Genomic DNA, 144,179 nt, shown 5'->3' with positions numbered 1-144,179 from the left:
GAATCTCTGATATTCGTCACAGCGTATCTTAAAGTTTTTATTCGAACTAATAGTACGCAAGTGAGAGAAAAACAAATTCAAAGTGAGCCTACAAAACTTATTGCTCAATTAATACTTTGCAAAATATTTAAATTGACAACAATAAATACTGTAATACTCATTTTATATATCGATCTTTTTCTCACTCGAAATTCTCAAGTTTAAATAAAGATTTGAGTTATTTTTCGTCAAAACACACATTGATATGAAAAAACACCAAAAGATGAAATTATCCATTCATATATTGTGAAATCTTATATATAGTTTCAAAGCAAGTACAATTTAATCATTTTAAGGTATGAAATGATCAAATAGAACTTAAATCATCATTTATTAATATTATTCGTAGATACCAATTAAGTTAATAATATTTAATTATCCTATCAAGTAGGGAGATTTGACAAGTCCTAAGAAATCAAGGAGTTCTTAGTCCATACGTATATGTTCTTTTCTCATAAGTAATAAATTCGTTTACCAATAAGCATGCACCTACAAATTATAGCGTACGTAGCGATCAAAAGACTGTGCAAAACGTTGATATCCTTTTTGTCAAGAGCGGTGCTACTCCCACCGCTGGAGCTTTTCCGTTAATTTTTTTAGGATGAATTTTTTTTTTATATTTTTTAATATATTTAAATATATTTTAAAAAATAAAAGAAATTATAATATTATTAAAAAATACTTACTTAATTATTAAATAAAAAAATATTAATAAAAAAATAAAAAATTCACAATGATAAAAATTAACGGTAAAAATTAACAGTGTAGTATTTTCCTTTTGTCAAATAGCAAAAAGTTGACACTGAGATTGAGCAATATTGTCTCCTAAGAGCACTCTCATTGGATTAGTTAAAGTTAAAGTATATTTTTCATGAATATAAGATGAATTTAGCATTTAGCTATTACATTTACATAAGTTTCTACATTAGAATAGTCATTTTTTCATTATATGATAATAAAATAATATAAGATGAATTTAACTTTGACTATTCACATCAAATCTCCACATTAGATTATTCATTTATTCATTATATAGTAATGAGTAATTAATAATTTTGAAAAATTTTTAATTTTTTTAATTATGAATTTATTTTATTTTATCATATTTTACTATTCATAATATTATATATTAATTAGTAATTATATTTTAATTATATTTTTTTAAATTGTCATTTAAAATGGAGAGAGAAATAATTGATATTAAAAGGAGAGAGAAAAAAAGAATATAAAATAGATTTGATAAATGAATAGTTCCTTTCAAATTTAAAAATTATTTTAAATATTACTGTAGCTAAAATATTCTATTTTAGAATATAGTTATTTTAATGTGAGTTATTTTATGACTTAATAGTTAAATTTTCATTAGATTTAACTTTTAACTAATTCAATAAGAATGCTCTTAAAAGATAATAAAATAATATAAAAAGGCAGTTATATGTGTACATTCTCCTTAAAGCGTAAAAGATAAGCTCATGAAACAAGTACTTTACATCCATCATATGATATAATTTAATTTATAAAATTTAAATAAAATTATATCACGTGAATGGTTATATGGTATAAAAATTTTTAAATAGAATTATTCAATAAATTTTATAATATTTAAAATAATACAAATGAATTTGTCTAACAGTATTAATAAATATTCAATAAATATTATGCAAGTTATTTTTTATTTCTTTTACATTGCGTCCGAAATTTTGGTTTGGCGTTGGCCATAAGCTTAATTTATCATTAATGGAAATTAAAATAACCAAGTAGACGTTCTAGATCATGAATAGTGAGCTGACAGCTGGTTTATTTAATTAAAATTAATCCAACGGTTGTAAGGACAATACGATTAGTTCATCCTACAAATTAATTAAATATAATCGCTGGATCGGACTCTCAAAAGTTGAATTTTACGTACGTAGTTCAGACGAATTAGGTTGCTGCATTTTACGCACCACGTAGTTCAGACAACAGTTCTAATTATTTGGTTTCCAACGTTATCGCAAGAAAACAAGTTGAAAAAAATAATAAAAATTAAAAAAAATATAATATACAAAAGTTGAAAGTTGTACGAATAATAAGAAATTGTTTTAATCTTAAAAATAATAAACTGATTTGTTTATAAGTGATCGAATACGAGATGTCAGTGCTAGGGACACGTACGTACGATTGCTTAATTCATCTTAATTAAGAAATTAATGATCATACTAGGTAGGCCGGTTGGTAGCCCCAAAAGTTATATATGCTCGATTAATTAAATGCTTGATGTCACAAATTAGTTAGTTTTAAGAATATATTAGTCTAATAAAAAGAAAAAATAAAAAAGCTTGATTATTAATTCTTATTAATGGAGCTAAAATGATGATTTATCTATTATAATTAAAAGTTATCAATAAAATTATGGTACCATCATCTTTTATAAAAAAAAAATAATAATGATTCCACATGTTTAAAAATAAAAACTATAGCAAGGAGATATTTTTCCATGAACATATGTATAATAAAGGGTTTTTCCAACCCCCATCAACTGCCTTCACCCGTAAATTAATTTGGACTCAATTAATTTCGATTATCCAATCGGTCAAAACCCACTATTAATTAACATTAACATAAAATAGTAAAAAATTAAAGATTAAATTACTCATCCATATATCATCAAAAAGTTTTAGGACTTATTTGGATAGTGAGATGAAATGAAATAATTTTAGATGAGTTGAGTAAAATATTGTTAGAATATTAATTTTTAATATTATTATTATTTTAAAATTTGAAAAAAAATAAATTGTTTATTATATTATATGTAAAAATTTAAAAAATTTGTAATAATTAGATAAGAGATGATTTGTATATCTAAACAAGCTAATTTTAAGGTATGAAACGTCCCAATAGTCCTCATAATCTGAAAGAAGTTGAGAAAGAATAATTATTCAATGGGTGCTTGTGATATCTCGTATTTTAATGTATTTTAATTGAAAGATTATTTTTAATTAATTTAAATATTAGTTCTATTGTTTTAAATTTATCGAATCTTTCATTGAATTTATTTATTTATTATGTTGTACTTTCTTAATTTTTATTATTGTTTTATATTTAAATTACTTTTTACTTTAAATTAATTTAATGTTAGACTTTAAAATTATTGTATTGTTAAATTTTTATTATTATTTTATTTTAACTAGTCTCTATATTTAAATTATTTTATTCAACTTACTATTTTAAAATTATCTTCATTAAATCATTTTTATAATCCAAATTATAAGAATTAGATCTCATTTATTTTCCTTACTTTTTTTTTTCTTTTTTTTTTTCGAGCTCCCTCCCATCTCCCCCGTCAGTTTGCTTCGTCGGCCCCAAGTGCCGCCGTGCGCCGTCCTTGATCGTCACCGCCCATCCCATTTTCTTCCCCTCCGGTCGGCGACCAGCCCCCTCTGTTTCCAGCTCCTCCCTAGCCGCCGTTAGCCTCCACGCACGGCTTCAAGCCGAGCGGTTTTTGTGCTCTAGCGCCGCCGTCGCGCCACCATCGGCCACCATATCTTCACCACAGTACCGGCGGCCTCCCAGCTACCTAACCCACCCTTCCTCAGCCCCGATCCACCACCGATGAAGCCCATCCATCTCCATTTTCTATTTGAGCTTTTTGGCCTCCAACCGCCGCCTACGCCGCCACCTACGCCAAACTACCGCCACCATTAATTTCATCAACACCTCTAAGCCTTTTCCTAGTAATCTTAAGTCTTCGTTTGTCTTCAGTCAAAATCTAGCATTTTGAGATCCACGGCCATAGTCCATTTTGCACTGTTGTGTAGCTGTGCCGCCACCTTTTGCACCTTCATGATCCTTCAGAAATTATGTTGTAGCACGGTAAATATTTTTTCGAAGAACTTTGAGATTTAAATATATTTTTATACTAACTCATATTTAATTTGTTGGTTGTGTCAGACTGAGTCCGAGGAGTAAGGAGGTCGGTTGGATTGGATGATGTAATTGTTCGTGTGATTGGTTTATATTGGAATTTGTTAGATATTTCGAGTTTAAATATTAGTGTTTTAGGTTTTAATTGATAAATGGTTGTTTGGGTGGATAAATATAATTATTTAGATTGTTTGGTGTGGCGGTTTTGTGATTGTTAAGTGTTACAATTTGAGTTAATGTTGATTGTTGGACTTGTGTTATGGAGGGTCGTATTGGGTTGCAACGATTGTGGGCTATCAATGTCGTAATGAGTTATGAAAGTGAGCTGATTGGTTGGACATGATTTGTTGGGTTGATGTTTTGGAGGCTGTGTGGGAGTATGCTTATACCATGTATTGAAACCGAAACAAAATGATGTCATATGTGGGTTGAATAGAATCACAGAATTTAGTTAGTTTTATTAAATTCGCTTTTATATGGAGTATTAACACGTTAGTGAATAATTTTCTGTTTAGGTCGTGACATTGATAGAGCTCAAGTTCAAGGCTCTAGTAACACTTCTTAAGAGTCAGGTAAGCGGGGTTCTTATGCTAGATTTTACATAAAAATAAAATAGTCTGAGGTCAATTTTGAAAAATGTGCATGTTGTGTTATGAAAAGAAATGTTAAACGATCTCAGTTATTTGTTCTGCATTGCTCATGAGATTTTGTATAAGAATAAAATATTTTCTGACATGACTGGTGTAGGCATAAGCTTATTTTTGGCATTCTGTTATTAAACTTAGAAAAATACAAGCGAATATGAAAATTGATAATTTTTGCATGTGACGTGAAGATATTCTGAATATGTTTTTTGGAAAATGTGAAATGATCTGAATTTGTTCAGTACTCTGTCTTGGAATGATTTGACATATGAAAAACCTTTGGCATGACATTCTGATTCTGTTTTGACTCTGACTCTAATTCTGATATGTGATTCTGATTCTGTTTTGCTATGATATGTGGCCCTGTCACGGCATACAATAGTGACCTTTGGCCTTGTTACGGGATATAATAGTGGCCTATGGCTCTACCACTGGATATAATAGTAGAATTATGTTCTGAGTGCAATTGCTTTGATATTTATGGTGATTTATGTTCTGCTTGGCTTTCCACAGAATGCACAACTCTACCACGGGGGTTAAACATAGCCTCTGTTCTGAAATAATGCTCTGATATGATATGATAAGATGAAGATGTTCAGTCATGTTGTGCCAAATGAGTCTTTGAACATGAAAAGTTGGTTTCTGAATATGCAATGTCTAAAATATCGCTATGATTTTCTAATAATATGTATTTTTGAGATTTGTATATTGAAAACTGAAATGTTTTGTTTCTGCATTCTGAATTTTGTGAAAATGCGCATGTTTACGTACTAGTATATGTTCTCTGCTTACTGAGTTGTTAATAACTCACCCTCTTATCTCCATTATTTTTAAATGATTTTGGACATTTCAGCTAAGAATCAAGACTGTGAAGCATTGGGTGAGATGACTTAAAAATAGTGGATTAAGAATAGAAAGTTTCGATGAGTGGCGATTATTGTTAAGAAATTTTATTGTGTTCTGATGACGTGGTATTTTGAAGAATTTATTATATTGAGAAAATTAGTTTGAATCAGAATTTCTTTATAATGTTGGGATTTTAGAGTCTATCATTATATTGTTGAAATGTGAAGTTAAGTGACTTGTAGAGAATGATATATTTTTTTTGGTTATTCTATCGAGTATTTGATAAATAAGTTTGTGTAATTATTTAAATTGGAAGTATTTACGTTTAATTTAGAGCTTTTGAAAGTATATTAGCAGTGTTGAAGTTGATTATCAGGTAACAGGAGCTGGAAGTATATTAGCAGTGTTGAAGTTGATTATCAGATAACATGAGCTAACTCTCCAGAACTTCGGAAACACGGTGCGTTACAGTACCATTCATCCTTGATCCCTTATATAAGTCATTAAACTAGGAAGAGGTTTGCATGCATTTAGAAAAGAAATTGAGAAGCATAGTCATTCAGTGGGTGAGATTTTTACAGTTGAAGAGAAATGGCGACCATGACTGTCAAAACAAGCTCCAAGGAAACAATTAAACCATCATCTCCAACACCCCAACACCTTAGAAATCACAACCTTTCATTTATGGACCAACTTGCACCAAACATGTATATTCCCATCATTATTTTCTATCAAGCCAAGAATGATCGGGACATTGATCACGTCCAAAGATCCTCTCAACTTAAAAAGTCCCTTCAACAAACTCTCAACCTCTTTTACCCTTTGGCTGGCACCATCAAAGAAGACTACTCCATCGACTACGACGATAGTGGAGTCGAGTTTTGTGAGGCTTGCATTGGGTGCAAGTTATCAGAAGTTCTCCAACAATTTGATGCAGAAATCTTGAACAAGTTTTTGCCATTTGGAGCCCACAATAACGACGCAAAAACTCAAAGCAGGGAAGTTCTCTTAGCTATCCAATATAATATCTTTCAATGTGGCGGATTAGCCATTGGTGTATGTGTTTCCCATAGGATCGCAGATGGAACTTCAGCAACAACATTTCTTAATGCATGGAGCGCTACGTCCCGTGGAGATGCTGTAGCTATATGTCCAAAGTTTGATCTGGCCAATTTCTTCCCAAAGAAAGATATGCATTGGTACAATCGAGACAATTTGTTGTCAAAGGAGAAGATCGTGACAAGAAGATTGGTGTTCAACAAATCAAGCATAGCTGCTTTGAGAGAAAAGGCTTCTCCAGCTGCAGATTCCCAGGTGAAGGCGCAGCACTACTTTCCAACCCGTGTGGAGGCAGTTTCAGCATTGATATGGGGACGTCTCATGGCGATATCTAAATCAAGACCAACACCAGCAAAATTCATTCGAGCAAGTCATGTAGTGAACTTACGTGTGAGGATGGTTCCACCCATGCCCATCCATTCCTTTGGGAATCTTTGGTACAACACTTATGCAGTTGTATCTTCAAATGAGAATATTGACAATGATAACACTCTTATTCTTGCAAGCAAACTGAACAACGCAATAAAAGGAATCAATGATGATTGTGTGAAGCAACTACAGAGTGATGCAATATTGGATTCGCTCAAAAAGGCAATCGAGCGGTACACAAATGGTGGCATGGAGTCCTTTAACTTCACTAGCTGGTGCACGTTTCCTTTCTATGACGTTGATTTTGGGTGGGGGAAGCCAACCTGGGTGTGTTGTCCTAGTGTTCCTTTTAAGAATGCCATCGTTATGATGAGTACCAAAGATGGACAAGGAATTGAGGCATATGTTAACATATCAGAAGAAGACTCCATCATATTTGACAGTGACCAAAAACTCCTTCCATTTGTTTCTAGGAAAATCATGGAGATCAGTATTGAATATTAATACACATGCTGCATAGTGCATGCAACCTTTATTTTGGAGCTTTAATTACTTACTGTATATATATCATCTTCCAAGTAATTGTATGGCGGTCGAGCGGTACCATTCAACTGGTAGCATGGAGTCCTATAACTTCACTAGCCGGTGCATGTTTCGTTTCTATGACATTGATTTTGGGTGTGTTGTCCTACTATATATATAATGATATTCCAGATTTGTGTTTGTTGCAATATTTAGTATTTTTTTCTTATCCAACAACTTTGTAACCCTTAATTAGTATTAGGGTTAATTTGCCTTTAATGAATAGTAGAATTGAAGAATAATATTTTGACAAAAGAAATACATGTACAATGGCGGAAATTATTGCATAGTCTTGGAGTACCAAGTTCGTCATAGATATTTCATGAAGGGTAATAATACACCTACAACGTCTCTGTTATAACTCTCTTACAACTCATTGCAAATAAAGCATTAAGGCAAGTATGCAGGTTGTTCATTAAAATTGAGTTTCACTTCTACAAATATACCCTTCATTTAATATAGAATTGCAAGGGAAATGCAAATTAATCATCCTTCTTCCATAAATGTTTTATTTACTTGTTTAAGAAGTCAGAAATATACAAAAATTAATACTAGAGTGAGATTACAATTATATATATAGTGGAATAAATTGTAATTAATGGTATTTTCAAAATATGTCATATGAGACGGATGATCATTTTAAGTTTATTGGAATTAGTTGTTTATTTCTCTCTTTCAGTCCCCCTCTTAAGTTAATTTTATTGGGTTGAAAATAAACATTTTGGGCCAAATATTGATCAAATCCCAAAAGTAAATTATGGAATTGGCACTACAACACAATTGAGTTTTATGACGGTTTTGAATTTGTGGCAGTCTTTCAAACAGCCACCAAAAATCATTTTTTGTGATGGTTTCAGAAAGCATTCACTATTGGTAGACGAGAAATGGTTATACATTTGAACTATAATAATATTTTCTTTGAACGTCACTCAAACGATGTCATTTTGGAATAATTACATTCCAACATATAAACTGTTATGTTCAAACGATTCATGTACGTTCGAACATTAAGCCCACTTACGTGCGAACGTGTAAGTTATACGTTCAAATGTTCGAACGATAGTCACTAACGATCAACCATGAAATGTTTTAAAATTAAAATTGAAATTTCAAATTTAAAAAGATTGAGAATTAAAATACAAAAATACTAGATATATTAAATGATATTGTTCATTACATAAAGTATAGAAAAAGGAAATATATTAAAATCTAAATTCAAAATATGATAAAAGTGAAAAACACTCTGAACGAGTTGTTTACAAATATATGAAACTCCTTAGTCAATGTGTTGACCTTTTTGTTTAAGGTATCTAAACGATGGCCAACCTCGGTGGCACTCTATTGTACATGCACAATATGTCGATCAATCTATCGGTCGATGTGCATAGTAATATCTGAGACCATCGCATCAATCTAAGTAGGGCGCGCATCCCCTGCAGATGTACCCAACAAATGCTAACTAGTACTCCCACTATGGGGAGCAACACCAGCCCCAGACTTAGTCAAAGGAACAAGATCTGGTGTAGGCCCAGGCTCACGCTGAGCACACCCCCTTCCTTGTCCAATGCTCCGACGATGTGAGGTCATGTATAGGGGTTCATCTGCTCAATCAACCACTCCGCTTGGGGTGGAACTCTCCGGTCCAGTAATAGCCGAGTAATAATCACCCCATACGGGAGGTTGTCAGTGGAGATGGGCTCTCCACGTGCCACTTGTATGAGGAAATGTGCATGAGTCTGACTGAATGTGGCCTTATGTGCCACAGGATCCACGTTTGTTGCAACTATAAGATGCAGCATGCAGAAAAATGGTAGCAGCAACGTTTGTGAGAACGTATTGTTTTTATCGAATGGTGTGTGGTATCTCCCCGTGAGGATGAAGAAATCCTTATCGCGGTCGTCATCCTCAGGCAGATCAGTCTCCTCACCCTCCAACGAGTCTACATTAGGGGTGCTACCTGCCCCCAACGGGGCGGGGCGACCCCTTCCCCGCCCTCTTCGTTGCATGGGCGGGGGTGGGGAATTTTTCCCCGTACCCCGTCCGTTTGCTGGGGTGCAGGGGTGGACCTCCATCCGTCCACCCCCTATTGGGCCTTAGGCCCAGTTCAGTTATTTGGGCCATAAATGGCCCAGAATTTATTTTTGGACCCAAAATTTAACTAAAAAAATTAATATATTTAAAAATTAAAAACAAATATATATATATAGATAAAACTACTAATTATATACTAAGTTTCAACTATTAACTAATTAAGTAATAATCATCACTAAGGCACTAAACTATTATAATTTACAATTATACAAATTAAGAGAACTAATAAATTATTACAATATTACAAACTCCTCTAAAATATTACAAATTGTATCATTAATTATTGTAGCAACATTATAATTAATTCTAAATTAATAAAATCATAACATTTCAATTTGATCAATTTGGGGTGGCACCATGGCGGTGAGTTCGCTGAATAGTGAGTTGTGTAGACTGCTATGAGACTGAAAATCAAAATTATAAAAGTTAATAAGTTATAAAACCTGAAATATTAATAAGTTAAAAATATAACAAATTCTAATTATAACGTTATAAAGATAAAACAAAAATTTTAAAAATTAAAATACAAAATATTAAAAATACTAATCAAGATGAAATTGGGATTGGGCTTTTGGAATTTGGGATAAAGATGAGGCAAATGAGCATAGATTAGTCATTAGGATTCAACATATGTATATTGAGAATATAAAAGTTAAAAAACATACATGCAAAATAATTAGATACCAAAATATTATATTAAATTATAATGCAAAAAATAATTAAAGGACAAATTGTACAAACCATGACAATGGTGGGTCCAATACACACAAAGACATACTACATCAGACGTAGCCATTCATGTATCACTATAACAATTAAATTTGAAATGAAATTAATGACTACTAATTAAATGAAAATAAATTAATTAAAATAAGAAATTAGAAATTAAAATTAAAATAAATACCAGATCCAAGCTGATCACCACCCTCCTTCTCGACGTCGGCCTCCTCATACTCAAGAACATCCAGAACATGAATTGGAGTTCCCTTGATCCAATCCTGTGTACAAATCAAAGTCTCCACAGTGGTAGGAACTAATGAACTTCGAAATGAATCCAATACACACCCTCTGATGCTAAAGTCAGATTCCAAAGCTACAGTGCTAACATGGATGGCCAAAAGACTGCATGTTATCACTCCAAGGACAGGATACTTAGCGACATTCATCTTCCACCAACTTAATATATCGAAGCCTCGTGAAAATGGTAGAATCTCCACTGCTAAGTATCTGTCTATCTCGGACTGAGCCTCTACAGAACTCCAGATGAAGGGGGTCTACTCCAACCTCTCACCCCAATCCAATCTACGTCTTTTCCCAACCTTGACTTCTAGAACTTGCTATGATCTGTTGGAAGGAAAAATGGGGAATCTTGGTTAGTGGTTGGCGATTTTAATGAGATACTGCATCCTCATGAAAAATGGGGTGGCAGATTACAACCAAATTGGCAAATTGCAGCTTTTAGAGATATGGTAAATGACCGTGAATTGAGGGATTTGGGCTTTAAGGGTAACAAGTATACTTGGAGTAACATAATGGGAGGGAACAATGGTGTTTGTGAGAGGCTGGATAGAACTTTGGTAAATATGCCTTGGTGGAGTAAGTTTCCACATGTCTCAGTTACTCATGGCATGATTGCTTACTCTGACCATGTTCCAATATGGGTTACCACTGAAGGTGAGGTGGGACCTACTCGAGCTAGAAGGCAATTTGAGTTTGAAGAAATGTGGGTAAGGGAGAAAGCCTGTGAGGAAATCATAAAGGCAACATGGAGGAGTATGGATGGGAATAATACCATGTTTGATGTTATGGGTTTGATTAAGGAGTGTGGAACTAAATTAGATAGTTGGAATAGAAATGAGTTTGGTAATGTTCAGAAGCAACTAAACCTAGCTAGGCAACATATGGAACAACTGATTGTTACTGATCCAATTTTGGAATGCCCAACTGATCACAATAAAGCCAGAGAAGAAGTTCAAAGGTGGATGGAAAGGGATGAGGTTATGTGGAAACAAAGGTTGAAAGCTTTATGGTTAAAAGATGGGGACAAAAATTTCAAGTATTTTTATATGAAGGCTTCTCAGAAAATGAGGAAGAATAGATTGGTAAAATTGAAGGATGAGGAGGGGATCTTGCAGTTTGGAGAGCGGAGAGATAGAGTTGTTTTACAATATTTTCAGAATCTGTTTCAGAGTTCGAATCCTAATGGTGAGACTGATTTTCTAGAATCAGTGGCTGGTAGAGTTACTTTGGTTATGAATGATGAACTAACCAGAGTCTATACAGAAGATGAGGTTTTAGTGGCTCTATCAGCAATGAATCCTTCAAAAGCCCCAAGCCCCGATGGGATATCCCTAGCATTTTTTCAAAAATATTGGCATGTGGTTGGAAAATCTATTATTGGGGCAGCACTACAGGCTCTAAATTCATGTTATTTCCCTCCATCTCTGAATCATACTTATATCACACTTATTCCAAAGAAAAAGTATCATGTTTATGTTGCTGATTATAGGCCCATAAGCTTGTGTAATGTGGCCTATAAACTGATTGCTAAGGTTATTTCTAATAGATTGAAAACCATTTTGCCAAATGTAATTGGGGAGAGTCAAAGTGTCTTTGTACCGAGGCGTTTGATAACGGATAATGTGTTAATAGCCTAAGAGGTGATGCATTTCTTAAAACATAAGAAGAAGGGGAAAAAAGGTTTTATGTCCATTAAATTGGACATGAGCAAGGTTTACGACAGAATGAAGTGGAGTTTTCTTGAAAAGGTGATGAAAATGATGGGGTTCCATTCTAGTTTTATTTCTTTGGTGATGATGTGTGTTCAGACTGTATCATTTTTTGTGTTAGTTAATGGTGAACCAAAAGGACCAGTTGTTTCTTCTAGGGGTTTGAGGCAAGGGGATCCCCTATCCCCTTATCTCTTTCTTCTATGCACTGAAGGGCTCACTGCTTTATTAAATGAAGCAGGTATTAAAAAGGAAATTTTTAAAATACAAATTTGTAGGGGTACTCCAAACATAAATCATCTGCTATTTGCGGATGATAGTGCCATTTTTTGTAAAGCAAATGTGGAGGAAAACAAAAGAGTTGAGGCTGTCTTAGATGTTTATGAGAGGGTGTCAGGACAAAAAATTAATAAAGAAAAAAATTAATGGTTTTTAGTAGCAATGTGGGGATGGAGGTTAGAGAGGAAATAAGATTGTTATGGGGAAATAGCGAGATATAACAATATGAGAAGTACTTGGGACTACCTCCAATAGTAGGTAGATCTAAGCCACAGTCTTTTCAATCTATTAAGCAAAGGGTTTGGCAAAAATTACGAAGTTGGAAGGAAAACTTGTTATCTCAAAGGGGAAAGGAGATTTTATTGAAAGCCGTGGCCCTTTCTATCCCAACTTACTCTATGAATTGTTTTTTACTGCCTGCTAAGTTTTGTTCAGAATTAGAGGGATTAATGTTAAAATTTTGGTGGGGGCAAAAGGGGAAAGAGAGAATGATTCATTGGGTTGGTTGGAGGAAACTATGTGAGAGGAAGGTTAGATGAGGTATGGGTTTTAAGGATCTTCGATCTTTTAACATTGCCCTTCTTGCTAAGCGAGGGTCGAGGCTGCTACAAAATGATAACTCAATGTTACATAAGATCCTTAAAGCTAGATACTTTTCCAAGACTGATTTCGTGAATTCTAGTTTGGGATTATGTCCATCATATACATGGAGGAGCATATGGGAGGCTAAGAAGAGTTTAAGGGATAGATGTAGATAGAGGATTGGGGATGGGACAACATCACAATTGTGGACTGATCAATGGATCCCTGGGCATAAATCTCTGGAAAAGGAATATGGTTTATAGACAGAAAACAGAGGTGATGTGGTGGCTTCTCTTATTGATGAAGAAACAGGATGGTGGAATTTGCAACAGCTTAGAACTCTGTTCAATCCAAGTATAGTAGCTGATATTATGAAAATCATGATCTATTCTGAAGTAGGAGCAGATAAATGGGTGTGGAATTATGAAAAGAATGGTATTTTTTTTTTTGTTAAAAGCTGCTACAAATTTATTATTTCTCAAAATAATAATATGGTTATAGCAGAATCATCCTCAAGGGGCAAGCTATGGAAAGTATTGTGGAAGATGCAGGTGCCTCACAAGATTAGAGTATTTGCATGGCGTGCATGCTTAGATAATCTTCCTTCAAAAGATAATTTGTTAAGGAAACATGTGATTACTGAAGCTCAGTGCAGTTGCTGTTGTCATCCATTGGAAGATACAATCCATGCTATTTTCTACTGTACTCATATAAGAGATTTATGGAAGAAGTTTTACCCTTCATTAATTCAGAAGGTTGTTCAGAATGTTGTTGAACTGGCTTTGTAGTTGATTGAGGAGCAGGATCATGACAAGTTGACCCAATTTTTCTGTTTAGCATGGGATTTTTGGTTTAGGAGAAATAAGTTAGAATTTGAGAAGGTTAGACTGAGTCCTAAACAAGTGGCAAATCATGGGGTGGGATTAATTCATAGCTTCAAAGTAGTTTCTATAATGTCACAGGTTCAGATCAAAAAACATGTAATATGGAAGTCTCCCCCTGCAAGTGTATTAAAGCTTAACACAGATGGGGCTATGTTTGGGGACCTCAAAAGAATTGGGATTGGTGTAATTTTGAGAGATGATTAGGAAGCGTGGTCATGGCCGCAAGTTGTATTGAAAATGAAGTTGAAGACCTAGAAGCTATTGAGCTGTTGGCAGTTTTTAGAGATCTTCAATTGTGTTCTACATTGGGTATCCTGAGTATGTTGGTGGAGAGTGATAGTCTTTTTTTTTTTTTTTTTTGATAGAATAGAGTGATAGTCTATTACTAGTGAATTCTTTGCAGCAAAATGATATGGAGAATTCCATCCATGGGATCATGTTTGAAGAAGTTTAGAGGCTGAAAGTTTGTTTTGGGAGCTGTTCTTTTACTCGTGTACATGGAAGGGAATTATATAGCAGCTCATCAGCTTGCAAGAAATGCTTGGAGAGTAGCTAGTTTAGAAATGTGGTGGAATTGTATTCCATTCTTTCTTTCTCAAACAATTTGGTTTGATAAATTTCTATAATTGTTGGTCTCAAATGAAATTGATTGTTTATAAAAAAAAAATACTCATGAAAATAATCATTCATATATGTATATAAAGCTATAAAAATAATAAATATATTTGCAAAAATCCATAAAATTATACAATATAAAAAAATAACTATTTTGTTTAAATTAAGTAACTTGTAAACATTATAAAATAATAAAATCTACTTTACGTGAACATAAAATATATATAACTCGATCGTTAATCAGTTCGATTTCGACCAGATTTCCAATAAAAGTTGAACAAATTAACAAGACTTGTCCGCCCATTAGTACTACTCCTTTAAAGTAAAGTCGCTAATTAATTACACTAGATGTAAAGTTCATTTTTCATCCATCTTAACTTCTAATTAATTAGAGGCCAGCTAGCGATGGATGGGACGTTGGCGCGCAATGAAAAACTGTTGTAATTATTAATTAATTATCGTAATGAATTATGTAATGTAACGTTAAATTTATCTTTTCTGTCTTATCCTTATTCCTTTTACTTACACGTGACTCTTGATTTTCCATTTGATTTTTGTCGATGTGTGCGAAAGCCAATTACCAACCACTTACCAACATCTAAAAAGTAAAAAGTCCACCCCCAAGATTAGGAACATGGCTTTCTCCGATATATCCGCAAGTATATATGTATGTGTATATATATATATATATATATATATATACACGTGATTTATATAGTTTTAGATCAGTGCATGCGCAAATTTTACGCATTTTTTTAAAAAAATAGTGAATAAGTTTGGGACCATCATAAAAAAAATTTACTATTTTATGAGGTCTTTTAATAGGTTTTTTCAAAATGTATAAGTGGATCTTACAAACCCCAAGACTATATGCGTACCCCTCATTGATCTCTGGAGAGGCATACATCCAGGAGTTAAGTCTTGTCTTTTCCCAAATCTCTAAAGAGAAATACTTTAGGCATAAAAAGATTATACAAAACTAATCTCACAAATTGATGTAACTTGTTGTGATTCGTCGAATTATAAAATTATTTTTATTATAAAATAAATCTAGCAGATCAGATCATAAAACTACATTAGTTTATGGAATTATTTTAATTATATAATTTATTTGTGGATGTAGCAGTATTCTTTTGTAAATAGAACCACCAACATCTAGATCCCGACACCTAGCAATCATAAAATATAATGCAGCTACACCACACACTATCTAGATTCTACGTGACATAATTTAATTTATAAGATTCAAAATTTAAAACTTATCTAATCAAATTATGCCACAATATTGATAGCATCGTGTAAAAGCCTTAAAATAGAGACATTCTAAAATATATTCATAAAGTTGTACGTGCTTGCTTGTAATCTGATTATAATCTCCCATAAAATAAATTAATGTGCAATGAAGTTTAATATTAAATACTCAATAAATATTATATAAAGTTATATCTTAAAATTTTGAACAGAAACTTTAAAAAATCTAAATTTAACGAGATGCATGCCTTGTCATGTATTTGTTTTTCTAAATTATATACCGTGTCCTAAAGTTTGAAGCAAGGATATATATATCGTACTGTTAAGTTATACTTGCCTATTATTAATTTGGGTTAATTATATTTTACTTCCTTGAACTTTTATTCAATTCATAATATACCTACAAAATTAATAATTACATCAAAGTGGACTCTCGAATTTTCAAAATTTTCCAATCCCCCCTTCTGTCTACCAACAACGTCAAATATAACAGAAATTTACTGCAAAGATGTAATTTTCAACTAATGTATAATCATTGACCATATAAAATATAAAATAATATATGCTATTAATTAATAATAAATCATTAATCATTAACCATGTATAAAATTATTTTATACTTAAGTTGCAAGCAAATATGAATAATCTATATACATAATGAAATTATTTGATATTCATTAATCATATATAAATTAATAAAAAAAAATTATTAATGTTTCATGATTTATTATTAATTGATAGCATATATTATTTTATATTTTATATAGTTAATGATAATAAATTAGATGAAAATTACATCTCTATAGTGAATGTTATGTGTTGGTGAAATACACAATAATATAATAAAAATTACAATTAAAATAAAAATTAAGACGAAGCCAGTTTGGATTAAGGCACGGAAATATCGCTCTCTTTAAGGAGATTCAAGCCCTCTGCGGTGTACAAAGTCTCAAATTAACCGGTGCAGCAGAAATCTTTTTGACTTGACTCTTCCAGATAGAATACAACAGCCCAACTGATCGTCGTATAGCCCGAACCAACTCTGCACAAGCAGTTGAGCCCAAAGCTCCTCTCAAAGAACACATTTCTTTTATCTGAAAATCTCTCATAAATATATACTCTTAAGTATGTTTTTATTTATCACACTTTTTGTCAAATATTCCACACACATACCTCCCGTAAAACTACCCAAATATATACATATATAGACCATAAACGTTCCAGGAGGTAAAAAGAAACTAACGGGCAAAAACAATAAAAGTGAAAAAGACGTTGGCCATCAAAGGTATTAAAAGCAGCCAATTAAAGAAAAACAAATTGCACTAACCATTAACAAAGAGCCGGTAAGAGATAAAGATTAAAAACACTAACGGACTCAGAATTAAAAAGACGTTAACAACTAATAAGGCCTCAAGCCAAATTAAACCCAAAGTAACGGCAATTAAATTACCAGCCCCCATTAAACACAACGTAAAAGACCAAAGGCAAAGGCAAGCAACAGTATGAGATAAATATATATTATTAAAAAATATTAATATTATGCATATGAGCAGCACGTATAGTGAATTTCTATTAGATTTAACGATGCTGAAAGAGGGAGATTAGAAAGTTTTGAAAATTCAAGGGTTCACTTTGATTCAATTATTAATAAATTAGATGTAGATTTATTCACATTTATATTTGTCTCATTAATAAATTAGTGGAATATTTAACGAATAGAATAAAATGTAGAGTTAGGATCTTAGTACCTCTGCTTTGATTTAAATTTATAAAACAAGAAGTAATTTCACATTATATATCATTATACCCTTTGTTTATATTTATATATATTAGCTCAATAATATGGTTAATTAGACAGCATTATTTAAGAATTTATTGATCTAAAAAAACTTGAGTATTAATTATATATTTGTGGAAAAAATATGAATGGAACCCAAATGATGATTTGACATGTCAAGTAGAAAAAATGATCTAGGATATGATCATTGATATATACATCAATTTGTCCATGACCACGTGTATAAATGCAGAGTCTTTTTGGATACGTGATAAAGTCATTTACGTAACCATAAAAAGTCCTACACTGGAATTTACAAGTAAACATTATTAATGCTAATTAGAGTACATGATTGCAATTTGTGGGCATCAAGAGCACTAGGCCGGCATCATTAAGGATGAATTTAAAGGCGTTCGGTTGTATGATAAATCAGTGTAGATAACAGTAAATTGCTTAATTCCTTGATGTAATTTGACCAATTATGTTATTTACAGTCAATTACGTATACTCCTTATGTACTCTACTGATGAGGTGGAATTTAGTAATTATTTTAGATTAAAAAAATGATGCATCCAATCACGTAGACTTGTGTGTAAAAGAGTACGAAAAAGAATACACAATAACTGCAAAAAGTTTTTCTAATTTGACTTAGAAAAAAAAATTTAAAATTTAAATCTTACAAATTAAATCTTATCATTTAAATAAATAAGTCTACTTTTCACCGTCAATTACCTTTATCCATCAAAATTGATTCAAGGACGTTTCGGCCTCGTTTGTTTTTAGAAAATATATCATCTCATCTCATTTCATCTCATCTTATTTAATCATTACAACTTTCATAATTTTCAATAAAAAATTAAATAAATAATTTAATTTTTTCAAATTTTAAAACAAAAATAATATTAAAAAATATATTCTAACAATATTTTATTTAATTTTTTAACTTTAATTTCAATTCATCTCATATCATCTCCGAAAATAAATGAGTCCTAAATTTTTATTCGAACTTACAGTTCTCAAGCGGGAGAAAAACAAAATTAAGTGAGCCTACAAAACTTATTGCCCCATTAATACTTTGCAAAATATTTATATTCGCAACAATAAATACCGTAATGCTCATGACTTTGTATATCTTTTTCTCACTCGAAATTCTCAAGTTTAAATAAAGATTTGAGTTATTTTTCCGTTAAAACACACATGATTAATTAACATTTACATTAAAAAGAAAAAAAAGAAAGATGAAATTAATATCCATGCATTCATATATTGTGAAATCTTATAGTTTCAAAGCAAGTATAATTTAATCTTTTTAAGGTATGAAATGATCAAATATTAGAACTTAAATCAACATTTATTGATATTATTCGTAGATATATACCAAGTTAATAATTAATTAATTGTCCCATCAAGTACGGAGATTTGACAAGTCTTAAGAAATTAAGGAGTTCTTAGTCCATACGTATATGAAGTTCTTTTCTTTCAAGTAATAAATTCGTTTACCAAAAAGCACCTACAAATTATAACTTACGTAGAGATCAAAAGAGAGTGCAAAACGTTGATATCCTTTTTGTCGAATAGCAAGAAGTTTACATTGAGAGCAATTGTCTCCAAATTTAAAGATAAAAAAATAATATAAAAACAGGCAGTACTACTTATCATGTACATTCTCCTAAAAGCGTAAAAGATAATTAAACTCATGAAATAAGTATTTTAGATCAGTATAATTTGATATGTAAGATTTAAATTTTAAAATTTATTTTTTAAATTAAATTATATCATATGAATATTAGTTATATATGTGTGATATAAAGACTTTCAAATAGAGTTATTTAATAAATTTTACAATATTTAGTATTATATAAATGAATTTGTTTGACAATATTAAATATTCAATAAATATTATGGATGTTTTTTTTTTTTTTCTTTTACATTGCGTCCGAAAGTTTGGTTTGGTGTTGGGATATATATATTATTATGATCTCGAGTTAATAAGGGATATACATAAGTTTGGTTTGGTTTGACGATTAGTTCATCATCGTACAAGTTGAATTTTACGTATATAGTTCAGACGAATTAGGTTGCATTTTACGTACTACGTAGTTCAGACAACAGTTTTAAGGAATTTAAGTTCAAACATTATAACATATGTTTTCTTTCCTCTTCCATATGTTTGGTCATGAAGGAATATATATATATATATATATATAGAGAGAGAGAGAGAGAGAGAGAGAGAGAGAGAGAGAGAGAGTTCTAGTACTTGCATTGCAAATTGTTATTTGAATTCAATATTATATTGAATCTGCTAACCTAGCTAAGACTTTTAAATCAGGGGCGGAACTGTGTTGTAGATTGGGGGGTGGTAGTTTTAAAAATTAGTCTTATATATTGTATAATTATAATTTTAAGTGTAAATATTCTTAAAATATTTAAGATTGTCCCGAACACTCAAATACACAGTATATCACTAAAATATCTTTAAATTCATTAATATAATAGCCTTGATTTGACATATCTATCTCTCTTTATTTGCCTTTGGGGTGCATTGTGCGGTTTGTTTAATTTCATATCAGTGATATCATATAAGTTTTTCTTGTCTTTCTAAGTTTACATAGTTACATGATTTTTTATTTTATTTTTTATCTCATCTAGGTCATTCTCGGCTTCATTGAGTTTCTTGCCTATCACATTTACATAATCTTCCTTTACAACCTTTGAGATGTTTTTAATCAAATATTAATCAGTTAACTAGCTAGAAGTTTTAAGAGAGTTTATCTAATAGTTAAAACAAATCTAGAAGATTCTTGCATACGGGAGGCAGCAGATTTATCTAGCTAGATGATTAATAAGACATTTCTAGAGAGATAGAGAGAGTGTGTGAAGAATTTGTTTTCTTTTGTGAAGAATTTATTAGTTATTCACATGCTTTTTTTTGTTCACTTATTAATAGTAATACAATTATACAATAAAAATCTAACGATTTTATATTATTAGATACATTTTTAGGTTTATTCTTTATCTATAAATTTTTCTTAAAGTTTAAAAAAATATGAGTAAGACGAGAACAATTGTATAATTTTATGGCGTATGATTATTTCTTTTTTATATAGTCACGTGCAAAAAGTACATATTACTTATGCTAACACATACCACACACTTTGTCGATTGCCCCCCAATCACCAAATCCTAATTCCGCTCTTGTTCTAGAAATTAATTATTAGCTAGGTTTCCAATGTGATCGCATGAAAACAAGCTGTCCTAAAATATTAGTGAGTTGGCATTGTTTAGAAGTGATCCAACGGACGTTGCTGCTAGGGACACGTACGTACGATTATTGCTTAATTCATCTTAATTAAGAAAATGATCATACTAGGTACGTAGCTAGGCCGGTCGGTCGGTAGCCTCAAAAGTTATATATGCTCACGGAAATTAAAATCGAAGTAATCTTATTGCTGCATATAATATATATATATATATATATATAAATATATTGATAAGTTATATATATATGACTCAATTAATTATATGCTTGATGTCACAAATGAATTCATTTTAAGAATATATTGGTCTAATAAAAAGAAAAAAATAAAAAAGATTGATTACTAATTATTATTAATGTAGCTAAAATGATGGTTCATCGGCTATAAATGAGGTCTATCAATAAAATTAGAATACTGTCTTCTTCTCTTAAAAAAAATGATGATTCGACATGTTTATATTAAGAATAAAAACTGTAGCTAGGACATATTTTTCCATGAATGTACGTCATATGTGTAATAAAGATTTTTCCCACACCCATAAATTCATTTGGACTCAATTAATTTCGATTATCCAATCGGTCAAAACCCACTATTAATTAACATTAACATTAAATAGTAAAAAATTAAAGATTACATTACTCATCAATATATCATCAAAAGTCTTAGTTTTAAGGTAAGAAACGTCCCAATAGTCCTCATGATCAGAAAGAAGTTGAGAATTAAGAATAATTATTCAGTGGGTACCATCCATGCATGCATCCTCGATCCCTTATATATGGGTACCATGCATCCTCGATGCCTTATATAAGTCATCAAACTAGAAAGAGGTTGCATGCATTTAGAAAAGAAATTGAGAGGCGTAGTCATTCAGTGGGTGAGATTTTTACAGTTGAAGAGAAATGGCAACCATGACTGTCAAAATAAGCTCCAAGGAAACAATTATACCATCATCTCCAACACCCCAACACCTTAGAAATCACAACCTTTCCTTTATGGACCAACTTGCACCAAACATGTATATTCCCATCATTCTTTTCTATCAAGCCAAGAATGACCGGGACATTGATCACGTCCAAAGATCCTCTCAGCTTAAAAAGTCCCTTCAACAAACTCTCAACCTCTTTTACCCTTTGGCTGGCACCATCAAAGAAGACTACTCCATCGACTGCAACGATAGTGGAGTCGAGTTTTGTGAGGCTCGGATTGGGTGCCAGTTATCAGAAGTTCTCCAACAATTTGATGCAGAAATCTTGAACCAGTTTTTGCCATTTGAAGCCCACACTACTAATGGCGCAAAAACTAAAAGCAGGGAAGTTCTCTTAGCTATCCAATATAATATCTTTCAATGTGGTGGAGTAGCCATTGGTGTATGTGTTTCCCACAGGATTGCAGATGGAACTTCAGCGACAACATTTCTTAATGCATGGAGCGCTACGTCCCGTGGAGACACTCTAGCTATATGTCCAAAGTTTGATGTGGCCAATTTCTTCCCAAAGAAAGATATGCATTGGTACAATCGAGTCAACTTGTTATCAAAGGAAAAGGTCGTGACAAAAAGATTGGTGTTCAACAAATCAAGCATAGCTACTTTGAGAGAAAAGGCTTTTCCAGCTGCAGATCATTCCCAGGTGAAGGAGCAACACTACTTTCCAACCCGTGTGGAGGCTGTTTCAGCATTGATATGGGGACGTCTGATGGCGATATCAAGATCAAAACCAGCACCAGCAAAATTCATTCGAGCAAGTCATGCGGTCAACTTACGTGTGAGGATGGTTCCACCCATGCCCATGCATTCCTTTGGGAATCTTTGGTACAACGCTTCTGCAATTGTATCACCAAACGAGAATGTTGACAATGAAAACAATCTAGTTATTCTCGGAAGCAAATTGAATACTGCAATAAAACAAATCAATGATGATTGTGTGAAGCAACTACAGAGCGATGCAATATTGGATTCGCTCAAAAAGGCGGTCGAGCTGTACCATTCAACTGGTGGCATCGAGTCCTATAACTTCACTAGCTGGTGCATGTTTCGTTTCTATGACGTCGATTTTGGATGGGGAAAGCCAACCTGGGTGTGTTGTCCAAGTATGCCTTTTAAGAATCTCATCGTCATGATGAGTACCAAAGACGAGCAAGGAATTGAGGCATATGTTAACATATCAGATGAAGACTCGATCATATTTGATAGTGACGTTGAACTCCTTCCATTTGTTTCTAGGACAATTGGAGACTAAATATTGCCCATGCAACCTTTCCTTCGGGGCTAATTTACTTACTATATTATAATCTGGAAATATATAATAATCTTCCAGATTTGTGTTTGTTGCAATATTTAGTATTTCGTTCTTATCCAATAACTTTGTAACCCTTCAGTACTAGGGTTTGCCTTTAATGAATAGTGGAATGGAAGAATAATATTTTTACAAACAAAAATTCTATGTGCAATTACTTTTACATATTCTTTTGCGTACTCTATTAATGTGATCGATTGACTGCGTCAATTTTTTTAATATAAAATAATTGTTTTTGTCAATCACATTAATAAAATACGTAAAGAGTCTGTAAAATGGACTGTATGTAATAGAACTCTTTGACAAAAGAAATACAAAGATGGAAATTATTGCATAGTCCTGGAGTTCCAAGTTCGTCATAGATATTTCATGAAGGGTAATAATACACCTACAATGTCTCTCTTATAACTCTTTTACAACTCATTGCAAATAAAGCATTAATATTGCAAGTATGCTTGTTCATTAAAAATGAGTTTCACTTTTATAAATATACCCTTCATTTAATATAGAATTGTAAGAGAGATGCAAATTAATCATCTTTCTTCCATAAATGCATTACTTACTTATATAAGAAGTCAAAGAAATATTTTACAAAATATACAAAATGTAATACTAGATCAGTGAGATTGCAATTATATATATAGTGGAATAAATTGTAATAATTAATGGTGTTTTCAAAACATGTCATATGAGATGATTGATTATTTTAAGTTTATTTGAGTTAGTTGTTTATTTTTCCCTTTAATTGGTCCCTCTCTAAGCTAATTTTATTGGGTTGAAAATAAGCATTTTGGGACAAATATTGATCAAATCCCGAAAGTAAATTATGGAATTGGCACTACAACACAATTGAGTTTTGTGACAGTTTTGAATTTGTGACGGCTAAAATATCGGAGCCCATTAAGTAAATATTTGATTTATTTAGTCATAAAGAAAATATGTGTTCTCATAACATAGATAAAATTTATTTACTGAAAAATATTCCTAAAATGTCAAAAAAAATCTTTAACACTTATAGCATCCTCACTACGCGGATGTATATACCCATTTGCCGCGAGTTCTTTTTCCAAGAGTAAAGTTTCTTTATTGCCACAAAACACTTAGCGCCCAAAAAAGTGGGTATATAAAAGTGTTTTCTAAGACTAGAACACGCAAGTGACTAAATAGTGACAAAAGTATTATACTTTGAGAAAAATCTATTTCTTTTTTAGGCAAAAATAGATGGTGGCATTATCAAAGTTCTTTTTACGAACGAGATTTGCGGGTCAAAAACATTGTCTATTTTGACTAGTACTCTCAATCTCTCCATCCCTCTCTTGAACGCCATTCTCTATTCTCTCTCTCTCTCTCTCTCTCTCTCTCTCTTAAAAAAATCTAGGTTCTATCCCTAGTTCTCGCTGCTCCTTTCCCCCTCTTGATGCTACAAACATATGCATTCTTCATTTGCAGCATGTACTAGCATATTGATCTATCACTTTCATTTTGCAATTGCAATTATAATAAATCCAATACCTAACAAGGATTTTATATAGAGAAAATTTATTTACAGTCCTGAGTGGGGGAGACTGCACGTACAGTCTCATTGATGAATGGGGACAAAAGAGAAAAAATTATTATTTTCTAAATGATATTATTGTAATTTTAATATTTTTTTTTAAACATAATTGTATGGGCTTGCTTGAGCAGTCACCATTCGGAAACTATACGTAGACTAACTTTTTTATATATGTTGTTGGGATCAATTTTGCATATGTACTATTCACTCCTCTAGCTAGATACTTCCCCATATTTTTTGGGCAAATATTTTTCTTATCTTCTGTTAGTTTGGGGAATATTAACTCCACGATTATGTTAACATCTTATTTATGGTGTAAAAAGTCAAGTGAGCTTTTGTGTGACATTTTTTACCAATAATTTCAGGAAATATAGTCTTTAAAAGAGGTTACTTTATGACTATAGCGTGTTATAGAATCATTAGTTATGGCCTTATTCATTTGTTCTTTTTACAGTTAGTTATCAGCGCCCTAGTGAGCCTTAGATCAAAATTAGGTCATATTCAGTTGACAGGGACTGGAAGGGATGTTTACTACCCCTATCGGGCTTGGCCAAACTAGGTGAGAAATTTGCATCCTGGATTAGGCCGAGTCTGACATGGAAACCCAAAGTCTAACAGTCTTGTCGGCCCATGGATTGCGTAAGGAAGAAGAAGGCTCAGGGCCTGAGCGAGAAATTGATTGACAAGGAAAGATGGGATGCCGCCTACCCTGAAATCACCCTACAAAAGCACGTTGTGACAGAGCCACACCGCATTTAAGGATCGACTATGGGACATGGACAGAGATCACAACAACACCCTCTTGTCACTGACAGAGCACACTGAAGGTGGTCATACTCACCTACCACGATTCGAGGAAGCCATGTCGCATTAAAGATGGCGATATGGTATCTCATAAGGGATACCAAGGCCTCTGGTACGGGGTACAAAGTACCATGTCGACGTGGAGTATAAAAGTCGGACATAAGTTAGAATTTGGGAATTATGCTCTCATACTTACTGAAATTCTATCCAAGAAAAAAGAATATTAACTTTGGCATTGGAGCTTACCCTTCAACCCCAACCCCATCTTATCTGTGTTGCCAATGGCTAAGCCCAGTACCCAATGTGCGGAACACATCGTGAACCAGGGCCACAATTTGAGTTCACTACAACATATTGTAATTTTTGGCACGGATGAAACCATCACAAAAAATAAATCAGACCATCAAAAAATGTTTTCCATGACAATCATCATATCGACACAACAACTATGTCACAAAATATATATTATATCGGTTTACTATTTAACAGTCACAAAAAATATTTTTTGTGACGGTTTATGACCCAACGTTCAATTGAAGGTTCGAACATGATCAACTTTTGATAACGGTGGATTTCCATCACAAAAGTACATTCAAACGTACCAACAATTCATGTTCGCATATTACTAATCTTCAAATGTATAAATCTACATTCAAACGTAACGAATAAACGTTCAAACGTAAATATTGTATAACATTGGAATATGAACTTAAAAATGTTTGAACGTCCATATCTTATGAGGTGTCTGGAGGCGACGTTGTTGCTACTTGTTGCTAGCAGAGACTGTGGGAGGGAGAAGAGAGATTGGGAGAGGAGAAGAGAGAGAGCTGTTAGATGAGGGTGAAGCCAAGAGAGAGAATGGGGTAATCACTGGCGAGGCAGGGCTGCCGACGGTGCCATGGCACTGGGGAAGGTGAGAGAGGAGGAGGGAGAGGGGGACGGCTCTAGGAGGGAGGAATGGAAAAAGAAGGAAAATGAATGAGAGAATTAGGGGGATTAGGGTTTGGACACATATCCTAGCCCTACATGTGTTTCCTACTTTAATCCAACGGTGGAACTAAAACATGGAGAAATAAGAGAGAGAAAGAGAGAAAATAGAAAGAAAAGGAAAATACATTAAAAAGAAAATCTAGCTTTTTTTCTCAATCCAAAAGTAATATTTTTTTATCATAAAATAAAATTAGCAGTTTTAGTAAATATTTATGAGAGAAATAAATTCACTCAAATAAATAGAGTTTTTAACAAAAATAAAATCACTAATCTTAGTAAATATTTCTAAAAGAGATAAAATCATTTAAATAAAATGAATTCGTAAAATTATATTATTTTCGGAGTTTCAAAAATTAAAGAGCTAGCCTTGCTTGAGAAATAGGCTTGTTCCAATAATGATAAAAATACCCCATAAAATTATTTAAAATTTTAAAATATTTTTCATACTTGGCTCATTTAAAACGCGTTTGCTAAATTTAAAAACAAATATTCGAGATTAAATACTTTTATGCGAGGCTCTAACCAATCCGAGAGAAAAATGAGCAACTGGTCACATGAGGAGATAAGAATAACTGAAGTCCAATCCTAGGCTCCTAGCCCTCCGTTTGATTCTAACTTGATCCATATTAATGGACATCACTTGATCCAGAGTTTGGGTTTCGTGGCTTTAAAATGAAACTCGAGATCTTCTTAATATTTGAGATCGGTTGACCCATTTTCATTTCAATATAAATATATTAAATTGTTGTATATAAATCTCAATATAGTGTATAATCAATTAAGTATTCCCACTAGTGTACGTGCGCCTATAATATATTGATATATTATATTAATATTATTATATTGGATATGTTTAAAATAGATATTATAGTATAACATACTACATATAAATTATATACTAGATCATGTGTATAATACATATAAATTCGAACAGTTTGGAGTGATGTTTGAACTATCTGGAATGACGTTTGAACTATATTGGGTAAAATTCAAACAATCTAGATTGACATTCGAACCATTTGGGGTGATGTTCAAACTATCTTGGTTAATTTTCAAACTATCTAGGTTGATGTTCAAACTATCTCAGATAACGTTCGACCTATCTCGATGATGTTCGAACAATTTGGGTGGCATTCGAAATGTCTTGGGTAACATTCAAACGATCAAGGTTGATGTTCGAACTATCTTGTGTGACGTTCGAACTATATTGGTTAACGTTCAAACTATTTGGATAACGTTCAAACAATCAGGGTGACATTCGAACTATCTGGAATGATGTTCGAACTAACTTAGATAATAAACGATATCAATTTATGTATTGTTTCTCTATAAATTTAGTAGTATTTATGTATTTTGTAATATTTAGTAATATTTATGTATTTTGTTTCTCTATAAATTTTTAATTTCCTTCCAATAGTATGTTTTAATAGTATGTTGCTTATTTTGGTCTGGATATTTCAAATTTCAAATCACAATCATACATTTGAACGTTAAAAAGATACATTCGCGCAATAGCTAGTGCATATTGTTGAAATCCATGCCCTGAGCAGTCATTGTTGACTGCTCAGCGCTTAACCCTCAAGCCCCAGCGCCCAACCACCTAATGAATGCAACAATTAAATGCGTTCATACGTGAAGTAATGTGCCTATAAATTAAAGTTTCAGACGAGAGCATCATACACCCAAAGAAGAAAAGAAAAGAGAGAGAGCCGAGAGAGCTCTGAGAGAAAAGAAGAGAGTTGAGTTGAGTGGAGTGTGATCCTCCTCCTCTGTAATATTTTCTTGTGTTCCACTATTTATTAGTGAAGCTCTTTTCTGTGGATGTAGGCAGTTGCCGAACCACGTTAAAATTTTTGGTGTCACTGAGTGCATGAGTGTACTCTTTTATTACCGCTTTTATCCCTTCCGCTGTGTTGATTTCCCCAACAAGTGGTATCAGAGCGTTTGTTGGAAGAAGTTTTTTACAGAAAACTCGGTTTTAGTGTGTAGCTCAGTTTTCAAATTTGAGCATACCACTGTGTTCGTCTCATCTAGACAAGAAAAGCGGTGGAAACCAGAGGCCAAACGGAGGCCGCACGCCCTCCCACGCGCCGTCTGAAGATCGGAGAGTGAGACCCACTCTCGACACGCGTCCCACGCGCCAAGTAGAGTCTCTAGCGCGTGATTCCCACGCTCATACACGCGCCACACGCGCTCCAGAGTAGACTTGCGCGTGAATTTCACGCGCCCTGACGTGTTCTTGACTTCATAAAGCGCGTGAGGGACACGCGCCTACGCGTTCCACGCGCACCAGAGGTGTTCAGGCGCGTGAGGTACACGCGCCTACGCGCTGTTTGTCGCGCCACGCACTGCACGCGCGACAGAGTTCCTGTTTTGGTTCTTTTGCTCATTCCTTGTGCTATCTGAGTCCGATTTTGACGAAACAAGACTCGTTTCCAACAAAATCAGACGTTCCGGACACAACGGTGCTATCCGTTTTGTGATATTCCACCTCAAAGATCCTGTACTTGTATTTTGTATTTAGAACAGTCTAAATCCATGGAGGATTCAGCATCAGGCGCCATGATAAAGCTGACTGCCTCAAACTACAGTCTTTGGAGACCTCGAATGGAGGATCTCTTGAACTGTAAAGATCTGTTTGACCCTTTGGAAGATGAAGGGAAGAAGCCAGATGAAGTTACGGATCAAGTGTGGAAAAAGATGCACAAGAAGACTATTGGTCAGATCAGGCAATGGATTGACCATAGTGTTTTTCACCACGTGGCCCAGGAGACGGATGCATATAACCTCTGGAAAAAGTTAGAGGATATGTATCAGGCTAAAACTGCTCGAAACAAGGCCCTCTTGATGAGACGGCTTGTTAACTTGAAGTTGAAAAGCGATACCTCTGTTGCCGAGCATACTAGCGAGTTTCAAAACCTAGTTAACCAGCTCGGGTCCGTCAACCTGAATCTTGGCGATGAAGAACAAGCTCTGCTACTTCTCAGTTCATTACCAGACAGTTGGGAGACACTGGTGGTCTCCCTAAGTAACTCTACTCCAGATGGCAAACTTACCATGACGATGGTTAAGGATGCTCTATTTAATGAGGAGGCCAGACGAAAAGAGACAAGCATGAATCAAACTCATGCCCTTGTCACCGAGAGTAGAGAAAGGCCTCAAAGTAATGATAGAGGGAGAAGTGGAGGCAGAAACAGAGGGAAGCCTCAACCACGTGGAAGGTCCAGCAGTAGCAGAAACCAGCAGACGGGTAACATAAAATGTTACCATTGTGGCAAAGAAGGCCATATGAGGAAACACTGCCGCAAGTTTTTAAGGGAACAAGGTCAAAGCAGTAAGCTGAAGAAAGAAGATGGTGAAACCCTTGTCACTCTTTCTGGAGATGTGGCAATACTCTCCACCAGTGACGAGACGTGTCTGCACGTTGCAAGCCATGATGTTGAGTGGGTGGTAGACACAACAGCATCATATCACGCCACTTCCCACAGTGAATTTTTCACTACGTACAAAGCAGGAGACTTTGGTACGGTAAGGATGGGGAATGCCAGTTCCTCGAAGATCGTGGGAGTTGGCGAAGTGCAGATAAAAACCAACGTTGGTTGCACCATGGTGTTGAAAGATGTTCGACACATTCCTGACCTTCGGCTCAACCTGATTTCCGGGACAGCCCTTGATCGACAGGGCTATGACAGCTACTTCAGCAAAGGCACTTGGAAGCTGTCACAAGGTGCCATGGTTGTCGCCCGAGGACATATTTGCGGTACGTTGTACAAGACCCATGTGAAGATCGGTTCTGATAGCCTCAATGCAGTGGAAGACGAGGCATCACCGAATCTGTGGCACAAGAGACTCGGACACATGGGTGAAAAAGGGTTGGATACGCTTGCGAAGAAGGCACTCATCAAAGTTGCCAAAGGAACAGCGTTAAACCCTTGTGAGTACTGTTTGTTTGGCAAACAATGCAGAGTCTCGTTTAAATCCTCTACGAAGAGAAGATCAGAGTTGTTGAGTCTGGTACACTCTGATGTATGTGGTCCCATGGAAGAAGAGTCATTGGGAGGTAACAGATATTTCGTGACATTCATTGATGATGCTTCACGAAAGGTCTGGGTATATGTTTTGAAGTCAAAGGATCAGGTCTTCGAGCACTTCAAGAATTTCCACACCCTAGTGGAAAGAGAGACGGGAAAGAAGTTGAAGTGCCTGCGAACGGACAATGGAGGAGAATATGTCTCCAAAAGGTTCGCTGCATACTGCGCTGATCGCGGTATTCGACATGAGAAGACGGTCCCATATACCCCTCAGCACAATGGTGTAGCCGAAAGAATGAACCGGACCATCATTGAAAGAACAAGATGCATGCTCAGTATGGCCAAGTTACCAAAGCCATTCTGGGGTGAAGCTGTTCTAGCTGCCTGTTACCTGATCAACAGATCACCTTCTGCACCACTGGAATTTGAAATTCCTGAGAAGGTTTGGTCTGGAAAAGATGTCTCTTACTCTCACCTGAGAGTGTTTGGGTGCAAAGCCTTTGCACACGTATCCAAGGAGCTGAGACAGAAGCTCGATGTCAAGTCAACTCCATGTATCTTTGTTGGATATGGAGATGAAGAATTCGGATACAAGTTATGGGATCCAGTGACAAAGAGAATTGTCAGAAGTAGGGACGTTGTGTTCCATGAAAACCAGAACATAGGAACTGAAGCTTCATCAAGAGAGCTTAGTTCCGATACTCCAAATCCTGCACCATTACAGTCCGCCACAGATAATGAGGAAATGCAGGATCGAGATCCAGAAGCAGAAGAAGAAGCTCAGGGTGTCGAGCAGGGGGAGCAAGAATCCTCTCCACCAGCAGCTGGTGTACCACCACAAGGGTTAGATGGTGATGAACCTCCTTTGGTTGATGAACCAAGAAGATCGGCAAGAGGCCGCCTACTGATTCCGTCGAGGAGATATCCGGAATCAGACTATATTCTGCTTACTGATGAGGGGGAGCCAGAGAGCTTCCAGGAAGTTCAAACTCATGCTGATAGAAGCCTATGGGTGCAGGCAATGCAAGAAGAGATGAGTTCTTTGCAGAAAAATCAGACCTATGAGTTGGTGAAACTTCCTGAAGGAAAGAAAGCCCTAAAGAACAAATGGGTATTCAAGCTGAAGAAAGATGGCCAAGGAAAGCTGATGAAGCACAAGGCCAGATTGGTTGTCAAAGGATTCCAACAGAAGAAGGGAATCGACTTTGACGAGATATTTTCTCCGGTGGTGAAAATGATGTCGATCCGAGTCATACTCGGATTGGTAGCCAGCTTGAATTTGGAACTCGAACAGATGGATGTGAAGACAGCCTTTCTCCATGGAGATTTGGAGGAGGAGATCTATATGGAGCAACCAGAAGGGTTTGCAGCTCCAGGGAAAGATCACTTAGTCTGCAGGCTGAAGAAGAGTCTCTATGGCCTCAAGCAAGCGCCGAGGCAATGGTACAAGAAGTTCGACTCATTCATGATGAGTCATGGTTACAAGAGACTTGTTGCAGATCAGTGTGTCTATGTTCGAAGGTTCCAGAATGACAAGTTTGTCATACTCCTTCTTTACGTTGATGATATGTTAATCGTTGGTGAGGATAGGTCCATGATTAACAAACTAAAGAAGGAACTATCCAAGTCCTTTGACATGAAGGACTTAGGCCCAGCACAGCAAATTTTGGGCATGAAGATTGTTCGTGATAGGAAAGTCAAAAGGGTGTGGCTATCACAACAAAAATATGTTGAACAGGTCATTAGACGTTTCAACATGGGAGATGCTAAGCCAGTCAAAACTCCACTTGCAAACCACTTCAAATTGAGCAAGAGCTCGTGTCCTTCTTCAAAGAAAGAGATTGAAGAAATGGAAGCAATCCCCTACTCTTCAGCAGTAGGAAGCCTGATGTATGCAATGGTTTGTACCAGACCAGATATTGCTCATGCTGTAGGCATGGTGAGCAGATTCCTTTCAAATCCAGGAAAGGATCATTGGGAAGCAGTCAAGTGGATTCTCAGGTACCTGAAAGGTACATCGAATATGTGCTTGTGTTTTGGGGGAGCTAAACCAGTTTTGGAAGGCTATACAGATTCAGATATGGCAGGAGATCTGGATAGCAGGAAATCTACTTCGGGATTTCTCTTCACCTTTGCAGGAGGAGCTGTCTCTTGGCAGTCCAAGTTGCAAAAGTGTGTTGCTTTATCCACAACAGAGGCAGAGTACATTGCCGCAGCGGAAGCTGGGAAAGAGATGCTGTGGATGAAGCGTTTTCTCCAAGAACTAGGAGTTAGTCAAGAGGACTACAAGGTACATTGTGATAGTCAAAGTGCTCTAGACTTGAGCAAGAATTCAATGTACCACTCCCGCACCAAGCATATTGACATCCGCTATCATTGGATACGCGAAGCGATGGAACAACAGCTGTTGAAGCTTGTGAAGATCCATACGAAAGAGAATCCAGCAGACATGCTGACGAAGGTGGTTACAAGTGAGAAGCTTGAGCTATGCAGAGACATAGCTGGGATGGAAAACATATAGGTAAATGGGCATGGAGGGGGAGAATTGTTGAAGTCCATGCCCTGAGCAGTCATTGTTGACTGCTCAGCGCTTAACCCTCAACCCCCAGCGCCCAACCACCTAATGAATGCAACAATTAAATGCGTTCATACGTGAAGTAATGTGCCTATAAATTAAAGCTTCAGACGAGAGCATCATACACCCAAAGAAGAAAAGAAAAGAGAGAGAGCCGAGAGAGCTCTGAGAGAAAAGAAGAGAGTTGAGTTGAGTGGAGTGTGATCCTCCTCCTCTGTAATATTTTCTTGTGTTCCACTATTTATTAGTGAAGCTCTTTTCTGTGGATGTAGGCAGTTGCCGAACCACATTAAAATTTTTGGTGTCACTGAGTGCATGAGTGTACTCTTTTATTACCGCTTTTATCCCTTCCGCTGTGTTGATTTCCCCAACACATATTGTGAGCACTAGAAGAATTTATATACGTGTACACGATAGATCAGATATGTTGGCCTTATGTTCAAACATAATTAATTATTATGTGCGTACTTAAATCCATTAACATTGGAATAAATTTCAACATTGTCTGTATCTATAATATACGTTTGAACTCTAAACCGATGACGTATTATGTATGTTCGAACATAAGTTTTATACGTGCGAACTTTGATCAAATAATATTCCAACTTTAGTGACGATTTAGTGACCATCACAAAGTCTAAACCAATACAAAAACTCAAATCTGTTATAGTGGCTTTCTCTCGGCCCCAAGGAATGCTTTGAGCTGTATATATACATACATATATATATATATATATATATATATATATAAACTGCATACACACATATCAATGATATCAAGAAGACAATAGCAAGTGTATATGACTTTGCTGAACTTTCCACTTTTCCACATGATGTATTAATTTCCATATACGTCACCAACTTTATAATTAAGTGTGCTCAACTAGATTGTTGGATATGGAATGAAAAAATTCAGATGTATGAATGTGCTTTTCATTTTCGTTATCTTTATAATCATCTTACTTATATGAGTCTTTTATAAATTAGCATTAGAATTATTATCATTGGGATCTACTAGTAATATTGGAAATCCTAGCTAGCCAAATTGTATTTGGGGTCACTACAAGAAATTTGGCATTTTCCTACGAGTTATTTTTCTAATATCTACTATCATGGCAAATACTTGAATGATGACACAAAAACTTATATGCAATGAGATAATAGATTATATGAAAATTACATAATTAACTTATACAACTACTATATAAAATAATATATTATATATATAAAAAATATTTATATGGTCAAAATCAAATTTCTACCATGAAAATGGGTCGAGCATTGACAGTTAAAAAAAAATATAGAGGGGAGCCAACTTCGCCCAAGAGGAAGAAGAACTATTTGCTAACTTAGATGCAATCCAAGGACAAATCAAAAGCATACACTACTTTGGGAGAAGAATCTATTATACTTTAATCAGTATAAGCAACGTACAACGAAGTTGACCATTGGGTCCTTAATGCATCGGTGGTCGGCGATTCAAAAAGAGAAATAAATTATGCATGAAGCTAGCCCAAGTGAAAGGATTAAATCAAAGTAGCTTGACCGAGCAAGACAAGGTATATTCATCCACTAGCTTCTCGTCGCTATTGTACACACTGTGTTGGTTTGAATTTGGATAAATACACACTAAAGATTTTTTGTTTGTTTGTATTTTGCAAGTTTGAAAAAATGAAGTTTATGTACCAATCAATGGAGAAAACCTAATTTGTATTCAAGCATTGTTGACATCTATTGAATGACCAACTAAAATGGGCAAAGCCCAACGACGGTCTAAAGCTAAGATCCATGATCTCACCAACCTCAACTCGTACCTCTATTACTCTAGATTCAGTAAATGATGTCGAGGGAGAGCATGTTCTTAATAATGATGTTGTTGACTTGGAGAGACCAATGGGAAGTAAATGGGAGAAAGCAAAACGAAAGTCTCCAAATAGGCCAGTTGAAAACATTGTCAAGATCTCCAGAATGAAGTATATTCTTCTTGAGGAGTCATGCGCTCAAGAGAAAAAGTATTTCCGTCTTAAGGAGTAAAAAATACATTATGATCAAGAAATGGGGGATCATAAATATGGCAAAAGGACTAGAGACTAAGGTTGGAAAAGAACAAACTTCAATTTTCCATATTTAAAGTTAATGAGAAAGCGGAGAGGGAGCGATTAGAAAAGGGAGGAGATGATCATGTTGATGAATATCACTGACCTTGCTTGAATTACAATAAAATATTTCCAGCAACATCAAATGGAAATTATGCCAAAACATAATGCAAAAAAGCATTTAGATTTGGTAGTGACAATTTTGTATAACTTCTTTAATAATTGTGACAATTTTCACCAATGGTAATCATTAGTTAATTTGTATCTCCTTAAATGTTTTATTATTATTTGAGGACATCGTCTGTGACGTTGGATAATATTTTTGATGTTGGATGCATGTTAAACTTAGTTTTGAATGCATGTTATTGAGGATATTGTTTGTATAGAAACTTCTTTTTTTACTACAGATATTATGTATGTTCGAGATAAAATTAGTCCAAATCTTGTTGTAATAAATTTTATTAGAGAACTAAAATCGTATATAGGAATGGAAATACCAAAATGACAAAAGATATTACACTAGTTGAGGAAATTTTCTAAAGTTGGCTATATAATTGCCATTGATATTCAATTAGGTTCAATTGAAGCTGAGAATAAGCTGAAGTGTCTCTAATTTGATGATGACGTTGAATGAACTCCATAAATTCAGTTGTATGATTGCGCGACAGTTCAAGAGGACTATCATCAACTTGTTCGTACTTGAAGTCGAGAACTTTATTATCATCTCGCCCGTCTTCGATAATCATTTTATGTAAAATTACTCATACTTTCATAATATTCTTGATTTGAACATTTGAGCTAGTTCGTGAACAATTGCAAAAGCATTGTTGAAGGACCCTAAAAGGCACCCTCTACATCCTTTCTTGTTCCCTTGTGGAGATGCGATTGTCTTCACAAATGTTGACCACTTTGGATAAGTATCATCGGCAAGGTAATACCTCATAGTGTAGTCATTACCATTAATTGAATAATTGACTAGAGGAGCAAGCCTTTAGGCGAGTCCAATGAAAATAAAAAGATCTCTCTAGCACATTTATATCATTATGAGAAAAGGGTAATCCAAAAAATACATGTCATATCCAAAGATCATATAGAAGTGATACAACCACAAAGAGATTCCACAAAAGTAAACTCACAAACTGACATGATTTCATATGATATATCAGATCTACTTTATAATAAAAGTAGCTTTACAATCTAATATACCACATCAAACCACGTCACTTTTAATTTATTTTTGTAGGATCTCTTTGTAGCTAAAGCATTTCTCAAAATCATATGATGCCACCGATTCTAAGATTATAGTTTGTTCATGACTGTGACAGAGGTACATACCTTTCCACACAAACGAGTAATTTTTTTCACTTCCAATGTATGCAATCAATGCTCCCTAACATTCTTGAGAATTTACGTTGTTCACCATCAGATAGCAATCAAGCAATATCATTGGCATTTGGAGACCTCAAATATTGATTAGAAAAATAATTTACAACCGCTTCCACAAATTTTTTCAAGCTCTCCATTGCGATGTTTTCTCTAATCCATATGTATTCATTCATGAAATTAGCAGTTACTTAATACGCAAACATTCTAAATGCAGTGGTTATCTTTTAGTGGGAAGATAGATCGATTCTTCTAGCATTATCTCTTCTTTAGATGAAGTAAGGCTTGTAAGCCTCTATCTCATGCTGAATATGAAGAAAAAAAATATGACCCATATGAAATCTCTTTCGAAATATATTCGAGGGATATATTGGTGATTCTACAAAAGAGAAATTCTATTTACAGTCTCTAAGTAAGGACTACGTGTGCAAACCCATTGATATATTTCATTAAATGGAAATTATTGTAATTTGATAGGGATATTATTGTAATTTTAAAAAAAAATTAAAGACAAAATTATCCAAGCTTGCATAAGCAGTCCTCAAATGGGGACTGTACGTAGCATTATTCTTCTGTAAAATAGTAACGAAATAGTGGTTCATGCCTTTGTATATGATCACGCCTAATGTACTTATGACGGTTACAAGTACCATAATGAGTGGATGTTGATCCTTCATCTCCTTTGAAAATTATCTCCAACTCATTTTTAGAGTCCAAGTGAATAATCAACTTATGAACGAAAGAACGAGCCATTTAAGGAATGGAGTAAAGAACGAGGCCGGAATGAAAATTTTCTTTTAATCTTAAATGAAACTTAAGTTGCTCTAGATGTCAATGAAAAAGCAAGTGCACTTATTTATATACCAAAATATTACCATTTGGAAATATGGTAGTTTGGAAAATGACAAAAAATTATTACCGTTAGGGGAAGGACAAAAATTATTACTATTGAAAATTTAACTTGGAAAAGGCAAATTTTGACAAAAACTTAAATTATTCTTAAAAAAAGTTGTAATTTTAAAAATATTATTGTACCCGTAAAAAGTAATTTCAAAAAAGAGGAATTTTGACAAAAAATTAAATTATTCTTAAAAAGTAGTGATTTTGAAAATATTATCATACCCACAAAAATTAATTTCATTTTTTATTTAAAATATTCGCTAGAGAGTAATAGTTCAAAATATAAGAAAAAAGACAAAAGAGTGAATAATTAAGATTGTAAATGAAAGTGAATTAAAAAAATAATAAAGAAAGAATAGGAAAAAATTACTTTAATAAGAATATGGAGTGAGATGTCTAGGAAAGATGAGTAGTTAATATATATATATATATATATATATATATATATATGATTTTGGAATAAAATTTAGGAAAACATTAAAATTTTGGAATAAAGTATTGAATTAATCAAATGTTGATTAAAATTACTGTTCGCCATAATACTCAAACAAACATATGAGATATTGTAGCTTAATTCATTAACTAAAAATTATTACATTGATCTTTTTATAGGGCAATTGGTAGATTAATATTCAAAATACCAATGTCCATTTGGAGAAGACCATTGATACTCCTTTGAAAAAATTAATCGTTACATACAAATTACCATTAGAAAAAGTGATTCTTATATAAAAAGACGGTTAGATAAAATAGGAAATATGACCATTAGATTTTGAAAATATAATTGTTGCATTTGAATTATATATAAACAACTCTTTAGTCAAATATTATTTTTTAAATTTATTTGAATTTTTTTTGCCTTATTTAACAAATAATAATATTCAGTTGAAAAATGTATAATAGACATCCTCGAGATTTTTATTTGAATTATATATTTGAAAATATATATAAAATAAGAGAAATATCCTTAAATAGAGGGAAATAAAATTTAATAAAAACCCCCCAAAATATTCAAGAAAAAATATATTTATAAGCATTTTTTTTTTTTTTACACAATTAGCACACCCCTTATTTTGAAATTCATTATAGTTATTAAGAAAAAAACCTAGGACTTTGAAATCCCTACCTTTTAAGTTTATTTTCCGATTGATTTTGAAGTACTAAATCGTTAGTTTTGGTGTGTTTTGTCAAGATCTCCTACTCAGCTATTATATTTTAAATTTTAGTTAAGATTATTTTGCAAAGTGAAAAAGGTTTATTTATATTAGTTAAGATTATTTTGCCAAGCGCATTTGCATTGATTTCTCTATATGCATATACAAAGTTACATCTTTTAGAAAATAATTTTGTATATCAAAAAAAACTCACATTAGATTATACATCGTTGAACCAAATAATAATATTATTTTTTTATTTTTTTATTTTTTTTCTAAAATTATTTTTTTCTTTCGAATTTCTTTGAGTTGGTACAGAGAGAGAGAAAGAGAGCAAGGAAAAATAAATGTTTCGAGAGATGGTTTGTTTCCGTTAATGGATAGAGAGAAGGGAGAAAAAATTAATAAAATAAAATTTGAAAAGTGAACAATATATCTTCAAATTTGTAAAAATATTGTTCATAGCTATACAAATTTTTTTATATACATAATCCCAATGCATAAGGTCATATTATACAAATACGTAGATGCATAATTCAATGCTAGTGCTGCATCAAAAAGATAAAGCCAGACGTCCAATGCATTTGAAAGAGAGAGAAACAAAGATAAAAGAGCCAGCAGATGTTTCATTTATTAAAAAAAAAAAAAAGGCTAAAATGCTAAATTTCGATTGTAAAGAAAATTCTTGGAACAACCTAAGGGGGGGGAGGAACACACTCGAATTACAATCTAAAATTAAAGGAGGCACCAGGCCAAACAACAGATCTCAGAAAGTTATTGTCGTCATGCGGCAAAATTGAAGTTCCATATATAAAACAGGTCCTGCATAGAAGCAAGCTCCACATACCGGCAAATAATTATCGCTTGACCCATTGGAAGCTCTTTCTTGCTTTTGCTTTGCCTGGTTTTTTCCTTTCCACCACACGTGAGTCCCTCGTCAAGAAACCGGCTGGTAAACAAATTAAATATAGGAACAAAACTCATAACATCAAGCAACAGAAGATGTCACATTCAAAGAGACTGCAAATTCTATAAAAAGCTTGTGACTTATAAAGATGTGGTGGACCCTGGCCAGGAAAAGAGGAAAGAACTTATGATTTCAAATGAAAACTGGGATAATATGCAAATTATGGTATGTAGAGATTGTACCAGCTCTGAGTGCAGGACGCATATCTGGTTCCCAATTTTGCAAGGCCCTACTGATCCCCAATCGAACTGCTCCAACTTGGCCTGCAATCAAGTCCATCTAAGTTCTCTTCCATATTCACAAATGATTAAAGGTAATATGGCAAGTGACAAGTTCAAGCAAAATTAGAAGTAAAATTCCAACACATACTGAAGCATGGGATTGAATGCACACGACATTACCATTTACATTGCATACAAAAGAGAAGATGCTACTAGGTACAAATATAACTCTTAACATCAAATAAATAATATCAAACAAAGTCCTCAAGGAAGATGGTTAATATTCTGACCTTAAAACCAACACCATACCAAAGCATGCTGAGGCAGAAGAAGGAACACAATGGGAAGTGGAGATGGAGCAGTGATTTGTTTTATAAGTAATAAGAATTTCTATTACAAAGAGGAGAGACCTAAAGCGTAACAAATGTTGTACATAAAAAGCTGATCCCCTAAAACATTACACTAGAAAATTTATGGAATCTTTAATATCTCCAAAAGAATTGGAAACGTATCACAAAGCATTTCTGCATTTCTGCATTTCTGCTTTAGACCACTCAAACTTGGTTTGTTTGAAAAAATAAAATAAATACAAAGATGGACTAGAGCTGAGTCTCGCACAATATGAGCAATAGCAGTCAAGACAATCAACCAAGTCTTGCCAGGTAAAGAGTAAATGACAACGTAAAGATGGATTAGTGAATAAAATTTAACCAAAAAAAAGACCCATATAGCATGCAAACGTGCATATAATTATAGAGTACAGCAAGACAAAACAATTCTGCTCATGCTCAGTCAATAACTGGTTCTGAACCCCCTTTGAGGTTATTGTTCGGTTGTGTCTTTGCATGGCATGTGTCTGCAGTCCCTAACAGAAACTTGGCTTCTCTACAAGTTCTATTGTAATTTTAGATGGATAACTCCCATGAAGGTGGTGAAGCATGGTTCATAGTTAACAAGACCAAGGGCCCATCCAACCCATTTGAGTTGAGACAACCCTCATGGCTGCATGCAAATTATTCAGGGCAATAGGGAAGCTGGATAACCAATTGAGAGGTCAAGGCCAAAACCAACTATAAGTGTGGATATGAACAATTTGACATTAGAAGTGTGAACCAGAACCTTTTTTTTTTTTTTTTAATCTTTGACCAATCACCATGTCAAACTGGACATAAAGACAAAAAAGCAACTACCTCCAGGCTTCAACAAACATAGATATGTTAGTTTATAATATTATATTCGATAAAAGTAAATATAAACTCCAATTGAGAAGTACAAAAGCATCATCCACTAATCAGACATAACATCCCAGATTATTAATTGTACAGCTGTGAGGCACCTTTTAATCCTTCTCTCTTGTTTATAGTCAATCATAGCTGAATATAGGAAAAAGTTCATCAAAGAAGTATAATCTCTGTCCACTATGAACGGTAGGAGGAAGACTGGGATAGTAATATCCACTGGATAGTGGTTCAACTAGTAATATTCTTGGAACAAATGGAGTAAGAATTTCCCCAGTAGATGTATTACGTGGGACTGTCAAGCATTTGTTAACTTCCTTCTTGAATTTTTTCAGCATTTGTTAACTTCCTATATTGGGGAACATGCCTCTTTTATTTTACTAATCTATTTTTTTAAAGTAAAATTACAGTTGCTGATGAAAAATAATGAATCTGTATACACACGTCTAACGTCTAACTTTATTCTGCTTTAAGCTACAGACTGAAGCCTACTTAATACCGTATCAAAAAGAAAATAGGTTCCAAGTTTGTTATAAGAGAGAGGGAAGTTTTTTATTTTGGGGGTGGGGGGTTATGTAAAATAAAATTCTCCCTTGTTCTCATTGACCTTTTTTTTTTATCAGTAAATGGAAAAAAAAAATTAATCCCATCAAAGAAGTTAATGTACAAATACAATTTTAGCTATGAACACAGACTCACCTGATACACCACCTCCTTTCACAGTACAGCTGACATCCCAAAGGCCCAAGGTCTTTGTCTCAGAAAAAGGTCGCAGGAGAGCAGCACGATGATCAAGCATGGGAAAATAGACATCAAATTGTTTATCATTAACTACGAATTTTCCATCACCAGGTTCAATCCAGACACGGGCTATACTGCATTTCCTTCTCCCAGTTCCATAGGCTCTTCCCTTCTCGTCTACTTGTCTCACTCTTGCTCTGGCAACTTCCTCCTGCTTCTGGCGCTCAATTTCAGCTCTTGTGATTTTTCTTGTATTTTTCTCATAACGCATTTCCTCTATTTCACTTAAAGGCGGCAGTCCCTCAATCCCTGCAAAATCCTTCAGTGCAATCAAACTGTCCAGCATTTCATCAGTGATTCCAGATGCAGCAATAAGGTCACCAAATGCACGATTTGGACCTGCAATTATATACTATTGAGTCAGCAGACAACTGGAAGACTCAAGGAAAGTGACGGCTTTCACCTTGATGATAAAAGTATGTAACTAGAAACTGATGGCTTTCACCTTGATGATAAAAGTATGCAGCCAAGTACCAAGACAGTCAAAACACTCTCACTCGCACAACACTAGCTTAAGGCATGCTTGTTTATGATATTACCAATAAACAAACATACCGATCCTATGCATTCAAAATAACCACCCCGACAGAGCATTATCACAAACCAGAAGAAAAGGCAGAATCAAAAGAAGCTCAAAGAAATAGATACCCACGTATTAGTAATTCAAGATTACCAATAATAACAGTTTTTGTCTCGTACATTATATCGTATAAACGTGGTGGGGTCATTTGTTTACCTTTGAGTATAGCACTGAGCTCCTGCTCCTCCCTCTCGAGCCTCATAGCCTCCTCACGCCGGTCCCTATCCGCACCATCATCAAAACTAGAACTCTCAGCCTCAGTGTCACGGAGGTCCTCCTGCACGCCCTCCTCCTTTAGACCAAACACATCGTCCCTGCTCTCCTCCTCCACGAAGCTCCAGGGCTTATAACCCTCAGCAGTGGTCCACTCCTCCTCGGCATTCGTCTTCTCCTCGCTTGCTCTCAACCATGATTGATCGTCCTCGCTGGCGGGAGAGAGTCCGGAGTCTTGGGCGATGAATTGGTCAAGCTTACCATCACTATCGCGTGAAAGATTCCATGGAGTAGATGCGGATGGGTCGAATTTGCCATTGTTGCTATTGCTGTGATCGGAAAAGAATTTGAGGGGAGAGAAGTGAGGGTTTGGGGAAAAATGAGGGTTGGGGAGATAAGGATGGGATTTGGAGGGAATTAAAGTTAGGAGACGGAAATGTGAGGCTTTGGGGAGGAGACGAGAGAGCATCCTGATTGCTAGAAGTAGAAGCAGAGGAGATTTGCAGAAGAGGAAGCCAAGCAAGTCCAAATTGTAGAGTTTTAGGGTTTTAGAAGTTTACACGACGCCATTGTTTAGGATAGGGATGAAGTCAGGTCAGGAACATGGGGAGAGTCTTGTGTAACTACCGGGGCCCGCTTACCTCAATTGGCCCGGGCCAGATCTTTCTTCCCTAATTAAAGTGAATATGAAAGAATAAAATTAAATTACCACAACCCAGAAATATTTTCAACTCTCACTTCCGCTCTCAGAATTTGCAAAAAGTATAAATCACAAAGAATCAAATTGATAGGATAGTTATACCCCCTGAGTTCGGGCCCTTGAGCTTCAGCTTTCCACGAAGAACCAAGCACAAGTGACTCACCAATAAATTGAATGAATTGAAGACTTATTATATAGCTAGTGTTCCTCGCAGCATCACCACAGACCTGATACAACAGCCTCTATTAAATCTGGAGAAAAAGCTCTGACGTCAAAAGTGAAAGACAACATATGAGAGAATGATTTCTGAGTACTTTTAAGAAATATGAGACACTGACTAGCAAAAAAAAAAAAATATGAGAGAACGGGGAAATATTTTATAGCAAATCTGTAATACAAGGAGGGTGTTGGTTGTGGGGCCTCCTGCCCACGCTTGTGATTTGGCAGCAGACGCGACGGTGGGATGTTGGCCACATGGCATACACACCTCGCACAATGTGAAGAATACAGTGTGTGCTTACATGATAAAATAATGTGTACAGTTACAAAGCAGTGAAAAAAAAAAAAAAAAAGAGTAGTCACAAATTAAGCTAATTACAGTACCAGAAATTAAATTACATGATCACGCTAATGTCCATACAACACAAGTCTTCCAACCTCAGACATAAAAATATTACAGTCAACCAGAATTAATCAAAGCCAATAAATAACACTTAAATACATAGGGAAAATAATCACAATCTTCACTCCTCAGGCGGAGCTGGATCTCCATACATGTACCCATCCTCTACATCAAAATCTAAGCGGAACCGCAAGCGGGACCACCACCATGGGATTTTGCAAAATCTCAGTAAGTGAAACTAGGTCTAACACATCAAAATACATGTTGGTGGAAAAAGAGAAAATTATGCAAACACGAAAATGAAGAGAAATATGACTTTTGATCTTGTACACCCGAAAATCACTTTCTTTTTTTTTTTTTTTATGTTAAGGCCCTCTCCGAGCCACCTTCGGACCCACCCTTGCAGAGTAATCTCTGATCCCGTGTACCGCACCCTTAGAAGTTTTCCTACACGGAACTAGTTAAATAACTGGTTTTTCACCAGGGGGTGTGGCCCCAAAGGATTGTTTGCACCCATGAGGTGTTGATCCTTAGACCTTGAAAGGAATGATACCCCAAGACCAAGGCCTTCACCACACCCGAAAATCACATTTTCATGTATAAAACACCCATTTTATTAAGGTATGCACAACGGCCTCCCCTATGGACCATCCTCACACTCTAGCTCCCTTCGCCATACCACGGGTAACAACCATGCGTGTGACTTCGTAACATGCAATGCCTAGTTCCGCACCCGGCGTGTTCGTGGCCAAACATCCTCTAGCCTCCACTAGCAAAGAAGCAACAGCATCGACTCGATAGCATTAGCATCTCACCCGACCCCATTGTCGCCTAGTGACAACCCAAGGGACGTCGTTCAGTATTAAGCGCTCCTGAGTGACTAGAGGAGCTCCATCGAGATAATGTTTCATCTCGGCTTGGGCTCATAATACACACGCACCCACAAACATCCTTTGACACAACAGCCAACAGTTTTACAGATTTCAACTTACACACAAAAATCAGATTTTAATAACAAGATTATCAACTACTATATCAATTATAATGCAATAAAAAATGCAATTAATACGTGAGTGACATAACAGCAGCAATATTTATTATGACAAAACACAGTATTTTTTTTATAAGTAAACAAAACACAATATTTTAAATGTACATCCAATCCCAACACAATCAAACTACAACTTGTAACACCTCAATGGAAGGTCCAAACCACATGGCCTATACTCCAAAAGGACTAGTCAATGATACAATTAGAGTCTCATTGGAACCTTATAAAGAGCAAGAACTTCTCCTTCTCAAGCAATGTAGGATCTCATACACCACCTACCCTTATCATTATCATATGGGGTATCACAATCTCCCCCGTTTATATTCCAGATGTCCTTGTCGAGCCCACATTTCTGGTTGAGATAGGCTCTGATACTATTTACAACGCTCCAATAGAAGGCCCAAACCACATGTCTTATACTCCAAAATGACTAGTCAATGATACAATTGGAGGCCCATCGGAACCTTATAAAGAACAAGAACTTCTTATTCCTAAACAATGTGGAATCTCATACACCACTTACCATTATCCTTGTCATATCGAATATCACACAACGTTAATCCCAACACTTCACCTGAGCCCTCAGCCACCACATAGATTCACAGCCAACTACAATTTCAATCTCCTCGTCCACCACACATATTCACAACCAACTGCACAATTCACAATTTCATAGTTTCCAACAACAGTTATTTTCAAGGTTAGTCCGAGAATCAGTTACCACCGTGCGATGGTTGACGGCATAAAGGGGTTGATTTACGGTCTGGTGAGATGAACTTGGGGTTCAGCTTCACAGTGCTCGGTTGTTCCTCTCGGTGGCTAACTGTTTGCAAGTGGGCCAATGGTTGCTCCACTATTGCAATCTGCTGCTTCCGTCTTAACTGTTGTTGGTGGTTGGCGGTGTGCTTGTGGTGCGACCATGGCTGAGGAAAAGGTGAGAGAGGGATAGAGAGAGGGGGGAGAGGAACAGAGACAGTGGAACAAAGGTGGACCTGAGAGAGGAACAGTAAAGTAGGTAGAGAGACAGTGGTCATGCAACGTTGGACAACAAGGTGACAGTGGCGGCTAGGGTTTTTCGAAACCAAAGGCCAAGCTTTCTGAGATAGGAAAAGAGAGTGAGTGTGGTGCTCGAGCGTGAGTTGGGGTGCAGAATAAGGTGGTGTGTGTGTGTGTGTCAAAGAGCGGCGGATTGTGGCGGCGGAACGCTAACCGAGAAGATAACGGCAGCGGAGTATGGTGGCAGTGGTAGCGGCATTGGCGGTGGTAGTAGCGGCGGAGAATGATTGAGTAGGCACAGAGATGAGAGACTAGGAGGTGCTCGGCACAATGGTGCCACTACAATCGTGTCGTGGGTAAACGATGCCGACGACAAAGGCCGACGGGTTGGAGTGGTTCCCGAGAGATGAGAGAAGACAGAGAGAAATAGACAGCAAAATGGGAGGGAGGCTGTCAGGGGTTGTGCACCAAGGCAAAGAGAGAGCGAGAGAAAAGGGAAATGGGGGAGACGGCGGGGAGGGAGAGAAGAGAGAGAGAGAGAGAGAGAGGAGAGGAACTAAACTTGGGGTTTTGGATATGAGTGGCAAACCGACGCCCTTTTTAAGGAAGTGGGCTGGGCGTTTAAAGGGTCTTTGGGCCTAGGTTTCACATTAGTATTGAACATGGCCATGCCAAGCCCTGCATCTGACAGTATTGAAATAGACTTTGATATGGTAGGCATTTCAATATGCCACAAAATATATGCAAGTGATCAAAATATATATATATAGAGAAATAATAGTTGCAGTCGAGAGTGCGCAGGCGCCACGCAATCACTTTAAAAAAAGTGAATATATATAGGATCCACATTTAAAAAAATATTTTTTTAATAATAGACCCCACTCTTTTTCAAAACGACTGCTCGGCGCTTGCGCACTCCATGACCGCATGTAGCATTACTTTTATATATATATATATATAGATATATAATCATAAGTATAGAGTTATCATGGATTTTTACAGATTCTTAAAGCTTTATAAATCATTTTTTTGGTACCTTTGCAAGATGTAAAGCCCATCATTTATATACAGAACCCAACACTTATAGTCAAATACAAAAATACAAAAAGTAAGGGAGAGCGAGACAAAGAGAGGGATAGGAACATACTGAGACTAGAGAGAAAAAACTAGGGCTTCTATGACATTAACGGACGGTGGCCTAGTCACTAGCGACGATGGATCAATAGAAAAAGCTAGGGTTTCAGGGAGAGAAAGGGCAAAGTAATCTAGAGAGAGAGAGAGAGAGAGAGGAAAGTCCATCACTGTCACTGAGTGTGTAGCTCGGCTAAAGAAATCCTGAATTCAAAATGACATCGTTTTGTGACATTTAAATTATTTTTAAGTAAAACTAGTGGATCCAGGCGGATAACCGAGTCTTTTGAATAAAAACTATTGATCAAGTTCTTAGTGAATAATGTACTAGTTTGCACTGTGTTGCGATACAAACTCTTATATAATTCACTCGGTTTAGTCTATATATGCATGTTCTCGTGGACAAATTTTTGTAAAGAGAAATACTTTAGATACAAATAAATTATACGAAAGTAAACTCATAAAATGACGTAGCTTGATGTAGTATGTAAGATTGTAAAGTTATTTTTTATCATAAAATAGATCTAACAGACTATATGAAGCCATGTCATTTTATAAGTTTACTTTTATATAATTCTTTTATGTCTATAGCACTTCTCTTCTATAAAACCCAATTTGACTCATTAGCTAGAGAACAAAACACACATATAATCCAGACATGATCGATGCATATGGTATGTATGTATGATATATATATATATATAATGCATATTAGTTATAACTTATAAATATAATTGACTATATATCTTAATTAGAATAGACATTATAAATACACTAATATTCTTGTAGTAGTATTTATAGTAGCATATATAATACGGTAGTTATCAAGTACTAGCATAAATATCATATGCATAAATGTTTAGTATTCATATGCATTGTTCATAAGTAAAAAAATTTAATTGTGATTATAAGAAATAAAAAAGGTATATTTTTTTCTATTTGGAATTGGTCGTGCATTTTGAATAATAAATAAATTTGGTTGTTTTGATTTTTTGAACTTCATTTTAAAGTTGTATCTCCTTCAACAATCAAATTTAAAAACTAATGAAAGAGTTAAGTTGAGTAAGCATTTGATAGAGCTAGGGCTGAGCACCGACCAAGTCAGAGTTGGTATGCCCATCCTTCGACTTTGATTCGACCTCCGACTCCAACTCCGAGTTGTACATCCTCCGTAGGGTGTAACGGGTCCGGTTTGGTCTAGTTTTGAACAAAAATTACAACCAAACCAGTATGTACCAATTTTGCATTTTCAAAAACCGATTACACACCAATTACCCCTTAAACCGGTACTTCCGGTTCGGTCCAGTTTTCTGGTTTTAATAAAATGCAAATTTGTATTAAAAATAAAAAATAAAAACTGCTTTAAAAAAAAAATCTGTTTTATTCCAAAATCTGTTACTATTACAAAAATCTGCTTTACTAAAAAAATCCAATAACTGATTTAGAAGTGCATATGGAATTTGAAATTGGGGTCCAGTGAAATTGAGCCATAACAGTGCATAATCAAACAACAGTCCAGTGATGATTCACAAAAAACAGATATTTGGAATTGGGGTCCCTACGAGCATATTTAATGGCTGACCCTTCTTCAATAAAAACAGTCATGACACCCCATTTTTAAATAAATTAACAGATGGCAATTAAATAATTTTACAAATAATTTCATTTTGTTACAAAGGGGCAGAAAGATTAGTAGATAGCATTAATCCAATCATATATTGTTTACAAGGTTGGACCAAACAATGCAAACATTGTCACATTTCTAACGCTTTCTCACCAACCAAACATAGTCACAGTCACAGACAATGAAAAAAATTCAAGAATCATTGATAAAAATTAAAATGAACAAGCAAAGTAGCAGATTAATGAGTAATGACTGTGTAAATACTAAATAGTAAATACAAGTTACATTACAACAACAAAAAAATCATAAATAATCGTGGCTCATGCGATGACTGATGAGGGAGAGAAATGCGAGAGAGAGGGAGAGAAAGTACCGTGGGTCCGTGAGAATTGCGTGGCTGTGAGAGGGCCTGTGTGCGACGGCGATTGGTGCGAGAGGTGAGGGGAGGTGCGACGGCGAGAGTTAGGGTCTGTGTGAAGCAGTGCGACGGCGAGAGGTGAGGGGACTCAGGCTGAGGGGGCGACGGCGAGACGTGAGAGTCTATGTGACGGGCCGACGGCTGCGTGAGTGACGAGTGAGGCAGAGAGGAAGGGAACTAAAGGGACTCGCCTGGGGCTGATTTTAGGGTCTATTGGAGAGGAAACGGCGCCGTTTCCTGTGGTTTGGGCTGCTGGGCAGATGGACTTTTTGAGTCCACTGGGCTTTCTGGCCCGCTGAGCTCTTATTTTAATACCTATATAAATATATACATATTTAATACACTATATATACATACATGATACATATATATACTGTATACACACTAAAATTTATAGTATATTATACCATGATATTTATATTTGATATATACATATTAATATATATAAATATTTATCAAAATTATATATATTAATATCATAATACACTAATATATTTATCAAAATTATTACTAATACTATAATGGTAACAATTTCAAATGTATAGAAATACTAACATATTAAGTTAACTATACTATTATAAATTTATACTTATGTTATAATTTATACTTATAACTCTTATAATATATTAATATATACTAGTACTATATATTATACTATTATAGTGTTACTACAATATATAGTGATATTAATACTATATATAGACTATACAGTCATACATTAAGGAATATAATAATACATTGATACTAAAATATATATAGTTATAGTGATTTAATTATAATGATTAATATAACTAAATAATAGTACTAGTATTATACTATTAGTATAGCTATATATTAGTAATATCAGTTTAGTGAATTAGTGATGTAGTATAAGTATAACTATAGTATATATTATTATATTAGAGTCTTAGTGTTAGTATAAATATTAGTATTAGTTATAATGATTAGAATAACTATATATTAGTATTTGTTATAGTGAGTTTAATTTATTATAGCTATATCATTGATAGTGATAGCATTAGTATACTAATACTAATAGTATTAGTATTACTGTATTAGTATAGTGATATAGTATTAGACTATAATAGTATTTGTATAGTGATTTATATAGTGATTTATATATAGACTTAAAAGTATATTACGAAATTGTAATTAATATACATTATTTACTAATGTATATTAGCATTACTAATTTACTAATATACTTATCAAAAAAAATATATTGAGAATTTACTAGGCCATAAAAATTTGATAATAATATTTGAGTGATTTTCTTTCTTTTTTTGGTAAATAATATTTTAGTGATCTTATTTACAACTTTGATATATAAATTCAAATCTTTAGATATTTAGGATTTTTTTTTTCAATTTTAAACTGATTTTAAGTGATAAAAAAAATATTTGTGTGATTTATTTATTTGCATTGGAACCAATCATTATAATGATCGTATATTAAAAAATAATTTTAGTGTTTAAAAAATAAATACACTCAATCAGCATGATACATACATACATAAATAAGTTTCAATAATTAATGCTAGCTAGCTTCATCTACATATGAATAATCATAAAAACATAAAATATTATTATGTTCAAAGAGATCAAGAGTTGATGGGCTCATTTATTTTTGGAGATGAGTTGAGATTAAAGTTAAAAAGTTGAATAAAATACTTTTAGAATATATTTTTTAATATTATTTTTGTTTTAAGATTTGAAAAAATTAAATTGTTTATTTTATTTTGTATTGAAAGTTGAAAAGGTTGTAATGATTAGATGAGATGAGATGTTTTCTGAAAATAAACTAGGCCTTAATTAAAGTACTGCATGCACATGATTGCAAGCGAAGCTTTAATTAGGGAGCAAATTAAATACTGGAAATTGATGATCATATTACAAATTTACAGATCATCATCATGTCACGACTAGCTACATGTGTTTTTTAAATGTTAAGTGAAAAAAAAACCAGTCGATCCTCGTGATCTATATGTTTCTATTTTCTTTGTCGTTTTTAATGTTGATTTTAACAGTGTGTTTCTTCCAATGGAGTAGCAAAATTGAGTCAAAACTTATGGGTGAAGGTATGTCGTTGATGGTTTGAAATTAGTATATTTGATCCTTTTTTCCGCGACTACTTTTCATGGAGAAAACTCCTAAATGATAATAATTCTAATACTAGAATGACTCGTACAAGAAGATGATTGTAATGATGACCAAAATAACAAGCACATCTATATATTTAAATTGTTATTCCATATCCACAAATCTCCTTAAACGCACTTAATTGAGAAATGATATTTGTAATTTTAGAGTGTATCAGCATTTTATATTTTTTTAAAAAAAATGAATAAATTTAAGACTTACATAAAAAATTATTTTTTTAATAAGTGACCTTATTATTTTTCAAATGGAATGTGTAACATTTATACACCTAAAATTGTGGTCGAGAGAGCTCACATTGTGGTCCCCGTCAACTGATCAGTATGGCCTTTTGATCCAAGACTACTCCCTAGTCTGATAGCTAATTGCAAGAAGAACAAAATGAATATGGCCATAACTAATAATTCTATACCATACTATATGTTCGGTTGCATATGAAGTCTGGTTTGTGTGCAGGAAAAGTACAAACAGAAAGTTTGCTCGATTGTTGCTCAAGTAAAGTTTAGCCCATGAGTTTGCTCGAGGTATACTCAACAGTGAGTTCGAGCGAATATCAAACAGATTGTTCGCTCAAGATTCGCATGATGCTGAGCTCGAGCGAAGTACTAATCCTAGTGTTCGCTCGAGCAGCGCTTGACAGACCACTCAAGCTAATGTTCAATTGGCTGTTTGCTCAAGCGAAGAACCCAATTTTGCGGTTTAGGATTTCCAGCGTCGTTTTCAGTATATATATGTAATGTTTGTCCTATTATGGGTACAGTTTAGCATATCAAAGTGAATAAAGAGAGGCAAATGTGTGAGAGCATATTGTGTGTGTGTGAGAGAGAGAGAAAAAAAAAGTTTTAGAGAGTGAGAGTTGAGATTATGTGAGTAGAGTGGTACTCTTGTTACTCACTGTGTATGATTGTAATCTCTTCTGAAATAAAATCTTCTGCAGCTCTGTGGACGTAAGCACATTGCTGAACCATATTAATTTTGTGTCGTGTGATTGTTTGTTTTTATTTGTTTGTCATTGTTGGTTTCACAACGTTATAATCATAAAAGTAAGAAAAATACTTTATCTACAAAGAGATTCCACAAAAATAAATTAACAAATTGATGTGAGTTGATGTAGTACATTACATCGTAAAATTACTTTTATTGTAAAATAGATATAATATATCATATAAAACCATGTCAATTTATAATTTATTTTTGTAGAATTTATTTTTAGATTCTTTTAAAGACTATATTTCCTGAATATATTTGTCATCATAAATAAGATGTTAACATAATCATGGCGTTAACATTCCTCACAATATCATAAGATAAAGAAAAATGCTTTCTCGAAAAAACTGGGGAAGTATCTAGAAAAATATTGTAATTGCATCAAGAGGGGAAAATGATATAGCTGGTGCACGCTATATAGGGCTCATTTAGATGTTGAGAAATCATCTCATCTTAATATTTAAATATCATTCAAATATAAAAAAAAAAATTTAATTTCAAATTTTCAAAACAAAAATAATATTAAAAAATTTTATTCTAATAATATTTTAACTTTATAATATTTTTATTCAACTTTTTCTCTCTCATTTCTCAAAATTTAATAAAATATATATTCATAAATTTCCCATATAATCTAATATCATCTCCACATTCAAACGAGAAGCTAGTTCAAGCATAATAGTGACCAGACCTGAGAACACAATCCCTTCCATTAAAGTGGAACTGATGGTAATTCATATGGTCTGAATTTTGTATATTTGAACCATCTCATTTGTGCACATATTACTTTTTGGAGACCATCTTTAGAATCTTACGATGCATTGGATCATGACATTTTTTACTCAGTTCATATTGGTCTCTAGTGTTTTGTAATATTACTTTTTTTACTCTTTCTTGTTCTGATTCTTCTTTATAATCATGTTCACTTTCGATGAAAAGGAAAATTTAAAAACACTTTTTCCAATTTATATTTTGTGCTTTCCATCTCCTCTCAACCTATAGCTAGCGATCATATAATAAACAAGAATATTTTTATGTTGATGTTATTGGTCTTGTTCTTTAATTGATTTTATACGTAATAACAGTTTATTTTTAAATGGTTATATTCATTGCACATCCAAAAAATACACATAGAGCCTGTTTAGATATAAGTATATCTCAGTATATCTCAGTATATCTGTTAATAGTAGTAAAATAAAAGTTGAATTATTTATTATATTTTGTGTGAAAATTTAGAAAATTTATTTTAAAATTTGAAAAAGTTGAATTGTTTATTATATTTTGTGTGAGAATTTGAGAAAATTGTAATGATGAGATGAGTTGAGGTGGGTTGAGATGGGTTACGAATACAAACGAGACCTTAAGATATTTTGTTGAATTTTGGAAAAAAATAGAGAAAAAATATTGAATAAAAATATTATAAAGTTATAAATTTTTTAATACTATTTTTGTTTTAAAATTTAAAATTTAAAGTATTATGTTTTTTGTGTTTTGTTTGAGAGTTTGAGAAAATTGTAATGGTTAGGTAAATGATTAGATAAAAAAAATTGAGTATTTAAAATTGAAAAGTGTTGTATTTGAGTGATATTTGAAAATAAAATATATGAAAATATCTAAAAATACTTAAAAATAGTTGTGTTGTCAAACAGACCCATGCAAACCATGAATGAACACCCCAAACACAATATCACCAAGAATACAACGTGAGAGGATAGGGTTATCCCACTATATTGTTGAGGCCAAAAAATGTATCAACAGGTTGGCTATGTCTATAAAAAGAGAGGGTCTCCGGGCCGGACGTGGAGTTTAAGTTGAATCTACACCATTCAATTAGACATGACCACATTGCTTCTCAAATTTTATTACCATAGACACAATTGCAACGAATAAAACGATATGCAGAGCAACATAGTCATAGTCACACAGCTGAAACCCGTCTCCACCATGGAGATTTCTCTCAAGCTCTCTCGCTCTCCTCAAGCCTGTCAGCCTTTCAATGAGACTACAAATTTATTAAGACAAACCCAAATCACCTAGACAGTTGAAAAAAACCAAATGACCAGGAGGAGAATGGATGTCATTCTCCCAATCTACCCATATAATACCACTCGTTCACTCTCTTCACAAACCAAAACACAAATACCCAGCCACCCAATAATAAAGCCTCAATAATCGCCCACAACAAATCCAACTCTATCTGATGAATTTCATTTCTTCTGGCTTAATTTCTCAGAAAGCGAGAAGAGAGAGAGAGAGACTTTGCTAAGGAGAGAGAGATCGACAGAAAATTGAGGTTGAAGAGAGAGAGAGAGAGAGAGAGAGAGAGAGAGAGAGAGAGATTGCTTAGAGTTAGGAGAAAGAGAGCTTGAGAAAGAGACAGTTTGCCGAGGAGAGAGAGAGCTTGCAAAGAAAGATAGAGAGAGTTTGCTGAGCGAGGAGACAGAATTTAGTAAAAGTGAGAAGAAGGAGAGAGCGACAGGAAAAAAATTGTTAGCATCTGACTGGTTTTAGGGTAAATTTATGAAATCACTTACTTGTCTATCTCTGATTTAAGGGTGTAAATCTACATTTACACCTCATCTGATTTTAAGCTTTTCTCCTATAAAAATGATTCATCGTTCTCTGAACAAAAAGTTGCATGACCCTCACAATAGCAAGTGAAAGGAGATGAGGCCATTGAAGAAAGGATGGTATTGCCTAGAAAAACCATATCAAAAGTAAAGGCTATTTCCATACAGAGGAAGCATAACTCTCAACAAAGTATTACAGAAGAGGAGCTCACGACCTCAGGAAGAATAGTGTTGATGACCTCACCACCTCAGGAGCGAAGAGCTCACAACTTCTCGAAGTAAATGAGCTCACAACCTCGGAACGTATGGCACTCGCAACCTCAAGAAGCAAGTGCTTGGGACATAGGGAAGCAGAGGAGTTCGCAACCTTGAGAAGCAAAAGAGCTAGCGACCTCAGGAAGACAAGTGATGCCGTCCCTAGGAGCGAAGAGCTCGCAACCTTGAGAATCAAAGGAGCACACAATCTTGAGAATAGAGAGCTCTCCACCTCGGGAAGTAGAGGAGCTCACAACCTTGGGAAGCAAAAGAGATCGTGATCTTATGAAGACAAGTGTTGGTGACCACAGGAATGAAAAGCTCGCAACCTTAGGAAGCATAAGAGCTTGCAGCCACAGGAATCAAAGGAGCTCATGACCTTGAGAACAAAGAGCTCTCCACCTTAGGAAGCAAGTCCTCGCAATCTCAAGAAGCAAAGGAGCTCACAACCTCAAGAATCATAGGAGCTCGTGACCTCAGGAAGAAAGTACTTGCAACCTCGGGAAGAATAGGAGCTCTCCACCTCCGGAATCAAAGGAGCTCGTGACCTTAGGGACAAAGTGCTGGTTACCTAGGGAGCAAAGTGCTCGCCACCTAGGGAAGAAGAGGAGTTCTCTATCTTGAGAATCAAAGTGCTCACAACCTTGGGAAGGAAAAGTGCTTACAATCTCAGCAAGCACTCAAGACAAAGTAAAATGATAGCAATCTGGACAAGCACAAGGATGAGACAAAGTGCTCGCCACCTTGGTCTGCACTTTGGGAGAAAAGTGCTCACTACCTAGGAGGAGCAAGTACTTACAACCTTGGCTAGCACCCTGGATGAAAGACAATTCATGGGCATGGAGCCCCTGAGCTTGAAGTTCACCTACTTGCAGCTGGCTAAACGGATGAAACAAACTCCAACTGATCACGATGAACATGTACATGTAATGTACACAAAATACCTACAGAATTTCCGAACGGACACTGCATATTGGAGGATAAAAAAGTAGAGGCTAATAAATTTGAAAACTAAGTTGTGTATGTCGTTAACACTAAAAATCTCAGTTATGTGCTAAGGTATAAGTTGCACATGGAGGGACCATCAACCCAGATTATTCGACCTAAACAGGACCAAGCCAAAATACCAAGGTGAACAAGTGATAGTCTGGAGATAAATGAGAATTTTCACTAAGGATCCATCCAAAGAGTCAACAACGTACCCAAATCAGCAAGCAAGAAGGGTGCAAAGACAAGCAAACATCATTGTTGGTTCGCTGGATCCCATCAGCAAGGCCAACGTTGAACTGGGCTAAAGCACGAAGATCTAGCCACACGACTCATAAGTTTAAATTCACGAAGGCCCTACTTCGAGCAACAGAAACTGTATTTCCCTCCTTCCCTCGAGGCATCCTCTGGAGGCTACAGCCAACTTCACTGCACCTTCCTTCTAGGCATCCTAGAGAGGTTGTGGCCTTCTTTGCCCATTCCCTTGAGGTATCATCAAGATGCTAGGGCCAACCTCGTTGCACCCTCCCTTAAGGCCTCCTCAAAAGGTTGCAGCCGTGTTTGCCCCCTTCCCTCAAGGTGTCCTTGGGAAACTAGGGACAACTTCAATGCACCTTCCCTCGAGACATCCTCAGAAAGCTAGGGTCGGCTTCGCCACACACTCCCTCGAGACATCCTTTGGAGGCTACAACCGTCTTTGCTCCCCATCCCTTGAGGCTACCTTAGGAAGTTGGGGCCGACTTTACCCCTACTCTCATAAGGTTACCTAGGGAGGCTGGAGCTGCCTTTGCCCCTTCTTTCGAGACATCTTCGAAAAGTTGGAGCTGGCTTCACCACACCTTCCCTCAAGGTATCCTTAGGAGGCTACAACCGTCTTCGCCCCCTTTTCCCTCGAGGCATCATCGGGAAGCTAACACCATCTTCAACACACCCTCTCTCGAGGCATCCTTGGGAGGTTGCGACCATTTTCCCCCCCATCCCTTAAGGCTACCTCGGGAATCGGGAGGCTGGGGTCATCTTCGCTTTTTTTCCCTTGAGGCATTCTCGGAAATATAAGGCTCCTAAACACATGACTATCATGGGCGTCACATCCTCATGACCCACAAGGATTCACCAAAATTGGGGTGTACATCCACTTGGTGATCTACATGCTCACAAACTAGCCAAGATTAAAGGGCACATCCTGAAGCTTGCGACCTGTAAGGATTCACCAAGACCGAGGGGTACGTCCCCCTGGTGATCCACAATGCTCACAAACTAGCCAAGATAATGAAGCTTGCGACCCACAAGGATTCACCAAGACCGAGGGGGTACATCCCCTAGTGATCCACGATAGTCACAAACTAGTCAATGTTGGAGGGTGCGCCCCAAAATTGACTTCATTGAGGTCCATTTTAAGTTACCAAGATCACTTCTCACTTAGGGCTTGGAAGTAAAAAGGTAGGCCAAGTCAAAATAACTCAAAGAAGATGCAAGGGATGCAGTGAAACCGTAGGCAATAAGAAGTGGCAAATGACAAAAATAAAGAAGGGAGAGGAAAATGTAAAGATAACAAGCAAGAGCAAGTTTGGGATTTTCGACGTCCTCTTAGCAAAATAGGTCGACCAGGAGAATCAAAGGTATTGTTGGGGTAAACTGAGCACAAGTATGAAACTCACTGAAGGTCCATGGCAGATGAAAGGCCACTATGATAGGAAGGAATGGAGAAAGAGAGGGTCTGACAATAGATAAGGCTTAATCAGACATTGAGGAAAGATGAGACATGAGGTAAAGGGACAAGATATAAAACAAGGAGAATAGACTTGGATGTTGAGATGAATTGAATTGAGTTGCGAATAGTAATATTTTGTTGATCCCATTAAGATGAGTTTAACATTTTTAGGTTTAGATGAGTTTAACTTTTTATGTTGAAATGTATAAAGTAGGTTGTGATAAGTTTAACTTTTTTTATGAAAAATTGAAAAAGTAGTAAGTACCATCAATGATTGGTTTGAGATGAGTTGAGTTAGGTCCAACAACCAAACACAACATTAAAGAGGACGAGAATCAACATAGAAGGTGGTGAGTTTCATTTTGGGATATGGAAGGATGGAAATAAGCATAATGCTCCAAAACCATTTTTTGTAGAGAAAACTCTACGAGAACAATTGTAGAGAGCTTAATAAAGATGAAAAGCTTGTACTAAACTCTACTTGTAGTGGATTTTACACCCTACATCTGTAGATGTAGGCTTTAGTTAGTACTATTCATCCAGGTTCAGGCCCGGGAACCCGGGTATACTCGGGTTGGAACCTGGACCAGGTTAGCCCGGGTCTAACCTAGGTCAGAACTCAGATTGAAACCAGTTTTTAAAAATATTTTATTATTATTATTATTTTTAAAAAGATCAAAGCCTAAATGTTGTAAATATTTTTTCATAAAAAAAATATTGATGTAACATTCAAACTCTATTTATTTAATTTTTTAAATCAAAGCCTACATATTCCTTGACCATTAATAAAAAGCCACATGGAGAAGAGAGTAAAAAAAATATATAAAATAGATAATTCATTGAACATAATATGCATTTTTCTTTTGAGTTTTTATCCATTTAGTTGTTAGAAATGAAAAAAAAAAAAGACATCAAAACATTCAAACCGATTGAAAAAAAAAAGTGTTTCGGGTTTTTCTATGTGGGTATTGGCTCGAATTTGTTCTAATTATTTGGATTTTAGATCGAGCCAGAAAAAAATTAGGCCTGGATAAATAGGCCTAACTTTAGTATCGAACCATGTAAATATTAATCCTTTTTATTTCCTTCAGTTTATCATTAAGCAAAGTTATGAATGAACCCTTAAACATGATACTACCACCAAGAACCACGACATGAAGGGAAAATGTCATCCTATCATGCTGTTGAGATAAAAAAAATTAATCAACAATTTGTATTTAAAACTGTGCAATAAATAAAAAATCTACAACAATATTTTACAAGTCAAAACTGTGTGACATTCAAAACTACGGTTAAGAAAAACACTGCCAGCCAACCAAAATTCAACACACTTTGTCAATCTACCAAAATCTACACATTGTGAACCTTGTATTCAGATAATATTTAAATGTTGAATTAAATTGAATTGAAATAATAAAATATTATTTTTTAATAATATTATTATTTTAAAATTTTAAAAAATTAAATTATTTATTATATTTTATATTAAAATTTTAAAAAATAATAATAATAAATTAAGATAAATTTAAGTTACAAACAAAGCCTTAATACAGTAACTCAAAACCATCGAAATGTACATGGCTTTGTCAAAATTTCCATCAACGTTCCATCAACCAAGAGGTAAAAAGGTGAAAGGGGGAACTGTACATAATCATATTGCTTTGCACGGTAGAAAATTGGTCATGTATACATGCCTAGACAAAATGTCTTACGTGGCATGTGACATGACCTTTCATTATGTAGTAGATGTCAGATGGTGATAGACAAAATGTCCAACAAAAATTTGACAACGAATGTTTTTGAAAAATTCAACCTTGGGATCTTTCTGGTGAAGGGTCAAAATCAATGAACGAGTAGCTTATTAAACATGTTTTTTTGTTTTTTTTTTTATTTTTTTTTTAAAATTGAGTTTTTTTTTTCTCTCTCCAACATTTAGATTCTTTATTTCTTTCGATTTATCTTAATTTATTATTATAATTTTTTAAATTTTAACATAAAATATTATAAACAATTCAATTTTTTTAAATATTAAAATAATAATATTATTAAAAAATAATATTTTAATAATATTTTATCATCTCAATTTAACTCAACTCAACTCAGTTCAACATCTAAACGCAACCTAAATATAATTTTTCGATGGTAGTTTAAGAAATTCTTAAAAAAAGTTTATATTTTTTGTATTGAAATTTTAAGAGATTTTTTTATTTTTTTATCTTCCACATAAACTTAGACATGTAGTTAGATTAAAAAAAAAAATCATTTTTGGATAATATAGATTTTTTAACATTTTAAAAAACATTTAGATTAAAATTAAAAAAAAGTAAATGTTCAAAAATCAGGGATAGCTAAGAAATATTTGATTCAATTCTAAGGCCCGGTTGGCGATTTGGATGCAAAAAGTATTTTATCTCATATTCTATCATCATTATAATTTTTTTGAATTTTGACATAAAATATAATAAATAATTTAAAATTTTAAAATTTTAAAACAATAATAATATTAAAAAATAATATTATAACAATATTTTATTCAACTTTTAACTTTAATCTCAACTCACTATCCAAACAACACTTAAAATAATAAATACGATTGACTTGCGACAGGCATAGTAACAAATGAGACGATAAGTTTGTGGATTCTAAGAGTATATGTTTACAAAATAATTATTTTTTTAGATATTTACAAACTATTTCATTATTATTTTATATTATGTATAAACTATTTATTATTATTTTTGTTACTATTTACAATCATACAAGATACTTTTAATATTTAAACGAAGCCTAATTCTTATAAAAGAGTAATAAAAGAAGGAAAAATGATATACTTACCATTATTTTTTTATAATTTACATATAATTATGTTTCTTATAAAAGAGTAATAAAAGAAGGAAAAATGATATACTTATCATTATTTTTTTATAATTTACATATAATTATGTTTTAAATGAAAGATATTTTTATAAAATAATATAATTTTATATAAATACACTCATATTAATATATGATTATATAAAAATTATAAAAAAGAGTTGTACGTGGTATTGTCGAAGGATACAAAATACGTCTTTTTAGACCTTTTAACGAAATGCGGTTTGATAAATTGAAAAAAAATTACCGCCAGTAATCAAAACAGGGAATGATTAGCGTAAGTGAAGAGAAGACCACCGTCTTGCACAACTGGCCACGCGTTACTCAGAACGCGTACCACTACTCTCTCTCTCTCTTCTACTACCTACTCATTTCTTCACTCTCCGCTCAGTCTAGATCTCGTCTCTGCCGCGCGAAGCTTCCTTTTCGATCCGTCCCTTCCTCGATCCCCCATCTCAACTAGAGTTTCTGAAGCCAGATTACGACTACTCGAAGATCATGTAGTTGGATTCTTTTTATGCTTTGTGTAATCCAGTAATGGCATCGATTCGACGGACGTTATCGCCCTATCACGATCGCCCGTACCAGAACGGCGAGGATCCCTACTCTCCAAAGCTATTTCCCAGCTCCAAATATTCGTCTCCATTGCAGGACTTCGCGGCTCGTTTCCGCCGATTCCTCGGGTATCCGCCGCGGAAAGGCCAGCACGGCTGGAGACGAGCGTTCTACAGGTGTTTGTTCTTCTTCTTCTTGGGTTTCTTGCTGGGTTTGGTGCCCTTCGGCCACGTAGACGGCGACGACATTCGGGCCCAGAGCCACGACTTCTTTGAGATCAAGCCCCCGCTCCTCAATGTTCACCAAAACGACCTATTCTTGGCCCACCAGCGCGAGGCCTCCGACGATCGTGTCTTGGTGGGCGAAGTGAGCTTGGGGGAGAGAGTGAGGTCCGATTTGGTGCCCCGGAAGCAGCTGATTGTGGTGACGCCTACGTATGGCCGGGCGCTCCAGGCGTACTTCTTGAACCGGCTGGGTCAGGTGCTTCTGCTCGTGCCTCCGCCGCTCCTGTGGATTGTGGTGGAGACGAAGGCGGCGTCGATGGAAACCGCCGAGATACTGAGGAAAACAGGAGTTATGTACAGGCACTTGGTGTGCGCTCACAACTCCACCCATGTCAAGGACAGGGGTGTGCATCAGAGGAACACGGCCTTGGATCACATTGAGCGCCATAGACTCGATGGCATCGTTTACTTTGCCGACGACGATAACATGTATTCCCTCGATTTGTTCCAGAGCTTGAGAGGAATTAGGTTGGTACTCCCACTTTTAGCTTTGATTTCCATTATCTAATTTTGGGGGTACTGCTGATCTAAATTTGACGATATAAATAGATTTTGTTATCGCAGTAGGAGTGATTTGGTTGTATTTATTACTGTAAATTCCTATTTAGAAATGCTGCCGGAGCTAGCACATATATATCTTGCTTGTGGATTCGAGCTTCTGCGTGTTGTGTGTAATTTATATAACCTAATCCTTCTGTTTGAGATTGGAATAGTAGTATGAAACTGTTCTTCAGACGGTGATCTCTCCTCTACTACACCCTCCTGGCCCTGTAGCTCCTCCAAGAAGAAATTCATCTGATGCTTAACATTATCAAGCACTTTTTCATTCCAAGTCTTTAAGTCTTTCTTCAATGCTTTTAGTTTGCAGTCCGAGATGAAGCTTGGGCTTCCTTGAGAATTATAGGAAGACCACCATTATCTAGCCTTGTCTACAAAACCTTCTATTTTCAGCCATATATGCTCAAATTTGAAATTCCTTCAACCCCCTTAATACCTTCAAGGTCTAGAATAATGGGAAAATCATCCAAATAAAGTCTAGATAGTCTTGTTTGATATTGATTAGGAAAATAGTTTGTAATTAGGTGTTTTTCTCTTGTATACTTTCTGTGTACTTGTGTGATACCCCATATGATAAGGATAAGGGTAGGTGGTGTATAAGATCCTACATTGCTTGGGAAGGAGAAGTTCTTGCTCTTTATAAGGTTCTAATGGGACTCCAATTGTATCATTGACTAGTCCTTTTGGAGTATAGGCCATGTGGTTTGGGCCTTCCATTGGGGCGTTACAAATGGTATCAGAGCCTAACCCAACCAGAAATGTGGGACTTGAGCCATGCCACTTACGAAGGACAGACCCGACAAGGACGTCGGGAATTTAAGGGGGGGAGATTGTGATACCCCATATGATAAGGATAAGGGTAGGCGGTGTATGGGATCCCACATTGCTTGGGAATGAGAAGTTCTTGCTCTTTATAAGGTTCTAATGGGAGTCCAATTGTATCATTGACTAGTCCTTTTGGAGTATAGGCCATGTGGTTTGGGCCTTCCATTGGGGCGTTACAACTTGGGATATGCCTAGTTACATGGTTGAATAAATTTCTTACTTATAAAAAAAAAAAAAAAGGATTAGGAAAATATGCCCCTCAAGCTAGGGATATAAGAAATATTTCTATTCTAGACCTAGAAGGATTGTTAGACCACATGAAAGAACCTCCAACAAGAGGAACATCCACAAGATTTTGCTTAAAAATGAAGTCCTAGAATTTCACCATAGCGGAACTAAGATGAGATTCACCCAATCTTTTACTTGGAAATCAAGGGACATTGAAATCCCACCAAGTACAAACATGTAATGCCCAAATGAAGGCCTAATCTACTCTAAAATGGCTAATCATTGGTACAATTGGAGACCCTTTGAAACATTATAAAGAACAAAAACTTTTCTCTCCCATGCAATATAGGATCTCATTCACCACATATATTCACTCAATATAGGATATCACAATTCCCCCCTAAATTCCTGATGTCTTTGTTGGGCTATTCCATCACAAGTGACATGGTTCAAGTCCCACATTTATAGTTGAGATGGACCATTTGTAAATCCCCAAGGAAGGCCCAAGCCACACTAAGGCCCTACTTCAAAAGAACTAGTCAATGGTACAATTGGAGTCCCATGGAACCAACTTCTCACTTCCGTAAGATCTCATTGGCCACATGTAGTCACTCAATATGGCGTATCACAAACACTAGTTAGCTCCTCCCAAGAATACCTTCTTTCATTGCAAAATTTGGTCCAAAAATTCCTACAAAGCCCACAAGAAACCATTCTTCTAGATTGTTTTTAAAGAAACAAGCCATGATAAATTCCCCCACACACTTTGCCAATATCTCCACCACTCTATTATCCCACATTACCATAATTCCACCAGATGCCCCTCTAGAAGCTAAAGAGATCCATCCCACATGATGGCACCCCAACAAACTCCAAACAATGATTCTTGAGATGATTTCCAGCTTGGTTTCATGCAAGCAAACAATATCTATCTTCCATTGACAAAGTACATTTTTAATTTTAAGAAGCTTGTCAACTTCATTTGGCCCCCTAACATTCCATTGACTCAAGGTGCAACACTTTCTGGCAATCCTTTTGGTGCCACCCCTGGTTGAAGAATTGGAGTCTCCATTGTCCTTATATCGAGACCCAACATGAACCTTTTTTTAGTGCATGTTTGAGATTGTGGTGGGTAATATAGCTCTTAGCTTAAGGTTTATAGCTGTAGAGCTTAAGTAATAAGCTCTACTATTAAAAAACTATTTACTATTTGGTAACTATATGCCTAAAGTACTTTCAAACATGTTACATTTGTTTGGAAACAATATAAAAAAGTGTTTTTTGAGGTAGAAATGACATAGAAGGTCATTTGAAAGTCGTGTTCCTTTGATAATATCAAATGGAAAATCTGTAATTATCTAAAAGTTGTATCGGTATTTTTGCCCATTGATAGTCTTTTTTAAAATTGGAATTACATTCCTATGATGCTTTTTCTCAAACTTACTTTTTAGCTTATTTGAGATTAAAAAGTACTTTAATATGTAATATCCAAACAACCTAGTTTTATCATTTTAGAGCTTTTAAGGCTATTTAAGTACTTTTTAAGATCCCTAACACAACCTCAAACAGGTCCTTAGTATGGGTAACCTGAATCAGCTTTTTGACTCGCCACTTATTCCTAGGCTAGGTTGTGCGATCTGGACAAGCACAATTGTCTCTTTCCCCTTGCCAAGCTTAAAGAATTTTGGCCTTTCTTCCCATCTTCTAATATAAACAGGCCAGGATTGTTTCCAACTTTATTGAAGGGCGGGGCCTTTATTACGAACTTTGATAACCCCTATCTCCCCACCCACGGGCTCGCTTCTTCTCAGTGAGCTGCAAATACCCACTTTTGCCCAAGCCATATTCAAGTCCACCTTTGTTAATAAGTTGAATGACTTCTTTAGCATACTTGATATCTCCTTTTCTGCTATGCTGCTGTTGAGAACACCAACGCCATCCTTTGTTGCGTAGGTTTTGGTTTTATAAGATGCGGACAGGTCAATTAACTTCTGCAGCCTTGGTTTTGCCCCTGCTTGCCCTCAATGACTATTTCATCACCTTCCTTGTTACCCATTCTACCTGTTAGGAAGCAGAGTTGCCGAAGCTTTGACCCAATGCTTCCCAAACTGCAGCGTACAATCTCTTGACCACCGGGACAACAGTCAGTGCTTTATGTATTATCTCCTCTAGGTATACCCCACAAGCCAAAAGCTTGTACAATTTCAGCACTTCTTCTCTACACCAAGGAAAGAGTGGAACGGAGCCATCACTCAAGAGTTCCTGGCTAAAAGCTAACTATCCTCTTGGGTCTCTTCCTTCTGGTATTACCAAAGAATCTCACCAACCACCTCCGCCAAAATCCAACAGCATCAAGAGCCTTCCATGTCTGTTATGCCCCCATTCAATAATGAGACTTTGTTCCCAACTCGAGAATATGTTGCATTGCATCCAATAACTCCATCAACTAGGAAATACCGATTCTTCCAACCATCATCGTCGTACATGCTCCCCTACTAATACGGATCACTATGATCTTCTCTTTTGCCTTAAACAAGAAACATTTTTATTCAACTAAAAACCAACATTCAATGCCCCTGATTCAAAAAAAGGTGCTCTCAGTAAGGAAAAGAGGAAGAAGAATGAAGTTACCTTCCTCAAATCACCACAGGGAGTCATTAGAATTCATGCACTATAGAGAGAGAACTCTCAGGGAAGATCTTAATGGTGGATAACTTGAAGAAAAGGAAACAAATCCTTTAGCCTTAAAGTTGCAAAAAGTAGATTACTTTATATTTTAATCCTTTAATGGTGCAAGAGTTATGAGGTTCATTGTTTTGAATGTCATTTATCTTATTCGGTGCAATTGTATGGTTTCTCCACACACCCTCTCCACTCCCCCCTTTTTTTTTCTCTCTCTATTTTTCTCTTATTGGAGTAGATGAGCTAGCATCCCCCCCAATATCCTTATCTTGAAGTGGGGAATAAATAATTGAAAGAAATGAGAATTCAAAAGGAAGAAAGATTGAAATTATTACTTTCTAACCACTAGTTCTGAATGAATATAAGGTGATCATATTTATTGAATGGATTCCGTCACTTTGAGAAGCTTTTGATATGGATTTTGGTATGTACTCACTGTTTAAAAAAAGTTTTATTTGTTGAAACTTTATCATTAAGAATGAATTACACCTTGCCCTACCTGCCTTCTCTTGGAAAATCATAATATTGTTCTACTCGTGATTTAGCCGGTTTGGCACTTGGCCTGTTGCTATGGTTGAACAAAGCAAAAACAAGGCCATATTGGAAGGCCCAGTATGCAATGGAAGTCAAGTAGTTGGATGGCACACAAATGAGAAAAGTAAGAGACTTCGGAGGTTTCACGTTGATATGTCAGGATTTGCATTCAACAGTACGATCTTGTGGGATCCAAAGAGATGGCGACGCCCCACCTCAGTTCCAATTCGACAGTTGGACACAGTCAAGGAGGGTTTCCAGGTATACATCATAGAGCTGCTTCTTCCAAATTTTCTTTGCAATATCATTCTTTGTGGACTAAGTTCCATGTATTTCCTCAGGAAACCACATTTATGCAGCAAGTGGTGGAAGATGAAACTCAAATGGAAGGTACACCACCCGGTTGTTCAAGGATAATAAACTGGCATCTTCATATGGAAGCCCGACATATCGCTTACCCTAGACGCTGGCTGCTTCAGAAAAACCTCAATGTTGTCCTCCCAATTAATTGAATCAAACTTCAACACTGCAATTTTGATGCCTTGAGAGGTAAGATCTTATTTGTTACTATTATTATTATTATTATTATTTATTTATTTTTTTTTTATGAATAAGAAGTTTCATTCAACTAATTGAGAAAGTACGTGCAAGCCTGCCTCAGCACATAACCAAAGCAGCTTAATGCTGCACATCACTTGCACTCAAACTAAACGGAAAAAAAAAAACTATATAAAAGATACGTCAAATACAGAGATAGATCCGATAATGACACAAAACAGTGAGCTCTTAAATTTTTATTTTTATTTTTTGCGCTTGGAACTTTCTACATTTGTAATATTTGACCTGCCCCTACTTATAAAATAAATTAATCTAACCATATGGCTTTGTTTCATGACAGTGTTTCCATGCTTATTGTTGGTGGTTCGTTTGTCCCTGGATTGATCTTTTGCTTCGATGTTTCACCATCGGCATTAAGCAGCAATACTTGTGCTCTGCTGGGAACAACAAAGAAATACAAGATTTGTGATTTTTGTTTGTTGAAGTTTTCCAGCATCATATTCTTTCACAGAAACGAAGTTCCATTTTTGTTGTAGAGTTTGGTTGGTTGGCTGGTCGGTTGGATGGTTGGTTGGTTGGTTGGTTGGTTTGTTTGGTTGTTTTTTTTTTTTCCTTTTCTTTTCTTTTTAAGAGAGGGAGAGGGGGGTGGTTAATAGGACTCACCCTATGCGGCCAAAACCTAAGGTGTATGTGCTGTGGGGGCAGGATTTCTTGTGGAACTTCACTCTATATGTGAGAGTGATGTAGGCATTGATTGTATTGGGATAAAAAAAAAATAGGCATAGGCAACTTGTCCATCATCATACTTCTCAATTTTATCGTCTATAGGAATTTTATATCCATCAGTAATAAGATTTCATTAAATTATAAAGAAATTAAAAATTTTATGTGTAATTATTTTTGTTTATTCTTTACACACTCTATTAATATGATTAGTTTCATTATTTTTTTAATATAAAATAATTATTTTAGTCAATTATATAAGTAAAATTTATGAACAATACATAAAAATGATTGGATATAACATTACTTATGAAAGAAAATGAAGTCAATGGGAGTGGAGCAAAAATAATCATTTGATGGAGATTGGTGTGGGGGTATTTGATGGTGGAGTGTATTTAGGTTTGAAGTAGTTGGACTGCAATAAATTTATGGGTAAAGTATTATAAAAATATTTTATTATTATTTTTAATCTATTTTTTTTATTTATTAATATTAAATATTTTTTTATTATTTATTTACAAAATATTTGAAAATACTTTACTATCTTCACGCTTCCCAAAATTGGGACAAAAATTGATGTAAAAGATGGAGAGAAAGAAATAGTAATGAAGTTGTACAAAGGTTGAAAATGTAAAATGGTCTATTAGCACAAAAGAATATTAATACATCTATAATTTTTATAATAAATTTTTTACGGTTATTTGTATAAAATATAAAAAACTATTAAAAACTTATATGTCTATTATTTTTCATACCATAAAATATAGCATATCTCTCTTTAGTAGAAATGATCAACCGGATAAGAAAATGTATACATCATTTCCTAAATTTAAAGATATTCATCATTGATGATATATCATAATTAATATATTTCATTTTATTTGCATGTATGTTCATTAACTTGACAAATACACTAGTGATAATTGATATTGCCAAATATACTATTGCCAAACGAGATGTTCTATATACACGAAAAGATAATTTAAAAATAAATTTATAAATAGATGTGATTTCATGTGATCTGTAAAATTTATTTTATAATTTGACATATTAAATTAAATTATATCAATTTGTAAGTTTATTTCTATGTGATTTTTTTATAGCTAAAATATTTTTTTTTCTTAATATATTAATATATTATTTATATATTAATACACATTTATTATATATAAATAACAGATTTTCTTTTTTGAAAAAATATTTATAAATAACAGAATTATTGTCGTTATAGTTAACGTTAACGTTTTCGAGGTTTGCAGTCGGTCGGCATTCGTATCGACAATGGACCCACCAATCTGTGTAGCATACTGGCCCCATCCAAATGGAATTTTACAGTTGCGTCCTCCACCTTTTAACGCACCAGGACTGAATCAAATCTAGGGTTAGGGTTCGAGGTTGCTTTGCTCACGGAGAAATGGAGGGTTGGGACCCCAACACCAAATCCACACTGACCCAAATCCCTCTTCTGACGACGAAAGCCGGGCCAAGGGACGGAGCGGCATGGACGCAGAGGCTGAAGGAGGAGTACAAGTCTCTGATCGCCTACACCCAGATGAATAAGTCTAATGACAATGATTGGTTCCGGATCTCCGCGGCCAATCCCGAGGGGACTCGTTGGACCGGCAAATGCTGGTATGTCCACAACCTCCTCAAGTACGAGTTCGACCTCCAATTCGATATCCCCATCACTTACCCCTCCACCGCCCCCGAGCTCGAGCTCCCCCAGCTCGACGGCAAGACCCAGAAGGTTTCCTTTTCCAAAATTTCGTCCTCCTTTTTTCATCTTTTGTTTTTGTTAATATAACTGGTTCTGATTGACCCAGTTTTGTTTCAGATGTACAGAGGGGGGAAGATCTGCTTGACCGTGCATTTCAAGCCGCTTTGGGCGAAGAACTGGTACTTCTTTGATTTTCCCTTTTTTTTTTGGTGGAAGATTCGGAATTTAATTTGAATTATTTGTTGAATCGTTATGATTATAACCATTCTTTTCTTATTAAACTCTTCAATTAATTTGCTTGTTCGGATTTCTTCTCTGGCAAAGAACCTTTTGAACTAAATGCATTTCAGCAGCTTCTTCTTTTTTCATGGACAATGCATCTGATTAAGATAAATTTGGTCATCTTTTCAGTTAATTTGCAAACCGCCATTATTTTGGTTGAAATTCTTTCACCAAATTTCTAGATGAAACTTGTATACCCATTTTGGAGCTTCAGTGAACCCTTTGGTGTTGGTACAAGTGGTAAGGGCTTGATCTTCATAGTCGAAGGTCCAAACCCTTGGGTATAAATAATTACTAGAGTTGTGCCAATTCGGTGAAAAGCCGATAATTTACTTGATTGGTATGATATGGATGTGTTACATGGGTTTGGGGTTCAATTGGGTGAAAGTCAAAAACAATTTGGAGCTTCAATGAATTGTAATGAAAATAAAACCATTCTTTCCCTGGAAAAATAGTGGCTTTTTCTTTAGGCTTTTGTTTCGCTTGCCCTCAATTTACACAATAGTGGACTTGTAGACTGATGTATATGTTGATCATGGTTTTGTTTTGCAGTCCCAGGTTTGGCATAGCGCATGCACTCTGCTTGGGTCTTGCACCGTGGCTTGCTGCAGAGGTTCCCATTCTTGTGGATTCTGGTATGATTAAGCACAAGGATGATGCAACCTCATCCAGTGAAACTTAGTAATCTTGTGCAAAAATGTTGAGGGCTGTAGATCTAAACATTGAGTTCAAAAGTTCTTGTAGCTTTTATAGCTTGCTCGTTCAATGAAAATAATCGTTGAGGCATAATAGTCTCATTAACAGGATTTGCCCTATGGTGTGCTATTTATAACCATATATTACAATCCGTGAGATCCAATACATACTCGAGTTTTCTTGCCTTGAGTTCTTTGTTTTAGAATGCAAAACCTATACTTCGAAACATCTTTAGCATATATGCTGATAAATTGTTGCCAGCTCAAAATTGGTCCAGAAAATTCTCAAAATTGTGGGGTCAAGGTTTAAATTACTTGCTCCCATTTACTCGTGTTTGTAAAATCTATTTAACCCAACTGCTCTTTCTTCTTCTCCATGCTATTCTTTGGCACAACTCCAAGCCGTTGTTTCTTTGTTAGATCTCTTCCACCTGTATATTCCTCTTCCTCACCAGTAATCACCACAGTTGCAGATTCCATTCCTGAAATGATGGAATCGACTTGCATCTCTAACGGTTATCTCTCTCTTTGTTATGAGAGTAATATATTTTATGGCAGTATGGCAGTCTACACAAACCCGCAAATTCTTTGTAACTAGAATGGACTTGTTGGGACTCAAGCTAAGAATTCCAAATGCAATGGCTAGTTTCTCACTGTGATAAAGGAGAATCCTTTCCTTCTCCTCTTCTTCAACATCGTGGAGAACAAAACTAGATTCTGCACGATATCCCAAACTTTTCATTTCCACTAGCAATTCCTCTAACTTCCTGTTTATCCATGCTGATTGTGGGTGGGATCGATCTCCACCAACAAATGCATGAATAACCCCATTTATCTCAACCCAACTGCAGCCTGGGCTTTTCTTAAAGCCTCTGTCCTTCTGCATGATTCTAACATAGGCTGCATCATCCCATCTTCCAACAGCACTGTACATATTAGATAAAAGGACAAAGTTTCCAGTACCTTCAGGTCCTATCCCCTGAATCTTCTTTGATACTTCTTCCCCAAGTTCAATATTCTTGTGGATCCTACATGCCGCAAGCAGAGCACCCCATAAACGAACATCAGGTTCGAATGGCATTGTTCTAATGAAACTGTGCGCCTCATCCAAAAGACCAGCCCGACCGAGAAGATCAGCCATGCATATATAATGCTCAATCCTTGGTACAATGTTGAAATCACGACTCATGGCCTTAAACCAGTATTTCCCTTCTGTAACTCGTCCTGAATGACTGCAAGCAGATAAAAAAGCAATGAAAGTCACATCGTCTGGCTTTAAACCCATTTCTAAAAGGTCATTGAACAGTAAAAGGGCTTCCCTGCCAAGACCATGGATGCCATAACCAGCTATCATTGAGTTCCATGAGATAATATCTTGGGTATCCATCCTATCAAAAACCTGCCTAGCTATATCTATCTTCCCGCACTTTGAGTACATATCAATAAGCGCATTGCAGATTGATGTCTCAGCTACAAAGCCATGAACAATCGAGTAACCATGGCCACAGGCCCCATGTTGGAGAGCAGCCAAATGTGAAGAAGCTGGGAGAACACCCAACATGGTTGCGAGGTCAGGGTCAATCCCAGATAACTGCATTCGGTGAAAAATTCTTAAAACCTCCTCTGCATAACCATTCTGCATGCACCCTGACATAATAGCACCATAGGAAATAGTATCTTTACAAACCATGTGGTTAAAGAACCTGAGTGCATCATCTATAACCCCACACTTTGCATACATTGAAAGAAAGGTATTACCTACCATTGTATCTAACTCTAACCCTGATTTGACTGCGTAACAATGTAAGCGTCTTCCTTTGCTGAAATCGGTTAGGCTTGCGCAAGCTCGAAGTACAATCGCAAGAGTGACTGGAGTTGCATTTATCACACTTTGATGCACCATCTCGTCATATAATGCCAATGCCTCCATCATAGAATCACATATAACATATGCTCCAATCATAGCACTCCAACAAACCTCATTCTTGATACCCATCATGTCAAATATTTTTCTAGCATAGGATATGCAGTGACATCTACCATACATATCCAAAAGCCCAGTTTCAAGCACCACACCGTTACAAAAGTTCCTCCTCATAGAGTAGGCATGCATGGCCTTCCCTTGGTGCAAAGCATTAGCTTGTCCAACCGTCGGAAGAACTGTTACTATCGTTGAAGAGTTGGGGCTTGTTCCCGCTTTCTGCATATCCACAACCAACCGTATGGTATCATCATAAAGTCCATGAAGCGAAAACCCAGCAATCATAGCATTCCATGCTACAACATCCCTATGCGACATACTACTAAAAACTTTTTGTGCCTCACCTAAATCTCCAGACTTAGCATACATATCAATCAAAGCAGTGGAGACAAATACATCGGAATCAAGCCCAAGTTCTTTCGCATGATCATGCACCTCTCTTCCCACTTCCATAGCTTGCAGACCGGAACATGCTTTGAGAACAAACGGGAACGTGAATTTGGTCGGTCTAACACCTCTGTCAAACATCCGATAGTACAAACGGATGGCTTCTTCAAAGGGTCCACGCCACGCATGAGCTCTTATCATAAGGTTCCATATAATAACAGTCGGACTAGAAATTTTATCGAACACGCGGCGCGCAAGTTCGACTTCGTCACATTCAATGTACAAATGGGTAAGTTTCTCGAGTACAGTGGAATCTGCGAAATGGGTGTTGTTCTTGAGGAGAATTTGATGAATTTTCTTGCCTTGGGAGAGCGACTTCGATCGGATGCAAGCTTCGAGGAGGCATATATAGTATTTGGCTGTTGTTTGAAAAGCTTCTTCTAGAAAAATAGCTTCGTTAGGGAGAGATTTCAGAGAACTACGTTGGGCATGGCAATTGGTTAGCAATCCCCTCCTATTGCTAAATCTGCAGAGACGCCTTGCTCCCCACTTCATCTGGTTGCGCCAAATACTCCACCATTAATAACAACCCTGCTTTTCATAGTTTTCGTTTTCATATTCCAAAAGTACGTACTGCACATTTAGGGCCGAGCGGATTGGGCCCAGTTGTTGTGGGCTTTTTTTCTTAAGTCCGATTCTACGAAAAAAAATCATAATTTATTTTCCAAAATCATAACTCGAATGATTATCAAACTATTAAAATTTTCTAGTTATGTGAATTTTAGGGGTTAATTATAATCATTAAGTGGATGGCTAAACTACTGTTCATATACATATATTATATGTTGAGATACTGTAGCTAAAATTGTTGTTTAACTAAATATAAAGGGAGAGAGAGAGAGAGAGAGAGAGAGAGAGAGAGAGAGAGAGAGAGAGATGCAGGGAGATCTTAGTCTGACGATGTAGAATTTTCATATTCTACATTGATAGCTTTGGATCATCTTAAGAAGATATATATATATATATAGTGCAAATATGATAAGGAATAGTGAATAATTCTCAAATTTGGTCCTCACACTGCGCCTAGTAGTCCATGTTTTGACACCAAAATCAGTCATTTCCTCTTCAAGTCCTCGATTTACATTACTTTTTGCCGTTTAAGCAAATGTTTTATTTTGACTTTTAGAGATGATTTTGATTTTAGCCAAATCTTTTATAGGATTATCATTTTGTTACGCATTAATTTTACGGCAAGAATTAGGATTGTACCTTATATCAAGCTTAACGTTTTCATAATGAGAAAATCTTCAGACCGGTGACTCTTATAATGATAGAATATCGGAGACCAATAGGAAAACGACACGTAGCGAGCGCACATCTTCTCCCCCTCCCCCTCTCTCTCTGCTCTGTCATTGGATCTGACTCGTTTCTCTCATGACCTCCCCCTCTCTGCCCTCGATCTCTCTCTGCCCTCTCTGGATCGAGAGAAAACTTTGGATGAACTTTGAGCATTCAAATGCACACCGCACGCTGGTGGAGGAGCAACCTTTTCGGCGCAACCCAGACCATCACACCATACCCTGTAACTTTTGCAAATCACATGGAATAAAAATATAACTCTTTTGTAGGCGATTATACAAGTTATCTTTTGTAGGCGATTACTCCAATCTGATTTGTCCAAAAAGGAACTGATCTTGTATCTGTCTTGTGCTGGGTCCAAATACAGATTTTGTTTTCATGTATCTGTCCTGTCCTCGCAAATCCATAAAGAAGTTGTCCAATGAATAAATCTGAGATGAGTTTCTGAAGCTGGGTCCAAATACAAATTTTTGTTTTCTTTTTTAGAAGCAAGAAGATGAGGGAAAATGGCCCCTAGATCAAGCAAAGGCAAGGTAAACAACCCATCTTTCTTCTGTAGGTGATTACTCCAATCTGACCAACCCATCTTTCTTCTACCATTTATTCCAATCTGACCAAAATTGAACATGGTCCAACACAGATGCTGCATCTTTTAAATGCTCAAAGTCAAAATAAAAAAATCTTTGTCTTCATCATCCTGATTCGATGAACTGTAAATTGAAGGGGAGGGAGAGTCGAAGTGGAGAGAGAGGGAGAGTCAAGAGAGAGAGGTGTTTCTGAAATTTCAGAGAGAGAGAGAGAGAGAGAGAGTCGAAGTAGAGAGAGAGAGAACCCAAGTTTCTGAAATCGCAGAGAGAGAGACAGTCGAAGTAGAGAGAGAGAGAGAGAGAGGCCTTTCTGAATTCTGGGAGAAATCGAGAATGAAGGAGAGAGAGAAGCTTACTCGTATGCGTCCCCACGTTAACATGCCATGAAAGGCTTACGTGTCACAACCTAATTGGTCTCCGATAAACCCAAGTTATAGGTGACTCCTGTTTGAAACGTTCCTCTTTCATAATTTCAAATTTCCTTAGTTATTTGAACCCGGCTTGTGGGCTTTAATTAGAACCTGATTTTGATTAATCAATAAACTTTATTCTAATAATTTTATCTCTAATTTGCATCTTTTCTCAATTTCAACATTTAGTTTCTATTAAATATTAATTATCAGTCAGAAGAATTCTGTCCGACATCATAGAGAGAAAATAAAGTTGAAGGGTTCAAAATGGAATAATTTTTAACATATAATAGAAACCTTAATAATAGATGATCATCACATGATGATGACGACGACGATGCCGACCATGCATGACTCCTAGATCATTATCTATATATATAGACCTAGCTTGAAACGTGTTTTGCACATTATTGACCTTATAATTGAAGCCACCCTATAAGAAATTATGTGTCCCACAATAGACAAAGTTCTTCAACACATAAGTAAGATCATGACGAGTGAACCCTTTCTTCCCATACATGTTGTAAAAAAAGGTCACGAGATGTCAAATAGGAACCTTACTTTTTTTCACTTTATATATGTAGCTAGATCTTCAAGAACAGTAGAACAAAGGTGAAAGGGATAAAAGAGCAGGAAAAAAAAATAAAAGTTAACTCAAAGGATATTGATTGGCCGGGGGGGGTCATTTGCTGAGTAATTATTACGTAAAAAGTTGGGTATAAAGAAAAATAAAGTTCTATAGCTAAAAAAAAAAAAAAAAAGTTTATAAAATTTTAATAATATTGAAGAATTAAGAAATGGAGAGCCATTAATTAATGAAAAGAGCCATATTTTATTTATTTTTTTAATTACGGCCGGCAAGAATTATTATATATAATATTACAGCTCCAACAAATTAATAGTACTTCATATATAATATAGTACTTTTAAAAATAAAATTAAACATTTCGAAAAATATTAATGATACCAATTATTAATATATATAATCCATTCAATCTCATAAATATTAGTCGTCCTTAATTAATCCTAATTAAAGCTTCACTTTTCTATCTCATATATATATATATATATATATATATATATATATATATCCCACTTATATATTTACGCTTGTATCAGGGGTTAACACATGTTAGTGTGGATCGAGTGATCTATTAATAATGTATCTATTAATAATGTATCAATATATATATTTATATATATATATATATCCTAGTCTATTATTGGTAGGGGTGCTATCCGCACCATATGGTGCGGGGGGTGGGGAGGGGGTGCCCCCGCACCATGTGCAGGAGGAAGGGTTTGCAACCCCGCCCTGGTAACGGAGTGGGGTTGAAACTGCACCCCGCTCAACCCAATGACCTATTGAGTCTATAAGTATTTTTTGGATCTAAAATTTTTTTAGACCCAAATTATAATATAATTTAAAATATAAATTAAAATTTATACATTTAAAAAAAAAAACTCATTAGAATTGTATTTTAGATTGTTTTAGCCTCCTAGGTCATCCTTTATATAGGAGGTCAATGCAATACAATAGTCATACTTAAGTAATGTGAGACTTCAATATTTTTTATAGTAAATGTGGGAGGGGTGCAGGGCGGGGCCCCGTTGGGATCAGCCAATCCCTTGGCCCCGCTAGGGAGGTGCAGGGCAGCCCGCCTGCCCATGCGGGGGCAGGGCAGACAAGGGCCAGGTAGCGGGGGATGGGCTCTTGCTGCCCACCCCTAATTATTGGCATGACACGTAATTGTACGTAAAGATTTATGACAATGCGTTACACGTACAATGTAGTTTATATTTTTAATAGAGAAATAATATTTATAATCTTAAAGTGTGCAAGTCTCGCGCACTTCATTTGAAAAAAAATTAGGTAAATATGAGAGTCACTTGAAAAAATTATATATTTTTTAATAATAGATCCCATTTTTTTTAAAGAAAGTATGTGGAACTTGTATATTTTAAAATTACTCTTTTTAATGTGGTCCTTAATTTCCTATAAGATTTGCACTTTTCATTATACGATCAGTTGCCCTCCTAATTGTGATCGAGGAAGAGAACGTCCCTCCATCGACCAATTCAAAACAACACATCATGCAACCACATGAACCACTACATACTGATACGGTTGCTAGTCGTGGGGTTGGGATTACAATTTGCTTGGCGGACTAAGCGCAAACTGCTACTCAAAGCGGCCCCCCTTAGCAAGGAAGGTTGGACTTACGATCGAGATCAATAATTCACTAGTAGAAGAACTCAATTAATTTAGCAGGAAAAAAAAAAAAAAACAGGTGTGGTACTGTGCGGTGTAGGCAGCTGGATACAAAACTCTTATCAATATAGAAGCTTGCTGCATAGAAAAAGAATTATTGGAACTAATTGGATCGAGATTAAGTACTTAACACAAAGTAAGCATCTTCCAAGACATTCCCAAAAACAGTACTATTATCTCCCCCTAGCTACCAGTACTACTTCATTGAAAATGTATATATATATATATATATATATTAGAGTAAAGAGGTATATACACTGTGCATGATAAAATATTTATAAGATGAGAAAGAGTACTACTAATGATCTCAGCTGATCCCAGCTGCAACTTGTGTACGATCCAGTCGTACGTGTTCTTTAGATATGAGTACTGCTTATCTCTACAAAATAATAACATAAAAATAATTTTATAAATTGATATAGTTTCATTTATCATTAGATCTATTTTATAATAAAAATAATTTTACAATTTGATGAACTACATTAAAGCACATCAGTTTGTAAGATTACTTTTGTGTAATTTTTTTTATAATTATAGTATTTCCTTAGATATATATTTATAAATATATATATATATATGACCTTACAATAATGCATGGGACCTAGACCGTAGGTTTTATATTTGACCTAAATAATTTGGGTCATGTTCTTCGTAAACATAAGACAGTTGATAAAATTCAAGATCAGATAAAAGCAGGATTAGTGGAGTAGTACTGGTTGAAGGAATTGGACTAGAAGTCTTATTAGCTGGGTCATCATGTAGTAGCTAGTATAAGAATGAAAAGGCTTGCATGAAACGTTTCTGGAGAATCTTTAAAGAGAAAGTGAAAAATGAGCCAAAGACAAAGGACTTTGAATCCTTTTTGTATATATAAATCATGATGGGTCGTAGTAGTAGTGATGATAAAAATCAGAAAAGATCATCAGTTTAGAATTATATATAAGGATCGAGATCATCATCGATCACAAGTAGTTGATCATAATAAGATCAAATCATGGCACCCGTCGGACTTCCTCCAGGTTTTAGGTTCCATCCCACCGACGAAGAGCTCGTGAATTATTATCTCAAGAGAAAAATCAATGGCCAAGAAATCGAACTCGACATTATTCCTGAGGTCGATCTCTACAAATGTGAACCATGGGAGTTAGCAGGTTTCCAGCTCCTCATCTCCAATATTTATATATTGATCCACACACTTAAATATTCTCTAGCTAGCTACTTATTTTATAGGTTGATTATTTAGGGTTCTTTTACATGTGGTTTGTGTTAGATTAATATTGCATATTTGAGCATGAAAATGCATTCTATTGAGTGCTGCTATTCAGATATAACAGCTAGCTAGAGGCCGCATACATCGATCTATGTCGACTGTCAATGCCTTGCATGGGTTGCCAATTACATACTTCATCTTTTTTTTCTTTAATTTGTTGATCTAGTTGACGTTGTTGTTCTTTAAATACTAATTCGATCCCTGATGATTTTACAAAATGAAGTGTTTGAAATAAATAATCATTCAAAAGTATATATAATAATAGCAAGTGTTTGAACTTTTAATTGCTGCGTACGATGGAAATATTGCAGAAAAATCATTTTTGCCAAGTAGAGATCCAGAGTGGTACTTCTTTGGACCCCGAGATAGAAAATACCCAAATGGATTCAGAACAAACAGAGCAACTCGAGCTGGATATTGGAAATCCACAGGAAAGGACAGGAGGGTTACATGCCAGAACCGACCCATTGGAATGAAGAAGACGTTGGTTTACTACAGAGGGAGAGCTCCTCAGGGGATTAGAACTGATTGGGTAATGCATGAATATCGCCTCGACGACAAGGAGTTCGAGGACACCTCCGGAATTCAGGTACACACATACATAAATACATACATTCATGCATACATATATCATCATCATCAACCACTATCACCCGGATGAAAAAAGGGAAAAGAAAATATCCCCACATACTGATGATCTCTTGAGCAAAATGCCATGCTTAATTTGTCTATGATCCTTAATGATCTGATCATGCTGTCATCTGTTTTAATATTATATAAGGCTTCTGATCATGATGATCATGGTTTCATGCATAGTATATATAGGTCCTTGGTCAGTGTGTTGTTTTGGTTCTAATTGATTTATTGGCTGGAATTTCCACCGAAAAGCTTACAAATTTATTCATATTACACCTGCATCTTACAAAGTTTTCTGACGTCAAGACTCTTTTTAGAGTTTAGTCCCCAATTACCAACCTCATTCTAACCCTGATCGACCCTCCTTTTCTTTGTCAAGTTCTTTTCTTTATGGCAAAAGATTTCGAAAAAATTATTATTCATTACATATTTTTTTCTTATTTCAACTGTCACTATGTTTACTTGGAAAGCATGATCCAGCCTATTTTTCTTAATAATTCAATTCCTACTAGGAATTTCTTTGATTTTCCTTCTATAAATTTATATATATAATCTGTCACTATTATTTAGCTTGAGAAGCATGGAGTCCGATGCTTCGCTCAGTGAGAAAAGCATTTTTCCCTGCTTTTTTTTCACCTTCTCTTTGACACCAGAGGACAGAAAGCAAGCTAAAGCGTCTATGACATGAATTGCCACCAACCACTCTAAATTAATGCTGGAATTAGACTAGTACTGATCTCATGGCAGTATAGTATAAACTAAACCTAGCAATTTCTACTGCCTGTGGGAACGTGCGAACTGCATGACGTGCATGCAAAGCGAGGCTGATCTCTCTCTCTGATATCGTCTTTTCATTTGTTTACTGTTTTTCTAGCATAAACAACAGAATGGCTGACATATATTCGTTGCTTGCACTCATGGTGTTAGATCTCTTAAGTGACAAAGCATTGCATCGCTTTGTCTTTCTCTAATAAGACAAAAGTACTATCCCCATATGAGCTTAATTAAATCCTTTTATTAATTAGTTCTTTCCACTTTTTAGCATTTATCTGATCTACAAATCTAGATTCTATATATATATATATATATGCACCTCCAAAAGCATCCTCCCCTATCACTTTCATGTGTAAGAAGGTGTCGGCTCCTTTTTCACTTTATTCCAAACATTACAAGAATCCATGGATATTGATGGATGTCAATCAAGTTTGCAGAAGTTTTTCAATAATCCCTGGGAATTATTCTGCATGTCCAAGATGATACGTCATATAATGATGGGTGTTTGAAAATCTAATTTTTTCTTTTCTTCTCCTCAGCTAGAGTTAAGCAATCATTTTTCGTTATATACCGAGGAAGATGCTCACAATACGGAAAGAATGATCAATGAAGATCTTTTTGTGACCTCAGTTTCTATATATTTTAGTACAAATACACACAGATAGGCTGTAAATCACATATATTTTTGGTATATATAGCTAGCTAGTTACATAGCAGTTTCAGCCCCAACTATTGACCGCTTTAAGCCTTTATTTTGCCTTGGATGCAGGCTTTAATTATCGACAGGTATCTTGCATGTATAGAAAATTTACAACAAGATAAACCAGCTTTTATCTTTAATTAATTCCTTCATATATAGGCATATGAAAACAAGAATGCATAAATTAAAACATGAAAGGGTTCGACGCTTATTTTAATTACTGGTTTCTTTCAGGACACATATGCACTTTGTCGAGTGTTCAAGAAAAATGGAATTATCTGCTCTGAAATTGAAGAGCAAGGGCAATGTAATTTATCATTACTTGAGAGCTCCCAAGGTGTGGTCAATGAATATGAAACCATGTCCCCAGATGTTACCATGGCATCATCATCATGCGTGGATGAGGAAGACAAAGATGATTCGTGGATGCAGTTCATCACAGACGATGCATGGTGTTCTTCTAATGTGGCGGCTATGGCTGTCGTTGGCGGCGGCGGTGGTGGTGAAGAAGTCTCTCGCATGCAGCAGGCATTCACAAACTAAAAGAGTTAATACATAATATTATTGGTGGCGAGCGAATAATATATATCAAAGAAAAAAAAAATCAGATATCTTTTATATATAATAAGACACATTTTGCCAACAGTTATATAAGATTTTCCAATTCTCAATTGTTGATTAATCATCTCTAATTTGGGTATGATGGTTTGGTTGGGTTTTGCTAATTCTGTAGAGTCAAATTATCAGCTAGACTCTATGGATCCTTTTTTTTTTTTTCCCTTCTTCTTCTTCTCAAATATATATATATAGTTGCCTCTTCTATGAGGTGATTTGGGTGTTACTTGTGGAATAAAAAGATCATTGTTTTTGTTGTTATTGACTTTGAGAGCTTAAATATGAAACAAAAAGAGGGAGAATATGGAAGACATTATTATAAACTTCTATTCATCTTATGATCTGTCTTGGTACAAAATGAATAATGCTCATGGCACACTATATTTACATGCGCCATGAGCATTATTAAGAAAAACTAGTCGTAAATCCTCGCAATGTGCTGTCCAAAATGACTAGATTGTTAGTACTATTTAGAACTTGTTTGGATAGTGAAATGAGATGAGATGAGTTGAGATAGTTTGTGAATAGTAATGAGATTATTAATTGAAATTATATGAGATGAGATGAGATGGTTTCATCTCACCTTTGTATCCAAACTGGCCCTTAGTCAAACGCATGAGCTGGAAACCGAAGGATTTTTGTCTTCAATTATTTGAAAATGAGAGAAAATGTTCTTTTTAATTATAAGAGTAGAGGAGGTTGAGAAATTGAAGAATTTTATACCACAGAAGAGAGTATATTTTCCAACAAGTCATGTCATGAAAAAGCTAATAAACCTTATATAAATATATATGTATATATATATATATATTAAGGACTCTGCTGATGAAATAAGTCTTAAGAAACCTTATATATATATATATATATATATATATATTTATATATCGGTAATAAATCATCTCGATTATTTGAATAATGGGTCTCATCATCACCTCAAGAAGTGCAGGCAACAAAACCATATTGATACATAGAGATTTTTAAAGATGATTATTATTAAGAATTTGTTCATTACTACATATTATAGAATCATGCACGCATTACTTTCTCAGAGATCAGTCATGATTGTTTTAATAAATCCCGCACAAGAATTCATTATTATGGGCTAAAAAAAGTCCTCTCCAATACGATTTGAAGGCATGCATGCAGCTTGTTTCTATCATTTATAACCATTTTCAAATTTTTAATCTCTTGATAGCAAATACGTCTCATCTATTAATATGTCCAACCGATTCAATAGAAGAAAACTAACATTGTACTATATAATACGTGGCATCCTTAGAAGAAGAATGTTTTAGGCAGAATGAAAATTGTGTGAACCGAGAATCCATTACTCTATAACTAGGGTTGCCTTAATTTCTAGAACAAAAAAAGAATACTTTAGTAAGAAAAAATTGATTAGGACCCTTTTTAAATTCGCGCTGATCTTATTTCATCACGTTGATTGACTAAATAATCTCGTAATGAAGGAAGAGGAGGACATAATCCTGGATCTTGTTGTAAAGAAGAGACAAAACCAATAATATATTAATTTTAGAAGTAAGTAACAACTTCTTTTCTTTTGAAGAATAATCAATATAAGCTTTTAACATAGGCATGATGATTATTTATGAACCTAATTTTTTTAAAAAAATTGAATTAATTAAAACCCATAAGATAATTAAAGTATTCATGATCAATTCAAGGTTGATAAACAACAAATCAAACACCCAATATTTTGCAATCTGATCTGAGTTTAATCTTAAGTTTTTGGGTAATTAGACTTTGTATCTCCGGATAACAATTCCTATTTTCCGTGCACCTCAAATTATCAATTTCAAAAAATTATATATATAAGTGCGTCTTACAATATTTTTTTACTTATTTAATATTGTCCGAAATATTTATACGGTCAATAATAAATACAATGCCTCTATGATCTCTCTTTCACTCCACTACTAGAGGGTCTCAAATTTGAGTAAAAAAACTTGAGGAACTTGTTCTGGTTTGTACTAGTGGTTAATAAATATATTCATACTCATACCAACCCAATTGACCGACATTCCCACCATCACGTAAATCCCCTCCCACCTCTTCAATTTCATCTTCTTCTCCCCCCAAAAAACACCAAATTCTAGCTACTAGGGAGTAATCTGATCTCCTATTTTAGACCCTCTTCCGATCCCTCAATTCTCTCTTCTTGAGGCCTCTGAGCCTCCAATTTTGGTGGAGTTTTCGTGACTGAAAAATGAAATGGTCTTATCATCTCCTCCAACCCATTAGTTATGTTAAGGAGTACTATTGAAGTTAGATTTTGTTATTTACAGGCTAGGAATACTCTTTGTATATATTGGAATGGACCATGCACGATTAGCCACTCCACTTCAAGCAAAGCCACAAATATCTCTACAATGAACTTGTCTTAAACAGAAAAGAAAGGCTGGCTGCCAAAGACATTTTTTGTACGTGATAACTCATATGATAAAGATAAGTGTAGGTAGTGTATAGAATCTCACATTACTTAGAAATGAGAAGTTCTTGGTTTTTATAAGGTTTTACTAGTCCCCAATTGTATCATTGACTAGTCCTTTTAGAGCATAGGTTATGTGATTTGGACCTTCCATTGAGACGTTACATTTTATTTTTGAGTGATCTTACAAATTGAGAATTTTATATGATGTTTCTCATCCGTACATATTACTTCCTCTTAAGCTATATGAATAGACGATACAACTTCATTAAGAGGTAATAAATTACAAAGAGAAAACCAAGAATGAAGCACCACAAACCACAAGGACAGAGTAGTACTTTTGGATCGCCAAGCTGCTGCTGTTCTATGCCTTCATTCCTGTACGTGAATTGAAATATGGCAAAATGATAAGAGACCATTTCCGATAAAAATATTAACATGATAGAAAATCAACTAACTTTAGTTCATTAGTTCTATTGTATATCTTTTTAGGTCAAAATTTTCTTTAGAGTCAGCTTATATGCATGCCTTAATGTTGGCTGAGACTCAATTGACGATGTTGGCTCTGGTTGTATAGGCTTGGATGTCAAAACATGTGTTGGTTGTTCGGGTGCAGTTAGTGCCGCCGGTGTTGGTTGTTCGGGTCCTTCACTTGGGATTGGCAAGTTCCTTGCCTGTAACAAAATGGATAGAAATCAATATTTTAAAATCTCTATAATTTCAGTATGTCCAGCATAGTTATCAAAACTCACCAAATTTCTAAATTGGAGATTGTAAAACATGTGAATATATCTTTGTTTAGCTATATTTTGGTCCTTGTTCAACTGCCTCCAGAATCCATATACTGCTCCCATGTTTAGCAGCTTGTTTGCATAAATCTTCCATGTGTAGCTGCAATGCAAGAACAACCATATATATATATATATACACATAAATGAAGTTCTCATGGCAAGTTCTCTATATCCTGGCGTAATATTCTTACCATTCATATATACGCTGGAGACCAGCTTTAGATATCTTGTCCCAGTTTTCAGGATCCAACTTGCACTTTTCAAAGAAATCGGCGATCTTGTTGCTCGATTCATCACCATTATTGGGGTCAATGTGAAAACCTGAGATCTCATCAACAATAATTTCTGCTGGACCTCCTTGATTTGTTGCAAAAGTAGGCAATCCACAGTTCATAGCCTCAATGACTGTTAGACCAAAAGCCTCATACAATGCAGGTTGCACAAAAGCTCCCTTTGTATCAGAAATACAGCGGTACAACTCTCCATTGCGATATCTGTCGGTTTGAGCTGCTATCCATCTAATCTGGCCCTTAAGTTCGTATTTCTCAATCAAGGCATGCATCTTTTTTATTTCTGCAATTTCTTCTCTATCCTTTGATTTGGATGGATCGAAAAATCCTGCTACAACCACAAGATTTACCAAACTTCTCAGCCTTTTGTTCTTTCCAAACCATTCTGTTAGTCCTGTAATGTTTTTCACTGTATCAAGTCGTGCCATTGAGAATATGATTGGTTTCTTCCTGTCTGCCAAATACCCTCTGTTCCAGGCATGTAGTAGCTTCAACGTTAGAGTATTATGATGATACTTGTCATAAAGATGTGATGTCGGTACAATAAATGTAATCAAGAGACAGAGAACTAAGGCTCACATGTGCTCATTGCTGTCCTCCTTGCTGTATAGTAGTTCTTCAATGGCCGGGTGAAAAGAGATTAGCCGCCTCTGCCTCTCTGTGTATGGGAAGTAGACAGACTGATCAGCCCCAGGGGCAGCAATGTTGAACTTTGGATCAAAAACATTGATGCCTGAGACTACTCGATAAAGTCCAGGCATGGTAAATGTTGTATGGCTTTCATACTGTCCAGGCCTATCCTTACTGAAAAGTAAACAATTCTTGAGTTAACATTATCGCAGTTGATGTTTGGCACATAATTCTATTCATGAAAATCATTTATTTAGGAGTTTAACCTTCCAGCAATTTCTTGGTATGTGCTTGTTATGATGAAATCAGCTGAATTCATTGAGATTATGTCGGATGTGAACTGACATGAAAAGTGGTACTTGGAGTCCAATTCCTTCCATTTGGCATCTGAATCTTCATACTTGGTTTTTTCTAAAGCGTGAGCAATAGTTCCCTGGGTTTGGAATATGCCAAAGTTAAGATTTAGAGTAATATATAAAGTAAAATCAAATATTTTTAAAACAAATGCAAGCTGAAGCTTGTTTAGTCTATCAAGATAGAAGCCCAAAAAAAAATCCAAAAAAAGATGGACTAGACCTGAGTTATTCCAAGCTTGCTAGCCATCAAAGATGCGACCAAGTTCCCATCACTGTAGTTCCCAATGATGAGGTCCGGTTTGCACTCCATGTGTTCAAGGATCTTTGCAGTAGCATCCTAGTCATGGGAAGGAGAAAAGGGAGAATAATAGAATGAGAAAACTATTTTGGAAAAAGAAATCGAGAGTAAATTATAGATTGATAGCAAAAATGCCTGGGCAAATCTCTCAAGGTAGGGGTAGATATCAAAACGGGAAACCCATTGGCGGAGAACCCCATTTTCTGTCCTAAACGGGACTCTCAGTATGTGAGAGTGCTTAGTGTTGATGATAGGCTCCAACTCTTGGTTGCACTTTGTCCCTCGAGCATCAGGTATAAGTCTTGTTACCTGTAAAATCACATTAAGAAATTAAATACAGAACCTCGTCCTTGGTAACTTTCTATTGTTTGAAAATAATTTCTTTCAATCCTTTGTTGATAGCTCACCACAAGAATCTGTGGCTTCACAACAAGACCTTGCTGCTTAATCCTGAGGAGCAATTCTTCCTCCAAAGCTCTTACTTGATCAAGAATGTAAACCACCTTTTTGTAAATTAACAGAAGGGAACTTGTCACATTAGTCAAGATTGTCCAATATTTGTGTGGTGGCTATAACTGTTTTTGTAATCATTGTTCTCATTGATTAATGATGTTCTGATGCATTATTTACCTGGCCGCCAGTATCCGGTAATCCAAGGACATCCGATTGCCCAAAGTAGCCATGAGGGGAGAAGATCACAATGTTGAATATGGTGGGAAGCCTGCTAAAGAGCAACTCCAATTTTGCAGGTTCTGGTGCTTCAAGTACCTCAGAAAGTATCCTAATTGACTCCTTAACCCTTTCTGCAGTATTTCCCCACCCTTTCTCAAAGCCCCATTCTTTAAACCTGAAAAAAAACAAAAAAAAAAAAAAAATTAAACAAAAGAAAATGCAGATCAATTCATACCATCCAGTGTTGACCTATTGTGGAACTTGTGTCAAAACATCTTTAGCTTTCTTGAGGGCGGAAAACATGGAAATATTGGTTAACCTCTGCTCAAAATTCCGAAATGGTGCATCCTTGGGGAGTGCAGACACAAATACTTCAGCCGCAACAAGCACATTTTGAAGCTTAGAGACAGTATCCAGAGTTGCATTTATCATTAGATCCTACAAAATTAGAACAACATGCACAATTGCCTTTGAGTTTCTAGCCAGTAATTGCTTTCTTCCCTTTTGTGTGTAGCCATGAGCTATATATTTATACCTCTCCTTGATGATTTATGGCTTGTAAATACTCGAGCAATGACTTTGCACTCTCAGGCTTCCCATGTAGCCTTGAAGTTATATTCTTTGAGATGAAGCTGACGCCATTTCCGATAGAAGAAGAAAGGGTCATGCGGGGAGTGGAGAAGTCAATGGCTCCAAAATCTATCTCCAAAGCATTTTCATCATTCGCCCTGCACATCAGATCACTTATATATGTATGAAAATATATAAAGTTCAGGGTTGTATAAATTTCAAGTCATTTCACAACTTTCTTCCCAATGGTTTTCTCTGTCTACGAGACTCATTTATATACAAGTAGTCATTCATGTTAGTTTCTCTCCCAATTCACACTTGATTACCAGTTTTCATCTAAGATCATTTCCTTGAATTTCAAGTATTCCGGAGCAGTGATACTGTCCACTGACAGATCCTTGGAGTTCACTTTAACAAATTCCCAGAATCCAGGGCTAGGTCTTACAGCAAAAGCAACATATGGTGGAACAACAGCTGCCTCCTGCATAGTTTCCAGATACAAAAGAGTTAGTCCGCCCTGCACTCTCGCAGGTGCGTGCGTGCGTGCGCATGTGTGTGCATGAAAGAGAGAATTAATGAGCACCTTAGTGGAACTTAGGATGTAACCAAGTAAGCCCTCCAAGACTTTGCTTCTGTTTTGCTTGTCTTCTATTGATTTCTCCACTTCCTCCATTATGTGTTGGAGTTTCAATAACCTTTTGCCTCTTGCAACAAACCTGCTCTTGCCCAAAATGATAACCAGAGGAGTGTTAAACTTCACATGGAAATATTGGTTTGATGGGAAGAAAAAGAATATCCTGAATATTATTACCTTGCAAAGCATCTTTTCATATGATAGCGGCTTTGCTTCAATGCATCAGGCATGCTATCTGCAATTGAATTTGATCGTTTGAGCACTTGCTCATAAGCCATCTTCAAGCTAAAGAAATAAGCACAATACACTCTTCGAAACTAGGACAGGATTAGAACTCAGATACGAGTTTTCCTTTTCTTTTTCTTTTTTTTTTTGGTTGTCTTGTTAGTTGATGTATTTATATGGAAGTCTGGAAGAAAGAGTGAGGCATTTCTCAGTTCAAAGATATGGGAGGAGGGTTAGGAGAAAGAACATTCTTTGGTACCATTTGTGGGGAAGGAAGAGAGTAAAAGAAAGTAAGGAATTTGCCTCTGGTGGAAGCAAAATCAGATGTATCTTTGAAAGTAGAGGGAAAGAATTTTTAAGGAAAATCTTTCTTGTCCTTTGGGATGGGATTGAGTAATTGTTATTCTTTTCTTCTTCGTACGTAATGTCAACACATGCAAAGCTCTTCTGCATGATATTAAACGTTCGTTCAACTCTTACGTTACAAATATTTTTGTGATTTTTCTTGTTTTTGTTGGTCATCAAGCATATCACTTTGCCGAGAAAAGGTTAAAAAAAAAATATCCAAATTTGCATCTTCTTTTGATAGAAGTAAACGCCCAAATCAATGTGGACATGACTACATCGAAACTTGAAATCCAGGAAGAAATCCGTTAACAGTTTTCAGTTAAAACTACCGCAAGAGGGATCTCACGGATTGTCATTAGCATGCCAAACAAAACAACGAGGACAGAAAAACGGTTTCACAAACTCTATTTAAACAAAAACCCATAACTTGGAATGATGATCTTTGCTTTGCCAGGGACCAGCTAGCCTAACAGTAGAACATGACCCTTTTGACATTCTCCTTGAGTGCTGGTAGGGGTCTCACAGCAGCATTAATTCCTGGTGCACGTGTGCTTCGTGGACCTGCTCCGCCCATGCCTCCACGTCCAGTGGCAGCACCACTTGTAATGGAACCACTTTCTGAGGACTCTGGCTCCATATAGAACCGAGCTCGGAATGCAGCAAGATGGGCATAGTATGCCGGGGGCACTGCCAAATTAAAGATCTACTTAATAAATGGACAGGTCATACAGAAGCAATAACCAAGCAACTGCAGAAGATGGAGATGTGCACGTGTTGAAATGTGCATGTGGAGCGATGTACATGATAGGCGCTATTGTGCAGGGTAGCATCTGTGTGTGTGGAGAGAGAGAGAGAGAGAGAGAGAGAGAGAGCTCACCAATGGAAACAGATCGAGTGCACCTTGCATATCTGGGAAAAATGAAAGAAATTGAACAGTTTAGCCATTTATTTAAGAATGGAAAATCAAACTGATAATCCCCATAACTAGTCTCATTTAGCTATTATTTAAGAATGAAGAATCAAACTTAAAACCTCCAAAATTAGTCTCATTTAGACTCAAAATGTGAGGCACATAAAATAATCAGATAAGACATTAAGATGATAGAGGTACTCATTAAGGGAAGGGGACAACAGGAAATCTCAAGGAACTTACGTATAACAAAGGTTATTTGTTAGGGACTGCAGCCCATCAGCGGTAAACTTGTTCTCATCCCATAGTACATGGTAATGAGCTGGACGACTTGTACCCTGTTTAACATATTACATGCAACATTAAAGAATTAAAATTAAAATCCTTAAAAGACATATATACAGCCTGTTGGAAGATATATTAGAGCAGAACCTGAATTCCAGCATGCGAACAGAGGTAGAAGTCAAATTCAGTTGGGTGACAAATTTTGGAGTCTACAACAGTACCTGCAAAATTCAAGAAGAGCACCACATCAGATAACTAAAATCTTAGCAAACATAAAATCCTAATTTCAAAACAAACAAACTACTTGCCCGGCAATATGTTTCCACTCTTATCAACTGAATTGTGGTCATGATGGTTATTGGCAAACAATCTTGTGTGATGGCGCTTCTGAACCACAACAAAAGTCACAGGAGGCTGATAGTTTGGCTCCAAAGAGGCACACGCCTAAATATAAGTTTAACATCAAAGATAAGACACTAAGTATGATCTAAGGATATTCCCATTTTAACATAAACATGCAAAACAAGATAGGACAGTAAGAAGACTGAAATGCTTATGATCAAGAAAGGTAAATTCACCTTTCGGATAGCATCTAGTTCATACAGCAAAACCTGGTAGAATTGGCCCTCACTCACACCATCCCTGTAAATAACAGATGTTATATTAGATAGCAGAAAAAATAATCTAGAATGCAGTGACAAGAGAAATGACGATACCTGTAAAATATGATACGTTGTGGTTTCTGACCAGTTGCTCTACGAAAAGATACGAGTAGTTCCCTATACCAAAAAAGACAAAGCAACTCAAACCTGCAATTTTTTTATATAAGTAGCCACTCAAACCTACTTCAAAAAAGCTCCATCCAAATTTTTTTATAAGTAAAGCTCCATCCAAAAAATTAAAATAAGATTAACCGTTGACAACATATTGTTCCACTTGCAGGATTCTACCACCCAGCTGCAGTTTCAACCATATATCGTAAAAATAAAGGCCAAAGCAAAGAAGACAGAGAGAGACTCAATCATACTTAATCATGCCACCAGACAATGTCCCTCTTGCAGGATCCTGCCATGTCTTGAAAAGATCTTGAATCAGCTCCTGTCGATGGGCTTGAGCACAAACCAAACCAGCATACTTTGTGATTTCCGGCCAATCTTGAGATGCCACAACCTGAATACAAAGATCAATAATCATAGTATGTTAAATAAATAAAAAAATTCTTGAAACAGGTAAAGCACATATGTACTGAAGAATACAACACAAAATCATAAACAAGCTAAGCACGGTAATAAACTGAATGACATACAGCTGCAATTGAAGGGCTTGAATCCTCTCCTGGATGAGGATGGGTAACATCAGCACCAAAGATAATAGTAGGCCGATCACTGACTAAAGGTATACGCCTTGACAGTGCGTCCACAAGCACAGTATTCCTTCCTCCAACCTTGACATTTATCTTCAATGCCACATTGGCCAGGTATTGTTTATTCATCCTAAATACATGCTTCGTCAAGCAACATTGGGAAACAAGACCAAGATCAGTCTCACAGATTCGCTTCAAATCACCTGCATGAGAAACAAAACTAACAGAGTTAACAAGACCATAATCCGAATCACAAGACCATAATCAGATTCCAGAACCTAATCTTGGTTAGTTAACCAAGTTAACTACCATAAAGAGAGCCATTGTTATCTGGCAAAATAACGATAAGCAGGTCAAGCTCCTTTCTCTGAGGCTGGAGTTTGGTCATGGCATCATGATACCGAGTTTTAAGGACTCTTTCTACCTGATCAGGACGGCCACTCAAAGGTGGAAGCACTGGTTCAGGACAAAATGCCTACAAACAGCCCATAATCAAATATTAAGGAGAGAACAAAATGAAAATGTGACTACTCATAAATACGTCTTTTAAGCACCATACCATGCCAGAAATGTAACACATTTGTGCAAGTTCATGGCAAAACCCACGGGCCACACTATCTTGCACATTCCGTGAAAAATTGATGCAGATCCAATTGTTAACTACTCCCCCATTGACCATTTTCTGCAGTAAAAGGATAACATATTAACAGCACTCAATCACATTCAACTGCCAACTATATGAACATTAAAAAACAGAGTGCCAAAAATGATTTTTCAGTTGGAAGCCTAAGTGAATAAGAATTAACTAATGGAATTTAAGCTAAATATTATCTCTCTTTCTAGGAAGGAGGGGATTGGATTGGATTGGATTGGATTGCAGACCTATTTTTTTAACTAACAATAGCTACGGTTAGCCACTCTTGTGCCCAAAGGGCCTTGACCACACTCCAAAATAATTATATTCAGCAAGAGCACTCTCATTAGGATTAGCTAAAGTTAAAGGACATTTTTTATAAATATAAGAGAAATTTGACTTTTAGCTATTTCATTCACATAGATCTCCACATTAGAATAGCTATTTTTTCATTATATAATAATATAAGATGAATTTGATTTTAATTATTCACATCAAATCTCCACATTAGATTATATATTTATTTATTATATAGTAATGAATAACTAATAATTTCAAAAATATTTAATTTTTTTAATTATTAACTTAATTTATTTTATCATATTTTACTATTCTATCTATTATATATTAATTAATAATCATATTCTTATTAAATTAATATATCAATTTAAAAAATATTTTAATTTTTTTAATTATGAAATTATTTTATTTTATCATATTTTACTATTCATAATATTATATATTAATTAGTAATCATATTCTAATTAAATTATGGATTAAAAATAGAAACTAGAAAGACATTGATGGAGACATCGGGAGAGAAACAAATGATATAAAATATATTTGATGAATAAACAGTGTTTTTCAAATTTGGAAATAAATTTAGAAGTTACTGTAGCTATATTCCAAATATTTGGAATATAGCTATTCTAATGTGATACATTTTATGGTTCAATAGCTAAATTCTCATTGGATTTAGCTTTTAGCTAATCCAATGAGAATGCTCTACATCCAATTGCAAAATTGTATTATAGCATATGCATTTTTTGAACTACAAATAGTTAACGACCGGTAGCCACTCGTGTGCCCAAAGGGCCTTGACAGGACTCCCAATCCCTTATATATTGGCAAGTAAATGTCGTCTGCACTAAGACAATGAGAATTATATATTATCTTTTTTTTTATATTGCGGAACCTCTCCAAGGCAGGGCCCTTTGAATCCACCCCTTCAGAGTAAACCTCGGTCCCGTGCACCGCACCCTCGGAAGTTTCCAACACGGAATTGGTTAAATCGCTGGCTTTTCACTAGGAGGTGTAGCCCCAAATGATTGTTTGCACCCATGAGATGTTGAACCTTGGACCTTGAAGGAAGTGATACCCCAAGACCAAGGCCTTCACCACTTAGGCCAACCCCTTGGGGTTATATATATTAAGGTATCTAATGCTAGAAATACCTTATTCATCATGTTCCATTGTCCAACTTGTGGTAGGCAATCCTTTTCTCTGCCTGTATCATGATATTTCAGCTGCAAATTGCAAGATCCTTTCAGTACGACAGTATCAAAGCTCATAATAGGTGGGTAGGAGAAGTGGACAACACTGACAGTAAACAAAAATAATACCCATGGTGCAGGAAGAATTCGAGCTTCAACTGAAGCCAGCTTCTCACTAATTTTGATTCCAAACTCTTTTGCATAAGGATCCTCATGGTAAGCATTGTGACGAACGGTCTGAAAGGTCAGAAAATTAAACATTTTAGATTGAGTGCATGAAAGCAGTTGGTACAATACAAAGCTGTCAGTTACATTATGAAAACATCTCAATATTGAGCACATATTTCAAAAAAATAAATGCATTCCCATCACAAGTCAAAAACCAGATCTAAAAAAAAAAAAATTATAGGATAAAAGAAGTCTTGGAAAATCATAATGGATCCCAATTCTAGCAAGAAAAACTCCATATTATGCTCATACAATAACAAGCTATTTATTTAGTACAGAGGAATGTTTTGAACCCAAACCAACACTTCCATTGAAATAGAAAACATAAGACAAGTACAAGCCATGAGGTACAAGGATTCAATATTTTGAAATCGTGTTTGTAAACAAACATTCAGAACATTAAGTAAACTTATTTGTCTTTTTCATAATTAAGGTAAAACATGAAGTACACCATGATATCAAAAGGAAAATGACAACATTAAAACACATCAGATACAGGAAAAACCCTTCCGTGCCATGAGGGATCCTCAAAACCATAAATAGGAAAGTAAAATTCACAAAAATATGCAACTAATCAACCATGCACATTAAACAACATTATACATTAAAGTCCACTAGTAGACATATACATTAAAGTCCACTAGTAGAAATATACATTAAAGCCTCCATGCAATTTAATTAGAGAGAGAGAAAAGCATATGACAGACAATTACCAAGCAAATGACATTCTTAGGGGAAAAAAGATCACAGATTGCACACTAACACACCTGCATTATATCTAGCTCCCTGTCTCGAGGACGCTGGCAGGTCACCTTCAATAAAGCAGTAATCTGTCTCTCATTCAACCTCTTCGAGTACCTCTGACCCTCGACAATCTTGCAAACCTAGAATTCAACAGAATTTTGTTAGCATCCATGTAGCCACATCCATATAATATACAGAAGAACTATCCATTAAAAATGAATCACTGGATATGTAAGGAATGATAAATATAATTAGGTTGTTACCTCCATAGGCAAATAATTTGGTCTCTGTTGGTTACCCACTTGCAGACATGGCCATTGTGAATGTTGAATAACAAAACCATAAGTTTCGAAGAAGTATTCAACAACTGATTTCATTGTACCTCTTTCATCAACTGGAAACCTTGAACAAACAAAAAACAGTGTTAGAATACCAAGCTAGTTTTTCAATTATAATTTTGGAATAATAATACTCACGTCAGCTCTCTTGTTGCCTGCGATGTTAAACCAGATATACGGTACTTCCTGCGCATATTTCCGCGATGTGTAACCTCAACTTTGACTCCTCGTAGAGCCTTTTTGATCTGTGAAAAAAAATAGAGGAAAAATCAAAATTCCCTAATAAGTACAACTTGAACAGAAAAGTACATTATGCAACTGCAGACAAATAAAATGGATGGCCACTGCAAAGGAGAACAATTATTAAGATTAAAGCAGCAAACTCTAACCTTTACACGATCAGAATCAGACAAGGGTCTAGAAGTAACATCCCGATTCAGCAGCTGTGTTACAAACTCAATTACTGGCAATGGCTCAATGAATGCAGTTGAAGACATGTCTGAAAATTTTGACAAGATCATCAACATGATAGTAACAAAAAAGTAATCCAGGGAGCCATAAGATACTCGATAACTTTACTATTGAAAAAAACAAGGATGAAAAAAGGAAACACGAAATTCAGGCGAGAATTTTCTCCCTCCTGAATGCATGTAAAATAAACATTAAACTCATGCAGGAGCATCCAACTGCATGGACTTTATTTAAAAAAGTAAGACAATGCTAGAATCTCAACTCTTAAGTCCTTATTAATTCAGGAGAAAGAATTTTTTTTTATAAGTAATTCACGAGAGACAATTAAAGTAATTCACGAGAGACAATTAAAGTTAATTACAAACAGGATATGAAATGGAGAAAAACTATATAACTAAGTCCAAACAAAAAATTATTAGATAGACTACAAACCTATATTCAGAGACAGCCCCATCTGAGTTGGACGAATGCTTTGATAAAAACCACGCCAACTCTCCAATCCCTCACCCAGTGACTGCCTCCTTCCCAGATCAGGAGAATAAAATGAACGACCCACAGGACAGTACCTATGGATCAATTGCATAATATTAACAGTCTGACATATTAAAAACCATGGATGTGCTGTAAATCAGAAATGTATCAAATTCAAAGGGAAAAACTCAAATTTAAGTACCTAGTAGTAGGTAATTCACGCAGGACAATATCAAGAACTTGAAGTGCTTCCTGGGGTGCATCAGCTTGCCTACCCTGCAAGAAGAGTCCTAAATGGTGCAGGTCTGCACGTGCAGCCAATTTTATCACAACTTTAAATTCCCTTTCTCTCCTGCATCAAGAAAAGTATCATCATCATCATCAATCACAGGACACAGATACAAATGCCAAAAAGGAAAAACTGGGGTTAAGGAAGGTGGGAAGAGAGAACCTTTGCCCACCGGATCCATCATCTTCATCAATAAGCGTAATTTTGAACTCCTTGGATAGAAATGGGAGTGGCCCAGCAGTATACAGACTCTTTCGCCCATCATAGGCAGGAAGCCTCTTTCCAAGATGCGATTCTCTGTACAACCTAACCAGCTGTTCCATTACAGCACGGTTGACTCCACGAGATGTCACCTCCGGAGTAATTGTAACCTAGCATGCATTACCAAAAAAGTTGATCAAGTTGAAATAAAGGGAGAAGGCAAAATATTGCAAACACACGGCATCAACTGTTAGATAACTTACATCATACTGATGCAAATCTTTGTCTGGTAATTCAGCAAAGAAGTGATTTGCCTTAACTATACACTTCGTTCCAGTGCTACCCTTGCCAGGCCTAAGAGGGAACCTCACTGATTTACTAGATGGTGGCACAGGTTGAATTGCCTGGCTCGGAGCGCCTTGGATGGTGAGCTCCTCAAATTGCTGGACCACTTGAGATGGCTCCGGAGGTCGGGTAGATGAACTAGCCTCAGATGACGTTGGCTGAGGCGGAATGACCCCAGGTTGATGTTGAACCTGGGTTGCTTGGTGCAGCTCGGGATCTGATGGTCTTGATGGGCCACCAGAAGAAGGTCCGCCTCGGCCACTGATGCCGCCAGGGCCACCGCCATACCCTCCGCGACCACCTTGCTGGGGTGGCCCTCCCCTTCCCCGGCCTTGATATTCAGGTGTCCCACCATACTGTTGCTGAGGTGGCATTCCACGACCGCTGCGCCCCCCACCATAACCTCCACGACCTCCTTGGGGGGCCCAACCTCTTCCTCCTGCATGTTGCTGCTGGGGTGGAGCGCTCCTCTCAGCAGGGCGTGGTTGGTAGCCTCTACCACTACCACCCCCACTTGTTTCCTGCTGAGCCTGAGAGCTTTCGCTCCCACTAGGAAGCTCAGTTCTCCTCTTCCTCACCATAATGATGTCTGCACATATAAAACAATTGATACATTAGCACAAGGAATACAAACCCAATCTACAAACCAAGACAATTTACAACAGTTGCATCATCTTCTCCGTCCTCATTAACATCAAAAGAAAAGTGTAAATTACATTCGGAGAACAGTCAAAGATTAGAGCCCAATAACAGAGAGGTCCCTCATGGACCTTACTTCATTACAGAAAAATATTTCGTGTTCTATTACCAAATATAGGTGAAACACATTGCACAGTGTAACCAACGACGTTATTCATCTTTATTCCTAGAAAAACGGAACTGTCATCATTCATATCACTTAGATAAGTTTTTTGAGCTATTTTCTGCTAGAAAACGATAGAAGCAAATAAAGGGTACAAAACAAAAATAAAACGATCTACCCCTAGTAAAAAATTACATAACAATCAACAAAACAAAACCCACCAAAAACTTAAAGAGCAAAGGAAAAAACATCTATCGAGCAAAAACAAATTTTCTTTTTGCCATTTCAGAAACGAAACCAGAGAAAAGTCCAGAGTAATTTAAAGTCGCATCCTACAACAAACTAAAACAAAAGCCCGAAAATCCAAACCCTAAATTACACTGGACAGTCTAATAAAACCATTCACTTCCGTGATCCCCATATCAGGGTCCGAAAAGCATAAATGAGCCAAAGAAAAATAAACTAAAAGGCACTCACGCATCAACTATCCAAAAGAAAAAATATCCACGAATCAAAAAGTCACAAACTGGTTTCCCAAATATGGTCGTAAAAAAATGAAAAGCAAAAACAGATCCGACTGGAACAACATTAAGACGACTGTGAATAACACTAACCACAGTCAAAGGACGCGGATCTACAGCAATATATGCCAAAACCAAACTAAAATAAATTAAACAGGAATAAAATCTCCCCTTTCTCCTCCCCCGCCCGCCCGGAAGAAAAATAGCCAAGCACGAGTACTAACATTCACGAGTAGAAATTAAACAGTGATAGAAATGGCAATGAGAACCCTATAACCACTCGTATTACCTCAGAAATAGCTCCCGGAAAACAGCTTTCCACACACACACAATCTCTCTCTCTCTCTCTCTCTGCTTCTTTTTTTTTTAACTTCAGAGAACGCAGCAGTGAGAAAGAACCAAAGAGATGAACGAACGCTCGCTTTATTAATATTTTTGTTTTTATATTTTTTTTCCCAGTTTGTGCATCCGTCACTATAAATTATTTACATTCCACATACAACAAAAAAAACTATATGAAATGGGATTAATAATAACTTATGTATAGTAAAATTTAAATAAAAATAATACAATTTCATTAAAAATAAATTTTAATATTATAAAATTATCCTTCATTTCATATAGATTATAAAAAATTAGTGTTATTTAAAAAACTTTACACTACACACCATTCAAATGATATAGTATTATTTATAATATTTAAATTTTAAAAGAGTAACACTACATACAGTCCTCATTTAGAGATTACATTACAAACTTAGTTAATTTTATCTTTATATTTTTTTCAAAATTACAATAATATTCTTATTAAAATATTATTTTTTTATTTCATAAATGGCTTGTACATACAGTCTCCATTTGAGAACTGTAAATAGAATTTCTCTTATTGCAAAATAATTGTAAGGTTATCATTTTCTTTTCAAAATTATGAGTAATGATATACATATAACTATTTTACAACTCATTTTCAAACAATCAATAAAATAATATCACTCCATTAGAAATAAATTTTAATATTACAAAACTATCCTACATTTCATAGTTGTAAGGTAATAATTTTCTGCAATTATATATATACATCATTTAATATTTTAAATAAAAAATACCACACACCATCTCCATAGAATTATTTGATTTATAAGATTTAAATTTTAAAATTTATATTTCAAATCAAAATCTGTCACGTAGATGATGTGTGATGTAAAGATTTTTCAATATAATTATTTTTTTTAAATACGAGAAGTGATACAATTATAAAAATATTTTATAAAAATAAATTCATAAATTGATATGACTTCATATGATACGTTATATCTATGTTATAATAAAATCGACTTTACAATCTAACATTCCATATCAAATTGCATCAATTTATAAATTTATTTTTATGAAATTACTTTATAACAAAAGCATTTTCTACTAATTTTATTATTTTTAATTATGACTCAACGTGATACATTTATAATGAGGAAAATAACATTAAAAAATAATCAAAATACACTAGGAGCACTTTTTGGGGTATATTTGGAAGGCATCCTAAGTCCTAACATCACCCTTATGATTATATATATTATATATGAGGATTTGCCCCTGACTGCTACTGTATTTTATTTTTTTTATTTTTTTTAAATGTTTAAAGAAGTCACCACTAGTGAATTTATATATTTTTTTCATTTTTAAATATTTAAAAGATTAAAAAAAAAAACTAACGGTCCGCCCAACTGTAAGAGCTAAACGGCCGAGTAGCATTGTTCTATATATATACCGCTTAAATAAACAGTTGGTTAAAATTTAATACATTAGTACAAACTAGACCTGAATGATGCAAATGAAAAGAAAAAATGATAGTTGCAGTTATAAATGTATAAATATTATATAATTATTTTTAAAAAATAATAAATATAAAATTTATATAAAATAATAATAATTTTTTAATAGTTGTTATCATTTTTAAAAAATAAATAAATATAAAATTTAAATAAAAGATAATAATTAATTCTATTTTTTTTTTTAAATAAATATACGGTAATTGCGGATTCTTTATTCGAATAAAAAGGGGAGACAAAAACAAAATTCCGGAAAATGAAAATAGTAGCTGCTGGCCGAGACAGAAGCCGTGCTGCTTTGACTGGGGTCTGACTTTTGGTCCCTTTCACCCAGAGTACCACAAAGTGGTAGGGACCTCCTCCGCCCACTCTATGTTGTACAATAAATTAGTACAACCTTTTTTTATTTGTTTTTTAATTTTCCTTGGAAATCCCACCCGCCAACTCCACCTACACACTCCACGTGCCCCCCCCCCCCCCCCTCTGTGTCTCAGCTGCTACTATTGTTCACGCTGCGTAGAGTATTGAATTTGAGATGACGTTCGATATTTAAATTGATTCCTAAATAATAATTTTTATTAAAATATATTTTAATAAAAATTATAAATTAAGATATATATTTTAATAAAAATTATAAATTAAGATATATTTAACTTTATATAAAAAATTAAAAAAAATAATAACTCTCACTAATAATTAATTTAAAATAAATTGAGATGAGTTTGATTACTTAAATAAGATAAAATGTTAAATATGTAAATAGTAGTAAAATGAATTGAATTAAAATTTTTAAACGATTCTAAGAAATGATAGAGAAAAAGTTGAATACAAAAATTATAAAGTTAAAATAATGTTATAATATTATTTTTATTTTGAAATTTAGAAAAGTTGAATTATTTTTTGTATGAAATTTTTATAAAGTTGTAATAATTAGATAATGATTAGATATAAAAGCTGAAATTTTGAAATTGAAAAATGTGTGTTTGAATGATGTTTGGATTCAGAGATGAGATGAAATAATTTCAAAGATTCTTGAAATAAGAACAACTAGACCTTAGGGCTGATTTAGATTCAGAGATGAGATGAGATGAGATGATTTTAGATGAAAGATAAAAATTAAAAAAAATATTATTATTGTTTTAGGATTTGAAATGAGATTAGAAAAAATTGAATTGTTTATTATATTTTGTGTAAGAATTTGAAAAAATTATAATGATGAGATGAGATAAAATATTTTCTAAATCCAAATGAGATATGAGGCTTCTAATCTCAGTTTTTCTCAATTTTCCAAACAAATTATAAAATTAGAAACAAAAACCTTAAAATGGAAGTATGAAAGTAAGATGGTAGAAAGATTGCATATTTTTTTCCTTTTTTTTTGTTGGTAAATGTTTTTCTCTCTCTTCCAAATTATCGATGAATTTATAGTCACCTTTGTCAGTTCATTGATTAATTTTGATAATCAACTCTAATTTGTCAAGAAATTATAATGCATCAAATTTTTTCCTTATAAAGATAAAGTTACCCTTCAAATCTTTTTTTAAATATAAAAAATTAAATCATCTTTTTTAATTTTTTAAATTATTATCATTTTTTAATTCTTGTTTTTATTTAAAATTAACTTTCACATATTTATTTACAAATTTTTAATATTTTCTTAATTTTTTTTATCAAACGTATTTTATGTCATTTTTTATGGAGAGGGTAGATTATAACTTTTTGGTAGTTGAGAAGTGATTGCCAAAACTAAATTGAAAGAGAGTTGGTGTATTTTCTTTTCCTAATTAGGAGTAAGGGAGAAAAAAATGTAACGGCCATAAGAACATTAGCACACACCAAAATATATATGGATATATAAAAGTCAAATTTGAAGGGAATGAATAATTAAAACATATTTGAAATTATCCAAAGAGAATACATAGGAGGCGGTCTGTCTATTAATATGAGAATAGCAGCCCTCCATTCACACGGCGACACGTAGGCAGTTTAATATGTTTATTCTACATTTACATACACCCGATCAGAGAATCTATATACCCCTTCCTCCTCACTACTTTCACTCCATCTCTGACAAATACGAAGATCTCAACACACTCATTGGATGGTGCTCGACCCAAATGGTGGTGGTGACATAGACAGTGAGCTCAACCCATGTAGTGTATTTCTTATCTTTCTCTCTCGGTAATTTCTTTCTCCGTCTCTTTGAAATTTCTTGATTTCTTGCGGATTTCTTCTTTCATGTTGTTTTTATCTTCTTGCTCTATCTTGTAGATAACTCAACGGTATCATCCACTGGCTTTGAGACATTTTTTGATAAGCACACACTATAGATCTCCTCTCAATTATATAGTCTCACAGCTTGATAGTGCATCAAATATTGTTTATTACATATATCAGGTTTGAGGCTTATCCTAATTTCCACAATTTTCATATGGGTCTCTGCTAATTCCCTAATTTTCATCTGTGTGTGTATGCATGTGAATGCATGTGCGTTGTTTGTAGCTTGAGTTTTCAATTGTATTGGATTTTGAGTTTATTCAACCCCTTAAAGTTGATAGAACAACTATAATTTAATTTCTCCACTACGTGATAAAGTTATAGAGCCATCTTGCCTAGGTACTTTAGTTAATGAAGTACTAGAGCCATTGGCATCGAAATTATATGGTAGTGGTGGAACCTTGAAAGTCTTGGGCGGCGAGCTTGGTGGTGGTGCAATGAGGTGGGCAGGTAGTGCTTGGAGACGAAGACGAATAAATGATTTTCAGCTTGGAAACCCAATTTATGTTAATGGCTTGTGGTGATTTTGTGTGGTGAGGTCTAACTAATTTATTGTATTTTTGCCCACGCGTCACCATGTGAATGGAGGGTTGCTCTTCTCAGTTTAATAGCCAGTTCGCTCCGCAGCGGTACTGTTATCCAAATACCCCTTACAGTAACACAAAGATCTACCAATTCTCTCAATCAAATTGTTAATCAATATTTATGCAATTATTCAATAAGAACAACGTTAACATAAATAAATCAATTGCATAACATATAGATTGGTAACGAAATGAAATCTTTTAAAGAACTATTTTAGAGGTAAAACCCTAAGGAACAACCTACACAGAAAAAGTCAATTTTATTATTTGAAAATCTTTTACAAGCAAGTTTCAATTACAAAACTGTTGTCAATTGACACTCTTACTTGACCAAACAAATGACCCGTTTGTCTTTACCACAGTAGCAGCCAAAACCTCTGATGATCTTCAAATATTGACTTTTTCACTGAAACTCCAGTGGCTAAAACGATCACAATATCTGAAACTTAGATCACGATCATCCTCTTTGAGAGAAACAATATGAAAATTCTCAAGTAAGGGTGAAAGTTGGTCGATCCGGACTGGAGAAACTGATCGGACCGGTGGGTTCGGTTCGGACCGTACCATACCGATCCGAGACCAAGACCGGTCAATCTCGATCCTTGAAATAGAAGACCGAAACTTTTCGGTCCGGTCCCAGTCTAGGGATTTCCCACCCTGGACCGACCGCATTAAAAAAAATTATATATATTATTTATATAATAATTGTATAATTAATTATATAATTTTCATCTAACCTATCATAATTAAAAATATAATTTTTAAATTTGTTATTAAAAAATTAATATTCTATCAATTAACTAATGTATAATATCAATTAACTAATTATATAGTAATTATATAAGTTAATAATGTAATTTTTATTTAATTTATTATCATTAACCATATAAAATAATTTTTTTATTGAGTTAGTTACATAATTCACATTAATAATTCATTTAGTTTTAATTTAGTATTTTAAATAAATTTTTTTATTAATTTATTTAAAAAAAGAAAAAAACATAAACATAATTGGACCGAACTGAACAGACCGATCTGACCAGACTGGGCTGATAGCTACCAGTCTGGCCAGATCCCTAAGGATGTTCGGTCCGATCGGTCTGAAGAAAATGACGGTCCATAACCCATCGGATCAGGCCGATTTACACCTATATTCTCAATGGAATTTTCTCACCAAAATAAGCACTAGAAGTGCTATCCAAAATCTCCAGAATTAAATATCTACCTTTCCTAATTAATAGGACACTTTAAATATATTTCTGGAAGCAATTTCCAAATCCCAGTAAAATTTTGCTGATAGATTGAATCTGTCGCGACGGTTTTGCTCACAATTTGTTGACAACAGGAAGCTATCTCTACAAACTTGTAACCGTTTCAAATTCAAATTCTTCAATAGATAAGATAAGAACCTTGATGCAGGAAACTATCTTCACAAACTTGTAGCTGTTTCAAATTCCAAACTCTTCAATGGATAAGATAAGAATCTTAAGACTTGGAATTATATGTTTTGACTTATCTAAAACACTTAATTACAAACTCCAAATAAACTAAAACTATTTTACATTTAACAACTCACAGAATTTAAACTTAAAATGATGTCTATCATTTTAATCACATATTACTAGTCAAACTCTTTGAAATGTACATTCTCAATCTTTATAGCTTAGAGTGCAAATTGAATATAGTTAATGGTGTACAACCAAAAACATTTGATAATTTATGGGTAAGGAGAGTAATTTACCTAGAGAGAATATTCTAACTCTCAAATTGTCATAAATATTTATAAATCATCATAGTTTATCACTTGCAATTCATGATAAACTTAGTTGATAGATGCTTCTTTTCTCCCACTTTTATTTATTTTCTAAAAGATTACGGTGGATCAATAATTTTTCTAATCTTCCAAACAATTAAACGCTTGCATGCACTTTTAATTGTTTTCTTTTGTTTTACTCATTTATTTTCACTAAAGTACATGATGATCACATTGATGCAAATAATAATACTCTTGATCATATTACAAGTAATCTAATAATTATTTTCAATTTTCTATAAACATAGACATGGGATCTATCTAATCTTATGTCAAAAAATTAGAGAAAATGTGGTACTTCAATGTTTAGATTTACAAAAAAGAAACATATTGGTCTGAACCTAGTGACTGGAAGCAGAGAAAAACATGTTTAGGTTTACATCAACCTCTTAGGGTATGTTTGGGTGCTTATGAGCTCATCCCAGCCTATCTCAAAACAATCATTGAAGAGATCCACTACTTAATTCTTAACTTATAGTAAAAAGTTAAAACATATCTCAATATATTTCATACATTCAAACACCTCGGACCCACAAAACTCATTCAAACATCTTAGTTCACTACTATTAACATATAATCTCATTGTAAGAAAAATGACTTAGTCATTCCACACCAATAGTTAGAGGGGAGGAGAATGGATTTGGATCTTTTGGAGTTCTTAGAAAGTCTACCTGAGAGAAAAATAGGCATATAAAATGGACTTCACAACATTTATTATTAAGTATTTAATGTTGTCTGAAAAATTTAATAATAGTTATAAATATTACGAGATCTACTTTACGTATCTATCTATCTCTCTCTCTAATTACTTTAAACTCTAGAATTCAATCAAGACCTCTAGAAGATCTAAACTTGGACAGTACAATGAGAATTTTTATTAAAATGGTCTTAAATCTTTAACCAATTGCAAACATTGTTACATTAGTCCAAGCAAATTTTAGGTCATCTACATTAATAATATTGTAAACACTGACCACATTGTTTAAATTGTGATATTGCTAGGTCATTTTGCAAAATAAAACCATATATATATATATATATATATTGATTTCAATCTTGGAGGAACAAGAAATGATCTGTTGGCATTGTAAGATGTGTTCATCCAGGCAATTATGACCAAGTGAAAAAATAAAAAATAAAACAAAATCATATGGGCGATTATAACAAGGAGGAGTAAACATTGGATGAAAAACAACATTTTATTTTATTTTATTTTATCAAATTATTTTCCAAAATGCAGGTGCCTTTTATCATGCATACAAGAGGACTGCATGCAGGCCGACGCGAGGGTCCAAAAAATCAAGAAAAAATAGCCACAAAATGAGATATTAATATCTATATTTATTATTATTATTATTATTATTATTATTTTACTTAATTTTGTCACCATTCATCATGCAGTGTTGCACATGCATAATTTGCTGCATTTAATTATGTCTAGAGTACTATATATAGTCTACATCATGGTTTTTTATTTTTTGTTTTCCACAATTTATTTTTGATACCTGTTAGAAAAAATTATATGATATAATATTGTAGTTCGATCGGCTTATTTTGGTTAATTTTTTATTTGATGTGTTCAATTAAAATCTAAAGGGATTAAAATTAATTATGAAGAGTTTTGCTATATACTATGCTCATATATATGAGTTTTGTTACTCATCATCTCTACACACCACATACCACATATCATATTTATTTTTAATTTTTTTAATTTTATTCTTCTTAAACTAATTGAATTATTATACAAATAATCAATACACCACATATTTGATAAGAAAAAAATAAAATAAAATAAAAAAATGTAATGTGTAGTGTGTAAGGATGATGAATATAATTTTTTCATGTATATAGACCCCTAGAAGAAAATCTAATGGTTTTCTTTTTATATTTCGGGGCCATTTGAAGGCATATACGAGCACAATTTTATGTATTTTCCAATGATTCTCGAGGGCTCTTACGAGTAAGATGCAAGTCATATTAATATCTTCGTAATTGAAATGGCTTGACATGATTTAAATTGTTGATTCATATGAAATCACGTAAATGCATTACTTCAATTGATGCAAAGAACAATATTTTATTGACAAAATGCACTGAGGTGGCATAGTGTACAAACTCGTATTTGGCTATGTTTGGATAGTAAGATGATCTCAGATGATCTGTGAATAGTAGTATAAAAGTAATAATAAAAAAATATTAAATAATAGTGAATATAATAATAAAAAAATATTAAATAGTAGTGACATAGTGATTACTTCTGTGCGTAAATGACAGCGAAAAAAGATTCCAAGCGTACTAAATTAACTTTCATCATGCAATTCGCCTGTGGCTTCTATTTCGACATTATATATATTGAAATGAATCGCATGTGCCATGCATACGTATCCCATGACTATTTAAGGACGTTCATGTGGTCCATGCTTTGTAGATCAGTTTTAAAGGATTCCAAAACCAATGAGTACTAGGAATTAGGATGTACCTTATATATTGTTATGTAATTCTGCACTATTGTCTTGGACATACTTCTTGCATGTGTAATAATGTCTTGAACCGCATCATCAAGATAAGTTTGAACCAGTCATCTTCATTAATGCCTCGTTTGTTTTCAGAAAACTTCTCAATTCATTTCATTTCATTTTATCTAATCATTACAAGTTTCTCAAATTCCAATACAAAATAAAATAAGTAATTTAACATTTTAAAATCTCAAAACAAAAATAATATTAAAAAATATATTTCAACGGTATTTTATTCAACATTTTAACTTTAATCTCAATTCAAATCAACTCATCACATCTTATCTGCTAAACAAACGAGGCCTAAGAGTTAGGTGGCCGCTATTTTTCTTAAATATTTTGATTTCGTTATATAGAAAATGATATATTCTACATGCACATATATATCTTATTTTTATCAGTAATACTAGATACAAGTTCTAAATAAATAAGTTTTGTGCATGCCTTTTATAAAAATGTGGGTCTCACTCAAAAATAAAGTTTTTTTTTTATACTTTTTTATGGTGTGAACCACTTTTATACAAATCATTTCTCTATTTTTATTGAAGATACCTATCCATAATTTGTAGATTAATTACTTTTTACTTAATAGTTAATGAAAAATATCACGTCAAAATATTTTACATAAAAGTAAGATATAAGTATAATATATAAAATAACTCTTAGAAACTGTCAAACAAATTAACATACAAGTTAGTCACCTAAACTAACTTTTTTTTTTTAATCTCCCAAAATTAGTTTAAATAATTTAGTAATGTTACGTGTAATCGTAGAGTGTGTAAGTATTGTGCAGTCATTTTGAAAAAAAAATGAGGTTCATTATTAAAAAATTAATTTTTTTTACGTAGATCTTATATTTATTTATTTTTTTCAAAATAATTTTGTGACGCTTATATACTTACGACTGTAACTATTATTTGTCTAAATAATTATTCATAAAGCTAATTCTATAAACAATTAGACGTAGTAATAATAATAATAATTATAATAATAATAATAATAAAAGGAAACCCCATTTAAGTTAGAGGCAGCCATATCAGATATGATCACTTCCACTCTTTTGAGTTTGAGGTATTGTTTAATGGTTGGCTAGTATTAAAGAATAAATGGCAGCATATACACCAAAAGACACCAATCATTCACAATTTAGAACAAATCCAACAAAGTCAATTCCCTTATCTCAAGGTGAACCACATTATTAAATTCCTCATGATTGATTTGTTTACTAATTTCCAACAAAACAGTGTTATTCCCTTTCTCTGTACCAGTGAAAAGGTAGATGCCTGCAGGCCATCGTGCACATTAAAGGGAAAAAATATAAGAGTTTTTCTTTTCTTTCTTTCCTTGTAATCTTCCATGGGAAAAGAGCCATAAAAGTGAGCCAAATCTTATCATTTTATATGCAAGTCCACTTGGACTTTATTCATTCATTAATGGCTTTCAAGACACATATCATATATATATATATATGTATATATATATATGTATATACTAGCAGTAGGCAACGTCCTTTGGACGTTTGCCTAATTTTTTTTTTAATTTTTTTTATCTAATAATTGAAGAAGTGTTTTTTAATAATTTTGTAAATTTTTTATTTTTTTAAAAAATATTTATGATGATTAAAAAAATACATGAAAAAAAGAAAAGAAAAATAAAAAAATGAAATACACATTCAGGATATATTTTCAGGCTACTTTTTCGTTAGTTGTAGTAGTTCTCTTTAGTTAATTAAGAATATTATCATATTTAAATTATATTAAAACTCTAATTATTTATATAGTTATACTTTTTTAAAAATATTTAACAAAATTTCATCATTTATTTAATGATGAAATATTAGTATTTTATAAATTAAATTTGATAATTTATTTATGATATGATATTTATATGTTAATTATCTATTTTAAATTTATTTAAATTATTATTTAAATTTTTACCATTTGATCAAATTTGGAGAATTATGATGAAGGGTTAGATTCTGACGAGCAAACCCCACCGTCGAAGCCCCTTGGCAGCTCCTCCCTTTGCCGCACGCGAGCAACCCGAAATGGGTCTCAACGCTTGCGCCACTGCGCCACCGCACCACCACCATCGAGCTCCTCTTCCTCCGATGACCACCCCCATGGACCCAAGCCACCGTCGAAGCCCTCATGGCAGCCCTCATCTCCTCGCAACTCCCTCTCCAAAAATGGGTCTATCTATTTATTGATCATTACAAATAATTCAATTAAGATATTATATGAGGTGATTTTGTGATCTGTTGTGGTATTTTTTAATAATTTTTGTGATATTTTACGGTGATTTTCTGAAGAGGATTGCTGTGAGGATGTAGAGATGGACGAAGAAGGGAAGCGTAAAATAAGAATATTGCTTATCATTGTTCATTACTGTTCATCTTACTATTCATCAGACGATACACACTTTTAAATACAAGGAGATATATATACGCACACATATATAAAATGTTAATTGGCATCCTAGTATAGTAAGGTCGGCAAGGACAGAAGCGTCAGATCGGCCAGGCGACAGTAATTAATTTGTTTATATTTTATTATTATTTTTATTTATTTTTCTGTTTGTGCTATTTATTTGATTCAGTGATTGCGCTGATCTCTAGAATGTGTTTGGTTATTTTGAAATTAGTGATACTTGTGTAAAATCCTGTATGGCGTAAGATTTTCTAATTGATAAAAAAAAGTACGTTTGCCACATCTGTCAAATTGAAGAAAAAAATAAAGTGTAATTTCGAATATTAAAATAGTCTAATGTATAAGAATAAAATTATTATTTATTTATGTTCATCATTTATTATAAAATTTAAATTATATTAAAAATTCAAATTAATTAGATAGTTTTTTTCTCTTAAAAATGTACAGTAAAATTTTATCATTTATTTAATAATGAAAAATTAATATTTTATAAATTAAAGTTGATTTTTAGTATATGATATAATATTATTCTCTTAAAAATATTCAGTAAAACTTTATCTTTTATTTAATGATAAAAAATTAGTATTTTATAAATTGAAGTTAATTTTAAGTGTATGATAGAATATTTATATTTTAATTATCTATTTTATGTTAGTTTAAATCTAAATCAATATTTAAACTTCTACCGTTAGATTAAATCTGAAAATAAAAGATGAAGGGTTAGAATTTAAAACCCAAAAATCAATATTTTTCTCTACTTTTCCTTTCTCCCTCTCTCTCATTCCTCACGCACGATTGTGGTATTACGTCGCACATTGGTATTCACACGGACAAACCCAAAAAAAAATAGAAAAACCAAACAAACATGTAGAAAAAAAAAAATCTTTACTGTTCATAATTACTGTTTATGAACAGTAACATCAATAGTAACAAACAGTATAAGATATGTGAAAAAATCATGCGAAAAAAAAAATCTCTTTACTATTCATTACTGTTGATGAACAATAACAGTATATGTGCTTTTAAGTAATAGGAAGATATATGAGTAGTGATATCCACATAACATATTTTATAATATATTTCACAACATATATTATAAAATAAGAGTATTTTTATAAAATAATATTAATTTTATAAGATATTTTACAAAAATATCCCTCATTTTAAAATATTGTTGCGTAAAATGTTGTGTGTTTATCATTTTTCTATATATAGAGAGAGAGATTCATAAAAAGCAAGGTTTGGTGCTTGAGTTCACTACAAGAAAATTGCTTATTTACGACTAGTTATTTCCAGCTAAAATAAGTCTATTTTCATCGTAAGTAATCATTTTCGTCGTAAAAAAAATCACAAATACTTTTTTTTTTTTTAGTGGTTTCATTATCCTTTACATTCATTTTAAAACTTTTGTATCTTTCTCGCAAAATGTTAACTCAAGATAATGAATGGTTATAAACAGAATACCTTTCACACAAAACTCCCACCATTGGCTGAGGTGGGCCTTTGCATTGTTTTCTACACTCACCATAAAGTTTAACATAGAGTAATTTGTAATGTGATATTATAGTATAAGTATAATATTATCCTATGATCGATATATTTGATGAGATTTGCGTAACGATACATATTAATTAGTAGCTGCACTTAACAATAAGTAATGCTATTTTTTAATGTTTAATTTTATCATTTATGAGTCTCATAGTTCTCGACAAAACAAACAGTCGTTGTCTCAATTACCAGAATCTCGATCAAAACTCGAAACAAGGATTATTATGAAAGATGATAGAAATGTAGGCAGCTGTTTGGAATATGCTTTATGTGAAAGCCCTATCATGATATATATATAAGTTGACATTGAGATGGAACATTAGCTCCAAAATGACAAAACTTAGGGGGTGAAAACAATGACTAGTTCCAATTTGAGAGAGTTTCAAAGATCACAATCCTAACAAGTAAAGGAGAAAAGGGTAAAGTAACTACAAATCATTGGAGAAGAGGCCTCAAAATTCTCATGCAAAAACAAAAAAACACTAATCAATCTATGCCCACAACACTCGAGTAGTATCGTTCATTATTATCGTTAGTTACTTTTGTAATTTTTATTTTTTAATTTTTTATTCACATTTTTTTAATATATTTAAATATATTTAAAAAATAAAAAAAATAAAAATATACTAAAATTCAAATTTTTAATCATTAAATAATTTTTTTTTCTAAACGGTTAAGTAGAAGGATAAGAATTAGTAGGTATAACAGCTTTTTCCTAATGACGAGAGAGCCTACTCGGATTGCTATGAAGGTGGCGTCTCTGTTTAATCGAAAGCAATGACAGGTCTTCACTTCACTCGAGTGAAATAATTTATTTATTTATTTATTTTTCCATAGATTAGAAGAAATTCAACACCATTTGGCCATGTGTCGTGACGGAATTTTCAAATGAAACAAGGATTATTATATTAAATATTACATGCATGTGTCTATATATATAGAGCCTAGGCTAGGAAGTTAGGTTCTCAGCCTTGTGACATGGGCGGGGAATTTGGGCCTGGGGGCCTATATAGAGCCCAACTTGATTGCACATTCAAAACCAACGGGGGACAAGAGTCTCAAATATGACTCATGAGGATCAAAATTACATGAAATAATGGGTTCGGCGGAACTGTGTTTAGGGGTGCAAAACTTTTTAAAACCCTTCTTTCATACATATTTGTTTAAGATATTCTTAATATAATGACAATGCTCGTCGATATAGAAATTATCTCATCTTATTTTATTTTATCATAATAATTTTTTTAAATTTTCATATAAAATATAATAAATAATTTAATTTTTTCAAATCTTAAAATAATAATAATAATAATAAATAATATTCTAATAATATTTTATTAATCTCATCTCATCTCATTTCAAAAATCTTAACACGCCTTCCAAGTTCCTTTTATTTTCTCGATAATTTTTTCATACTTATTTTTTGGTCATTATTAAAATCTCACATTCTCATATTGATTGTTTAATATATATATTTTTTCACATCTCATAATGGGGAAGAAATTTTCTAGCTCTTTTTTTTATAAGCTATTTGATATATTTAAAAACTCATTTTTTCCTATTTGTTGACACTTCTCTGTTCAAGTCTTCTACTAGCTATTTTATTTTTGATTGAATTTTGTTGACATTTATGCCATCATCGACTTAACAATTAGGACTGAAAGCAACACACATCCCATGACTATTCCTATCTATATAATAGAGGCTTTACAACATTCAGTCTTAGATTCAACAATAAAGTTTATTTTTTTCTTAATTTTTTCCTTTATTTGTGCTTTTATGATGGATTTGTAGAACAAATTTGACTTTTTTTTTTCTTAAATATTTAATCAATTTTGAGCGATTACTATATTGATTTTTTTTTTTAACTTTAAGGGCTTGTTTGGAAGTTGGAAGATATTGAGATCAACTCAGTTCAGTCTAATTTTAAGCTGAATCTAATATACAAACACTCAATTATGAAATTACTAAACATCACTCAACTCAAAACATCTGTACATATGGGACCCACAACATTTTCAACTCAACATCTTCTTATACGCAGAATCCACAATTTTTTTCAATTTTTCATAAATACATCTAGACTGATCATATTAACATTTAAACACATATAAACTCATCTTAAGTAAGTCTCATGAAACTCGCTCTACCATCTCAATTCACTATTATTTATAAATAACTTAACTCATTTCAATTTAACTTAATATCCAAACGGGATCTAAGTCTTTAAATATATTTTTAGTAATGCACGTGTACGCATATAGTGGGAGACTACAAGAACTAATTACATGCTTTTATATTTATGTCAATTATTGGCCCGCCAACAAAACTTCCTAGTTCCGTCCCTGAATTACATGACACATTTCAAATCAATAGTCAGTTGATTTTGTGATATTAAACGTTGTTCGTGGACAACGTTGATTTTAACGTTAAATATATTAAGATCCACGTGCTTATATTATATATTTCTAATTGATTAAGAACATTTAAGCCAGAAAATTACAAATATTACAAGTAAATTGTTTATTTGTGATTAATTAATTCTAATTAAAATTAATTACGAATAGTCTTTTAATTATAATAAATTAATCACAAAAATTTATTTTTCTTATAGTGAAAAGCTCTCAATCCCCTATATAAGTAGTACTCAACTACATGAGCAATAGATGATATATCATATGATATTGATATATAGAGGCCAACTTGATTGCACATTCAAAACCAATGGGGACAAGAGTCTCAAATATGACTACGAGATGTATGGCTGATCTAGATCATCTGACTGAGTCCAAGGACCAGAACCATGATGAGTCATCTGCTGCCAACTTTGTCTACATCTTTATGGGTCAACACACGCAATGTACACGGAAAACTTTTTTTTCTGGCCGAGTGCCATGCATGATCACATGATCATGCCCCCCGGGTCTATTAGTGAGACTCGCGTTGCCATGTTTTCCATGATCTTTTGCCGTTTAATATGGACTAATATTGCTGATGAATGGATGGAAGATAATCTATCTGGAAGACTGGAACCTAGCTAGCTAGCTAGCTTATGCATGAAAGTTCACGTTTCGCATGAATTAATTATTCCATAAAATATTGACTTAGAAGATCAAGATCACGCATTTAATCTCCTATTAATTAGTATTCACTACAAAAAAAATTATTTATTTGTGATCATTTAATTTTAGCGAAATGATTATTTACAGTCAAAATGAGTCTATTTTAATCACAAATAACTTTTTCGTCGCAATTAAATGATCATAAAAATCTATTTTTCTTGTAGTATATTATTTGCATGCAACCCATTGCTATATTGGATATATCTCCCAAGTGGTACACAGCTCGACACGACCTATTAATGCTGTTCAGCTAATTGCCACTCAAGTCTGCACCATTTTCAGGGAGCATATTGAGGTACCGTGGCATATCATGTCTCCTAGCTATTTATATAGTTAGGTTGATGCTGATGATCAAATGGATTTATCGATTGGGATTTGTTTTTGAGAATTTTGAGAAAATTTATCAAAATTTAGGGTTTTGCATTTTCACCTCAGTACTATAAGAAATAAGATTTTTTGTGACGATTTTGTCTGTTAAAAATAAAATCATTACAAAAAATCTTAATTGCAGCGATTTTTATATCGTCGCGATTCGGCGATTTTACGGCTTATTTTCGGCAATTTTTGCTGCTGAGAAAGACTATTTTTCTTGTAGTGCCTTGGAGTGTCCAAAATCTAGGTACATCTTATCATTGGTGGTTTGAGTTTTGGATTGATTCCAGAATTTTGAGAGTGAAAAAGGAAAACAAAAAACGCGTTTGGTTTACATTTGTGATTGATTGAAATTAATATTCCTCTATTAATTAATTAATGCTACGTATAACTCACCCACCATCCATTTTATTATCGTCTTCTCACCGGTGATGCTACGTACCCTTTCATAATATTAAAAAATATTTATTATGTTAAGAAGATATTGAATAAAATTTTTGTTTTAATAAAAAATAAGGCTTCTAATTAATAGATCATTTTCTCTTAAATTAATTGCAAACTTACAGGCATAGGAAGAATTTAATGAAATTTAGTTAACTGAGTGTTATTAAATTCTTACTTTTATTTAAAATTTAGCTAAATTAATTTGTGGTGCTTTTAAATCAGATTAAAATAGTAATTTAATTTCATATGTGTCACTTAATTATATATTATTTAATTTTTTATTAAGAACAAAGCTCGATAATTTGAGAATTTCATAGTATATAATTATTTATAAATTACATATAAATATAGTACCGAAAAGACTGTTAATTTTATCATCACCAATGAAGACGAAACCATGATTTTTTTATTTTTTTATTTGGAGACCAAAGCATGAGTGATGATAATATATAGGAATTTTTTTGAAGTGCCAAAACCATCTTAATTTTTCTTAGCCCTTTTAATTAAAATAAATGAGTTTTAATTGACTTTTGGAGAACAAACCTAATTTTATTAAAAGATAAATTATATTATCAAGTTGGTACGTAGAACATAACAAGAAGAAAAATACTTACATGTATGATATAATTTGAGTTAAAAGATAAAATTTAAAATTTGAATCTTTCAAATAAAACCTTATCATTTTAAGTGATATGATGATATATTGCTTTATACATCAGCTTAAAAATAGAATAACTCTTAGATTCTTAATGATTAGATATTAAAGACACATAATAAGTAGTTGGGGTGTAACCAGTCTGATTTTGGACAAATTTTGGGATTGAACCGGTATACACCGGTTTTGCATTTCAATGATTGATACCGCACCGGTTACCCTCCTAAACCGGTACTTCCAATTTATTAGTTTCAGTTTGATTCGGTCTGGTTTTAGTATTACTAATGTATTTATCAAAATGAATATATTGAGAATTTATTTATTTATTTTATAGGAAATAGATTTCATTTCATTCATGAATAAAGTTATAGCTATGATTAGTCAATACAGAAAAAAACTCCTAATACAAGCCATACTACACATCTATTATACGCCTCCCTGCACACAAATTTATTTGCGACGAACATTATCTTAACTTCTAGAAATTCTCATAAGAGAGTATCACACTCCGTAAAAAAACAGAGATTAAAAACCATCATCCACCTCCAAAGGAGGAGGAGGAGAAAATCACCCCATCCTCCAAAAGAGGATGAGGGGTTCCCCTACTATGGACATAAGTCCAATAGCCTATTTTTTTTTTATTTTTTTATTAATAATCACAAACAGAGAAATAAAATTACAAATATTAAGAAAACACTGCAAAAAATAGAGATACACTACACAAAGAGGCTGCAAAGGTAGGGGTAGGACTCGCGCCAGTCGAGGAAAAATTCGGGTAGATGATCGTGGAGGTGCCGGAGGCGCTAGCGGCACCATGCATGGCGCTAGAAAAGAATTTTCACAGTGGCATGTGGCAGCCACGCTCAGACTTCAATCGACGCGTGTAGAAGACGCGCCGCTCCTTTAGACGCCGCGTTCGGTAGGCTAATAGATCGGCAGCCTTTGAATCCCCATGTGGGGTGCGTGGTGTCCTCTGACCACCAGAAGATCTCCAACCAGCACTCCTCCTTTATTTGACCTAAAAAAATCCAAAAAAAACAACAGAGAATACAAAAAAAGTACTGGCTGAGAGGAGGAGAAGGGAAGAGGGAGGGGGGAGGAGCCGAAACTCCCACCTCCCTCATAGGTATTTCAGTTTTTTAGTGAGTTTTCTAGAGAGAGGTTAGAGAACTTTTGGGGGATATTGTTGGTGGAGCGTGTTGAGAATTTATTAGGCCATAAAATATAATTAATATATACTTTATATTTAAAACATATGATTAAACAAATGTTCATGTTTAAGATTTAAATTTTATGTTAAAAATTATAATATAACATTATTTTATATAAAAAAAATATTATATATAATATTAAAAATTAATTAAAAATATATTTATACGAACCGGTTTGGTCCGGTGCCAGAAAACCTAAAATCGGAACCGGATTTGTTTTGACCAATTTTTAAAATGGAGAAACAAGTCTCGGACCGAATCGGTCCAAAATTGGATCTAACCAACTGGTATAGATCAGTTCGGGCCGGCTCTTTGGTTTAGTTTTACAACCCTAATAAGTAGAGATTTCTGGATGGTAAAATGTAAAAAAGAATTTAAATAAAAAATACAATGATGAATGTTGGAACTGAAAAAATAATGAGACTCCAGAAAAGCCCCCCAAACACCAATAATCTCAAATACTCAAAACACTTTCTCATGATTCAATAGTCCTTGTTTGGTACTCTGAAACTTTGATGTCCCCAAGAAAGCACTAAGATAAAAAAAAAAAAAAAAATAGTAATATTAGATAAAGTCTTGAGATATTCAAATCTCGCATTTTTCAAAGAAAAAGTGTGATACCTCATATGATAAGGATAATATAGGTAGTGTATGAGATAGGGTTGTAGACCGATCGGTTCGACGTCGGTTTCGGCGCAAAATTGAGACATTACCGACGTCTGCCATGAGTCTATTGAACCGGCCGAAATCATGGGTTTGGGAAGAGAAAACCGATCATATCGATCTCGACGTGCGTTGGCAAAGTCTTCGGTCCACCGTCGGCGTCTTCTATGAAGGAGGAAGAACTGAGGAAGAATGAAGAAGTGTCACGCTGTCACTACCATGGAAGAAGAAGAGAGTTGTAGAGACTAGAGAGGAAGAAGACGACGCGGGAAAGAATAAGAGGAGTGTTGGGGGAGGGGGTTATTAATTCATTTTGAAACAGCGTCGCGCCGTTCTATTATAAATTTTTTTAACTTTCAGGCTCTAAAACGACGTTGTTTCACTTATTCAAGTGAAACGACGCCGTTTTATATATATATATTAAAAAATATATAAATAGATCGGATCAGCCGGTTCAACGGTTTTCCACGGGTTCAAATCGGCGCCAAACCGTCAATATCGGTTTTCCTTCAATTCCTCTCGACCGCCGACCAGTTCTTTGCCGATTCCATACTCCGACGGTCGGTCTGATCGGTTCACGGCCGGTTCTGGCAGTTCCTGTACAGCCCTAGTATGAGATCTCACATTGCTTAAGAATGAAAAATTCTTGCTCTTTATAAGATTCCAATTGGACTCTAATTGTATCATTGACTAATCATTTTGAAGTATAAGTCATATGATTTGAGCCTTTCATTAGGACATTATAAATAATATCAGAGTCAATCCTAATTAGAAATATATTTAAGAGAATAGATTGTGATACCCCATATGATAAGGATAAGAGTAAATAGGGACAGAAGTCACTAGAATTTAGTGTATGGGAGGACGATCGGCAAAGTGTGTCATACGTAAGGATAAATAGTAATCGACAGAACCAATCGTAACCGACATTTAATATTAACCATATAAAGATAGTTAGATGTGGATAAACTAAATTATTGAAACCACTCATCTGAATCTCTTATTTAAACTTTATCAGATTTCATTTTCCTCCACCATGACTATAAAAAAAGTCAACAATTCTATAATTTTTTAACTTCAGAACAGTCTCCATGTCATGAAGAATAGAAAAAGAGCATTAAAAAAAAAAAGAAGTAGAAGACTTTTTGGTCAAATGAAAAAGAAACTCAAATGTCATTTTCTATCACAGGCTAATGGAGATGGTATATCACTGTATGAATAGAAATGATAGAAATATTAGCGTGCTACTTTTGGCTGAGTGTTTGAGTGCTGCGGCCACTCACAAATATTTTAAAGATATTTAGAATTATAATTTTACAGCACATAAATATTATTTTTTAAAATTTTTAGAGGTGGTAGTTCCCGAGCGTCTGCACAGTTTTATCTTTAAAGATAAGTAATGAATGAGATTCCATCTTATTTAGAAAAGAGATCAAACTCTCGATCTTTATAAGATTTTGATAGAACTCCAATTATATTATTTAACTAACCATTTTAAAATATAAATGGAATAATTTGAACTTTCCATTAAGAAATTGCTAAAAAAACATCATGTTCGCACAATTAAAAAGGTTTTCCTCTAACAACGAGGCTCTCTTGTTAATTTCTTGTACTTGCACGGCTCTAGAAGTAGAAGCCAATCGCATGCAACTGTTCATAAACCTGATATATATATATATATTATATATATCCTATACTTAAAAGCGCATATAATACTACTGTTTATCAATAATAATAAACAGTAATTTTTAGTTTTTTAGTTTTTTTTGCAGTAATTATGAACAGTTTTTTTTTTTTCTTCACATGTTTATTTAGTTTTTTTTTTTTCTTTTTGGGTTTATCCGTGTGAATGCCAATGTGCAACGTAATACCATAATCGTGCGTGAGGAATGAGAAAAGAAAAAAGGAAAAGTAGGAAAAAATATTAGTTTTTGAGTTTTAAATTCCAACCCTTCATTTTTAATTTTCAGATTTAATCTAACGGTAGAAGTTTAAATATTGATTTAAACTAACATAAAATAGATAATTTAAATTTAAATATTATATCATACACTTAAAATTAACTTCAATTTATAAAATACTAATTTCTCATCATTAAATAAAATATAAAGTTTTACTGAATATTAAATAAATGATGAAATTTTGTTAAATATTTTTAAAAAATTATAACAATATAAATAATTAGAATTTTAACATAATTTAAATATGATAATATTATTAATTAACTAAAAAGAACTGCTACAACTAATGAAGAAGTAGCCTGAAAATATGTTATGAATGTGTATTTTACTTTTTTATTTTTCTTTTCCTTTTTTTCATGTATTTTTTTAATCATCATAAACATTTTTAAAAAAATAAAAAATTCACAAAAGTATTAAAAAAACACTTCTTCAATCACTAGATAAAAAAAATTAAAAAAAAATAATTAGGCAAATGTCCCTTGGACGTTACCTACTGCTAGTGTATATATATATATATATATATATACACTACTGTAGGAATTTTAGGGTCTATTTAGAAATACAATTATTTTCAGACTATTTTACTATTATTTATAAATTATTTACTACTATTCTTATTACTATTCATATATTATTTTAGATACTCTTTGTTCGGAAAGTGAGATGATCTCATCTTATTTCAAAATTTTCATTCAAACGTAAATACTTTTTAATTTTTAATTTTCAACTTTTTTATTTAATCATTACAATTTTTCCAAACTTTAAAATAAAATACAATTTATTCAAATTTCAAAACAAAAATTATATTAAAAATTTACATTCTAACAAAATTTTAACATTATAATATTTATATTCAATTTTTTATTTCTCATTTTCCAAAACCCAGTAAAACATTTTAACTCAAGTCATTTTACTACTATTCACAAACCATTTAATTACTATTCATAAAATTTACATCTCATCTCATTGTCCAAACATACCCTTATTCTGAGCAGATGTCTTACACGTCTACATCCCTAATGGGTTTTTATTAGATCAAATCAAATCACTTAGTCAATAAGTTATAATAAAATATAAATAGCTCTAGATTTTATGATGACCAGTAAATCAGTTTTAGTACTGAGAAGGTCAAGGAATAAGGATAGTCACTTACAATATAATTGTGTCTCTAACCATCAGGACACACTCGGAAGTAAAATTATTAGAATGATGATTCTCTTGTAATCATATAAGTTCTTCATCAAATTATCAAAAGAGATGTATATTTTCTATTTCAATGTTATTTCATTAGATTCAATATTGTGGAGCATCATAGATTGTCAAAGATCATTTTAGAAATTCAGTTTTCATGTTAAAAATATTTAACAACAAATTAAAGACAAAAGACAAAAAGATAAATAGATAAAACAAATTAAGTCAGCTTACAGTATTTATTAATATATAATATTGTTGGAATGGGGTAGCTAAAAATACTATAAAATTATTTTATATATATCTATCTCTCTTATATTCTAAGCCCTAAATAAAAAATTATGGCAGGGAAAGGCATTCATGTGATGGAAGGGGTTGGCCAAGTTCCAATGGATGGAGTTTACAAGAACATATATATAAAATACAGCAAATTACACACTTATTTTCGGACTTCTCAAGAATTTTCCTTGCTACTTCGTCAATGTTCATCCATTTAATTAAATACCACATATATATTTATTGTTTAATTAGCTAGCATGAATTTGTACGCATTTCATGTTCTTTTTTACCCACCTTGTTTGTTTTTATAGATAAGATAAGATGAAATAAAATAAGTTGAAATAAAAATTAAAAATTAAATAAAATATTATTATAAAATATTTTTTTAATATTATTTTTATTTTGATATTTGAAAAAGTTAAATTTTTTATTTTATTTTATGTAAAAATTTAATAAAATTGTAATAATGAGTGAGATGAGATGAGTTGAGAATACTTGTAAAAACAAACAAGACTAAAATTTTCACATAAAATATAATAAATAATTTAACTTTTATTTTACTATTCACAAACCATCTCAACTCATCTCTAAATCCAAATCACTCTTTAAAAGTGAAAGTGATGTAAGACTAGTAAGTCTCAACTACTCTAAATAAGAAAAAATGCTTCTATAAAAGGAGATTATCTCTACAAATTAAGGTGGCAGATTATTGGTTCCCCTCTCTAGATTTGTACAAGGACGGTATCTTTTTTAACCTTCCTTCAATCTTAATTTTTCTTAATTATATTAAGAGATATGAGAGATCACGAGAGATTATAAAATCACATAACATAATAGATTTTGTTCCCAACAAACACTTATGTTTATCTCTATTTATTTATATTTTATATATTTTATTTATTATTTATTTCATAGATGAGCATCTGAGTATCGTATCAACGCCCGAGCTATCATTGTGGACCATCAACCGTATTGTTAGGCTTGGCCGCAACGAAAGTATATATCAACAACGACAATATGTCATTATATATTTACTTGCAAAGATAAAGATACAATTCAAAGCAATAAATTAATATACGTAGTTCAAGGTTTTGACATAGACAGAATTAGAAGATACGTGATGGTTTTGGCATACTAAAGAGCCAGACAATGAAATTAAGCGCCATCGGTCCTAAGATTAAACCTTTTCTATTTTTTTCTTGACGTCATCTTTTCATGATAAGATTTTAAGAATATACCATCTCTCGATGTGTAGTTTCTTGTAAGTATACCTCAAATCTCTTTGACTTATAAAAGGAAAAAGGCGATATTAGTGATAATAATATATTACAACTTGTCAAGTTTGGATATAAAAATGAGATAAAAGTTAAATAAAATATTATTAAAATATAATTTTTTAATATAATTTTATTTTAAAATTTAGAAAAGTTTAATTGTTTATTATATTTTATTTAAAAATTTAGAAAAATTATAATAATTATGTGAGATGAGATGAGATGAGATGAGACGAGAGAGTTTGTGTAACCAAACAAGACCCGTAGGCCCCGCTACCTTAATTTTAATTTACAAACAAACCACATAACTCATGTGTTCTTGTTTTATCTTTTCATTATTATTTTTTGATGAGATGATTATCAAAGATTATTCTCCAAGTCGGACATGTTAATGTATACAATTTAGAACTTTTCAATTAATATTAGCTGTATAAATATATTACTATGTATATAGGCTAAATATCAGGGATCAGTTAGAGGCTCCCTGTGTATAGCATTTGACCTACTTTTTTTTGTATAGCTCGACACAGCCTAATGTTGTCTAGCTAATTGCCACCCAAGTAGGGCTATAAATGATCCAATCTGTATGATTGCTCGCCCGATACTTGCTCGGCTAAACTTGAACTGAGCTCGACTTGTGAAAAAAAAAAGCTTGATCGTGAGAGCAGAAACCCGCTTGATTAGTAAATGACACATACTTTATTAAATTCGACTCGATTCAATTAATGCTCGTTTAGGCTCACTCGTTCATGCCTGACTCGACTTGTTAGCTCAACTCGATTAGAGCTCGTCCATAAATCATTGAATATATATAATTTATTTCTATATATTAGTATTTTTATACACACATTTATATGCTTCTATACATATTAAATTTAATAACATAAGCATATTATCTTTATAATTAAATATGTAGTATGTAACCCAATTACTTATGCCTAGTCATTTACACCAATATATTAAATATAGTTCATAATTATATGTTAGTTAGTTAAGTACTTAAGTGATTAATTATAGTATATATTTTATAATTTGTAATAGTTAGCATACTTGGTAGTTTCATTATATACTACAATTTATAACCATATAAGAATGTATTCATATAGATGTTATAATTTTATAGTTCAATATAAGGTTTATATATTAGTTGAAAAAATTTCATTAGATTTAATATTTGGTTTTCTAATTTGGTATTTTTAATTATTCAATTCATTCAATATATATATATATATAAGAGTACAAACAAAAATTGAGTAATAACTCAACTCGGCTCAGGTTTGTTAAAGAGTACAAACAAAAATTGATAAATAACACGACTCGGGTCGAGCTCGTGTTTGAACAGCTCGAACTCGGCTTGGCTCGGCAAGCTCTAAGCTCGAGCTCGAACTCGAACTCGAGTTATTTGAGTCCAGCTCGACTCGATAACCCAAAAGCTTGACTCGGCTTGGATCGATTATAGCCTTATGTCAAAAGAAATAAATCCGAATGATATGTCAACGGCGAATTCAGCTCGGCGACGCAGTTCGATATATAGTTGGATAAAAGAAAAAAAAAATTGAGCTACTTAACTCGGAATTGTACGAGCCTCCAAGAAAGTGAACGAACATAAAACTACCTGGAGACAGAGGATCTGCATTGCTACAAAAGTGTTCAAAGACGGATAGCTTCCCCCATGGAAAAATCATTTATCAGAGAACAATCTCAATCAAAGAAGAGTTGAAAGCAATAGTTAACTCGGTCTTGGTTTGCTTTGCTTTTCTCAAACCCGTTATTTAAATTTTATTTACGCTAACAAATTTGGTATTTGACAAAAACCTCTCAGGACGGTCAAGTACATCTCCCGCCATAATGTGGCGATAGAGCATCATTCCCCCCGCAGCAGCACAGTCAAGTACATCTCTTACAAGAGCAGCATGGATGAGCTTTGCCTCCAGCCACATCAAAGAGATCAAGTACTCCTCCCGTTATAGCAGCGCGATTGAGCATCTCCTTCAGCAAAGCCGAGTCCCTTGACTTGTGGTGAATAACGGGCTATGGCAGTCCCATGACTGCTTTGACCCTCGCTCACAAAGTCGAGTCTCTTGACTTGCACATCGAACAACAGGCGATGACAATTCCTTTACTGCTTTGACCCTTGCCCACAAAGTTGAGTCCCTTGACTCGCACGAAAAACAACTGGCAATGATAGTCCCTTGATTGCTTCGACCCTCGCCCATAAAACATCCCTAGCACTCATGTCACAACCACTACCAGCGGGTTATTTCTAGGAACGAGCTCTCAAGCTCCACAACAGCCTCGCATGTGTTACCTTCAAAACGAGTCGTTAGGCCAACAACTGCCTAAGATGGACCCAATGAGTCGAAAGACTCCCTAACCATTTAGCACAGGTTACAACAAATGAACTCTAACATCAATACCAATAGAAAATCGTCTCAATGGGCAAAAACTCTGCTAATGCCATCAAAAACAAAAACATTACTATCAATGGGAATATGCGCTTGAGATAAACGGTCACGTGCAACCACTTGAACACTCAATTATCAGGAAATTGTTCATGCAAACAAGTTTCCTAAAATTTATTTTTTCTACAGATTATTGACTTAAAGATTCTTAAGGCATTTTGTAAATTGACCTTAAGAATCGTTGACATTTGTTAGAGATAAAGTTGATTGAGTCTAGCACATTGAAAACTTATAACTAGTAATAAGGGAAGAAATAAGACAAATTGAATTAAACTCCTTAAAACGAAATGGTTTCATAAAGCAAGTAAGACTCAATCACTCAAATGAAGAAAAGAGATATCTATAAAAGGAGGAGATATCTATGACTTCTCTAGGCACAAACTCCACCATCCCCAGTGACTCCAAAAGATATTCTCTCAAGGGAGGCATCATATTCAACATCTCGAAATCCTAAATTTCTCAATTGTATTGAGAAAAACGTGAAGCCATCAGAGATTGTAAAATCGCCTATTGTAGTAGATTTTACCCCAAACAACCTATAGACATAGGCTTTTATGCCAACTTATATAAATTTATGTGTCTCTCTATTTATTTTGATATATTTATTTATTATTTATTTTATGGATAAACGAAAAAAGTACTGCATCGATGCCCGAATCATCATCATCGAGAGAATAATTATTTTCTCCATTTCTAACTTATTGGGCAAATTTATGCATTTACAAAAACCTCCTTACTTTTTCTTACCCCTTTTAATTAAATTAAATGAGTTTGGATTTACTTTTAGAGATCAAACCTAATTTTATTAAAAATTTCCTAAAACTAAAAACAGCACTGAAAAGCTCTTGCCGTGCAGCAAGCTCTCTTGATATGAAAAGTCAGGGAAAGGCATTCATGTCATGGAAAGGGTTGACCAAGTACCAATGATGGAGTTTACAAGAACATAAATACAGCAATCACGTTTATTCTCGGACTTCCCAAGAATTTTCCTTGCTACTTCGTCAATGTTCATCCAATTAATTGAATACCACATATATATATCATTGGGTTTTTATATCATATTTGTTTAATTAGCTAGCATGAATTTGTACGCACTTCACGTTCTTTTTTACCCACTTTTGTCACTTGGTTTTGGTTGAGTACAACCTTTATTTTATTATTTATTATTTTCCTCAATTGTATTGAGAGGCCACAAAAGATTATAAAATTATTAAATATAATGAATTTTACCCTCAAACAACTTATAGACAGAACTTTTATACCAAATCACGAAAACATCTGCACCGTATCAATATCCAAACCGTCATCATTGAAGATTCAATCGTATTGTTGGACCCTGACCATGCCGGAAAAATACATCAACATCTACAATCTGTCATTAGTTACTTACAAAGATAATAAATATACACATTCAATGCTATAAATATACGTAGTTCAAGGTTTTAACAAACTTTGTCATATATATATATATATATATATATACAGAATTAGAAGATAAATTAAGATCTTTTAGATATTATATGGTAAAAAGCTTTTAAGAAAACTCTAAAATTCTATTTCTATATATGAATTATGAGGGGCCAATCAATGAAACTCTAGTTCTGAGTCCCAAGCACGTACGTGCTGGTCATATTAAAGACAATGAAGCACCCTCGGTCCCAGCCCACCTTAGATGAAACCTTTTCTATTTATTTCTTGACAGCATGATCTTTTCATGATAAAGTCTCCAATTTTACTTTTAAAAAATATACAATCTTTCCATCAGAAGTTTCTTGTAAATACACCTAAGATCTCTTGACTTATAAAAGGAAACATGATAATAAAATGTTACATTAATAGTCCCCACTACCTTAGTTGCTATTAGATATTTAGTTGAAACGAGATGAATTGAGATGAAAATTAAAAATTAAATAAAATATTATTTTTTAATAATAATATTATTATTTTAAAATTTTAAAAAAATTAAATATTTATTATATTTTTTTTATAAAAATTTTAAAATATTATTATAATAAAATGAGATAAGATTAAACGCATCCTAGCCACATAACTCGTGGTCGTCTTATTTTTCTCATTATCATTTTGCAACTCTCTCTCTCTCTCTCTCTCTCTCTCTCTATCTTTCTGTGACTCTCTCCGAACAACTTTAGTGCATATTTTTTGAAGAGTACTATGCTCCGGATTTCTAGTTTTTTGTTTTTTGTTAATTGTTGTTTATCAAATTGATTGGGATCAAGAGTGACAGAGCAATAGACAAGAAGAGCGGCCAGCTTAGCTTGGGGCTATAAAAATTCAAGATCCTGCATAGTTTAATGGATCAAACAGATTATCAGAGGATCGAGAAAGAAGAAGAAGTCTTCTATTCTGAAGACCAACAACAGCTAGGGATGACCATTTCTGAGGTTGCTTTAGAGACCAGCTGCAGTCCTGACAATATCAATAAGACAACCATTTCGATTGGCCACCATGTCTTCCTCAGGCGTCTTGCTAAAGCCACGCTGCTTCTGTTTGGGGGAATAGCAGTCTTGAGCCTGATTCTTCATAACTCCAACTCAACCTTTAGATTTCTTCCCACCAGTTCTTTTTACCGTTCTGGGTCCCCATCAACGGTTAGTTTCTTCTTCTTCTTATATATTTCTTCAGAATCACCATATTTGAAGTTTGGATTCTTTTGATCATAAAAAAGGTTTGAACTTTGTTTGTTTTTTTTGGGTTTAATTAATGAAGAGTTTTGAAACCAGTACTGGATGAGTTTAAACTTTTAAACACCATGAGAGGCACGGATATTCCTTTCATGATCGGCTTTAGATGCTTCGATTCTGCAGTCTAATGGTCAGTAATGGAGGCGAGAGAGAGAGAGAGAGAGAGAGAGAGAGAGGGAATTGAGGTTTTTTTGACATGACAGGCCATGGAGTTTAAGGTAGACCTGCATTCCATTATGTGTGCATAGTAATTAATGAATCAGTAATCAGTTTGAAAATTTGACCCGAATGATTTCCAAAGACATCAGAATATAATTACGCTATAGAAATCTTTTTGTGTTTTTTCAAACTTCGAAGTCATTAATCTCTCCTTTGAATTAAAACATTTTTCTTAGAATCTTTTCTAAGAAAAAGCAAAAACAAAAATATTTTTTTTTAAATAATCTCTATAATTTAATTACGTGTTAAGGAAAATATATATACAGAATAATATTATACATCACACTTTCATTTTATTATAATCATATTAAATAATATTTAATATATTTATTACCATTAGATAATAAAAAAGTATGTAATAAATGATCATTTAATAGTAATAAATATATTATATTATATTTAATAAAATAAAAATAAAATAATAGTATCATATATATAGAATTTATGGATATTTCTATAACTTTATTGATGGATTCTTTTAGATGCACACAATTTTTAAAGTTTAAAATGGATTAAAAAAAATCAAAAAATAAAAACAGTAATAATTCATATTCCCAATAGAGTAAACGACAGCTGTTGATGCACGTTATTTCGGAAAGAGCTGTAAAGGAAGTGGGAATCTTCTCAGACATATTAATTTAATAAATAGTTAAATTAAGACCACCAATAATAATAAAAAAAATACCATATCTAATAATTTATTAATTACGGTTTATTATCTCACATCTCATATTTTATAAAAAAATAAAATAAAATTATCAAATATAAAATATAAAAATAAATAGTGATTGATGTATAACGAAATTAACCCGAATGAGAAAAGATTTGATAATCAATTTGGCTTGGCCTTAGGCGGCGGAAACAATTAGAGAGAAATTGACTTAATTGTAATTTTATTTTAAATAATAATTTGTAAGTCTCCATCTACAAATTAATTAATTAATGCGTTATGATAATTAATCAGTTTAAAAGTAAAGCTCATGTCATATTATAAGAGGACAAACAAATTAATTCCATGATCGGAATATTTTGTTTTTCTCCTTCGTTGCGTGGAGGGAAGGGACCAATTAAGTGGGTTGGATTGTCGCAAGGGACATACATCGGTTCATTCAAAACGAAGTCAATTCGTCTATATATATATATATAAAAGTAAATCTACACACCGATTGGTGGGTCCTGATTGAGTCTCGATAATTTATTTTTTTATTTTTTATTTTATTTAATGATTAAATTTTTTTTTTAATGACATTATGTATAAAATGTTATAAGAAAGTCTTATACTACACACTTTAATTTAATTAATGTGTGATTTATTATTTTTAACATTTTATTTAAACACGGAAAATTTTACTTATTATCTTTTACACCATAGACCAACATATCATAAATTATATAATAGTATGTGGTGTGTAGATGATAAATAATATTTATAAAAATAAATATATATTTAAGCATTAAAATAGAAAGATAAAAATGATAAATTATATATTGAATATGAAAAAGTGGATAGTGTAAGACTTTCATGTACAATTTCTGATCAGAGAGAGAGAGAGAGAGGTGGGGGATTCAATTGGGGCGTGCAATTCCCGTGTAAACTCTTTCAAAAAAAGGTGACACGTATCATAAAAAGTATTTTTTCCATGTGAATCCTATTTTTCGAAGGGCACTTATGGAATTTGCATGCCTTCCATTCATGCTGTACCCTTCGTTGAATTGCAGCTCACGGCTCCCATGCGCTTTAATTCTTTTCATTCTACCTTTCTTTCCTAACTACCCTCCTTTCTTTTCCTTTTTCTTCCATATATATATATATATATATATATATATAAATATTATATATATATATAATATTTATATATATATATATATAATGAGAAATTCTACACGGAAACCTTTTACACCACACATCTCATCATAATTAATATGTGATTAGTCATTTTTTCTTTTCTATCTTAATATTTAAATACATGTGTATTTAAATAGAAGGACAAAAATGTCAACACATATTAATCAGGTGAATGAATGTGATGTAAGACTTCCTTATAACATTTTTCTATATTTGATTGATTGAGACGACTAACATGCAATTAGAATTTTCTTATATGGACTAAAAAATAAAGTTCTAGATCATCTGTACTTTGGGGATGGATGGCATGAGGCATGCATGCATATGTGGAAGTTTCAGCACTTTGACTTTCTCTGCATTAACCTAATGTTTCTGCTCTCCTTTATGACTATGGCTTGGAAATTAGGCAGCCTTAGGCCATGCATGCATGTGATTTTTCGCTTCTATCTCTTGGCTATGTCTTTTAATTTTCTATGTTGCTTGGGTGCATGCATGTTAGCAGATTTTTCTAGTCTAATTAGAGAGATAGAAAGAGGCAAAAACTTTTATTAATCTCCTTGTAGCCAACTATATATGTTGAAAACTGAAACCCCATTTCCAATATTAATTTACAACTTTCATTTATTTTCCATTTTTGGTATACTTTTTATCAGGAAAATTATTGCAGTTGGGTGTTGGATAGAGTTCTGAGAAATGCATCCATGGAGGATGGAACAGTGATCTTGACTACTTTGAATGAGGCATGGGCAGAACCAAATTCTATGTTTGATATATTTTTGGAGAGTTTTCGCATTGGAAATGGAACACAGAGGCTTTTGAATCATTTGGTAATAATATGCATGGACCAAAAGGCATATGCTCGTTGCTTAGCTCTAAACTTCCATTGCTATCATCCTGATACTAAAGGAGTCAATTATACGAGTGAGGCTGTCTTCTTGACCAATACTTACTTAGAGATGATGTGGGCAAGGATTGATCTTTTCGCTTCTATCCTTGAGATGGGATACAACTTTGTATTCACGGTACGTATATATAATTGTCGATTGATTATTCTCTTTTTTTTTTAAGTACAACACCATGCTAGCTAGTTACATTGTAATGAATAACATTACAAAATCAATCATTCTTTCTATGGTTATAATACATGTTCTTAAATCTTGATTATGTTTCTAATTAGATGCGTGCGTTGATGATTGCGATGATAAAATGTAAAATCAGGGGAAGAGAAAGAAAAGATCAACGAGTATATATATATATATATATATATATATATATCTAATGTAGAAATATGTTGACTATATTGTACTGCATGCAAGCATTTTATAAACTGATGTGCTTAGATGTAACTCACAAATTTTGTTTAATTTCTTCAATTAATTACCAGGATACCGATATTATGTGGCTTCGAGATCCATTTCAACATTTCTATTCAGAAGCGGATTTCCAAATTGCTTGTGATCAATTCTATGGTAACTCTTATGATGTAAACAACCGTCCAAATGGCGGATTTAACTTTGTAAAATCGAATAATCGGACAATTCAATTTTACAAGTTCTGGTACACAAGCAGAGAGGCATATCCGGGCAAGCATGACCAAGATGTACTTAACATGATCAAAGGTGATCCATTCATCACCAACATTGGACTGAAAATGAGGTTTCTTGATACTGCCTACTTCGGCGGCTTTTGCGAACCGAGCCGAGATCTTAACAGAGTGTGCACAATGCATGCAAATTGTTGCATTGGTCTCGAGAACAAAGTTCATGACCTTAGAATTTTGCTCGACGATTGGAAAAAATACATGTCATTGCTCCCAAATATGACAGCTTCACCACCATCCTCATGGAGTGTTCCACAAGCTTGCAGGTATATATGCTTAATTTGCTATATTCTTGAGTGGCCATTGATATAATAATATTAGATACAAACATGATTTTTTTTAGAAAATAACAACAAATATTAGGGAATATGAGCCTCAGAAACTTTTTTGGCAAATAATTAATAAAAAAATAAGGAGTTATTTTGATATTTTCCCTAAAAGAAATCAGCTTAATATAGTGAATTTAGTTGTTGGTATAAGTTGCAGCATAACCCTTTACTGCGGCTTCTACTCACAGTTCTATAATCTGTTTATCAGAATATATAAAAATTGTCACCAAGCTGTCTCTCCTTGTGAGAAATGGGTGGGAGCCATACTTTTGGCTCCATACCCCTCTTTTTCTTTTTCGTGTTGTAATATGTTAGTCTTGGAAAGACTGAAAGGACTCTCATCCCATTAAATCTTATATTTTGTAACCGCTAATTTATCTATGAATGTTCTACTTTGCTGAGAAAAAAAAAAAGAATTTAGTTGTTGGTAATGTTTCTTAATTATTTTTTATTTTCCTTGCATGTGATGATCATTGTCATCAAGGGCATCATTTAATCATTTGCCAAAGAACAAAACTCCAGGACTTGGGAACAGATAACATATATGCCAATATATGCATTTGCATATTTTTCAGGGTTTTTCAGATCAAATAAATAGAGGTAAATCTCTGTACATGATTCTAATTGTTAGAAAGGTTGTAATTTTTTTTTTTTTCCTTTCAAAGATCTATCATGTGAATAAGTTTTATGTTGTTTCATATATATAATTTATTGTTTTTTCTTTATTTTTTTTTAATAAATGCATATTTAAGAGGACCAAAAGAGAGATACAAGCGGCTCCAAAAATCTAACCTTCTCAAAATTTTGATAAACAAAATGATGGAATTTTCAAAAATTATAATTTTAGGAAGAAATATAATATTTTCTAAATCAGTTAGTTAATTAACAATTCACATTTGCAAAGTAAATCAGGAGAGGCCAGGAGGGTAATATCATGTGTTCCTGATCAGAGACTCAGAAAACTTAGCCTGGATTTTCATCAATTTAACTTGGTTTTTTTAAAAAAATATCACAAATCATGAATTGAAGAAGATCAAAAAGTCCACTAATTCCCAATATAAAGAAGAGATCTATATATAAAAGCTAGGCATATATAGATGATTAAACAGCATGAGAAACGTGATGATAAAATCGTTGGTGATTCTATTGGTATTAGGACTGACAAATGTACAACTAATATTATACCGACAGTGCTTTATAAAAAAATGGATTTCATTGTAAAAAAGTTTGAAAAACTATTTTTATTTTTTTTATTTTATGAAACTCATACATTTTTACATAAAGCTTGTATATTTGAGATTTATACCTAACATTACTCACAATTATATGGATACGAACTGTCTTATTGTTTTAAGATGACTAAGTTTTCGTACAATTTCTTAAAAAAAAAAAAAAAATTTGAGATTAATGTTAAAAATATATATTTTAATAATGAGTCTGTAATGGTGGGTCTTACTATTTTTTGCTAAAAAATCATATTTTGTCACTCAAAACACAGTTGATTTATACCATTTTAATGTTAAAAGCTCAACCTGAGAATATTATCATTTGAACCTGCATGCATGCATTTTCAATTAATATTAGCTAGATAGATCGTACGAGAGCTTAATTATTATAAGCTGAAAGGATTGCATCTTCGCCTTTGGCTCGTTTCTTTCTTTCTTTTTTTTGTTAACCGTAAATGTTTGAATGAGTTGTTTTCCTAAACACAAATTTGAAAAACTGAAGATTTTCTTTGCCGCCAATATTATTTGATATATCTCCCTAATTTAATTGAGATTTTGTTCATGTATTAATTATTAAAGAACCAAACAATATCTTATATATTATACACATTATATGTATGGAATTTACTATGTATCGACAATTATTCACTCTCACATTCTATATCTATAACTTTTTTATGGGGAAGGAATTGTTTTTCATAGGATATGAGGATATTTTTCATAGAATACTATGAAGTGTGAGTTTGTGAATAATGACTAATAAGTAAAATTTTTCTATATATATATATATATATATATATATAAAACAGATAACATTTGTTGACATGATCGTGATGTAAACAGGTTGCATGCATTGGACCGTTACAACGTACGTGGGTTAATGCATGCTGGTTGGTAAATCTGTATGCACTATGCAAATTAGTTTTGTAAATCTCGTCCCAATTATTTATCCTTATCTTTAGTTTTATATATGAGTCCTGTTTTTTTCTTTTTCTTTTAAAGTTCAGAAAAATATCGAGGGTCATGCCTATTTTTGTGGTTGCTGATATTTTAATATGAGAGTTAATATTGCTACGTATATCTATAAAGAGATATTACAAAAATAAATTTACAAATTGACATAATTTTATATGATACGTTAAATCTACTTATAATAAAAATAACTTTAAAATCTGACGTACTATATGAAATCTCGATATTTCTCTTTTAATATTGCAGAGTTTTATAATTAGTTGAAAACACATTATTCAATCATTACCACAACTAGGGATGGCAATTCATGTTTGCGGATCGTGTTCGTGTCGTGTCAAGTTATGAATGTTTGACTATATGAGTCAATCTGAACTCGACCTATTAAATTAAACGGGTCAGACCTTTAAATCCTAACACAACTCATTTAAATAAGGGGCGTGTCGTGTCACTCGTTTTGAACGTTTGACTAATAATTAATTATAAATGGTTAAAACTTAATACGAAAGTACGATTCATTTCAACTTGTTTCATATCAATGTACTTGAACTAACCCGTATAATCCATTTAACTTGATTAACATAATTTCATATAAAAGTTCAAATCCATATTTATTAGTAGCCACAATATCTAAAAAATAAATGATATTAAGACTACCTACTAAAAAAATATCGATCAGATTTTAATCTATGATGAAACCAATATTACAAATCCAACAATAAAAAATATGAGCATAGGTTCAAAATTATAATCTCAAAGATAAAAATATAAGTATATTGAAAAATATCAATATTAATACTCAGCATTAATAAAATTGTAATTTTGAAATAAAATTTATTGTGGGTTGACCTATTTATTAATCAACGTTTTAACCAACCTGTTTTGATTAGAGGTGTCAAATCATGTTAACGTGTCGTGTTCATGTTGTGTCAAGACATATATATTATACCATATAAGTTAATCCTAACCCGACCCGTTAAATTTATCGTGTCAAAATCTCAAACCCTGACACGACCCATTAACACACGACCCGTTTTGACCCGTTTATGTAAATGGATTGAGCAAACCTGAAATTAATCTGTTTAACCTAATTAAGTTTATCATAATTTTATATAAATGTTAAAATCACAATATCTATAAAAAAATATAAAACTAACTACAAGTCCAAAATTACAATTTAAACAATAAAAATATCGAAATTAAAATCCCAATAATTTTATTTTTAGGTATAAGGGTATAAATGTAACTTTAACTTTCTTAACGGATTGACCTATTATCAATCTGTTAAACAATCGTATCTTAATGGGTCAACCCATTTTGACCTAAACCCATTAAGGCTAAACTCCAACTTATTTTTATTGTATCGTGTTCGTGTTGGGTTAACGGGTAGTGTCACATATTGTCATCCCTACTTTTGACCCGAACTTTTTTATATCAAATTAATTTTATGTAGTATTCATGTTAGGTTCACGCAAGTCGTGTCACATATTACTACCCATGATCACAATAAGAAAGAATTATACCTTGTACTCCAAATTATATATCAGTCTATCATTCTTTTTTTACTTTTGTATTCTAGATTATAAAAAATCTCAACTATTTGCGCTCTATATTACCTATATATAGTTGTCGTGCGCCCGTGCAATGAATGGGAAAGTGTTCAATTTTCAATTCTATTTATAAACATGATGATAGTCAAGTTTTTATGAATACAGCAATGTTTGATGACTTATCATAAAAAATAAAAGGACCCTGCTATAGTCCCTTTCCCAGCCACCGTTGGGAAATACCAAATTTTTGTCAAATACCAAATTTTTGATTAAAAAAATATTTTTAATGATGTTTTAAATTTATTTTATTTTTTAAAATTATTAAAAAATATAAAAAAAATTTTATATAAAAAATAACTTAAAAAATATATATATATAAACACATGCTACAGCTCCAACCGGAGCCCTAGCGGGAGCTGTAGCATCATCCATCTGGGAATACTTGTGTTCCCACGCGTACCCTAAAGTCTAATAAATATAGAAAAATTCTAGACATAAATTCTATACTTTTACACCTCACTTAAAAATATTTTATTTTACACTTTTATCTTCATATTTTATTCACGAAATACAAATTCTCTTTTCTCCATCTCTAGATAAGATGGTCAGCTGTTAGCGTGTAATCAACTGTTCCTGGAAGTTTTTTGTTGGGGTGTGGCCAATATGGAATCCAGTGCCATTCTTCTCGCAATCACAAACCCTCCGTTTCTTCTTTTCCCTAATGTTGCACACACCCAACACTTACTTCTTCCTACTTCTCTTACGAGTGCTTGTACCAGCAGATGCAGATGCAGATGCAGATGCAGCCGCAGCCGCAGCAGCAGCAGCAGCAACGGGAGGCGATTCCCTTCGTTGTCTTTGAGAAATGGTGCCTCCTTCGTGTTGGCGTGTCTCCCTTCTTCTTCTTCTTCTTCATCGTCCTCTGCTCCCAACACTTCTTCTACAAAGCTTTACGTCAGTGGTGAGCTTTCACACTCTATTATATCTATTCCCAATTATACGGAATACGATTAGAAATATTTTGCTCTCTTTCCCTTTCGATGTTTTTGTTTTTTTCTTTTGCGCTCAATTGGGATTAAATTTTTTTGGATTAAAAATGATTAATTATTGAAAATTAAACCAAAGAGGAAAAAGAGCTTTGCAATCTATGGTGCTCCATCTTCTGTTGTGGTACACCGGTGTGTAACGCTGTATTTTTCTGGTCCTGGTGACCTTTTCCTGCTGATTTGTATGTTGACTGCTCGAAATCTCGGCATGTTTTAGCATAAATCACAAAACTGGGTTATCATAGCTTTGCATTTTCTTCTGAAAGAAGGTTTCTTTTATTCATTAGTTGGCTTCTTATCCGTTTTAATCTTTTCTATTTACAATAGATTTCTCATATACATCTTAGTCGTTAGTTTAAATTTATTTGCTTCCGAAGAAACTCTACATAATTTTTGAGTATTAAACCTTTTATTTTTTTTATCAGTAGAGTATTAAACCTTGCGGTTATCATCTGGTAAAACAATGTACTAACAATTAACATTTAGCCTCTACGAGTATGTTACTACCTGCCGGATTACTTTATTTTATTTTTTATATTAATAATGATATGATTACTTATTATTACCATCATTGATGGTGCTATTTGTTTTCTTTTGGTGGGGGGTGTCAGTTGCTCAATAAAGTTGCAGTTTTTCTTGTTGCTGTTATGTGGATGAGATGAAAAACATATATAGCACTGGATGCCAAAATGTTTTAGTGACCGATATTTATAACTAAGTTATTAAGAAAGAAAAATTATATTCATAAGCCGATGTGTAGGACATTTTATATTGCATACTGCTGATGTGGCAGGGTTTGATTTGTAAGAAAAATTTACAAATTTAAATCTTACAAATCAAATCGTACTGCACAATGATATGGATGGTGTATTCTCACACCGGCTTGTAAATAGAATGACTCGTTGAGAAGTCATTACAAAATTAATCTGGCAACACTCTTTATCAATTACATATTTGATGTCCATGTCAGACACATATCTCATTTGCATATCATACACTTGTCATGCTGTACTAGCTGGTTTGGATAATTCAAACTTGCTGCCTGGTTTTACTTCTGCCGGACAGCACTCTTACAGATCTCACGTACACATACCCTTATGTGACAGTGCCATATATATATGATATGGATCCTGCAGTCTTGCTGCATTGTTCAATTCACTTCTGTTGGATCCCAATCTGTATATACATGAATATATATTCTAGCGTACTATGCTATGCAGTATGATAGTTCCCAATTGGTGCACAAGACTCTATTGGGCCAAAGAGCAGGGAAAAACACTTTCAATCAGCTTAAGAAAGTTTTTAGTGATGGTACTAAGCTGAAGCGCTCTAAGGAACGATGTACCTTGATTACTTTACTGACTGTAATCACCTTTGCACTTCTCTCTCTCTCTCTCCTTCCATCCATCCATCCATCCATCCATGCAGGGGTGTGAAGATCATGTTGTAACTCATTGGCTATTTCATGCAGGTCTCTCTTTTCGTACCACTGAAGAGAGCTTACGAAAGGCTTTCGAGAACTTTGGTCAACTCGTAGAAGGTGAGAACAGTTAAAAAGTCATATGCTGCCCTTCGTTGAACAGGTTTCTTACAATATAAATTATTCCGTGTCACCTGTTTGATGGTACATTCTTTTGGTTTCTTAGATTATTTTATTTTTCTTACAGTCAATCTAGTGATGGATAAAATAGCAAATAGGCCAAGAGGGTTTGCTTTCATTCGTTATGTGACGGAGGAGGAATCCCAAAAAGCTATTGAGGGAATGCATGGGAAGGTACATATCAAGATTTCCATCTCTAATTTAAATTTTATGTATACAGTGAAACTTCTTGTAATCTTTCTATTAGACATTAGCTGGTGTTCTGTGCTAAGAACTAATTTCTTCCTGATGGCTTGATTGTGAACCAAGTTTGATAAACTGAAAATAGTTAAGGTTAGCTATTCAAAGTTTTGGGGAAAGTAGGAAAAAAGATGAATTTTTTTTAAACAGAGTGGCACTTTGCATTTACTTAAAGATAGTGTGCATTATATATTTTAAGGCAGGGTACAACCTATTGGGTTTGTTCGGCAATCATTTAATGTCTAAGATTTTAGAAGCCTGATTGTTTCTGCTGGCATTTTTTTTTTTTAACTTTTCCTTTTACTTAATAAAAAAAAAAAAAAAACTCTTTAGCATTTTAACATTATTTGTGTGGTAGTAATTTAAATATGGAATCAGTTCTCCTTCCAAATATGTTTACCTTAATTAAGTGGAAAATCTCTTGTTGACACTTGGATTCTTCAAGTGTTGAAAAGTGAAATTATGGCTGAAGGTGCATTTTTTTACGTTAAAAATCAACAGGCTTATCTAATTTAAAGGTGGCAAGGCACTGTCATTATCAAGATGTTAATTATAAAGCTTCTGACATGTAGGATGCTGTTACACTCTTGATAAGTTTATGAATGAACCCCAATATGTGAGTGGTCATGGAATATTGGATGGGAAAATCTTGTAGTATGCATGATATATGCAAAAGTAATTTTAAAGTGTGAATCAAAGTGTGCTAAATGATGGTGAGATCCAAGTTTTTAACATCTTACCAGCTAATCAAGCTGCACAACATTGACATTAGTTGAGGGGCTTGTGTTTTCAAAAAGGAATTGACATCCACTATATAGCCTTGGTTCGTATATGAAGATGTGAGCTTGCTTCTATTAAGGTCTATAAAGAGACTACACTGTTGTTTCAGTATATTTTATGACGATTGGTCGTTCACTCTCAGGAAATTGATGCTATTTGTCTTGGCCCAGCATGGATTTGATGGTCAAAATGCTCAATAGGCAACATAATGTTCCACTTTTGATATACCTGCATAAAAAGGAGAGTCATTTCTTTTTAACTGGACTGTATAGAGAAATAAGAAGTAGGTTGATGGGGTTTTTTTTCTTTCCTGGAATCTCCAAGTAATTGATATATATGTCATGTGCTTGTTGGGCGTCTTAGGACTACAAGATATGTTTGATAACAATATTCTATCATTGGGGAGTCTAATAGTCCCTACTTCTTCAGGCTTAGTCATGTGACTTCTAGCTCTTGAGAAAATTTTAATTCAAAAGAACTTTTGAGTGAAACCAGATGGTGAATTTCATTGTTATCCTTTACTTCTTTGAGCCCAAATCTTACATTGGTTGCATCTATTTGCTGTTGCAGCTCAAGGTTTCATTTTCTACTGCACATGCTGTAAACTTTCTAGGTGCATGAGGATGTCTGGGTTTTAAACTTTGAATTCTATTCCATTGAAAGTGGGTTAGGATCTTTCTGGGTCGGGGTCTTAAGTGTACGTGTTTTGTTATTCTCGTAATCCTCTTAATGTGATATAATTGCTTTGTATAGCTGAGCAAGCACAAACTTTCTTTTTACAGTTTTTGGATGGTCGGGTGATATTTGTGGAAGTGGCAAAATCTCAGTCAGAACTCCGCCAGGGTTTTAAACAAAACAGAAGACAGTATTGAAGAGTTAGTATGATATCCTCTGACTTGATATTGGTTGTGAAGTGCAACTAAGCTTGTAACCGGTACTAGGATGACAATTTTCCATTGTAGAATAGTATTGAATAGTGAGACCTGTCTGATTACGTGTTTGTATTGCTCTCCCATCTCTCTCTCTCTCTCTCTCTAACGTCATGCGGTGCTTGTGCTAGCGAACTCGGGTGTTCTGATTTATTTCATGCGTTTCTTTCATACGTAGGCTGCTTTGCTATATAGGTTAATCCAACGACGACCCTTGAAAGAAGGGTGTTGGAGTGGATGAAATCCTTTCATTGCTCCCTTTCATCTGAGCTAATGGGTATGCCTTATTTGACCGTTTTCTGGTCGTGTACGAGAGGGTTCTATTCCTTGCAGGGAAGGAGGAAAAAGGAGGGTCAAAACACTGCATTTTCCTCCTTTGGGTCCTTCACATGCAATACACGTTGTTTTTTATCTGAAGATATAGATGGACCATTTCAAATCGGAGAGAATTGGGGTTTTTTTTTTTTGGTCGAGGAATCTCTCTAAGGTAAGGACCCTTCGGATCCACTCCTACAGAGTAAATTCCGGTCTAGTGTACCGTATCCTCAGAAGTTTTCCTATATAAAACTGGTTAAATCGTTAACTTTTTACCAGAGGGTGTGACTCCAAATGATTGTTTGCACTCATGAGGTGTTGAACTTTTGGACCTTGAAGGGAGTGAACGAGACTTTGAAGTTTGATCCTTTGGAAGATAGATTGCAAATGAGACTTTGAAGTTTGATCAAACTAGCTCAGCACTATGCAACATGCTATTGTTACAGCACTCCACAATTACAACTCTTCAACTTTATGAGTTCCAGTATATAATTATTCTTAAACATTAAGTTTAAAAAGAATGAATACAGACACAAATGTTACAGAGATTCAACGGAGAAAGGTCGAAAAGAACAATTAGATGAGACTTCAAGTAGCTGTAGATATGATTGACTCACTGTCTTTATCACTCGTTCATCCAATTGTTGAATCCACCAGCACATGAAGCTACCAAAATCTTGCTACATCTTTTTTGGAGCAAAATATGTGGTGACTTGAAGGGAGCTCTTGTGGAGAAACAGCAAAATTAGATACAGAACAACTCACTACATACAAAGGACATAGAGCTACATGGATGGAATTGCAGGTAGGGAACTATGAACAAACTCGAGCTCTTTGTCCCTCCCTCTCGTCCATATCAACCATTGATGAGTTTGTATCTCTCTCTGCTAGACATCTTTTGTAAGGCACAAACCCCCTCATAGAGTTGCAGGGACTAATCCTTCCCTTGCGAAGAGGTTTTTGAGACTCAGAATCAATAGCATCTGAATTCTTCTCTCCGTTTTCCACTTCACTCACTGATGCAGAGTTCGAACTGGTGCAAGATCTTTCCTTCATAACCTCCCCCTCCATCGTATCTACTTCCACATAAGAACCTGTAGGTACTTGAACCGAGGTTTGGTTATATGAGGGGAAGTAACAAAATGGCTGGCCTTGGTACAAAGACCACCATGGCAGAGAAACACAAGGATTGGCTTCTACAGAGTTGATGTTCTCTTTCAGATGTTCCACACTTTTAACTGGGGCTTGACACGGCAATAACATCGATTTACAATTATCGATTTCGAGCGATAAATGCACATCTAATTGGTCTGATGGTAATCTTTTAACAAAGTCCCCTTTATCAACTGCAGAATTCTCTACACGGATATTAGATATCAGCGACTCAGTGTTCCCTGTCCCTGGATAACATGGTTTCCGGGAATCTGTAACCACAACTGTCCTTCCAAAAAGCTTGATACTTGTGACTGGCTCTCCCGTGGCTTCATCTCCTTTAGTACTTAGAGTGCCCTTGGAAGCGAAGTCAAATTTCTGTTTGTTCATAATAACGAGAGGAATCAGATAGTCAGAATACAGGCAAATAAGTATCATCCAACTTGGACTAAGTTGAAGATAGTTATAACAGTTCATTGTACCATGGATGAAAAGCCCTCTGGAGTGGAGGAAAATGATCCTTTCTCTTCTTGAACGGTGGAATTGGATGTCATATGTGCTTTCTCTTTCTCAACAGGTGAAAAGCTGATTGATTGCATGTCAGTTGCACATGAAGTAGGTGAAGAACATGCAATCTGCTGCTCTGAAGCTGCAGACTCCAATGAATCTGACCCAGCTGCAGATAGAACTGAAGTGGGAGATTTGGTGCCTTTCTTGGCCACCAATAAATTTGGCAATGGAGACCTTTCAGTTTGATTTGTTAATGATATTCCATTAGGAGAATCAAGCGATTTACGAGGATAAGGATGCGAGGGTTTCTTCTTTGGCCGAGGAGGAGGAATCTCAACTGGTTCAATGGAGTTTTCAATGCTGCTACTGGATGCCCGGACCACCTGAAAGCAGTAAGTAAAAAAAGGTTAATGCAGAGGAAAGATATAACTAGCAAACCCACAAAAAAATGCACTCTATATGATTTTAATTGATCTAGAAGTAGTTTTACAATTCCGTGTATGCTTTATAATAGGAATTAGACCCTGAAATATAGGCATTAAACCTTAGAGAAGAATTTTTGAGCATGACTTCGAATCTGAACTGCAGTTTTGGAGCCTACATGTGCTGCATAAAATGAGAGAGAACTTCACTTTGATTGGACGGCCGATAGATGTGAAAAAACTATCCCGAATCACCAATTGCCAATCTTACCTTCGATTTGACGCCAACCACGACCATACAGCCTTAAGGCTTCAATAAACTTCTGGTGCTCTTCCTCTGTCCATTTTTCTCTTTGTTTTACAATGGTGTAGGGCTTCCTTACCTACTCCAACATGAAAAAAACAAAGGGAAACAACCAAAATCATAAATTAAAGTAAATAAGCCTTTTGGCAGAACTATTCCTCAAAGAGTGTGAGCTGGAATAGAAGGCTATGAAGAGAATGTAACCTTAAGTGCATTGTAATTTCCAAAGGAACCTGTCTCCTCCTTCTGGACCACCATTTCAGACCGTGCAGCGCCATCAGAGCGGTAGTTACAAGACGTAACAGAGAGATTTGAAGTTACATTCTGCTGCTATATCCAAGTGAAAGAATAATTCATCAAGTTTGCTTCGTTTAAAAGTAAAATAAAATTACTAGTCCTTCACTAAAACACTTAGTAGCTTCAAGTTGCGTGTTAATAGAAAAGAGAGAGAGAGAAATAGACATTTTCCTGGGTTTTTTTAATGTAGTCAGTAGACATCTCTGTCCCAAAAGGGAAATTCCACCAGATGCAAGTTCACATATACACGCCCCCACAAGTATGATTAATAATACCTAATTGAAGAGAAGGAAACTAATATGAACGAACCAATTAATTGGACCCAGCAAGTGCATCTTCCATTCTAAACAGAAGTGCATTGCTGTGAACAATGTTTGACAACACTGGCTACCAATAGCAATCCCCCACAGAAACTGTTCGTGATAGACCCCAATCATCCTTTTCTATATTGGTAACATGGGTAGGATAGGATAGGTTGGGAGAGAGTGACAGAGAGGAGAGTCACCGTTTCTCAATCATGTATTCTAATTTTAAATGACAATTAAAATAGAGGCAGGACCCGAAATCAGATATCCATAGTAAATCTCCTCATTGTTAGCAGTAAATTTAATCGAATACCCACTATCTATAGACATGATTGCATATCTAGTGCTCGGTTTGCACAGCCAGACCACTTGGCAAAAATATTTTATGCCAATAAGAATGAAGCCTAAGTGTATGCTACTTCTGAATCGAAAATTCCCAATCCTTTCCCCTAGATTCCAGTCTCTACAAGCAAATCTCAAAGCAAAAGACTGCCATTTTTTGGCTTTTTCAACGAAATCCACCCATTCCCTGCCTTTTGTGACCGGAAAAAGTGTTAATTTTTACAAGTCAATATGACTTCATAATCAGTAAAATATCCTTCTCATTTCTATGCGTACAAGCATTTAGATACCAATATGAACCTCGGAAATACATGATAATTAGTAATAGAAAAATATACCTGAACAGCCATTTCCACAAGATCAGAAATATTCCCCTTTCAAAAGAATCAGAATTAAGTCCACAGAGCTGCAATAAAAACTTCCCGTAATTAAATACAGATTAAAAACAATATATACTCCACTGTTCCTCGATCTTCATTAAAATTTCAGCGATATAGAGATTCAAAATTAAAGAAGAAAATTTTAAATCGGAAACTCACCGTCAGGGGCTGATTCCAAACCAAAAACCGGACCGGGACCAGAGACTTCGGATTGCACACTCCGCTACCCAGCGAAACGGATTAACTGCAAAGAAATTGCCGTTCGCAGGGAATTTGGAATCCAAGAAGAAGAAGTATGAAGAAATGGAGAGAGAGAGAGAGGTATAGAGGAGGTGCTTTTTAAAAAGCGAAAGGGTAGGGTACGCCACGTCGGATGAAGGCTGTTTCTGAGGAGGAATGGGGTATGTTTTAGTAATTTCGACGTAGAGAATTCCAGAAGAGGTGTGAGGGGAAGGAATCTTGTGGCTGAGAACGCCCGACACGCGGCGTACTCTGGTGGTTTCTCCGGCAATTACCCTTTTTCTTTTTTTAATTTTTTAAATTATCTCTTTTTATTTGTGGACGACATGGGCTTTGTTGCGTACAGATAAATAAACAATATTTAAATATTCTGCACTTTTGGTGAGAGAGAGAGAGAGAGATGTCATCAAAAGCGGCAGTCCTCTTCAGTGTTACACTTTCTGGCAGCTGTGAAGACGACAGGTAGTA

The 144,179-nt window shown here is 34.0% G+C and overlaps 12 protein-coding genes across 19 annotated transcripts; 7 read left to right on the top strand and 5 right to left on the bottom strand.

Annotated features, from left to right (window-relative positions):
- Positions 1-6,023: 6,023 nt before the first annotated feature.
- On the top strand, positions 6,024-7,364 carry LOC108981731 (stemmadenine O-acetyltransferase-like). Its single transcript, XM_018952979.2, has one exon. The coding sequence runs from the start codon at positions 6,024-6,026 to the stop codon at positions 7,362-7,364; it is 1,341 nt and encodes a 446-aa protein (XP_018808524.2).
- Positions 7,365-21,806: 14,442 nt separating this feature from the next.
- On the top strand, positions 21,807-23,160 carry LOC108981736 (stemmadenine O-acetyltransferase-like). The gene has a single exon (XM_018952983.2). The coding sequence runs from the start codon at positions 21,807-21,809 to the stop codon at positions 23,142-23,144; it is 1,338 nt and encodes a 445-aa protein (XP_018808528.2). The 3' UTR covers positions 23,145-23,160.
- A 16,178-nt stretch (positions 23,161-39,338) lies between these two features.
- Positions 39,339-49,421, bottom strand: LOC109021157 (30S ribosomal protein S9, mitochondrial). 3 transcript variants are annotated; one of them, XM_019003728.2, is made up of 7 exons: positions 49,207-49,421; positions 45,804-46,762; positions 43,512-43,636; positions 42,653-43,380; positions 41,815-42,255; positions 39,839-39,919; positions 39,339-39,638 (listed from the first exon to the last, which is right to left on the bottom strand). In XM_019003728.2, exons 4-7 carry the CDS (start codon positions 43,176-43,178, stop codon positions 39,547-39,549), a joined length of 1,140 nt encoding a protein of 379 aa, XP_018859273.2. In that variant the 5' UTR covers positions 43,179-43,380; positions 43,512-43,636; positions 45,804-46,762; positions 49,207-49,421; the 3' UTR covers positions 39,339-39,546. The 3 variants fall into 3 exon arrangements, with proteins under 3 accessions (XP_018859273.2, XP_018859272.2, XP_018859271.2); XM_019003727.2 differs by lacking the exon at positions 45,804-46,762 and having other exon boundaries at positions 43,512-43,660; XM_019003726.2 differs by lacking the exon at positions 45,804-46,762.
- An 11,694-nt stretch (positions 49,422-61,115) lies between these two features.
- LOC109021158 (probable beta-1,4-xylosyltransferase IRX9H) lies at positions 61,116-67,815 on the top strand. Its single transcript, XM_019003729.2, has 4 exons — positions 61,116-62,098; positions 66,469-66,718; positions 66,799-67,006; positions 67,356-67,815. Exons 1-3 carry the CDS (start codon positions 61,329-61,331, stop codon positions 66,967-66,969), a joined length of 1,191 nt encoding a protein of 396 aa, XP_018859274.1. The 5' UTR covers positions 61,116-61,328; the 3' UTR covers positions 66,970-67,006; positions 67,356-67,815.
- Positions 67,816-69,047: 1,232 nt separating this feature from the next.
- LOC108981889 (ubiquitin-fold modifier-conjugating enzyme 1) lies at positions 69,048-70,622 on the top strand. Its single transcript, XM_018953136.2, has 3 exons — positions 69,048-69,485; positions 69,573-69,634; positions 70,290-70,622. Exons 1-3 carry the CDS (start codon positions 69,153-69,155, stop codon positions 70,417-70,419), a joined length of 525 nt encoding a protein of 174 aa, XP_018808681.1. The 5' UTR covers positions 69,048-69,152; the 3' UTR covers positions 70,420-70,622.
- LOC108981887 (pentatricopeptide repeat-containing protein At3g16610) lies at positions 70,533-73,364 on the bottom strand. The gene has a single exon (XM_018953134.2). It carries the CDS (start codon positions 73,353-73,355, stop codon positions 70,881-70,883), a length of 2,475 nt encoding a protein of 824 aa, XP_018808679.1. The 5' UTR covers positions 73,356-73,364; the 3' UTR covers positions 70,533-70,880.
- A 4,966-nt stretch (positions 73,365-78,330) lies between these two features.
- Positions 78,331-81,648, top strand: LOC108981888 (NAC domain-containing protein 86-like). Its single transcript, XM_018953135.2, has 3 exons — positions 78,331-78,579; positions 79,010-79,287; positions 81,043-81,648. The coding sequence occupies exons 1-3, from the start codon at positions 78,423-78,425 to the stop codon at positions 81,349-81,351; spliced, it is 744 nt and encodes a 247-aa protein (XP_018808680.1). The 5' UTR covers positions 78,331-78,422; the 3' UTR covers positions 81,352-81,648.
- Positions 81,649-84,022: 2,374 nt separating this feature from the next.
- On the bottom strand, positions 84,023-88,859 carry LOC108981886 (sucrose synthase 7-like). Its single transcript, XM_018953133.2, has 15 exons — positions 88,288-88,859; positions 88,060-88,192; positions 87,803-87,957; positions 87,442-87,634; positions 87,226-87,344; positions 86,865-87,081; positions 86,642-86,737; positions 86,370-86,543; positions 86,157-86,273; positions 85,847-86,013; positions 85,530-85,754; positions 84,852-85,418; positions 84,622-84,760; positions 84,398-84,543; positions 84,023-84,247 (listed from the first exon to the last, which is right to left on the bottom strand). The coding sequence occupies exons 1-15, from the start codon at positions 88,386-88,388 to the stop codon at positions 84,112-84,114; spliced, it is 2,685 nt and encodes an 894-aa protein (XP_018808678.1). The 5' UTR covers positions 88,389-88,859; the 3' UTR covers positions 84,023-84,111.
- An 80-nt stretch (positions 88,860-88,939) lies between these two features.
- Positions 88,940-98,176, bottom strand: LOC108981885 (protein argonaute 1-like). Its single transcript, XM_018953130.2, has 22 exons — positions 98,068-98,176; positions 96,374-97,044; positions 96,072-96,280; positions 95,823-95,972; positions 95,582-95,715; positions 95,068-95,177; positions 94,817-94,923; positions 94,604-94,742; positions 94,364-94,480; positions 93,498-93,605; positions 93,330-93,401; positions 91,801-91,923; positions 91,551-91,716; positions 91,185-91,444; positions 90,906-91,048; positions 90,595-90,657; positions 90,457-90,520; positions 90,187-90,322; positions 90,026-90,099; positions 89,837-89,931; positions 89,561-89,592; positions 88,940-89,370 (listed from the first exon to the last, which is right to left on the bottom strand). The coding sequence occupies exons 2-22, from the start codon at positions 97,034-97,036 to the stop codon at positions 89,150-89,152; spliced, it is 3,186 nt and encodes a 1,061-aa protein (XP_018808675.2). The 5' UTR covers positions 97,037-97,044; positions 98,068-98,176; the 3' UTR covers positions 88,940-89,149.
- A 28,302-nt stretch (positions 98,177-126,478) lies between these two features.
- On the top strand, positions 126,479-133,437 carry LOC108981816 (uncharacterized protein At4g15970-like). Of its 2 annotated transcripts, XR_004801650.1 has the most exons (5): positions 126,479-127,017; positions 129,829-130,197; positions 130,560-131,041; positions 131,589-131,704; positions 133,174-133,437. XR_004801650.1 is itself a non-coding variant. In XM_035690528.1 (4 exons), the coding sequence occupies exons 1-4, from the start codon at positions 126,721-126,723 to the stop codon at positions 131,641-131,643; spliced, it is 1,203 nt and encodes a 400-aa protein (XP_035546421.1). In that variant the 5' UTR covers positions 126,479-126,720; the 3' UTR covers positions 131,644-131,829. The 2 variants fall into 2 exon arrangements, 1 of the variants encoding a protein (XP_035546421.1); XM_035690528.1 differs by lacking the exon at positions 133,174-133,437 and having other exon boundaries at positions 131,589-131,829.
- Positions 133,438-135,412: 1,975 nt separating this feature from the next.
- LOC109012084 (organelle RRM domain-containing protein 6, chloroplastic) lies at positions 135,413-139,530 on the top strand. Of its 3 annotated transcripts, XM_018993553.2 has the most exons (5): positions 135,413-135,810; positions 137,367-137,435; positions 137,563-137,669; positions 139,086-139,212; positions 139,298-139,530. In XM_018993553.2, the coding sequence occupies exons 1-4, from the start codon at positions 135,513-135,515 to the stop codon at positions 139,134-139,136; spliced, it is 525 nt and encodes a 174-aa protein (XP_018849098.1). In that variant the 5' UTR covers positions 135,413-135,512; the 3' UTR covers positions 139,137-139,212; positions 139,298-139,530. The 3 variants fall into 3 exon arrangements, with proteins under 3 accessions (XP_018849098.1, XP_018849099.1, XP_018849095.1); XM_018993554.2 differs by lacking the exons at positions 139,086-139,212; positions 139,298-139,530 and adding an exon at positions 138,658-139,075 and having other exon boundaries at positions 135,414-135,810; XM_018993550.2 differs by lacking the exon at positions 139,086-139,212 and having other exon boundaries at positions 135,424-135,810.
- Positions 139,531-140,160: 630 nt separating this feature from the next.
- On the bottom strand, positions 140,161-143,876 carry LOC109012083 (protein REVEILLE 7-like). Of its 3 annotated transcripts, none has more exons than XM_018993548.2 (7): positions 143,631-143,876; positions 143,430-143,497; positions 142,352-142,474; positions 142,115-142,226; positions 141,966-142,027; positions 141,394-141,804; positions 140,161-141,289 (listed from the first exon to the last, which is right to left on the bottom strand). In XM_018993548.2, the coding sequence occupies exons 2-7, from the start codon at positions 143,439-143,441 to the stop codon at positions 140,573-140,575; spliced, it is 1,437 nt and encodes a 478-aa protein (XP_018849093.1). In that variant the 5' UTR covers positions 143,442-143,497; positions 143,631-143,876; the 3' UTR covers positions 140,161-140,572. The 3 variants fall into 3 exon arrangements, with proteins under 3 accessions (XP_018849093.1, XP_018849092.1, XP_035547170.1); XM_018993547.2 differs by having other exon boundaries at positions 142,352-142,477; positions 143,631-143,804; XM_035691277.1 differs by lacking the exon at positions 141,966-142,027 and having other exon boundaries at positions 143,631-143,804.
- Positions 143,877-144,179: the final 303 nt, after the last annotated feature.

Source organism: Juglans regia, chromosome 6 (assembly GCF_001411555.2).
Source record: "Juglans regia cultivar Chandler chromosome 6, Walnut 2.0, whole genome shotgun sequence".
In the NCBI taxonomy this organism is placed as follows: domain Eukaryota; kingdom Viridiplantae; phylum Streptophyta; class Magnoliopsida; order Fagales; family Juglandaceae; genus Juglans; species Juglans regia.
Note: the sequence above shows the minus strand (reverse complement) of the source record. Positions and strands in the feature narration are given on the sequence as shown.

Bases quoted from the DNA above. Each gene is read 5' to 3' on its own strand.
- LOC108981731 (XM_018952979.2), top strand. From the start codon at position 6,024: ATGGCGACCATGACTGTCAAAACAAGCTCCAAGGAAACAATTAAACCA.
- LOC108981736 (XM_018952983.2), top strand. From the start codon at position 21,807: ATGGCAACCATGACTGTCAAAATAAGCTCCAAGGAAACAATTATACCA.
- LOC108981885 (XM_018953130.2), bottom strand. From the start codon at position 97,036: ATGGTGAGGAAGAGGAGAACTGAGCTTCCTAGTGGGAGCGAAAGCTCT. The intron at 91,717-91,800 runs GTATGGTGCTTA...GGCTGTTTGTAG, and splicing joins TGTGTTACATTTCTGGCATG to GCATTTTGTCCTGAACCAGT. The intron at 91,445-91,550 runs GTAGTTAACTTG...TTTCTCATGCAG, and splicing joins TAACAATGGCTCTCTTTATG to GTGATTTGAAGCGAATCTGT.
- LOC109012084 (XM_018993550.2), top strand. From the start codon at position 135,513: ATGGAATCCAGTGCCATTCTTCTCGCAATCACAAACCCTCCGTTTCTT. The intron at 135,811-137,366 runs GTGAGCTTTCAC...TATTTCATGCAG, and splicing joins TACAAAGCTTTACGTCAGTG to GTCTCTCTTTTCGTACCACT. The intron at 137,670-139,297 runs GTACATATCAAG...TTCTTTTTACAG, and splicing joins TTGAGGGAATGCATGGGAAG to TTTTTGGATGGTCGGGTGAT.
- LOC108981887 (XM_018953134.2), bottom strand. From the start codon at position 73,355: ATGAAGTGGGGAGCAAGGCGTCTCTGCAGATTTAGCAATAGGAGGGGA.
- LOC109021158 (XM_019003729.2), top strand. From the start codon at position 61,329: ATGGCATCGATTCGACGGACGTTATCGCCCTATCACGATCGCCCGTAC. The intron at 62,099-66,468 runs GTTGGTACTCCC...CTCGTGATTTAG, and splicing joins CAGAGCTTGAGAGGAATTAG to CCGGTTTGGCACTTGGCCTG. The intron at 66,719-66,798 runs GTATACATCATA...GTATTTCCTCAG, and splicing joins CAGTCAAGGAGGGTTTCCAG to GAAACCACATTTATGCAGCA.
- LOC108981886 (XM_018953133.2), bottom strand. From the start codon at position 88,388: ATGGCTTATGAGCAAGTGCTCAAACGATCAAATTCAATTGCAGATAGC. The intron at 87,958-88,059 runs GTGCTCATTAAT...GAAACTATGCAG, and splicing joins ACATCCTAAGTTCCACTAAG to GAGGCAGCTGTTGTTCCACC. The intron at 84,248-84,397 runs GCATGCATATAA...ATTCACGTACAG, and splicing joins GAGTCTCAGCCAACATTAAG to GAATGAAGGCATAGAACAGC.
- LOC108981889 (XM_018953136.2), top strand. From the start codon at position 69,153: ATGGAGGGTTGGGACCCCAACACCAAATCCACACTGACCCAAATCCCT. The intron at 69,486-69,572 runs GTTTCCTTTTCC...GTTTTGTTTCAG, and splicing joins TCGACGGCAAGACCCAGAAG to ATGTACAGAGGGGGGAAGAT. The intron at 69,635-70,289 runs GTACTTCTTTGA...TTTGTTTTGCAG, and splicing joins CCGCTTTGGGCGAAGAACTG to TCCCAGGTTTGGCATAGCGC.
- LOC108981888 (XM_018953135.2), top strand. From the start codon at position 78,423: ATGGCACCCGTCGGACTTCCTCCAGGTTTTAGGTTCCATCCCACCGAC. The intron at 78,580-79,009 runs GTTTCCAGCTCC...GAAATATTGCAG, and splicing joins TGAACCATGGGAGTTAGCAG to AAAAATCATTTTTGCCAAGT. The intron at 79,288-81,042 runs GTACACACATAC...GGTTTCTTTCAG, and splicing joins AGGACACCTCCGGAATTCAG to GACACATATGCACTTTGTCG.
- LOC108981816 (XM_035690528.1), top strand. From the start codon at position 126,721: ATGGATCAAACAGATTATCAGAGGATCGAGAAAGAAGAAGAAGTCTTC. The intron at 127,018-129,828 runs GTTAGTTTCTTC...ACTTTTTATCAG, and splicing joins GTTCTGGGTCCCCATCAACG to GAAAATTATTGCAGTTGGGT. The intron at 131,042-131,588 runs GTATATATGCTT...ATTGTCATCAAG, and splicing joins AGTGTTCCACAAGCTTGCAG to GGCATCATTTAATCATTTGC.
- LOC109012083 (XM_018993547.2), bottom strand. The intron at 142,028-142,114 runs GTAAGATTGGCA...CATTTTATGCAG, and splicing joins TGGTTGGCGTCAAATCGAAG to CACATGTAGGCTCCAAAACT. The intron at 141,805-141,965 runs GTTTAATGCCTA...TACTGCTTTCAG, and splicing joins CTCAAAAATTCTTCTCTAAG to GTGGTCCGGGCATCCAGTAG.
- LOC109021157 (XM_019003728.2), bottom strand. From the start codon at position 43,178: ATGCTCTCTCGTCTCCTCCCCAAAGCCTCACATTTCCGTCTCCTAACT. The intron at 42,256-42,652 runs GTAAACAAATGA...ATATAATTGCAG, and splicing joins GCTCAGTGCTATACTCAAAG to GTCCAAATCGTGCATTTGGT. The intron at 39,639-39,838 runs GTACAATCTCTA...TTTGTTTACCAG, and splicing joins GCGTCCTGCACTCAGAGCTG to CCGGTTTCTTGACGAGGGAC.